The sequence below is a fragment of the Miniopterus natalensis genome, chromosome 14, assembly GCF_054644295.1.
Source record: "Miniopterus natalensis isolate mMinNat1 chromosome 14, mMinNat1.hap1, whole genome shotgun sequence".
In the NCBI taxonomy this organism is placed as follows: Eukaryota; Metazoa; Chordata; class Mammalia; order Chiroptera; family Miniopteridae; genus Miniopterus; species Miniopterus natalensis.
In genome coordinates, this window is record NC_142094.1 from 1,472,164 (window position 1) to 1,616,342 (window position 144,179).

The following is a 144,179-nucleotide window of genomic DNA, read 5'->3' on the forward strand; positions in this document are numbered from 1 at the left end:
TAGGTGCAATCCGAACCCTAACCGGATATCTAACCCTAGCCCTCAACATAACCCTAACCCTAGGTCCAATCGGAACCCTAACCGGATCTCTAACCCTGGCCCTCAACATAACCCTAACCCTAGGTCGAATCGGAACCCTAAACGGATCTCTAACCCTAGCCCTCAACATAACCCTAACCCTAGGTCGAATCGGAACCCTAACCGGATCTCTAACCCTAGTCGTCAACATAACCCTAACCCTAGGTCCAATCGGAACCCTAACCGGATCTGTATACCTAGCCCTCAACATAACCCTAACCCTAGGTCCAATCGGAATCCTAACCGGATCTCTAACCCTAGCCCTTAACATAACCCTAACCCTAGGTCCAATCGGAACCCTAAGCGGATCTGTATACCTAGCCCTCAACATAACCCTAACCCTAGGTCCAATCGGAACCCTAACCGGATCTGTATACCTAGCCCTCAACATAACCCTAACCCTAGGTCCAATCGGAACCCTAACCGGATCTCCACCCTAGCCCTCAACATAAACCTAACCCTAGGTCCAATCGGATCCCTAACCGGATCTCTAACCCTAGCCCTCAACATAACCCTAACCCTAGGTCCACTCGGAACCCTAACCGGATCTCTAACCCTCGCCCTCAACATAACCCTAACCCTAGGTCCAATCGGAACCCTAACCGGATCTCTAACCCTAGCCCTCAACATAACCCTAACCCTAGGTCCAATCGGAACCCTAACCGGAACTCTAACCCTAGCCCTCAAAATAACCCTAACCCTAGGTCCAATCGGAACCCTAACCGGAACTCTAACCCTAGCCCTCAACATAACCCTAACCCTAGGTCCAATCCGAACCCTAACCGGATATCTATCCCTAGCCCTCAACATAACCCTAACCCTAAGTCCAATCGGAACCCTTACAGGATCTCTAACCCTAGCCCTCAACATAACCCTAACCCTAGGTCCAATCGGAACCCTAAATGGATATCTAACCCTAGCCCTCAACGTAACCATTAACCCTAGGTGCAATCGGAACCCTAACCGGATATCTAACCCTAGCCCTCAACATAACCCTAACCCTAGGTCCAATCGGAACCCTAACCGGATCTCTAACCCTGGCCCTCAACATAACCCTAACCCTAGGTCGAATCGGAACCCTAAACGGATATCTAACCCTAGCCCTCAACATAACCCTAACCCTAGGTCGAATCGGAACCCTAACCGGATCTCTAACCCTAGTCGTCAACATAACCCTAACCCTAGGTCCAATCGGAACCCTAACCGGATCTGTATACCTAGCCCTCAACATAACCCTAACCCTAGGTCCAATCGGAATCCTAACCGGATCTCTAACCCTAGCCCTTAACATAACCCTAACCCTAGGTCCAATCGGAACCCTAAGCGGATCTGTATACCTAGCCCTCAACATAACCCTAACCCTAGGTCCAATCGGAACCCTAACCGGATCTCTATCCCAAGCCCTCAACATAACCCTAACCCTAGGTCCAATCGGAACCCTAACCGGATCTCTAACCCTAGCCCTCAACATAACCCTAACCCTAGGTCCACTCGGAACCCTAACCGGATCTCTAACCCTCGCCCTCAACATAACCCTAACCCTAGGTCCAATCGGAACCCTAACCGGATCTCTAACCCTAGCCCTCAACATAACCCTAACCCTAGGTCCAATCGGAACCCTAACCGGAACTCTAACCCTAGCCATCAAAATAACCCTAACCCTAGGTCCAATCGGAACCCTAACCGGAACTCTAACCCTAGCCCTCAACATAACCCTAACCCAGGATCCAATCCGAACCCTAACCGGATATCTATCCCTAGCCCTCCACATAACCCTAACCCTAAGTCCAATCGGAACCCTAACCGGATCTCTAACCCTAGCCCTCAACATAACCCTAACCCTAGGTCCAATCGGAACCCTAAATGGATATCTAAAACTAGCCCTCAACGTAACCATTAACCCTAGGTGCAATCGGAACCCTAACCGGATATCTAACCCTAGCCCTCAACATAACCCTAACCCTAGGTCCAATCGGAACCCTAACGGGATCTCTACCCATCGCCCTCAACATAACCCTAACCCTAGGTCCAATCGGAACCCTAACCGGATCTATAACCCTAGCCCTCAACATAACCCTAACCCTAGGTCCAATCGGAACCCTAACCGGATCTCTAACCCTAGCCCTCAACATAACCCTAACCCTAGGTCCAATCCGAACCCTAACCGGATATCTATCCCTAGCCCTCAACATAACCCTAACCCTAAGTCCAATCGGAACCCTAACCGGATCTCTAACCCTAGCCCTCAACATAACCCTAACCCTAGGTCGAATCGGAACCCTAACCGGATCTCTAACCCTAGCCCTCAACATAACCCTAACCCTAGGTCCAATCGGAACCCTAACCGGATCTCTAACCCTAGCCCTCAACATAACCCTAACTCTAGGTCCAATCGGAACCCTAACCGGATCTCTAACCCTAGCCCTCAACATAACCCTAACACTAGGTCCAATCGGAACCCTAACCGGATATCTATCCCTAGCCCTCAACATAACCCAAACCCTAGGTCCAATCGGAACCCTAACCGGATCTCTAACCCTAGCCCTCAACATAACCCTAACCCTAGGTCCAATCGTAACCCTAACCGGATCCCTAACCCTAGCCCTCAACATAACCCTAACCCTAGGTCCAATCCGAAACATAACCGGATCTCTAAACCTAGCCCTCAACATAACCCTAACCCTAGGTCCAATCGGAACCCTAACCGGACCTCTAAACCTAGCCCTCAACATAACCCTAACCCTAGGTCCAATCGGAACCCTAACCGGATCTGTATACCTAGCCCTCAACATAACCCTAACCCTAGGTCCAATCGGAACCCTAACCGGATCTGTATACCTAGCCCTCAACATAACCCTAACACTAGGTCCAATCGGAACCCTAACCGGATCTCTAAACCTAGCCCTCAACATAACCCTAACCCTAGGTCCAATCGGAACCCTAACCGGACCTCTAAACCTAGCCCTCAACATAACCCTAACCCTAGGTCCAATCCGAACCCTAACCGGATACCTATCCCTAGCCCTCAACATAACCCTAACCCTAAGTCCAAACGGAACCCTAACAGGATCTCTAACCCTAGCCCTCAACATAACCCTAACCCTAGGTCCAATCGGAACCCTAAATGGATATCTAACCCTAGCCCTCAACGTAACCATTAACCCTAGGTGCAATCGGAACCCTAACCGGATATCTAACCCTAGCCCTCAACATAACCCTAACCCTAGGTCCAATCGGAACCCTAACGGGATCTCTACCCCTCGCCCTCAACATAACCCTAACCCTAGGTCCAATCGGAACCCTAAACGGATCTCTAACCCTAGCCCTCAACCTAACCCTAACCCTAGGTCGAATCGGAACCCTAAACGGATCTCTAACCCTAGCCCTCAACATAACCCTAACCCTAGTTCGAATCGGAACCCTAACCGGATCTCTAACCCTAGTCCTCAACATAACCCTAACCCTAGGTCCAATCCGAACCCTAACCGGATCTGTATACCTAGCCCTCAACATAACCCTAACCCTAGGTCCAATCGGAAACCTAACCGGATCTCTAACCCTAGGCCTTAACATAACCCTAACCCTAGGTCCAATCGGAACCCTAAGCGGATCTGTATACCTAGCCCTCAACATAACCCTAACCCTAGGTCCAATAGGAAACCTAACCGGATCTCTAACACTAGCCCTCAACATAACCCTAACCCTAGGTCCAATCGGAACCCTAACCGGATCTCTAACCCTAACCCTCAACATAACCCTAACCCTAGGTCCAATCGGAACCCTAACCTGATCTCTAAACCTAGCCCTCAACATAACCCTAACCCTAGGTCCAATCGGAATCGTAAACGGAACTCTAACCCTAGCCCTCAACATAACCCTAACCCTAGGTCCAATCGGAACCCTAACCGGATCTCTAACCCTAACCCTCAACATAACCCTAACCCTAGGTCCAATCGGTACCCTAACCTGATCTCTAACCCTAGCCCTCAACATAACCCTAACCCTAGGTCCAATCGGAACCGTAAACGGAACTCTAACCCTAGCCCTCAACATAACCCTAACCCTAGGTCCAATCAGAACCCTAACCGGATCTCTAACCCTAGCCCACAACACAACCCTAACCCTGGGTCCAACCGTAACCCTTACCGGATCTCTAACCCTACCCCTCAACATAACCCTCACCCTAGGTCCAATCGGAACCCTAACCGGAACTCTAACCGTAGCCCTCAACATAACCCTAACACTAGGTCCAATCGGAACCCTAACCGGATATCTATCCCTAGCCCTCAACATAACCCAAACTCTAGGTCCAATCGGAACCCTAACCGGATCTCTAACCCTAGCCCTCAACATAACCCTAACCCTAGGTCCAATCGTAACCCTAACCGGATCCCTAACCCTAGCCCTCAACATAACCCTAACCCTAGGTCCAATCCGAAACATAACCGGATCTCTAAACCTAGCCCTCAACATAACCCTAACCCTAGGTCCAATCGGAACCCTAACCGGACCTCTAAACCTAGCCCTCAACATAACCCTAACCCTAGGTCCAAACGGAACCCTAACCGGATCTGTATACCTAGCCCTCAACATAACCCTAACCCTAGGTCCAATCGGAACCCTAACCGGATCTGTATACCTAGCCCTCAACATAACCCTAACCCTAGGTCCAATCGGAACCCTAACCGGATCTCTAAACCTAGCCCTCAACATAACCCTAACCCTAGGTCCAATCGGAACCCTAACCGGATCTCTAACCCTAGCCCTCAACATTACCCTAACCCTAGGTCCACTCGGAACCGTAACCGGATCTCTAAACCTCGCCCTCAACATAACCCTAACCCTAGGTCCAAACGGAACCCTAACCGGATCTCTAACCCTAGCCCTCAACATAACCATAACCCTAGGTCCAATCGGAACCCTAACCGGAACTCTAACCCTAGCCCTCAAAATAACCCTAACCCTAGGTCCAATCGGAACCCTAACCGGAACTCTAACCCTAGCCCTCAACATAACCCTAACCCTAGGTCCAATCCGAACCCTAACCGGATATCTATCCCTAGCCCTCAACATAACCCTAACCCTAAGTCCAATCGGAACCCTAACAGGATCTCTAACCCTAGCCCTCAACATTACCCTAACCCTAGGTCCAATCGGAACCCTAAATGGATATCTAACCCTAGCCCTCCACGTAACCATTAACCCTAGGTGCAATCGGAACCCTAACCGGATATCTAACCCTAGCCCTCAACATAACCCAAACCCTAGGTCCAATCGGAACCCTAACGGATCTCTACCCCTCGCCGTCAACATAACCCTAACCCTAGGTCCAATCGGAACGCTAACCGGATCTCTAACCCTAGCCCTCAACATAACCCTAACCCTAGGTCCAATCCGAAAAATAACCGGATCTCTAAACCTAGCCCTAAACATAACCCTAGCCCTAGGTCCAATCGTATTCCTAACCAGAACTCTAACCCTAGACCTCAACATAACCCTAACCCTAGGTCCAATCTGAACCCTAACCGGATCTGTATTCCTAGCCCTCAACATAACCCTAACCCTAGGTCCAATCGGAACCCTAACCGGATCTGTATATCTAGCCCTCAACATAACCCTAACCCTAGGTCCAATCGGAACCCTAACCGGATCTCTAACCCTAGCCCTCAACATAACCCTAACCCTAGGTCCAATCGGAACCCTAACCGGATCTGTATACCTAGCCCTCAACATAACCCTAACCCTAGGTCCAATCTGAACCCTAACCGGATCTGTATACCTAGCCCTCAACATAACCCTAACCCTAGGTCCAATCGGAAACCTAACCGGATCTCTAACCCTAGGCCTTAACATAACCCTAACCCTAGGTCCAATCGGAACCCTAAGCGGATCTGTATACCTAGCCCTCAACATAACCCTAACCCTAGGTCCAATAGGAAACCTAACCGGATCTCTAACACTAGCCCTCAACATAACGCTAACCCTAGGTCCAATCGGAACCCTAACCGGATCTCTAACCCTAACCCTCAACATAACCCTAACCCTAGGTCCAATCGGAACCCTAACCTGATCTCTAACCCTAGCCCTCAACATAACCCTAACCCTAGGTCCAATCGGAACCGTAAACGGAACTCTAACCCTAGCCCTCAACATAACCCTAACCCTAGGTCCAATCAGAACCCTAACCGGATCTCTAACCCTAGCCCACAACACAACCCTAACCCTGGGTCCAACCGTAACCCTTACAGGATCTCTAACCCTAGCCCTCAACATAACCCTAACCCTAGGTCCAATCGGAACCCTAACCGGAACTCTAACCGTAGCCCTCAACATAACCCTAACACTAGGTCCAATCGGAACCCTAACCGGATATCTATCCCTAGCCCTCAACATAACCCAAACCCTAGGTCCAATCGGAACCCTAACCGGATCTCTAACCCTAGCCCTCAACATAACCCTAACCCTAGGTCCAATCGTAACCCTAACCGGATCCCTAACCCTAGCCCTCAACATAACCCTAACCCTAGGTCCAATCCGAAACATAACCGGATCTCTAAACCTAGCCCTCAACATAACCCTAACCCTAGGTCCAATCGGAACCCTAACCGGACCTCTAAACCTAGCCCTCAACATAACCCTAACCCTAGGTCCAATCGGAACCCTAACCGGATCTGTATACCTAGCCCTCAACATAACCCTAACCCTAGGTCCAATCGGAACCCTAACCGGATCTGTATACCTAGCCCTCAACATAACCCTAACACTAGGTCCAATCGGAACCCTAACCGGATCTCTAAACCTACCCCTCAACATAACCCTAACCCTAGGTCCAATCGGAACCCTAACCGGACCTCTAAACCTAGCCCTCAACATAACCCTAACCCTAGGTCCAATCCGAACCCTAACCGGATACCTATCCCTAGCCCTCAACATAACCCTAACCCTAAGTCCAAACGGAACCCTAACAGGATCTCTAACCCTAGCCCTCAACATAACCCTAACCCTAGGTCCAATCGGAACCCTAAATGGATATCTAACCCTAGCCCTCAACGTAACCATTAACCCTAGGTGCAATCGGAACCCTAACCGGATATCTAACCCTAGCCCTCAACATAACCCTAACCCTAGGTCCAATCGGAACCCTAACGGGATCTCTACCCCTCGCCCTCAACATAACCCTAACCCTAGGTCCAATCGGAACCCTAAACGAATCTCTAACCCTAGCCCTCAACCTAACCCTAACCCTAGGTCGAATCGGAACCCTAAACGGATCTCTAACCCTAGCCCTCAACATAACCCTAACCCTAGTTCGAATCGGAACCCTAACCGGATCTCTAACCCTAGTCCTCAACATAACCCTAACCCTAGGTCCAATCCGAACCCTAACCGGATCTGTATACCTAGCCCTCAACATAACCCTAACCCTAGGTCCAATCGGAAACCTAACCGGATCTCTAACCCTAGGCCTTAACATAACCCTAACCCTAGGTCCAATCGGAACCCTAAGCGGATCTGTATACCTAGCCCTCAACATAACCCTAACCCTAGGTCGAATCGGAACCCTAAACGGATCTCTAACCCTAGCCCTCAACATAACCCTAACCCTAGTTCGAATCGGAACCCTAACCGGATCTCTAACCCTAGTCCTCAACATAACCCTAACCCTAGGTCCAATCCGAACCCTAACCGGATCTGTATACCTAGCCCTCAACATAACCCTAACCCTAGGTCCAATCGGAAACCTAACCGGATCTCTAACCCTAGGCCTTAACATAACCCTAACCCTAGGTCCAATCGGAACCCTAACCGGATCTCTAACCCTAGCCCTCAACATATAACTAACCCTCGGTCCAATGGAAAACTAAACGCATATCTAAACCTAGCCCTCCACATAACCCTAACCCTAGGTCCAATCGGAACACTAACCGGATCTGTATACCTAGCGCTCATCATAACCCTAACCCTAGACCCATCGGAACCCTAACCGGATCTCTAACCCTAGCCCTCAACATAACCCTAGACTAGGTCCAATCGGAACCCTAACCGGATCTGTATACCTAGCCCTCAACATAACCCTAACCCTAGATCCAATCGGAACCCTCACCGGAACTCTGACCCTAGCCCTCAACATAACCCTAACCCTAGGTCCAATCGGAACCCTAACCGGATCTCTAACCCTAGCGCTTAACATAACCCTAACCCAAGGTCCAATCGGAACCCTAATGGATCTCTAACCCTAGCCCTCAACATAACCCTAACCCTAGGTCCAATCGGAACCCTAACCGGATCTCTAACCCTAGCGCTCAACATAACCCTAACCCGAGGTCCAATCGGAACCCTAATGTATCTCTAACCCTAGCCCTCAACATAACCCTAACCCTAGGTCCAATCAAAACCCTAACCGGATCTCTAACCCTAGCCCTCAACATAACGCTAACCCTAGGTCCCATCGGAACCCTAACCGGATCTCTAACCCTAGCCCTGAACATATCACTAAACCCTAGGTCCAATCGGAACCCTAAACGCATATCTAACCCTAGCCCTCAACATAACCCTAACCCTAGGTCCAATCGGAACCCTACCGGATCTGTATACCTAGCCCTCATCATAACCATAACCCTAGGTCCTATCGGAACCCTAAATGCATATCTAACCCTAGCCCTCAACATAACCCTAACCCTAGGTCCAATCGGAACCCTACCAGATCTGTATACCTAGCCCTCAACATAACCCTAACCCGAGGTCCAATCGGAACCCTAACCGGATTTCTAACCCTAACCCTCAACATAAACCTAACCCTAGGTCCAATCGAAACCCTAACCGGATATCTAACCCTAGCCCTCAACATAACCCTAACCCTAGGTCCCATCGGAACCCTAACCGTATCACTAACCCTAGCCCTCAACATATCACTAACCCTAGGTCCAATCGGAACCCTGAACGGATATCTAACCCTAGACCTCAACATAACCCTAACCCTAGGTCCAATCGGAACCCTAACCGGATATCTAACCCTAGCCATCAACATAACCCTAACCCTAGGTCCTATTGGAACCCTAACTGGAACTCTACCCCAGCCCTCAACATAACCCTAAACCCAGGTCCAATCGGAACCCTAACCGGATATCTAAACCTAGCCCTCAACATTACCCTAACCCTAGGTCCAATCGGAACCCTAACCGGATCTCTAACCCTAGCCCTCAACATATAACTAACCCGCGGACCAATGGAACCCTAAACGCATATCTAAACCTAGCCCTTCACATAACCCTAACCCTAGGTCCAATCGGAACACTAACCGGATCTCTAACCCTAGCCATCAACATATCACTAACCCTAGGTCCAATCGGAACCCTAAACGGATATCTAAACATAGCCCTCAACATAACCCTAACCCTAGGTCCAATCGGAACCCTAACTGGATATCTACCCCTCGCCCTCAACATAACCATAAACCTAGGTCCAATCGGAACCCTAAACTGATATCTAACCCTAGCCCTCAACATAACCCTAACCCTAGGTCCAATCTGAACCCTAACCGGATATCTAACCCTAGACCTCAACATAAACCTAACGCTAGGTCCAATCGGAACCCTAAACCGATATCTAACTCTAGCCCTCAACATAACCCTAACCCTAGGTCCAATCGGAACCCTAACTGGATCTCTACCCCTCGCCCTCAAGATAACCCTAACCCTAGGTCCAATCGGAACCCTAACCGGATCTCTACCCCTCGCCCTCAACATAACCCTAACCCTAGGTCCAATCAAAACACTAACCGGATCTCTAACCCTAGCCCACAATATAACCCTAACCCTAGGTCCCATCGGAACCATAACCGGATCTCTAACCCTAGCCCTGAACATATCACTAACCCTAGGTCCAATCGGAACCCTAAACGCATATCTAACCCTAGTCCTCAACATAACCCTAACCCTAGGTCCAATCGGAACCCTAACCGTATCTGTATACCTAGCCCTCAACATAACCCTAACCCTAGGTCCTATCGGAATCCTAAACGGATCTCTAACCCTAGTTCTCAACATAACCCTAACCCTAGGTCCAATCGGAACCCTAACCGGATCTCTATACCAAGCCCTCAACATAACCCTAACCCTAGGTCCAATCGGAACCCTAACCGGATCTCTAACCCTAGCCCTCAACATAACCCTAACTCTGGGTCTAATCGGAACCCTAACCGGATATCTAACCCTAGCCCTCAACATAACCCTAACCCTAGGTCCCATCGGAACCCTAACCGGATCTCTAACCCTAGCCCTCAACATAATCCTAACCCTAGGTCCAATCGGAACCCTAAACGGATCTCTATCCCTAGCTCTCAACATAACTCTAACCCTAGGTCCAATCGGAGCCCTAACCGGATCTCTATACCAAGCCCTCAACATAACCCTAACCTAGGTCCAATCGGAACCCTAACCGGATCTCTAACCCTAGCCCTCAACATAACCCTAACCCGAGGTCCAATCGGAACCCTAACCGGATCTCTAACCCTAGCCCTCAACATAAACCTAACCCTAGGTCCAATCGGAACCCTAACCGGATATCTAACCCTAGCCCTCAACATAACCCTAACCCTAGGTCCCATCGGAACCCTAACCGTATCTCTAACCCTAGCCCTCAACATATCACAAACCCTAGGTCCAATCGGAACCCTAAACGCATATCTAAACCTAGCCCTCAACATAACCCTAACCCTAGGTCCAATCGGAACCCTAACCGCATCTGTATACCTAGCACTCATCATAACCCTAACCCTAGGTCCAAACGGAACCCTAACCTGATTTGTATACCTAGCCCTCAACATAACCCTAACCCTAGGTCCAATCGGAAACCTAACAGGATCTCTACACCTCGCCCTCAACATAACCCTCACCCTAGGTCCAATCGGAACCGTAACCGGATGTCTAACCCTAGAGCTCAACATAACCCTAACCCTAAGTCCAATCGGAACCCTAACCGGATCTGTATACCTAGCCCTCAACATAACCCTAACCCTAGGTCCAATCGTAACCCTAACAGGATCTCTAAACCTAGCCCTCAACATAACCCTAACCCTAGGTCCAATCGTAACCCTAACAGGATCTCTAAACCTAGCCCTCAACATAACCCTAACCCTAGGTCCAATCGGAACCCTAAACGGATATCTAACCCTAGCCCTCAACATAACCCTAACCCTAGGTCCAATCGGAACCCTAAACGGATATCTAATCCTAGCTCTCAACATAACCCTATACCCAGGTCCAATCGGAACCCTAACCGGATATCTAAACCTAGCCCTCAACATAACCCTAACCCTAGGTCCAATCAGAACCCTAACCGGATCTCTAACCCTAGCCCTCAACATATCACTAACCCTAGGTCCAATCGGAACCCTGAACGGATATCTAACCCTAGACCTCAACATAACCCTAACCCTAGGTCCAATCGGAACCCTAACCGGATATCTAACCCTAACCATCAACATAACCCTAACCCTAGGTCCTATTGGAACCCCAACTGGAACTCTACCCCAGCCCTCAACATAACCCTAAACCCAGGTCCAATCGGAACCCTAACCGGATATCTAAACCTAGCCCTCAACATTACCCTAACCCTAGGTCCAATCGGAACCCTAACCGGATCTCTAACCCTAGCGCTCAACATAACCCTAACCCAAGGTCCAATCGGAACCCTAACTGGATCTCTAACCCTAGCCCTCAACATAAACCTAACCCTAGGTCCAATCGGAACCCTAACCGGATATCTAACCCTAGCCCTCAACATAACCCTAACCCTAGGTCCCATCGGAACCCTAACCGTATCTCTAACCCTAGCCCTCAACATATCACAACCCCTAGGTCCAATCGGAACCCTAAACGCATATCTAACCCTAGCCCTCAACATAACCCTAACCCTAGGTCCAATCGGAACCCTAACCGCATCTGTATACCTAGCACTCATCATAACCCTAACCCTAGGTCCAAACGGAACCCTAACCTGATTTGTATACCTAGCCCTCAACATAACTCTAACCCTAGGTCCAATCGGAAACATAACAGGATCTCTACACCTCGCCCTCAACATAACCCTCACCCTAGGTCCAATCGGAACCCTAACCGGATGTCTAACCCTAGAGCTCAACATAACCCTAACCCTAAGTCCAATCGGAACCCTAACCGGATCTGTAAACCTAGCCCTCAACATAACCCTAACCCTAGGTCCAATCGTAACCCTAACCGGATCTCTAAATCTAGCCCTCAACATAACCCTAACCCTAGGTCCAATCGGAACCCTAACCGGATCTCTAACCCTAGCCATCAACATATCACTAACCCTAGGTCCAATCGGAACCCTAAACGGATATGTAAACCTAGCCCTCAACATAACCCTAACCCTAGGTCCAATCGGAACCCTAAACGGATATCTAACCCTAGCCCTCAACATAACCCTAACCCTAGGTCCAATCGGAACCCTAAACGGATATCTAATCCTAGCTCTCAACATAACCCTAAACCCAGGTCCAATCGGAACCCTAACCGGATATCTAAACCTAGCCCTCAACATAACCCTAACCCTAGGTCCAATCAGAACCCTAACCGGATCTCTAACCCTAGCCCTCAACATATCACTAACCCTAGGTCCAATCGGAACCCTGAACGGATATCTAACCCTAGACCTCAACATAACCCTAACCCTAGGTCCAATCGGAACCCTAACCGGATATCTAACCCTAGCCATCAACAGAACCCTAACCCTAGGTCCTATTGGAACCCTAACTGGAACTCTACCCCAGCCCTCAGCATAACCCTAAACCCAGGTCCAATCGGAACCCTAACCGGATATCTAAACCTAGCCCTCAACATTACCCTAACCCTAGGTCCAATCGGAACCCTAACCGGATCTCTAACCCTAGCCCTCAACATATAACTAACCCTCGGTCCAATGGAACACTAAACGCATATCTAAACCTAGCCCTCCACATAACCCTAACCCTAGGTCCAATCGGAACACTAACCGGATCTGTATACCTAGCGCTCATCATAACCCTAACCCTAGGTCCAATCGGAACCCTAACCGGATCTCTAACCCTAGCCCTCAACATAACCCTAGACTAGGTCCAATCGGAACCCTAACCGGATCTGTATACCTAGCCCTCAACATAACCCTAACCCTAGGTCCAATCGGAACCCTCACCGGAACTCTGACCCTAGCCCTCAACATAACCCTAACCCTAGGTCCAATCGGAACCCTAACCGGATCTCTAACCCTAGCGCTCAACATAACCCTAACCCAAGGTCCAATCGGAACCCTAATGGATCTCTAACCCTAGCCCTCAACATAACCCTAACCCTAGGTCCAATCGGAACCCTAACCGGATCTCTAACCCTAGCGCTCAACATAACCCTAACCCGAGGTCCAATCGGAACCCTAATGTATCTCTAACCCTAGCCCTCAACATAACCCTAACCCTAGGTCCAATCAAAACCCTAACCGGATCTCTAACCCTAGCCCTCAACATAACGCTAACCCTAGGTCCCATCGGAACCCTAACCGGATCTCTAACCCTAGCCCTGAACATATCACTAACCCTAGGTCCAATCGGAACCCTAAACGCATATCTAACCCTAGCCCTCAACATAACCCTAACCCTAGGTCCAATCGGAACCCTACCGGATCTGTATACCTAGCCCTCATCATAACCATAACCCTAAGTCCTATCGGAACCCTAAACGCATATCTAACCCTAGCCCTCAACATAACCCTAACCCTAGGTCCAATCGGAACCCTACCAGATCTGTATACCTAGCCCTCAACATAACCCTAACCCGAGGTCCAATCGGAACCCTAACCGGATCTCTAACCCTAACCCTCAACATAAACCTAACCCTAGGTCCAATCGAAACCCTAACCGGATATCTAACCCTAGCCCTCAACATAACCCTAACCCTAGGTCCCATCGGAACCCTAACCGGATCTCTAACCCTAGCCCTCAACATATAACTAACCCTAGGTCCAATGGAACCCTAAACGCATATCTAACTCTAGCCCTCCACATAACCCTAACCCTAGGTCCAATCGGAACCCTAACCGGATCTGTATACCTAGCGCTCATCATAACCCTAACCCTAGGTCCAATCGGAACCCTAACCTGATCTCAAACCCTAGCCCTCAACATAACCCTAGACTAGGTCCAATCGGAACCCTAACCGGATCTGTATACCTAGCCCTCAACATAACCCTAACCTTAGGTCCAATCGGAACCCTCACCAGAACTCTAACCCTAGCCCTCAACATAACCCTAACCCTAGGTCCAATTGGAACCCTAACCGGATCACTAACCCTAGCCCTCAACATAACCCTAACCCTAGGTCCAATTGGAACCCTAACCGGATCTGTATACCTAGCCCTCAACATAACCCTAACCCTAGGTCCAATCGGAAACCTAACGGATCTCTAACCCTAGCCCTCAACATAACCCTAACCCTAGGTCCAATCGGAACCCTAACCGGATATCTAAACCTAACCCTCAACATAACCCTAACCCTAGGTCCAATCGGAACCCTAACTGGAACTCTACCCCAGCCTTCAACATAACCCTAACGCTAGGTCCAATCGGAACCCTTACCGGATATCTTCCACTCGCCCTCAACATAACCCTAACCCTAGGTCCAATCGGAACCCTAACCGGATCTCTAACCCTAGCTCTCAATATAACCCTAACCCTATGTCCAATCGGAACACTAAACGGATCTCTAACCCTAGCCCTCAACATAACCCTAACCCTAGGTCCAATCGGAACCCTAACCGAATCTCTAACCCTAGCGCTCAACATAACCCTAACCCGAGGTCCAATCGGAACCCTAATGGATCTCTAACCCTAGCCCTCAACATAACCCTAACCCTAGGTCCAATCGGAACCCTAACCGGATCTCTAACCCTAGCGCTCAACATAACCCTAACCCGAGGTCCATTCGGAACCCTAATGTATCTCTAACCCTAGCCCTCAACATAACCCTAACCCTAGGTCCAATCAAAACCCTAACCGGATCTCTAACCCTCGCCCTCAACATAACCCTAACCCTAGGTCCAATCGGAACCCTAACCGGATCTCTAACCCTAGCCCTGAACATATCACTAAGCCTAGGTCCAATCGGAACCCTAAACGCATATCTAACCCTAGCCCTCAACATAACCCTAACCCTAGGTCCATCGGAACCCTACCGGATCTGTATACCTAGCCCTCATCATAACCATAACCCTAGGTCCAATCGGAACCCTAACCTGATCTGTATACCTAGCCCTCAACATAACCCTAACCCTAGGTCCAATCGGAACCCTAACAGGATCTCTACCCCTCGCCCTCAACATAACCCTCACCCTGGGTCCAATCGGAACCCTAACAGGATCTCTAACCCTAGTCCTCAACATAACCCTAACCCTAGGTCCAATCGGAACCCTAACCGGATCTGTATACCTAGCCCTCAACATAACCCTAACCCTAGGTCCAATCGGAACCCTAACCGGATCTCTAAACCTAGCCCACAACATAACCCTAACCCTAGGTCCAATCGGAACCCTAACCGGATCTCTAACCCTAGCCATCAACATATCACTAACCCTAGGTCCAATCGGAACCCTAAACGGATATCTAAACATAGCCCTCAACATAACCCTAACCCTAGGTCCAATCGGAACCCTAACTGGATATCTACCCCTCGCCCTCAACATAACCATAAACCTAGGTCCAATCGGAACCCTAAACTGATATCTAACCCTAGCCCTCAACATAACCCTAAACCTAGGTCCAATCTGAACCCTAACCGGATATCTAACCCTAGACCTCAACATAAACCTAACGCTAGGTCCAATCGGAACCCTAAACCGATATCTAACTCTAGCCCTCAACATAACCCTAACCCTAGGTCCAATCGGAACCCTAACTGGATCTCTACCACTCGCCCTCAAGATAACCCTAACCCTAGGTCCAATCGGAACCCTAACTGGATCTCTACCCCTCGCCCTCAACATAACCCTAACCCTAGGTCCAATCAAAACACTAACCGGATCTCTAACCCTAGCCCACAATATAACCCTAACCCTAGGTCCCATCGGAACCATAACCGGATCTCTAACCTTAGCCCTGAACATATCACTAACCCTAGGTCCAATCGGAACCCTAAACGCATATCTAACCCTAGTCCTCAACATAACCCTAACCCTAGGTCCAATCGGAACCCTAACCGTATCTGTATACCTAGCCCTCAACATAACCCTAACCCTAGGTCCTATCGGAATCCTAAACGGATCTCTAACCCTAGTTCTCAACATAACCCTAACCCTAGGTCCAATCGGAATCCCAACCGGATCTCTATACCAAGCCCTCAACATAACCCTAACCCTAGGTCCAATCGGAACCCTAACCGGATCTCTAACCCTAGCCCTCAACATAACCCTAACTCTGGGTCTAATCGGAACCCTAACCGGATATCTAACCCTAGCCCTCAACATAACCCTAACCCTAGGTCCCATCGGAACCCTAACCGGATCTCTAACCCTAGCCCTCAACATAATCCTAACCCTAGGTCCAATCGGAACCCTAAACGGATCTCTATCCCTAGCTCTCAACATAACTCTAACCCTAGGTCCAATCGGAGCCCTAACCGGATCTCTATACCAAGCCCTCAACATAACCCTAACCTTAGGTCCAATCGGAACCCTAACCGGATCTCTAACCCTAGCCCTCAACATAACCCTAACCCGAGGTCCAATCGGAACCCTAACCGGATCTCTAACCCTAGCCCTCAACATAAACCTAACCCTAGGTCCAATCGGAACCCTAACCGGATATCTAACCCTAGCCCTCAACATAACCCTAACCCTAGGTCCCATCGGAACCCTAACCGTATCTCTAACCCTAGCCCTCAACATATCACAAACCCTAGGTCCAATCAGAACCCTAAACGCATATCTAACCCTAGCCCTCAACATAACCCTAACCCTAGGTCCAATCGGAACCCTAACCGCATCTGTATACCTAGCACTCATCATAACCCTAACCCTAGGTCCAAACGGAACCCTAACCTGATTTGTATACCTAGCCCTCAACATAACCCTAACCCTAGGTCCAATCGGAAACCTAACAGGATCTCTACACCTCGCCCTCAACATAACCCTCACCCTACGTCCAATCGGAACCCTAACCGGATGTCTAACCCTAGAGCTCAACATAACCCTAACCCTAAGTCCAATCGGAACCCTAACCGGATCTGTAAACCTAGCCCTCAACATAACCCTAACCCTAGGTCCAATCGTAACCCTAAGCGGATCTCTAAACCTAGCCCTCAACATAACCCTAACCCTAGGTCCAATCGGAACCCTAACCGGATCTCTAACCCTAGCCATCAACATATCACTAACCCTAGGTCCAATCGGAACCCTAAACGGATATCTAAACCTAGCCCTCAACTTAACCCTAACCCTAGGTCCAATCGGAACCCTAAACGGATATCTAACATTAGCCCTCAACATAACCCTAACCCTAGGTCCAATCGGAACCCTAAACGGATATCTAATCCTAGCTCTCAACATAACCCTAAACCCAGGTCCAATCGGAACCCTAACCGGATATCTAAACCTAGCCCTCAACATAACCCTAACCCTAGGTGCAATCAGAACCCTAACCGGATCTCTAACCCTAGCCCTCAACATATCACTAACCCTAGGTCCAATCGGAACCCTGAACGGATATCTAACCCTAGACCTCAACATAACCCTAACCCTAGGTCCAATCGGAACCCTAACCGGATATCTAACCCTAGCCATCAACAGAACCCTAACCCTAGGTCCTATTGGAACCCTAACTGGAACTCTACCCCAGCCCTCAACATAACCCTAAACCCAGGTCCAATCGGAACCCTAACCGGATATCTAAACCTAGTCCTCAACATTACCCTAACCCTAGGTCCAATCGGAACCCTAACCGGATCTCTAACCCTAGCCCTCAACATATAACTAACCCTCGGTCCAATGGAACACTAAACGCATATCTAAACCTAGCCCTCCACATAACCCTAACCCTAGGTCCAATCGGAACACTAACCGGATCTGTATACCTAGCGCTCATCATAACCCTAACCCTAGGTCCAATCGGAACCCTAACCGGATCTCTAACCCTAGCCCTCAACATAACCCTAGACTAGGTCCAATCGGAACCCTAACCGGATCTGTATACCTAGCCCTCAACATAACCCTAACCCTAGGTCCAATCGGAACCCTCACCGGAACTCTGACCCTAGCCCTCAACATAACCCTAACCCTAGGTCCAATCGGAACCCTAACCGGATCTCTAACCCTAGCGCTCAACATAACCCTAACCCAAGGTCCAATCGGAACCCTAATGGATCTCTAACCCTAGCCCTCAACATAACCCTAACCCTAGGTCCAATCGGAACCCTAACCGGATCTCTAACCCTAGCGCTCAACATAACCCTAACCCGAGGTCCAATCGGAACCCTAATGTATCTCTAACCCTAGCCCTCAACATAACCCTAACCCTAGGTCCAATCAAAACCCTAACCGGATCTCTAACCCTAGCCCTCAACATAACGCTAACCCTAGGTCCCATCGGAACCCTAACCGGATCTCTAACCCTAGCCCTGAACATATCACTAACCCTAGGTCCAATCGGAACCCTAAACGCATATCTAACCCTAGCCCTCAACATAACCCTAACCCTAGGTCCAATCGGAACCCTACCGGATCTGTATACCTAGCCCTCATCATAACCATAACCCTAGGTCCTATCGGAACCCTAAACGCATATCTAACCCTAGCCCTCAACATAACCCTAACCCTAGGTCCAATCGGAACCCTACCAGATCTGTATACCTAGCCCTCAACATAACCCTAACCCGAGGTCCAATCGGAACCCTAACCGGATCTCTAACCCTAACCCTCAACATAAACCTAACCCTAGGTCCAATCGAAACCCTAACCGGATATCTAACCCTAGCCCTCAACATAACCCTAACCCTAGGTCCCATCGGAACCCTAACCGGATCTCTAACCCTAGCCCTCAACATATAACTAACCCTAGGTCCAATGGAACCCTAAACGCATATCTAACTCTAGCCCTCCACATAACCCTAACCCTAGGTCCAATCGGAACCCTAACCGGATCTGTATACCTAGCGCTCATCATAACCCTAACCCTAGGTCCAATCGGAACCCTAACCTGATCTCAAACCCTAGCCCTCAACATAACCCTAGACTAGGTCCAATCGGAACCCTCACCAGAACTCTAACCCTAGCCCTCAACATAACCCTAACCCTAGGTCCAATCGGAACCCTCACCAGAACTCTAACCCTAGCCCTCAACATAACCCTAACCCTAGGTCCAATTGGAACCCTAACCGGATCACTAACCCTAGCCCTCAACATAACCCTAACCCTAGGTCCAATCGGAACCCTCACCAGAACTCTAACCCTAGCCCTCAACATAACCCTAACCCTAGGTCCAATTGGAACCCTAAACGGATCACTAACCCTAGCCCTCAACATAACCCTAACCCTAGGTCCAATCAGAACCCTAACCGGATCTGTATACCTAGCCCTCAACATAACCCTAACCCTAGGTCCAATCGGAACCCTAACGGATCTCTAACCCTAGCCCTCAACATAACCCTAACCCTAGGTCCAATCGGAACCCTAACCGGATATCTAAACCTAGCCCTCAACATAACCCTAACCCTAGGTCCAATCGGAACCCTAACTGGAACTCTACCCCAGCCTTCAACATAACCCTAACGCTAGGTCCAATCGGAACCCTTACCGGATATCTTCCACTCGCCCTCAACATAACCCTAACCCTAGGTCCAATCGGAACCCTAACCGGATCTGTATACCTAGCGCTCATCATAACCCTAACCCTATGTCCAATCGGAACCCTAACCGGATCTCTAACCCTAGCCCTCAACATAACCCTAACCCTAGGTCCAATCGGAACCCTAACCGAATCTCTAACCCTAGCGCTCAACATAACCCTAACCCGAGGTCCAATCGGAACCCTAATGGATCTCTAACCCTAGCCCTCAACATAACCCTAACCCTAGGTCCAATCGGAACCCTAACCGGATATCTAACCCTAGCGCTCAACATAACCCTAACCCGAGGTCCATTCGGAACCCTAATGTATCTCTAACCCTAGCCCTCAACATAACCCTAACCCTAGGTCCAATCAAAACCCTAACCGGATCTCTAACCCTCGCCCTCAACATAACCCTAACCCTAGGTCCAATCGGAACCCTAACCGGATCTCTAACCCTAGCCCTGAACATATCACTAAGCCTAGGTCCAATCGGAACCCTAAACGCATATCTAACCCTAGCCCTCAACATAACCCTAACCCTAGGTCCATCGGAACCCTACCGGATCTGTATACCTAGCCCTCATCATAACCATAACCCTAGGTCCAATCGGAACCCTAACCTGATCTGTATACCTAGCCCTCAACATAACCCTAACCCTAGGTCCAATCGGAACCCTAACAGGATCTCTACCCCTCGCCCTCAACATAACCCTCACCCTGGGTCCAATCGGAACCCTAACAGGATCTCTAACCCTAGTCCTCAACATAACCCTAACCCTAGGTCCAATCGGAACCCTAACCGGATCTGTATACCTAGCCCTCAACATAACCCTAACCCTAGGTCCAATCGGAACCCTAACCGGATCTCTAAACCTAGCCCACAACATAACCCTAACCCTAGGTCCAATCGTAACCCTAACCGGATCTCTAACCCTAGCCATCAACATATCACTAACCCTAGGTCCAATCGGAACCCTAAACGGATATCTAAACATAGCCCTCAACATAACCATAAACCTAGGTCCAATCGGAACCCTAAACTGATATCTAACCCTAGCCCTCAACATAACCCTAACCCTAGGTCCAATCTGAACCCTAACCGGATATCTAACCCTAGACCTCAACCTAAACCTAACGCTAGGTCCAATCGGAACCCTAAACCGATATCTAACTCTAGCCCTCAACATAACCCTAACCCTAGGTCCAATCGGAACCCTAACTGGATCTCTACCCCTCGCCCTCAAGATAACCCTAACCCTAGGTCCAATCGGAACCCTAACTGGATCTCTACCCCTCGCCCTCAACATAACCCTAACCCTAGGTCCAATCAAAACACTAACCGGATCTCTAACCCTAGCCCACAATATAACCCTAACCCTAGGTCCCATCGGAACCATAACCGGATCTCTAACCTTAGCCCTGAACATATCACTAACCCTAGGTCCAATCGGAACCCTAAACGCATATCTAACCCTAGTCCTCAACATAACCCTAACCCTAGGTCCAATCGGAACCCTAACCGTATCTGTATACCTAGCCCTCAACATAACCCTAACCCTAGGTCCTATCGGAATCCTAAACGGATCTCTAACCCTAGTTCTCAACATAACCCTAACCCTAGGTCCAATCGGAACCCTAACTGGATCTCTATACCAAGCCCTCAACATAACCCTAACCCTAGGTCCAATCGGAACCCTAACCGGATCTCTAACCCTAGCCCTCAACATAACCCTAACTCTGGGTCTAATCGGAACCCTAACCGGATATCTAACCCTAGCCCTCAACATAACCCTAACCCTAGGTCCCATCTGAACCCTAACCGGATCTCTAACCCTAGCCCTCAACATAATCCTAACCCTAGGTCCAATCGGAACCCTAAACGGATCTCTATCCCTAGCTCTCAACATAACTCTAACCCTAGGTCCAATCGGAGCCCTAACCGGATCTCTATACCAAGCCCTCAACATAACCCTAACCTTAGGTCCAATCGGAACCCTAACCGGATCTCTAACCCTAGCCCTCAACATAACCCTAACCCGAGGTCCAATCGGAACCCTAACCGGATCTCTAACCCTAGCCCTCAACATAAACCTAACCCTAGGTCCAATCGGAACCCTAACCGGATATCTAACCCTAGCCCTCAACATAACCCTAACCCTAGGTCCCATCGGAACCCTAACCGTATCTCTAACCCTAGCCCTCAACATATCACAAACCCTAGGTCCAATCAGAACCCTAAACGCATATCTAACCCTAGCCCTCAACATAACCCTAACCCTAGGTCCAATCGGAACCCTAACCGCATCTGTATACCTAGCACTCATCATAACCCTAACCCTAGGTCCAAACGGAACCCTAACCTGATTTGTATACCTAGCCCTCAACATAACCCTAACCCTAGGTCCAATCGGAAACCTAACAGGATCTCTACACCTCGCCCTCAACATAACCCTCACCCTAGGTCCAATCGGAACCCTAACCGGATGTCTAACCCTAGAGCTCAACATAACCCTAACCCTAAGTCCAATCGGAACCCTAACCGGATCTGTAAACCTAGCCCTCAACATAACCCTAACCCTAGGTCCAATCGTAACCCTAACCGGATCTCTAAACCTAGCCCTCAACATAACCCTAACCCTAGGTCCAATCGGAACCCTAACCGGATCTCTAACCCTAGCCATCAACATATCACTAACCCTAGGTCCAATCGGAACCCTAAACGGATATCTAAACCTAGCCCTCAACATAACCCTAACCCTAGGTCCAATCGGAACCCTAAACGGATATCTAACATTAGCCCTCAACATAACCCTAACCCTAGGTCCAATCGGAACCCTAAACGGATATCTAATCCTAGCTCTCAACATAACCCTAAACCCAGGTCCAATCGGAACCCTAACCGGATATCTAAACCTAGCCCTCAACATAACCCTAACCCTAGGTCCAATCAGAACCCTATCCGGACCTCTAACCCTAGCCCTCAACATATCACTAACCCTAGGTCCAATCGGAACCCTGAACGGATATCTAACCCTAGACCTCAACATAACCCTAACCCTAGGTCCAATCGGAACCCTAACCGGATATCTAACCCTAGCCATCAACAGAACCCTAACCCTAGGTCCTATTGGAACCCTAACTGGAACTCTACCCCAGCCCTCAACATAACCCTAAACCCAGGTCCAATCGGAACCCTAACCGGATATCTAAACCTAGTCCTCAACATTACCCTAACCCTAGGTCCAATCGGAACCCTAACCGGATCTCTAACCCTAGCCCTCAACATATAACTAACCCTCGGTCCAATGGAACACTAAACGCATATCTAAACCTAGCCCTCCACATAACCCTAACCCTAGGTCCAATCGGAACACTAACCGAATCTGTATACCTAGCGCTCATCATAACCCTAACCCTAGGTCCAATCGGAACCCTAACCGGATCTCTAACCCTAGCCCTCAACATAACCCTAGACTAGGTCCAATCGGAACCCTAACCGGATCTGTATACCTAGCCCTCAACATAACCCTAACCCTAGGTCCAATCGGAACCCTCACCGGAACTCTGACCCTAGCCCTCAACATAACCCTAACCCTAGGTCCAATCGGAACCCTAACCGGATCTCTAACCCTAGCGCTCAACATAACCCTAACCCAAGGTCCAATCGGAACCCTAATGGATCTCTAACCCTAGCCCTCAACATAACCCTAACCCTAGGTCCAATCGGAACCCTAACCGGATCTCTAACCCTAGCGCTCAACATAACCCTAACCCGAGGTCCAATCGGAACCCTAATGTATCTCTAACCCTAGCCCTCAACATAACCCTAACCCTAGGTCCAATCAAAACCCTAACCGGATCTCTAACCCTAGCCCTCAACATAATGCTAACCCTAGGTCCCATCGGAACCCTAACCGGATCTCTAACCCTAGCCCTGAACATATCACTAACCCTAGGTCCAATCGGAACCCTAAACGCATATCTAACCCTAGCCCTCAACATAACCCTAACCCTAGGTCCAATCGGAACCCTACCGGATCTGTATACCTAGCCCTCATCATAACCATAACCCTAGGTCCTATCGGAACCCTAAACGCATATCTAACCCTAGCCCTCAACATAACCCTAACCCTAGGTCCAATCGGAACCCTACCAGATCTGTATACCTAGCCATCAACATAACCCTAACCCGAGGTCCAATCGGAACCCTAACCGGATCTCTAACCCTAACCCTCAACATAAACCTAACCCTAGGTCCAATCGAAACCCTAACCGGATATCTAACCCTAGCCCTCAACATAACCCTAACCCTAGGTCCCATCGGAACCCTAACCGGATCTCTAACCCTAGCCCTCAACATATAACTAACCCTAGGTCCAATGGAACCCTAAACGCATATCTAACTCTAGCCCTCCACATAACCCTAACCCTAGGTCCAATCGGAACCCTAACCGGATCTGTATACCTAGCGCTCATCATAACCCTAACCCTAGGTCCAATCGGAACCCTAACCTGATCTCAAACCCTAGCCCTCAACATAACCCTAGACTAGGTCCAATCGGAACCCTCACCAGAACTCTAACCCTAGCCCTCAACATAACCCTAACCCTAGGTCCAATCGGAACCCTCACCAGAACTCTAACCCTAGCCCTCAACATAACCCTAACCCTAGGTCCAATTGGAACCCTAACCGGATCACTAACCCTAGCCCTCAACATAACCCTAACCCTAGGTCCAATCGGAACCCTCACCAGAACTCTAACCCTAGCCCTCAACATAACCCTAACCCTAGGTCCAATTGGAACCCTAAACGGATCACTAACCCTAGCCCTCAACATAACCCTAACCCTAGGTCCAATCAGAACCCTAACCGGATCTGTATACCTAGCCCTCAACATAACCCTAACCCTAGGTCCAATCGGAACCCTAACGGATCTCTAACCCTAGCCCTCAACATAACCCTAACCCTAGGTCCAATCGGAACCCTAACTGGATATCTAAACCTAGCCCTCAACATAACCCTAACCCTAGGTCCAATCGGAACCCTAACTGGAAATCTACCCCAGCCTTCAACATAACCCTAACGCTAGGTCCAATCGGAACCCTTACCGGATATCTTCCACTCGCCCTCAACATAACCCTAACCCTAGGTCCAATCGGAACCCTAACCGGATCTGTATACCTAGCGCTCATCATAACCCTAACCCTATGTCCAATCGGAACCCTAACCGGATCTCTAACCCTAGCCCTCAACATAACCCTAACCCTAGGTCCAATCGGAACCCTAACCGAATCTCTAACCCTAGCGCTCAACATAACCCTAACCCGAGGTCCAATCGGAACCCTAATGGATCTCTAACCCTAGCCCTCAACATAACCCTAACCCTAGGTCCAATCGGAACCCTAACCGGATATCTAACCCTAGCGCTCAACATAACCCTAACCCGAGGTCCATTCGGAACCCTAATGTATCTCTAACCCTAGCCCTCAACATAACCCTAACCCTAGGTCCAATCAAAACCCTAACCGGATCTCTAACCCTCGCCCTCAACATAACCCTAACCCTAGGTCCAATCGGAACCCTAACCGGATCTCTAACCCTAGCCCTGAACATATCACTAAGCCTAGGTCCAATCGGAATCCTAAACGCATATCTAACCCTAGCCCTCAACATAACCCTAACCCTAGGTCCATCGGAACCCTACCGGATCTGTATACCTAGCCCTCATCATAACCCTAACCCTAGGTCCAATCGGAATCCTAAACGGATACCTAATATTAGCCCTCAACATAACCCTAACCCTAGGTCCAATCGGAACCCTAAACGGATATCTAATCCTAGCTCTCAACATAACCCTAAACCCAGGTCCAATCGGAACCCTAACCGGATATCTAAACCTAGCCCTCAACATAACCCTAACCCTAGGTCCAATCAGAACCCTAACCGGATCTCTAACCCTAGCCCTCAACATATCACTAACCCTAGGTCCAATCGGAACCCTAAACGGATATCTAACCCTAGACCTCAACATAACCCTAACCCTAGGTCCAATCGGAACCCTAACCGGATATCTAACCCTAGCCATCAACAGAACCCTAACCCTAGGTCCTATTGGAACCCTAACTGGAACTCTACCCCAGCCCTCAACATAACCCTAAACCCAGGTCCAATCGGAACCCTAACCGGATATCTAAACCTAGCCCTCAACATTATCCTAACCCTAGGTCCAATCGGAACCCTAACCGGATCTCTAACCCTAGCCCTCAACATATAACTAACCCTCGGTCCAATGGAACACTAAACGCATATCTAAACCTAGCCCTCCACATAACCCTAACCCTAGGTCCAATCGGAACACTAACCGGATCTGTATACCTAGCGCTCATCATAACCCTAACCCTAGGTCCAATCGGAACCCTAATCAGATCTCTAACCATAGCCCTCAACATAACCCTAGACTAGGTCCAATCGGAACCCTAACCGGATCTGTATACCTAGCCCTCAACATAACCCTAACCCTAGGTCCAATCGGAACCCTCACCGGAACTCTGACCCTAGCCCTCAACATAACCCTAACCCTAGGTCCAATCGGAACCCTAACCGGATCTCTAACCCTAGCGCTCAACATAACCCTAACCCAAGGTCCAATCGGAACCCTAATGGATCTCTAACCCTAGCCCTCAACATAACCCTAACCCTAGGTCCAATCGGAACCCTAACCGGATCTCTAACCCTAGCGCTCAACATAACCCTAACCCGAGGTCCAATCGGAACCCTAATGTATCTCTAACCCTAGCCCTCAACATAACCTTAACCCTAGGTCCAATCAAAACCCTAACCGGATCTCTAACCCTAGCCCTCAACATAACGCTAACCCTAGGTCCCATCGGAACCCTAACCGGATCTCTAACCCTAGCCCTGAACATATCACTAACCCTAGGTCCAATCGGAACCCTAAACGCATATCTAACCCTAGCCCTCAACATAACCCTAACCCTAGGTCCAATCGGAACCCTACCGGATCTGTATACCTAGCCCTCATCATAACCATAACCCTAGGTCCTATCGGAACCCTAAACGCATATCTAACCCTAGCCCTCAACATAACCCTAACCCTAGGTCCAATCGGAACCCTACCAGATCTGTATACCTAGCCCTCAACATAACCCTAACCCGAGGTCCAATCGGAACCCTAACCGGATCTCTAACCCTAGCCCTCAACATAACCCTAACCCTAGGTCCCATCGGAACCCTAACCGGATATCTAACCCTAGCCCTCAACATAACCCTAACCCTAGGTCCCATCGGAACCCTAACCGGATCTCTAACCCTAGCCCTCAACATATAACTAACCCTAGGTCCAATGGAACCCTAAACGCATATCTAACTCTAGCCCTCCACATAACCCTAACCCTAGGTCCAATCGGAACCCTAACCGGATCTGTATACCTAGCGCTCATCATAACCCTAACCCTAGGTCCAATCGGAACCCTAACCTGATCTCAAACCCTAGCGCTCAACATAACCCTAGACTAGGTCCAATCGGAACCCTAACCGGATCTGTATACCTAGCCCTCAACATAACCCTAACCCTAGGTCCAATCGGAACCCTCACCTGAACTCTAACCCTAGCCCTCAACATAACCCTAACCCTAGGTCCAATCGGAACCCTAACCGGATCTCTAACCCTAGCGCTCAACATAACCCTAACCCGAGGTCCATTCGGAAACCTAATGTATCTCTAACCCTAGCCCTCAACATAACCCTAACCCTAGGTCCAATCAAAACCCTAACCGGATCTCTAACCCTCGCCCTCAACATAACCCTAACCCTAGGTCCAATCGGAACCCTAACCGGATCTCTAACCCTAGCCCTGAACATATCACTAAGCCTAGGTCCAATCGGAACCCTAAACGCATATCTAACCCTAGCCCTCAACATAACCCTAACCCTAGGTCCATCGGAACCCTACCGGATCTGTATACCTAGCCCTCATCATAACCATAACCCTAGGTCCAATCGGAACCCTAACCTGATCTGTATACCTAGCCCTCAACATAACCCTAACCCTAGGTCCAATCGGAACCCTAACAGGATCTCTACCCCTCGCCCTCAACATAACCCTAACCCTAGGTCCAATCGGAACCCTAACCGGATCTGTATACCTAGCCCTCAACATAACCCTAACCCTAGGTCCAATCGGAACCCTAACCGGATCTCTAAACCTAGCCCACAACATAACCCTAACCCTAGGTCCAATCGGAACCCTAACCGGATCTCTAACCCTAGCCATCAACATATCATTAACCCTAGGTCCAATCGGAACCCTAAACGGATATCTAAACATAGCCCTCAACATAACCCTAACCCTAGGTCCAATCGGAACCCTAACTGGATATCTACCCCTCGCCCTCAACATAACCATAAACCTAGGTCCAATCGGAACCCTAAACTGATATCTAACCCTAGCCCTCAACATAACCCTAACCCTAGGTCCAATCTGAACCCTAACCGGATATCTAACCCTAGACCTCAACATAAACCTAACGCTAGGTCCAATCGGAACCCTAAACCGATATCTAACTCTAGCCCTCAACATAACCCTAACCCTAGGTCCAATCGGAACCCTAACTGGATCTCTACCCCTCGCCCTCAAGATAACCCTAACCCTAGGTCCAATCGGAACCCTAACTGGATCTCTACCCCTCGCCCTCAACATAACCCTAACCCTAGGTCCAATCAAAACACTAACCGGATCTCTAACCCTAGCCCACAATATAACCCTAACCCTAGGTCCCATCGGAACCATAACCGGATCTCTAACCTTAGCCCTGAACATATCACTAACCCTAGGTCCAATCGGAACCCTAAACGCATATCTAACCCTAGTCCTCAACATAACCCTAACCCTAGGTCCAATCGGAACCCTAACCGTATCTGTATACCTAGCCCTCAACATAACCCTAACCCTAGGTCCTATCGGAATCCTAAACGGATCTCTAACCCTAGTTCTCAACATAACCCTAACCCTAGGTCCAATCGGAACCCTAACCGGATCTCTATACCAAGCCCTCAACATAACCCTAACCCTAGGTCCAATCGGAACCCTAATCGGATCTCTAACCCTAGCCCTCAACATAACCCTAACTCTGGGTCTAATCGGAACCCTAACCGGATATCTAACCCTAGCCCTCAACATAATCCTAACCCTAGGTCCAATCGGAACCCTAAACGGATCTCTATCCCTAGCTCTCAACATAACTCTAACCCTAGGTCCAATCGGAGCCCTAACCGGATCTCTATACCAAGCCCTCAACATAACCCTAACCTTAGGTCCAATCGGAACCCTAACCGGATCTCTAACCCTAGCCCTCAACATAACCCTAACCCGAGGTCCAATCGGAACCCTAACCGGATCTCTAACCCTAGCCCTCAACATAAACCTAACCCTTGGTCCAATCGGAACCCTAACCGGATATCTAACCCTAGCCCTCAACATAACCCTAACCCTAGGTCCCATCGGAACCCTAACCGTATCTCTAACCCTAGCCCTCAACATATCACAAACCCTAGGTCCAATCAGAACCCTAAACGCATATCTAACCCTAGCCCTCAACATAACCCTAACCCTAGGTCCAATCGGAACCCTAACCGCATCTGTATACCTAGCACTCATCATAACCCTAACCCTAGGTCCAAACGGAACCCTAACATGATTTGTATACCTAGCCCTCAACATAACCCTCACCCTAGGTCCAATCGGAACCCTAACCGGATGTCTAACCCTAGAGCTCAACATAACCCTAACCCTAAGTCCAATCGGAACCCTAACCGGATCTGTATACCTAGCCCTCAACATAACCCTAACCCTAGGTCCAATCGTAACCCTAACAGGATCTCTAAACCTAGCCCTCAACATAACCCTAACCCTAGGTCCAATCGGAACCCTAAACGGATATCTATCCCTAGCCCTCAACATAACCCTAACCCTAGGTCCAATCGGAACCCTAAACGGATATCTAATCCTAGCTCTCAACATAACCCTAAACCCAGGTCCAATCGGAACCCTAACCGGATATCTAAACCTAGCCCTCAACATAACCCTAATCCTAGGTCCAAACAGAACCCTAACCGGATCTCTAACCCTAGCCCTCAACATATCACAAACCCTAGGTCCAATCGGAACCCTAAACGCGTATCTAACCCTAGCCCTCAACATAACCCTAACCCTAGGTCCAATCGGAACCCTAACCGCATCTGTATACCTAGCACTCATCATAACCCTAACCCTAGGTCCAAACGGAACCCTAACCTGATTTGTATACCTAGCCCTCAACATAACCCTAACCCTAGGTCCAATCGGAAACCTAACAGGATCTCTACACCTCGCCCTCAACATAACCCTCACCCTAGGTCCAATCGGAACCCTAACCGGATGTCTAACCCTAGAGCTCAACATAACCCTAACCCTAAGTCCAATCGGAACCCTAACCGGATCTGTAAACCTAGCCCTCAACATAACCCTAACCCTAGGTCCAATCGTAACCCTAACCGGATCTCTAAACCTAGCCCTCAACATAACCCTAACCCTAGGTCCAATCGGAACCCTAACCGGATCTCTAACCCTAGCCATCAACATATCACTAACCCTAGGTCCAATCGGAACCCTAAACGGATATCTAAACCTAGCCCTCAACATAACCCTAACCCTAGGTCCAATCGGAACCCTAAACGGATATCTAATATTAGCCCTCAACATAACCCTAACCCTAGGTCCAATCGGAACCCTAAACGGATATCTAATCCTAGCTCTCAACATAACCCTAAACCCAGGTCCAATCGGAACCCTAACCGGATATCTAAACCTAGCCCTCAACATAACCCTAACCCTAGGTCCAATCAGAACCCTAACCGGATCTCTAACCCTAGCCCTCAACATATCACTAACCCTAGGTCCAATCGGAACCCTGAACGGATATCTAACCCTAGACCTCAACATAACCCTAACCCTAGGTCCAATCGGAACCCTAACCGGATATCTAACCCTAGCCATCAACAGAACCCTAACCCTAGGTCCTATTGGAACCCTAACTGGAACTCTACCCCAGCCCTCAACATAACCCTAAACACAGGTCCAATCGGAACCCTAACCGGATATCTAAACCTAGCCCTCAACATTACCCTAACCCTAGGTCCAATCGGAACCCTAACCGGATCTCTAACCCTAGCCCTCAACATATAACTAACCCTCGGTCCAATGGAACACTAAACGCATATCTAAACCTAGCCCTCCACATAACCCTAACCCTAGGTCCAATCGGAACACTAACCGGATCTGTATACCTAGCGCTCATCATAACCCTAACCCTAGGTCCAATCGGAACCCTAACCGGATCTCTAACCCTAGCCCTCAACATAACCCTAGACTAGGTCCAATCGGAACCCTAACCGGATCTGTATACCTAGCCCTCAACATAACCCTAACCCTAGGTCCAATCGGAACCCTCACCGGAACTCTGACCCTAGCCCTCAACATAACCCTAACCCTAGGTCCAATCGGAACCCTAACCGGATCTCTAACCCTAGCGCTCAACATAACCCTAACCCAAGGTCCAATCGGAACCCTAATGGATCTCTAACCCTAGCCCTCAACATAACCCTAACCCTAGGTCCAATCGGAACCCTAACCGGATCTCTAACCCTAGCGCTCAACATAACCCTAACCCGAGGTCCAATCGGAACCCTAATGTATCTCTAACCCTAGCCCTCAACATAACCCTAACCCTAGGTCCAATCAAAACCCTAACCGGATCTCTAACCCTAGCCCTCAACATAACGCTAACCCTAGGTCCCATCGGAACCCTAACCGCATCTCTAACCCTAGCCCTGAACATATCACTAACCCTAGGTCCAATCGGAACCCTAAACGCATATCTAACCCTAGCCCTCAACATAACCCTAACCCTAGGTCCAATCGGAACCCTACCGGATCTGTATACCTAGCCTTCATCATAACCATAACCCTAGGTCCTATCGGAACCCTAAACGCATATCTAACCCTAGCCCTCAACATAACACTAACCCTAGGTACAATCGGAACCCTACCAGATCTGTATACCTAGCCCTCAACATAACCCTAACCCGAGGTCCAATCGGAACCCTAACCGGATCTCTAACCCTAGCCCTCAACATAACCCTAACCCTAGGTCCCATCGGAACCCTAACCGGATATCTAACCCTAGCCCTCAACATAACCCTAACCCTAGGTCCCATCGGAACCCTAACCGGATCTCTAACCCTAGCCCTCAACATATAACTAACCCTAGGTCCAATGGAACCCTAAACGCATATCTAACTCTAGCCCTCCACATAACCCTAACCCTAGGTCCAATCGGAACCCTAACCGGATCTGTATACCTAGCGCTCATCATAACCCTAACCCTAGGTCCAATCGGAACCCTAACCTGATCTCAAACCCTAGCCCTCAACATAACCCTAGACTAGGTCCAATCAGAACCCTAACCGGATCTGTATACCTAGCCCTCAACATAACCCTAACCCTAGGTCCAATCGGAACCCTCACCAGAACTCTAACCCTAGCCCTCAACATAACCCTAACCCTAGGTCCAATCAAAACCCTAACCGGATCTCTAACCCTCGCCCTCAACATAACCCTAACCCTAGGTCCAATCGGAACCCTAACCGGATCTCTAACCCTAGCCCTGAACATATCACTAAGCCTAGGTCCAATCGGAACCCTAAACGCATATCTAACCCTAGCCCTCAACATAACCCTAACCCTAGGTCCAATCAAAACCCTAACCGGATCTCTAACCCTCGCCCTCAACATAACCCTAACCCTAGGTCCAATCGGAACCCTAACCGGATCTCTAACCCTAGCCCTGAACATATCACTAAGCCTAGGTCCAATCGGAACCCTAAACGCATATCTAACCCTAGCCCTCAACATAACCCTAACCCTAGGTCCATCGGAACCCTACCGGATCTGTATACCTAGCCCTCATCATAACCATAACCATAGGTCCAATCGGAACCCTAACAGGATCTCTACCCCTCGCCCTCAACATAACCCTAACCCTAGGTCCAATCGGAACCCTAACAGGATCTCTACCCCTCGCCCTCATCATAACCCTAACCCTAGGTCCAATCGGAACCCTAACCGGATCTCTAAACCTAGCCCACAACATAACCCTAACCCTAGGTCCAATCGGAACCCTAACCGGATCTCTAACCCTAGCCATCAACATATCACTAACCCTAGGTCCAATCGGTACCCTAAACGGATATCTAAACATAGCCCTCAACATAACCCTAACCCTAGGTCCAATCGGAACCCTAACTGGATATCTACCCCTCGCCCTCAACATAACCATAAACCTAGGTCCAATCGGAACCCTAAACTGATATCTAACCCTAGCCCTCAACATAACCCTAACCCTAGGTCCAATCTGAACCCTAACCGGATATCTAACCCTAGACCTCAACATAAACCTAACGCTAGGTCCAATCGGATCCCTAAACCGATATCTAACTCTAGCCCTCAACATAACCCTAACCCTAGGTCCAATCGGAACCCTAACTGGATCTCTACCCCTCGCCCTCAAGATAACCCTAACCCTAGGTCCAATCGGAACCCTAACTGGATCTCTACCCCTCGCCCTCAACATAACCCTAACCCTAGGTCCAATCAAAACACTAACCGGATCTCTAACCCTAGCCCACAATATAACCCTAACCCTAGGTCCCATCGGAACCATAACCGGATCTCTAACCTTAGCCCTGAACATATCACTAACCCTAGGTCCAATCGGAACCCTAAACGCATATCTAACCCTAGTCCTCAACATAACCCTAACCCTAGGTCCAATCGGAACCCTAACCGTATCTGTATACCTAGCCCTCAACATAACCCTAACCCTAGGTCCTATCGGAATCCTAAACGGATCTCTAACCCTAGTTCTCAACATAACCCTAACCCTAGGTCCAATCGGAACCCTAACCGGATCTCTATACCAAGCCCTCAACATAACCCTAACCCTAGGTCCAATCGGAACCCTAATCGGATCTCTAACCCTAGCCCTCAACATAACCCTAACTCTGGGTCTAATCGGAACCCTAACCGGATATCTAACCCTAGCCCTCAACATAACCCTAACCCTAGGTCCCATCGGAACCCTAACCGGATCTCTAACCCTAGCCCTCAACATAATCCTAACCCTAGGTCCAATCGGAACCCTAAACGGATCTCTATCCCTAGCTCTCAACATACCTCTAACCCTAGGTCCAATCGGAGCCCTAACCGGATCTCTATACCAAGCCCTCAACATAACCCTAACCTTAGGTCCAATCGGAACCCTAACCGGATCTCTAACCCTAGCCCTCAACATAACCCTAACCCGAGGTCCAATCGGAACCCTAACCGGATCTCTAACCCTAGCCCTCAACATAAACCTAACCCTAGGTCCCATCGGAACCCTAACCGGATATCTAACCCTAGCCCTCAACATTACCCTAACCCTAGGTCCCATCGGAACCCTAACCGTATCTCTAACCCTAGCCCTCAACATATCACAAACCCTAGGTCCAATCAGAACCCTAAACGCATATCTAATCCTAGCCCTCAACATAACCCTAACCCTAGGTCCAATCGGAACCCTAACCGCATCTGTATACCTAGCACTCATCATAACCCTAACCCTAGGTCCAAACGGAACCCTAACCTGATTTGTATACCTAGCCCTCAACATAACCCTCACCCTAGGTCCAATCGGAACCCTAACGGGATCTCTAACCCTAGAGCTCAACATAACCCTAACCCTAAGTCCAATCAGAACCCTAACCGGATCTGTATACCTAGCCCTCAACATAACCCTAACCCTAGGTCCAATCGTAACCCTAACAGGATCTCTAAACCTAGCCCTCAACATAACCCTAACCCTAGGTCCAATCGGAACCCTAACCGGATCTCTAACCCTAGCCATCAACATATCACTAACCCTAGGTCCAATCGGAACCCTAAACGGATATCTAAACCTAGCCCTCAACATAACCCTAACCCTAGGTCCAATCGGAACCCTAAACGGATATCTAACCCTAGCCCTCAACATAACCGTAACCCTAGGTCCAATCGGAACCCTAAACGGATATCTAATCCTAGCTCTCAACATAACCCTAAACCCAGGTCCAATCGGAACCCTAACCGGATATCTAAACCTAGCCCTCAACATAACCCTAACCCTAGGTCCAATCAGAACCCTAACCGGATCTCTAACCCTAGCCCTCAACATATCACAAACCCTAGGTCCAATCGGAACCCTAAACGCATATCGAAACCTAGCCCTCAACATAACCCTAACCCTAGGTCCAATCGGAACCCTAACCGCATCTGTATACCTAGCACTCATCATAACCCTAACCCTAGGTCCAAACGGAACCCTAACCTGATTTGTATACCTAGCCCTCAACATAACTCTAACCCTACGTCCAATCGGAAACCTAACAGGATCTCTACACCTCGCCCTCAACATAACCCTCACCCTAGGTCCAATCGGAACCCTAACCGGATGTCTAACCCTAGAGCTCAACATAACCCTAACCCTAAGTCCAATCGGAACCCTAACCGGATCTGTAAACCTAGCCCTCAACATAACCCTAACCGTAGGTCCAATCGTAACCCTAACCGGATCTCTAAACCTAGCCCTCAACATAACCCTAACCCTAGGTCCAATCGGAACCCTAACCGGATCTCTAACCCTAGCCATCAACATATCACTAACCCTAGGTCCAATCGGAACCCTAAACGGATATCTAAACCTAGCCCTCAACATAACCCTAACCCTAGGTCCAATCGGAACCCTAAACGGATATCTAACCCTAGCCCTCAACATAACCCTAACCCTAGGTCCAATCGGAACCCTAAACGGATATCTAATCCTAGCTCTCAACATAACCCTAAACCCAGGTCCAATCGGAACCCTAACCGGATATCTAAACCTAGCCCTCAACATAACCCTAACCCTAGGTCCAATCAGAACCCTAACCGGATCTCTAACCCTAGCCTTCAACATATCACTAACCCTAGGTCCAATCGGAACCCTGAACGGATATCTAACCCTAGACCTCAACATAACCCTAACCCTAGGTCCAATCGGAACCCTAACCGGATATCTAACCCTAGCCATCAACAGAACCCTAACCCTAGGTCCTATTGGAACCCTAACTGGAACTCTACCCCAGCCCTCAACATAACCCTAAACCCAGGTCCAATCGGAACCCTAACCGGATATCTAAACCTAGCCCTCAACATTACCCTAACCCTAGGTCCAATCGGAACCCTAACCGGATCTCTAACCCTAGCCCTCAACATAACCCTAGACTAGGTCCAATCGGAACCCTAACCGGATCTGTATACCTAGCCCTCAACATAACCCTAACCCTAGGTCCAATCGGAACCCTCACCGGAACTCTGACCCTAGCCCTCAACATAACCCTAACCCTAGGTCCAATCGGAACCCTAACCGGATCTCTAACCCTAGCGCTCAACATAACCCTAACCCAAGGTCCAATCGGAACCCTAATGGATCTCTAACCCTAGCCCTCAACATAACCCTAACCCTAGGTCCAATCGGAACCCTAACCGGATCTCTAACCCTAGCGCTCAACATAACCCTAACCCGAGGTCCAATCGGAACCCTAATGTATCTCTAACCCTAGCCCTCAACATAACCCTAACCCTAGGTCCAATCAAAACCCTAACCGGATCTCTAAGCCTAGCCCTCAACATAACGCTAACCCTAGGTCCCATCGGAACCCTAACCGGATCTCTAACCCTAGCCCTGAACATATCACTAACCCTAGGTCCAATCGGAACCCTAAACGCATATCTAACCCTAGCCCTCAACATAACCCTAACCCTAGGTCCAATCGGAACCCTACCGGATCTGTATACCTAGCCCTCATCATAACCATAACCCTAGGTCCTATCGGAACCCTAAACGCATATCTAACCCTAGCCCTCAACATAACCCTAACCCTAGGTCCAATCGGAACCCTACCAGATCTGTATACCTAGCCCTCAACATAACCCTAACCCGAGGTCCAATCGGAACCCTAACCGGATCTCTAACCCTAACCCTCAACATAAACCTAACCCTAGGTCCAATCGAAACCCTAACCGGATATCTAACCCTAGCCCTCAACATAACCCTAACCCTAGGTCCCATCGGAACCCTAACCGTATCACTAACCCTAGCCCTCAACATATCACTAACCCTAGGTCCAATCGGAACCCTGAACGGATATCTAACCCTAGACCTCAACATAACCCTAACCCTAGGTCCTATTGGAACCCTAACTGGAACTCTACCCCAGCCCTCAACATAACCCTAAACCCAGGTCCAATCGGAACCCTAACCGGATATCTAAACCTAGCCCTCAACATTACCCTAACCCTAGGTCCAATCGGAACCCTAACCGGATCTCTAACCTTAGCCCTCAACATATAACTAACCCGCGGTCCAATGGAACCCTAAAGGCATATCTAAACCTAGCCCTTCACATAACCCTAACCCTAGGTCCAATCGGAACACTAACCGGATCTGTATACCTAGCGCTCATCATAACCCTAACCCTAGGTCCAATCGGAACCCTAACCGGATCTCTAACCCTAGCCCTCAACATAACCCTAGACTAGGTCCAATCGGAACCCTAACCGGATCTGTATACCTATCCCTCAACATAACCCTAACCCTAGGTCCAATCGGAACCCTCACCGGAACTCTGACCCTAGCCCTCAACATAACCCTAACCCTAGGTCCAATCAGAACCCTAACTGGATCTCTAACCCTAGCCCTCAACATAAACCTAACCCTAGGTCCAATCGGAACCCTAACCGGATATCTAACCCTAGCCCTCAACATAACCCTAACCCTAGGTCCCATCGGAACCCTAACCGTATCTCTAACCCTAGCCCTCAACATATCACAAACCCTAGGTCCAATCAGAACCCTAAACGCATATCTAACCCTAGCCCTCAACATAACCCTAACCCTAGGTCCAATCGGAACCCTAACCGCATCTGTATACCTAGCACTCATCATAACCCTAACCCTAGGTCCAAACGGAACCCTAACCTGATTTGTATACCTAGCCCTCAACATAACTCTAACCCTAGGTCCAATCGGAAACCTAACAGGATCTCTACACCTCGCCCTCAACATAACCCTCACCCTAGGTCCAATCGGAACCCTAACCGGATGTCTAACCCTAGAGCTAAACATAACCCTAACCCTAAGTCCAATCGGAACCCTAACCGGATCTGTAAACCTAGCCCTCAACATAACCCTAACCCTAGGTCCAATCGTAACCCTAACCGGATCTCTAAACCTAGCCCTCAACATAACCCTAACCCTAGGTCCAATCGGAACCCTAACCGGATCTCTAACCCTAGCCATCAACATATCACTAACCCTAGGTCCAATCGGAACCCTAAACGGATATCTAAACCTAGCCCTCAACATAACCCTAACCCTAGGTCCAATCGGAACCCTAAACGGATATCTAACCCTAGCCCTCAACATAACCCTAACCCTAGGTCCAATCGGAACCCTAAACGGATATCTAATCCTAGCTCTCAACATAACCCTAAACCCAGGTCCAATCGGAACCCTAACCGGATATCTAAACCTAGCCCTCAACATAACCCTAACCCTAGGTCCAATCAGAACCCTAACCGGATCTCTAACCCTAGCCCTCAACATATCACTAACCCTAGGTCCAATCGGAACCCTGAACGGATATCTAACCCTAGACCTCAACATAACCCTAACCCTAGGTCCAATCGGAACCCTAACCGGATATCTAACCCTAGCCATCAACAGAACCCTAACCCTAGGTCCTATTGGAACCCTAACTGGAACTCTACCCCAGCCCTCAACATAACCCTAAACCCAGGTCCAATCGGAACCCTAACCGGATATCTAAACCTAGCCCTCAACATTACCCTAACCCTAGGTCCAATCGGAACCCTAACCGGATCTCTAACCCTAGCCCTCAACATATAACTAACCCTCGGTCCAATGGAACACTAAACGCATATCTAAACCTAGCCCTCCACATAACCCTAACCCTAGGTCCAATCGGAACACTAACCGGATCTGTATACCTAGCGCTCATCATAACCCTAACCCTAGGTCCAATCGGAACCCTAACCGGATCTCTAACCCTAGCCCTCAACATAACCCTAGACTAGGTCCAATCGGAACCCTAACCGGATCTGTATACCTAGCCCTCAACATAACCCTAACCCTAGGTCCAATCGGAACCCTCACCGGAACTCTGACCCTAGCCCTCAACATAACCCTAACCCTAGGTCCAATCGGAACCCTAACCGGATCTCTAACCCTAGCGCTCAACATAACCCTAACCCAAGGTCCAATCGGAACCCTAATGGATCTCTAACCCTAGCCCTCAACATAACCCTAACCCTAGGTCCAATCGGAACCCTTACCGGATCTCTAACCCTAGCGCTCAACATAACCCTAACCCGAGGTCCAATCGGAACCCTAATGTATCTCTAACCCTAGCCCTCAACATAACCCTAACCCTAGGTCCAATCAAAACCCTAACCGGATCTCTAACCCTAGCCCTCAACATAACGCTAACCCTAGGTCCCATCGGAACCCTAACCGGATCTCTAACCCTAGCCCTGAACATATCACTAACCCTAGGTCCAATCGGAACCCTAAACGCATATCTAACCCTAGCCCTCAACATAACCCTAACCCTAGGTACAATCGGAACCCTACCGGATCTGTATACCTAGTCCTCATCATAACCATAACCCTAGGTCCTATCGGAACCCTAAACGCATATCTAACCCTAGCCCTCAACATAACCCTAACCCTAGGTCCAATCGGAACCCTACCAGATCTGTATACCTAGCCCTCAACATAACCCTAACCCGAGGTCCAATCGGAACCCTAACCGGATCTCTAACCCTAACCCTCAACATAAACCTAACCCTAGGTCCAATCGAAACCCTAACCGGATATCCAACCCTAGCCCTCAACATAACCCTAACCCTAGGTCCCATCGGAACCCTAACCGTATCACTAACCCTAGCCCTCAACATATCACTAACCCTAGGTCCAATCGGAACCCTAAACGCATATCTAACCCTAACCCTCAACATAACCCTAACCCTAGGTCCAATCGGAACCCTAACCGGATCTGTATACCTAGCCCTCAACATAACCCTAACCCTAGGTCCAATCGTAACCCTAACCGGATCTCTAAACCTAGCCCTCAACATAACCCTAACCCTAGGTCCAATCGGAACCCTAACCGGATCTCTAACCCTAGCCATCAACATATCACTAACCCTAGGTCCAATCGGAACCCTAAACGGATATCTAACCCTAGCCCTCAACATAACCCTAACCCTAGGTCTAATCGGAACCTTAAACGGATATCTAACCCTAGCCCTCAACATAACCCTAAACCCAGGTCCAATCGGAACCCTAACCGGATATCTAAACCTAGCCCTCAACATAACCATAACCCTAGGTCCAATCGGAACCCTAACCGGATCTCTAACCCTAGCCCTCAACATATCACTAACCCTAGGTCCAATCGGAACCCTGAACAGATATCTAACCCTAGCCCTCAACATAACCCTAACCCTAGGTCCAATCGGAACCCTAACCGGATATCTAACCCTAGCCATCAACATAACCCTAACCCTAGGTCCTATTGGAACCCTAACTGGAACTCTACCCCAGCCCTCAACATAACCCTAAACCCAGGTCCAATCGGAACCCTAACCGGATATCTAAACCTAGCCCTCAACATTACCCTAACCCTAGGTCCAATCGGAACCCTAACCGGATCTCTAACCCTAGCCCTCAACATATAACTAACCCTAGGTCCAATGGAATCCTAAACGCATATCTAACTCTAGCCCTCCACATAACCCTAACCCTAGGTCCAATCGGAACCCTAACCGGATCTGTATATCCAGCGCTCATCATAACCCTAACCCTAGGTCCAATCGGAACCCTAACCTGATCTCAAACCCTAGCCCTCAACATAACCCTAGACTAGGTCCAATCGGAACCCTAACCGGATCTGTATACCTAGCCCTCAACGTAACCCTAACCCTAGGTCCAATCGGAACCCTCACCAGAACTCTAACCCTAGCCCTCAACATAACCCTAACCCTAGGTCCAATTGGAACCCTAACCGGATCACTAACCGTAGCCCTCAACATAACCCTAACCCTAGGTCCAATCGGAACCCTAACCGGATCTGTATACCTAGCCCTCAACATAACCCTAACCCTAGGTCCAATCGGAACCCTAAACGGATCTCTAACCCTAGCCCTCAACATAATCCTAACCCTAGGTCTAATCGGAACCCTAAACGGATATTTAACCCTAGCCTTCAACATAACCCTAAACCCAGGTCCAATCGGAACCCTAACCGGATCTCTAACCCTAGCACTCAACATAACCCTAACCCAAGGTCCAAACGGAACCCTAACTGGATCTCTAACCCTAGCCCTCAACATAAACCTAACCCTAGGTCCAATCGGAACCCTAACCGGATATCTAACCCTAGCCCTCAACATAACCCTAACCCTAGGTCCCATCGGAACCCTATCGGATCTCTAACCCTAGCCCTCAACATATCACAAACCCTAGGTCCAATCGGAACCCTAAACGCATATCTAACCCTAGCCCTCAACATAACCCTAACCCTAGGTCCAATCGGAACCCTAACCGCATCTGTATACCTAGCACTCATCATAACCCTAACCCTAGGTCCAAACGGAACCCTAACCTGATTTGTATACCTAGCCCTCAACATAACCCTAACCCTAGGTCCAATCGGAAACCTAACAGGATCTCTACACCTCGCCCTCAACATAACCCTCACCCTAGGTCCAATCGGAACCCTAACCGGATGTCTAACCCTAGAGCTCAACATAACCCTAACCCTAAGTCCAATCGGAACCCTAACCGGATCTCTATACCTAGCCCTCAACATAACCCTAACCCTAGGTCCAATCGTAACCCTAACCGGATCTCTAAACCTAGCCCTCAACATAACCCTAACCCTAGGTCCAATCGGAACCCTAACCGGATCTCTAACCCTAGCCATCAACATATCACTAACCCTAGGTCCAATCGGAACCCTAAACGGATATCTAAACCTAGCCCTCAACATAACCCTAACCCTAGGTCCAATCGGAACCCTAAACGGATATCTAACCCTAGCCCTCAACATAACCCTAACCCTAGGTCCAATCGGAACCCTAAACGGATATCTAATCCTAGCTCTCAACATAACCCTAAACCCAGGTCCAATCGGAAGCCTAACCGGATATCTAAACCTAGCCCTCAACATAACCCTAACCCTAGGTCCAATCGGAACCCTGAACGGATATCTAACCCTAGACCTCAACATAACCCTAACCCTAGGTCCAATCGGAACCCTAACCGGATATCTAACCCTAGCCATCAACATAACCCTAACCCTAGGTCCTATTGGAACCCTAACTGGAACTCTACCCCAGCCCTCAACATAACCCTAAACCCAGGTCCAATCGGAACCCTAACCGGATATCTAAACCTAGCCCTCAACATTACCCTAACCCTAGGTCCAATCGGAACCCTAACCGGATCTCTAACCCTAGCCCTCAACATATAACTAACCCTCGGTCCAATGGAACACTAAACGCATATCTAAACCTAGCCCTCCACATAACCCTAACCCTAGGTCCAATCGGAACACTAACCGGATCTGTATACCTAGCGCTCATCATAACCCTAACCCTAGGTCCAATCGGAACCCTAACCGGATCTCTAACCCTAGCCCTCAACATAACCCTAGACTAGGTCCAATCGGAACCCTAACCGGATCTGTATACCTAGCCCTCAACATAACCCTAACCCTAGGTCCAATCGGAACCCTCACCGGAACTCTGACCCTGGCCCTCAACATAACCCTAACCCTAGGTCCAATCGGAACCCTAACCGGATCTCTAACCCTAGCGCTCAACATAACCCTAACCCAAGGTCCAATCGGAACCCTAATGGATCTCTAACCCTAGCCCTCAACATAACCCTAACCCTAGGTCCAATCGGAACCCTAACCGGATCTCTAACCCTAGCGCTCAACATAACCCTAACCCGAGGTCCAATCGGAACCCTAATGTATCTCTAACCCTAGCCCTCAACATAACCCTAACCCTAGGTCCAATCAAAACCCTAACCGGATCTCTAACCCTAGCCCTCAACATAACGCTAACCCTAGGTCCCATCGGAACCCTAACCGGATCTCTAACCCTAGCCCTGAACATATCACTAACCCTAGGTCCAATCGGAACCCTAAACGCATATCTAACCCTAGCCCTCAACATAACCCTAACCCTAGGTCCAATCGGAACCCTACCGGATCTGTATACCTAGCCCTCATCATAACCATAACCCTAGGTCCTATCGGAACCCTAAACGCATATCTAACCCTAGCCCTCAACATAACCCTAACCCTAGGTCCAATCGGAACCCTACCAGATCTGTATACCTAGCCCTCAACATAACCCTAACCCGAGGTCCAATCGGAACCCTAACCGGATCTCTAACCCTAACCCTCAACATAAACCTAACCCTAGGTCCAATCGAAACCCTAACCGGATATCTAACCCTAGCCCTCAACATAACCCTAACCCTAGGTCCCATCGGAACCCTAACCGTATCACTAACCCTAGCCCTCAACATATCACTAACCCTAGGTCCAATCGGAACCCTAAACGCATATCTAACCCTAGCACTCAACATAACCCTAACCCTAGGTCCAATCGTAACCCTAACCGGATCTCTAAACCTAGCCCTCAACATAACCCTAACCCTAGGTCCAATCGGAACCCTAACCGGATCTCTAACCCTAGCCATCAACATATCACTAACCCTAGGTCCAATCGGAACCCTAAACGGATATCTAACCCTAGCCCTCAACATAACCCTAACCCTAGGTCTAATTGGAAACTTAAACGGATATCTAACCCTAGCCCTCAACATAACCCTAAACCCAGGTCCAATCGGAACCCTAACCGGATATCTAAACCTAGCCCTCAACATAACCATAACCCTAGGTCCAATCGGAACCCTAACCGGATCTCTAACCCTAGCCCTCAACATATCACTAACCCTAGGTCCAATCGGAACCCTGACAGATATTTAACCCTAGCCCTCAACATAACCGTAACCCTAGGTCCAATCGGAACCCTAACCGGATATCTAACCCTAGCCATCAACATAACCCTAACCCTAGGTCCTATTGGAACCCTAACTGGAACTCTACCCCAGCCCTCAACATAACCCTAAACCCAGGTCCAATCGGAACCCTAACCGGATATCTAAACCTAGCCCTCAACATTACCCTAACCCTAGGTCCAATCGGAACCCTAACCGGATCTCTAACCCTAGCCCTCAACATATAACTAACCCTAGGTCCAATGGAACCCTAAACGCATATCTAACTCTAGCCCTCCACATAACCATAACCCTAGGTCCAATTGGAACCCTAACCGGATCACTAACCCTAGCCCTCAACATAACCCTAACCCTAGGTCCAATCGGAACCCTAACCGGATCTGTATACCTAGCCCTCAACATAACCCTAACCCTAGGTCCAATCGGAACCCTAACGGATCTCTAACCCTAGCCCTCAACATAACCCTAACCCTAGGTCCAATCGGAACCCTAACGGATCTCTAACCCTAGCGCTCAACATAACCCTAACCCGAGGTCCAATTGGAACCCTAACGTATCTCTAACCCTAGCCATCAACATAACCCTAACCCTAGGTCCAATCAAAACCCTAATCGGATCTCTAACCCTAGCCCTCAACATCACCCTAACCCTAGGTCCCATCTGAACCCTAACCGGATCTCTAACCCTAGCCCTCAACATCACCCTAACCCTAGGTCCCATCTGAACCCTAACGGATCTCTAACCCTAGTCCTCAACATAACCCTAACCCTAGGGCCAATCGGAACCCTAACCGGATCTCTAAACCTAGCCCACAACATAACCCTAACCCTAGGTCCAATCGGAACCCTAACCGCATCTCTAAACCTAGTCCTCAACATAACCCTAAGCCTAGGTCCAATCGGAACCCTACCAGATCTGTATACCTAGCCCTCAACATAACCCTAACCCGAGGTCCAATCGGAACCCTAACCGGATCTCTAACCCTAGCCCTCAACATAAACCTAACCCTAGGTCCAATCGAAACCCTAACCGGATATCTAACCCTAGCCCTCAACATAACCCTAATTCTAGGTCCCATCGGAACCCTAACCGTATCACTAACCCTACCCCTGAACATATCACTAACCCTAGGTCCAATCGGAACCCTAAACGCATATCTAACCCTAGCCCTCAACATAACCCTAACCCTAGGTCCAAACGGAACCCTAACCTGATTTGTATACTTAGCCCTCAACATAACCCTCACCCTAGGTCCAATCGGAATCCTAACCGGATGTCTAACCCTAGCCCTCAACATAACCCTAACCCTAGGTCCAATCGGAACCCTAACCGGATCTCTATACCTAGCCCTCAACATAACCCTAACCCTAGGTCCAATCGTAACCCTAACCGGATCTCTAAACCTAGCCCTCAACATAACCCTAACCCTAGGTCCAATCGGAACCCTAACCGGATCTCTAAACCTAGCCCACAACATAACCCTAAGCCTAGGTCCAATCGGAACCCTAACCGCATCTCTAACCCTAGTCCTCAACATAACCCTAAGCCTAGGTCCAATCGGAACCCTACCAGATCTGTATACCTAGCCCTCAACATAACCCTAACCCGAGGTCCAATCGGAACCCTAACCGGATCTCTAACCCTAGCCCTCAACATAAACCTAACCCTAGGTCCAATCGAAACCCTAACCGGATATCTAACCCTAGCCCTCAACATAACCCTAACTCTAGGTCCCATCGGAACCCTAACCGTATCACTAACCCTAGCCCTCAACATATCACTAACCCTAGGTCCAATCGGAACCCTAAACGCATATCTAACCCTAGCCCTCAACATAACCCTAACCCTAGGTCCAAACGGAACCCTAACCTGATTTGTATACCTAGCCCTCAACATAACCCTCACCCTAGGTCCAATCGGAACCCTAACCGGATGTCTAACCCTAGCCCTCAACATAACCCTAACCCTAGGTCCAATCGGAACCCTAACCGGATCTGTATACCTAGCCCTCAACATAACACTAACCCTAGGTCCAATCGTAACCCTAACCGGATCTCTAAACCTAGCCCTCAACATAACACTAACCCTAGGTCCAATCGGAACCCTAACCGGATCTCTAAACCTAGCCATCAACATATCACTAACCCTAGGTCCAATCGGAACCCTAAACGGATATCTAACCCTAGCCCTCAACATAATCCTAACCCTAGGTCTAATCGGAACCCTAAACGGATATCTAACCCTAGCCTTCAACATAACCCTAAACCCAGGTCCAATCGGAACCCTAACCGGATATCTAAACCTAGCCCTCAACATAACCATAACCCTAGGTCCAATCGGAACCCTAACCGGATCTCTAACCCTAGCCCTCAACATATCACTAACCCTAGGTCCAATCGGAACCCTGAACAGATATCTAACCCTAGACCTCAACATAACCCTAACCCTAGGTCAAATCGGAACCCTAACCGGATATCTAACCCTAGCCATCAACATAAGCCTAACCCTAGGTCTTATTGGAACCCTAACTGGAACTCTACCCGAGCCCTCAACATAACCCTAAACCCAGGTCCAATCGGAACCCTAACCGGATATCTAAACCTAGCCCTCAACATTACCCTAACCCTAGGTCCAATCGGAACCCTAACCGGATCTCTAACCCTAGCCCTCAACATATAACTAACCCTAGGTCCAATGGAACCCTAAACGCATATCTAACCCTAGCCCTCCACATAACCCTAACCCTAGGTCCAATCGGAACCCTAACCGGATCTGTATACCTAGCGCTCATCATAACCCTAACCCTAGGTCCAATCGGAACCCTAACCGGATCTCAAACCCTAGCCCTCAACATAACCCTAGACTAGGTCCAATCGGAACCCTAACCGGATCTGTATACCTAGCCCTCAACATTACCCTAACCCTAGGTCCAATCGGAACCCTCACCGGAACTCTAACCCTAGCCCTCAACATAACCCTAACCCTAGGTCCAATTGGAACCCTAACCGGATCACTAACCCTAGCCCTCAACATAACCCTAACCCTAGGTCCAATCGGAACCCTAACGTATCTCTAACCCTAGCCCTCAACATCACCCTAACCCTAGGTCCCATCTGAACCCTAACCGGATCTCTAACCCTAGCCCTGAACATATCACTAACCCTAGGTCCAATCGGAACCCTAAACGCATATCTAAGCCTAGCCCTCAACATAACCCTAACCCTAGGTCCAATCGGAACCCTACCGGAAATGTATACCTAGCCCTCATCATAACCATAACCCTAGGTCCAATCGGAACCCTAACCTGACCTGTATACCTAGCCCTCAACATAACCCTAACCCTAGGTCCAATCGGAACCCTAACCGGATCTCTAACCCTAGTCCTCAACATAACCCTAACCCTAGGTCCAATCGGAACCCTAACCGGATCTCTAAACCTAGCCCACAACATAACCCTAACCCTAGGTCCAATCGGAACCCTAACCGCATCTCTAACCCTAGTCGTCAACATAACCCTAAGCCTAGGTCCAATCGGAACCCTACCAGATCTGTATACCTAGCCCTCAACATAACCCTAACCTGAGGTCCAATCGGAACCCTAACCGGATGTCTAACCCTAGCCCTCAACATAAAGCTAACCCTAGGTCCAATCGAAACCCTAACCGGATATCTAACCCTAGCCCTCAACATAACCCTAACTCTAGGTCCCATCGGAACCCTAACCGTACCACTAACCCTAGCCCTCAACATATCACTAACCCTAGGTCCAATCGGAACCCTAAACGCATATCTAACCCTAGCCCTCAACATAACCCTAACCCTAGGTCCAAACGGAACCCTAACCTGATTTGTATACCTAGCCCTCAACATAACCCTCACCCTAGGTCCAATCGGAACCCTAACCGGATGTCTAACCCTAGCCCTCAACATAACCCTAACCCTAGGTCCAATCGGAACCCTAACCGGATCTGTATACCTAGCCCTCAACATAACCCTAACCCTAGGTCCAATCGTAACCCTAACCGGATCTCTAAACCTAGCCCTCAACATAACCCTAACCCTAGGTCCAATCGGAACCCTAACCGGATCTCTAACCCTAGCCATCAACATATCACTAACCCTAGGTCCAATCGGAACCCTAAACGGATATCTAACCCTAGCCCTCAACATAACCCTAACCCTAGGTCCAAACGAAACCCTAAACGGATATCTAACCCTAGCCCTCAACATAACCCTAAACCCAGGTCCAATCGGAACCCTAACCGGATATCTAAACCTAGCCCTCAACATAACCATAACCCTAGGTCCAATCGGAACCCTAACCGGATCTCTAACCCTAGCCCTCAACATATCACTAACCCTAGGTCCAATCGGAACCCTGAACAGATATCTAACCCTAGACCTCAACATAACCCTAACCCTAGGTCCAATCGGAACCCTAACCGGATATCTAACCCTAGCCATCAACATAACCCTAACCCTAGGTCCTATTGGAACCCTAACTGGAACTCTACCCCAGCCCTCAACATAACCCTAAACCCAGGTCCAATCGGAACCCTAACCGGATATCTAAACCTAGCCCTCAACATTACCCTAACCCTAGGTCCAATAGGAACCCTAACCGGATCTCTAACCCTAGCCCTCAACATATAACTAACCCTAGGTGCAATGGAACCCTAAACGCATATCTAACCCTAGCCCTCCACATAACCCTAACTCTAGGTCCAATCGGAACCCTAACCGGATCTGTATACCTAGCGCTCATCATAACCCTAACCCTAGGTCCAATCGGAACCCTAACCGGATCTCAAACCCTAGCCCTCAACATAACCCTAGACTAGGTCAAATCGGAACCCTAACCGGATCTCTATACCTAGCCCTCAACATAACCCTAACCCTAGGTCCAATCGGAACCCTCACCGAAACTCTAACCCTAGCCCTCAACATAACCCTAACCCTAGGTCCAATTGGAACCCTAACCGGATCACTAACCCTAGCCCTCAACATAACCCTAACCCTAGGTCCAATCGGAACCCTAACCGGATCTGTATACCTAGCCCTCAACATAACCCTAACCCTAGGTCCAATCGGAACCCTAACGGATCTCTAACCCTAGCGCTCAACATAACCCTAACCCGAGGTCCAATCGGAACCCTAACGTATCTCTAACCCTAGCCATCAACATAACCCTAACCCTAGGTCCAATCAAAACCCTAACCGGATCTCTAACCCTAGCCCTCAACATCACCCTAACCCTAGGTCCCATCTGAACCCTAACCGGATCTCTAACCCTAGCCCTCAACATCACCCTAACCCTAGGTCCCATCTGAACCCTAACCGGATCTCTAACCCTAGCCCTGAACATATCACTAACCCTAGGTCCAATCGGAACCCTAAACGCATATCTAAGCCTAGCCCTCAACATAACCCTAACCCTAGGTCCAATCGGAACCCTAACGTATCTCTAACCCTAGCCATCAACATAACCCTAACCCTAGGTCCAATCAAAACCCTAACCGGATCTCTAACCCTAGCCCTCAACATAACCCTAACCCTAGGTCCAATCGGAACCCTAACCGGATCTCTAACCCTAGCCATCAACATATCAGTAACCCTAGGTCCAATCGGAACCCTAAACGCATATCTAACCCTAGCCCTCAAGATAAACCTAACCCTAGGTCTCATCGGAACCCTAACCGTATCACTAACCCTAGCCCTCAACATATCACTAACCCTAGGTCCAATCGGAACCGTAAACGCATATCTAACCCTAGCCCTCAACATAACCCTAACCCTAGGTCCAAACGGAACCCTAACCTGATTTGTATACCTAGCCCTCAACATAACCCTAACCCTAGGTCCAATCGGAACCCTAACAGGATCTCTATACCTCGCCCTCAACATAACCCTCACCCTAGGTCCAATCGGAACCCTAACCGGATGTCTAACCCTAGCCCTCAACATAACCCTAACCCTAGGTCCAATCGGAACCCTAACCGGATCTGTATACCTAGCCCTCAACATAACCCTAACCCTAGGTCCAATCGTAACCCTAACCGGATCTCTAAACCTAGCCCTCAACATAACCCTAACCCTAGGTCCAATCGGAACCCTAACCGGATCTCTAACCCTAGCCATCAACATATCACTAACCCTAGGTCCAATCGGAACCCTAAACGGATATCTAACCCTAGCCCTCAACATAACCCTCACCCTAGGTCCAATCGGAGCCCTAAACGGATATCTAACCCTAGCCCTCAACATAACCCTAAACCCAGGTCCAATCGGAACCCTAACCGGATATCTAAACCTAGCCCTCAACATAACCATAACCCTAGGTCCAATCGGAACCCTAACCGGATCTCTAACCCTAGCCCTCAACATATCACTAACCCTAGGTCCAATCGGAACCCTGAACAGATATCTAACCCTAGACCTCAACATAACCCTAACCGTAGGTCCAATCGGAACCCTAACCGGATATCTAAACCTACCCATCAACATAACCCTAACCCTAGGTCCTATTGGAACCCTAACTGGAACTCTACCCCAGCCCTCAACATAACCCTAAACCCAGGTCCAATCGGAACCCTAACCGGATATCTAAACCTAGCCCTCAACATTACCCTAACCCTAGGTCCAATCGGAACCCTAACCGGATCTCTAACCCTAGCCCTCAACATATAACTAACCCTAGGTCCAATGGAACCCTAAAAGCATATCTAACCCTAGCCCTCCACATAACCCTAACCCTAGGTCCAATCGGAACCCTAACCGGATCTGTATACCTAGCGCTCATCATAACCCTAACCCTAGGTCCAATCGGAACCCTAACCGGATCTCAAACCCTAGCCCTCAACATAACCCTAGACTAGGTCCAATCGGAACCCTAACCGGATCTGTATACCTAGCCCTCAACATAACCCTAACCCTAGGTCCAATCGGAACCCTAACGTATCTCTAAACCTAGCCCTCAACATAACCCTAACCCTAGGTCCCATCGGAACCCTAACCGGATCTCTAACCCTAGCCCTGAACATATCACTAACCCTAGGTCCAATCGGAACCCTAAACGCATATCTAACCCTAGCCCTCAACATAACCCTAACCCTAGGTCCAATCGGAACCCTACCGGATCTGTATACCTAGCCCTCATCATAACCATAACCCTAGGTCCAATCGGAACCCTAACCTGAACAGTATACCTAGCCCTCAACATAACCCTAACCCTAGATCCAATCGGAACCCTAACAGGATCTCTACCCCTCGCCCTCAACATAACCCTCACCCTAGGTCGAATCGGAACCCTAACCGGATCTCTAACCCTAGTCCTCAACATAACCCTAACCCTAGGTCCAATCGGAACCCTAACTGGATATCTACCCCTCGCCCTCAACATAACCCTAAACCTAGGTCCAATCGGAACCCTAACCGGATCTCTAACCCTAGCCCTCAACATAACCCTAACCCTAGGTCCAATCGGAACCCTAACCATATCTCTAACCCTAGCCCTCAACATAACCCTAACCATAGGTCCAATCAGAACCCTAACCGGATATCTAACCCTAGCCCTCAACATAACCCTAACCCTAGGTCCCATCGGAACCCTAACCGGATCTCTAACCCTAGCCATCAACATAATCCTAACCCTAGGTCCAATCGGAACCCTAAACGGATCTCTAACCCTAGCTCTCAACATAACCCTAACCCTAGGTCCAATCGGAGCCCTAACCGGATCTCTATACCAAGCCCTCAACATAACCCTAACTCTAGGTCCAATCGGAACCCTAACCGGATCTCTAAACCTAGCCCTCAACATATCACTAACCCTAGGTCCAATCGGAACCCTAAACGCATATCTAACCCTAGCCCTCAACATAACCCTAACCCTAGATCCAAACGGAACCCTAAACTGATCTGTATACCTAGCCCTCAACATAACCCTAACCTTAGGTCCAATCGGAACCCTAACAGGATCTCTACACCTCGCCCTCAACATAACCCTCACCCTAGGTCCAATCGGAACCCTAACCGGATCTGTATACCTAGCCCTCAACATAACCCTAACCCTAGGTAAAATCGTAACCCTAACCGGATCTCTAAACCTAGCGCTCAACATAACCCTAACCCTAGGTCCAATCGGAACCCTAAGCGGATCTCTAACCCTAGCCATCAACATATCACTAACCCTAGGTCCAATCGGAACCCTAAACGGATATCTAACCCTAGCCCTCAACATAACCCTAACCCTAGGTCCAATCGGAACCCTAAACGGATATCTAACCCTAGCCCTCAACATAACCCTAACCCTAGGTCCAATCGGAACCCTAAACGGATATCTAACCCTAGCCCTCAACATAACCCTAAACCCAGGTCCAATCGGAACCCTAACCGGATATCTAAACCTAGCCCTCAACATAACCCTAACCCTAGGTCCAATCGGAACCCTAACCGGATCTCTAACCCTAGCCCTCAACATATCTCTAACCCTAGGTCCAATCCGAACCCTGAACAGATATCTAACCCTAGACCTCAACATAACCCTAACCCTAGGTCCAATCGGAACCCTAACCGGATATCTAACCCTAGCCATCAACATAACCCTAACCCTAGGTCCTATTGGAACCCTAACTGGAACTCTACCCCAGCCCTCAACATAACCCTAAACCCAGGTCCAATCGGAACCCTAACCGGATATCTAAACCTAGCCCTCAACATAACCCTAACCCTAGGTCCAATCGGAACCCTAACCGGATCTCTAACCCTAGCCCTCAACATATAACTAACCCTAGGTCCAATCGGAACCCTAACCGGATCTGTATACCTAGCGCTCATCATAACCCTAACCCTAGGTCCAATCGGAACCCTAACCGGATCTCTAACCATAGCCTTCAACATAACCCTAACCCAAGGTCCAATCGGAACCGTAACAGGATCTCTATTCGTAGCCCTCATCATAACCCTAACCCTAGTTCCAAACGGAACCCTAACCGGATCTCTAACCATAGTCCTCGACATAACCCTAACCCTAGGTCCAATCGGAAACCTAACCGGATCTCTAACCCTAGCCCTGAATAAAACCCTAACCCTAGGTACAATCAGAACCCTAACCGGATCTCTAACCGTAGCCCTGAATATAACCCTAACCCTAGGTCCAATCGGAACCCTAACCGGACCTCTAAACCTAGCCCTCAACATAACCCTAACCCTAGGTCCAATCGGAACCCTACCTGGATCTCTAACCATAGCCCTCAACATAACCCTAACCCCAGGTTCAATCGGAACCCTAACCGGATCTCTAACCCTAGCCCTCAACATAACCCTAACCCTAGGTCCAATCGGAACCCTAACCGGATCTCTAACCCTAGCCCTCAACATAACCCTAACCCTAGGTCCAATCGGAACCCTAACCGGATCCCTAACCTTATTCCTAAACATAACCCTAACCCTAGGTCCAATCTTAACCCTAACCGGATCTCTAACCCTATCTCTCAACATTACCCTAAACCTAGGTCCAATCGGAACCCTAACCGGATCTCTATTCGTAGACCTCCTGATAACCCTAACCCTAGGTCCAATCGGAACCCTAACCGGATCTGTCACCCTAGCCCTCAACATAACCCTAACCCTAGGTCCAATCGGAACCCTAACCGGATCTCTAACCCTAGCCCTCAACATTACCCTAACCCTAGGTCCAATCTTAACCCTAACCGGATCTCTAACCCTATCCCTCAACATTACCCTAACCCTAGGTCCAATCGGAACCCTAACGGGATCTCTATTCGTAGACCTTCTGATAACCCTAACCCTAGGTCCAATCGGAACCCTAACCGGATCTGTAACCCTAGCCCTCAACATAACCCTAACCCTAGGTCCAATCGGAACCCTAACCGGATCTCTAACCCTAGCCCTCAACATTACCATAACCCTAGGTCCAATCGGAACCTTAACCGGATCTCTCACCCTAGCCCTCAACACAACCCTAACCCTAGGTTCAATCGAACCCCAACCGGATCTCTAACCATAGTCCTCAACATAACCCTAACCCTACGTCCAATTGGAACCCTAACCGGATCTCTAACCCTAGCCATGAATATTACCCTAACCCTACGTCCAATCGGAACCCTAACCGGATCTCTAACCCTAGCCCTGAATATAACCCTAACCCTAGGTCCAATCGGAAACCTAACCGGAACTCTAACCCTAGCCCTCAACATTACCCTAACCCTAGGTCCAATCGGAACCCTAACCGGATCTCTATTCGTAGCCCTCCTGATAACCCTAACCCTAGGTCCAATCGGAACCCTAACCGGATCTCTAACCCTAGCCCTCAACATAACCCTAACCCTAGGTCCAATCGGAACCCTAACCGGATCTCTAACCCTAGCCCTCAACATTACCATAACCCTAGGTCCAATCGGAACCCTAACCGGATCTCTAACCCTAGCCCTCAACATAACCCTAACCCTAGGTCCAATCGGAACCCTAACCGGAACTCTAACCCTAGCCCTCAACATAACCCTAACCCTAGGTCCCATCGGAACCCTAACCGGATCTCTAACCCTAGCCCTCAACATATCACTAACCCTAGGTCCAATCGGAACCCTAAACGCATATCTAACCCTAGCCCTCAACATAACCCTAACCCTAGGTCCAAACGGAACCCTAACCTGATCTGTATACCTAGCCCTCAACATAACCCTAACCCTAGGTCCAATCGGAACCCTAACAGGATCTCTACACCTCGCCCTCAACATAACCCTCACCCTAGGTCCAATCGAAACCCTAACCGGATCTCTAACCCTAGCCCTCAACATAACCCTAAACCTAGGTCCAATCGGAACCCTAACCGGATCTGTATACCTAGCCCTCAACATAACCCTAACCCTAGGTCCAATCATAACCCTAACCGGATCTCTAACCCTAGCCATCAACATATCACTAACCCTAGGTCCAATCGGAACCCTAACCGGAACTCTAACCCTAGCCCTCAACATAACCCTAACCCTAGGTCCAATCGGAACCCTAAACGGATATCTAACCCTAGCCCTCAACATAACCCTAACCCTAGGTCCAATCGGAACCCTAAACGGATATCTAACCCTAGCCCTCAACATAACCCTAAACCCAGGTCCAATCGGAACCCTAACCGGATATCTAAACCTAGCCCTCAACATAACCCTAACCCTAGGTCCAATCGGAACCCTAACCGGATCTCTAACCCTAGCCCTCAACATATCACTAACCCTAGGTCCAATCGGAACCCTGAACAGATATCTAACCCTAGACCTCAACATAACCCTAACCCTAGGTCCAATCGGAACCCTAACCGGATATCTAACCCTAGCCATCAACATAACCCTAACCCTAGGTCCTATTGGAACCCTAACTGGAACTCTACCCCAGCCCTCAACATAACCCTAAAACCAGGTCCAATCGGAACCCTAACCGGATATCTAAACCTAGCCCTCAACATAACCCTAACCTTAGGTCCAATCGGAACCCTAACCGGATCTCTATCCCTAGTCCTCAACATATAACTAACCCTAGGTACAATCGGAACCCTAACCGGATCTGTATACCTAGCGCTCATCATAACCCTAACCCTAGGTCCAATCGGAACCCTAACCGGATCTCTAACCCTAGCCCTCAACATAACCCTAACCCTAGGTCCAATCGGAACCCTAACCGGATCTCTAACCCTAGCCCACAACATAACCCTTACCCTAGGTCCAATCGGAACCCTAACCGGATCTGTATAGCTAGCCCTCAACATAACCCTAACACTAGGTCCAATCGGAAACCTAACCGGATCTCTAATCCTAGCCCTCAACATAACCCTAAACCTAGGTCCATTCGGAACAATAACCGGATCTCTAACCCTAGCCCTCAACATAACCCTAACCCTAGGTCCAATCGGAACCCTAACCGGGTCTGTATACCTAGCCCTCAACATAACCCTAACCCTACGTCCAATCGGAACCCTAACCGGATCCCTAACCCTAGACCTCAACATAACCCTAACCCTAGGTCCAATCGGAACCCTAACAGGACTTCTACATCTCGCCCTCAACATAACCCTAACCCTAGGTCCAAATGGAACCCTAACCGGATCTCAAACCTTAGCCCTCAACATAACCCTAACCCTAGGTCCAATCGGAATCCAAACCGGATCTCGAACCGTAGCCCTCAACATAACCCTAACCCTAGGTCCAATCGGAACCCTAACAGGATCCCTAACCTTATTCCTCAACATAACCCTAACTCTAGGTCTAATCGGAACCCTAACCTGATCTCTAACCCTAGCCCTCAACATAACCCTAACCCTAGGTCCAATCGGAACCCTAACCGGATCCCTAACCTTATTCCTAAACATAACCCTAACCCTAGGTCCAATCTTAACCCTAACCGGATCTCTAACCCTATCCCTCAACATTACCCTAACCCTAGGTCCAATCGGAACCCTAACCGGATCTCTATTCGTAGACCTCCTGATAACCCTAACCCTAGGTCCAATCGGAACCCTAACCGGATCTCTAACCCTAGCCCTCAACATAACCCTAACCCTAGGTCCAATCGGAACCCTAACCGGATCTCTAACCCTAGCCCTCAACATTACCATAACCCTAGGTCCAATCGGAACCCTAACCGGAACTCTAACCCTAGCCCTCAACATAACCCTAACCCTAGGTCCAATCGGAACCCTAACCGGAACTCTAACCCTAGCCCTCAACATAACCCTAACCCTAGGTCCAATCGGAACCCTAACCGGATCTCTAACCCGAGCCCTCAACATAACCCTAACCCTAGGTCCAATCGGAACCCTAACCGGATCTCTATTCGTAGCCCTCCTGATAACCCTAACCCTAGGTCCAATCGGAACCCTAACCGGATCTCTAATCCTAGCCCTCAAAATAACCGTAACCCTAGGTCCAATCGGAACCCTAACCGGATCTCTAACCCTAGCCCTCAACATAACCCTAACACTAGGTCCAATCGGAAACCTAACTGAATCTCTAACCCTATTCCTCAACATTACCCTAACCCTAGGTCCAATCGGAACCCTAACCGGATCTCTAACCCTAGCCCTCAACATCACACTAACCCTAGGTCCAATCGGAACCCTAACCGGAACTCTAACCATAGCCCTCAACATAACCCTAACCCTAGGTACAATCAGAACCCTAACCGGATCTCTAACCCTAGCCCTCAACATAACCCTAACCCTAGGTCCAATCGGAACCCTAACCGGATCTCTAACCCTAACCCTCAACATAACCCTAACCCTAGGTCCACTCGGAAGCCTAACCGGATCTCTAACCCTATTCCTCAACATTACCCTAACCCTAGGTCCAATCGGAACCCTAACCGGATCTCTAACCCTATTCCTCAACATAACCCTAAACTTAGGTCCAATCGGAACCCTAACCGGATCTCTAACCCTAGCCCTCAACATAACCCTAACCCTAGGTCCAATCGGAACCCTAACCGGAACTCTAACCCTAGCCCTCAACATAACCCTAACCCTAGGTCCAATCGGAACCCTAACCGGATCTCTAACCCTAGCCCTCAACATAACCCTTACCCTAGGTCCAATCGGAACACTAACCGGATCTCTATTCGTAGCCCTCCTCATAACCCTAACCCTAGGTCCAATCGGAACCCTAACCGGATCTCTAACCCTAGCCCTTAACATAACCCTAACCCTAGGTCCAATCGGAACCCTAACCGGAACTCTAACCCTAGCCCTCAACATAACTCTAACACTAGGTCCAATCGGAAACCTAACTGAATCTCTAACCCTATTCCTCAACATTACCCTAACCCTAGGTCCAATCGGAACCCTAAACGGATCTCTAACCCTAGCCCTCAACATAACACTAACCCTAGGTCCAATCGGAACCCTAACCGGAACTCTAAACATAGCCCTCAACATAACCCTAACCCTAGGTCCAATCGGAACCCTAACCGGATTTCTAACCCTAGCCCTCAACATAAACCTAACCCTAGGTCCAATTGGAACCCTAACTGAATCTCTAACCCTATTCCTCAACATTACCCTAACCCTAGGTCCAATCGGAACCCTAACCGGATCTCTAACCCTAGCCCTCAACATAACCCTAACCCTATGTCCAATCGGAACCCTAACCGGATCTCTATTCGTAGCCCTCATCATAACCCTAACCCTAGGTCCAATCGGAACCCTAACCGGATCTCTAACCCTAGCCTTCAACATAACCCTAACCCTAGGTAAAATCGGAACACAAACCGGATCTGTAACCGTAGCCCTCATCATAGCCCTAACCCTAGGTCCAATCGGAACCCTAACCGGATCTCTAACCATAGTCCTCAACATAACCCTAACCCTAGGTCCAATCGGAACCCTAACTGGATCTCTAACCCTACCACTGAATAAAACCCTAACCCTAGGTCCAATCGGAACCCTAACCGGATCTCTAACCCTAGCCCTCAACATAACCCTAACCCTAGGTCCAATCGGAACCCTAACCGGATCTCTAACCCTATTCCTCAACATAACCCTAAACCTAAGTCCAATCGGAACCCTAAACGGATCTCTAACCCTAGCCCTCAACATAACCCAAACCCTAGGTCCAATCGGAACCCTAACCGGATCTCTAACCCTAGCCCTGAATATAACCCTAACCCTACGTCCAATCGGAACCCTAACCGGATCTCTAACCCTAGCCCTCCACATAACCCTAACCCTAGGTCCAATCGGAACCCGAACCGGATCTCTAACCGTAGCCCTCAACATAAACCTAACCCTAGGTCCAATCGGAACCCTAACCGGATCTCTCACCCTATCCCTCAACATTACCCTAACCCTAGGTCCAATCGGAACCCTAACCGTATCTCTAACCCTAGCCCTCAACATAACCCTAACCCTAGGTCGAATCGGAACGCTAACCGGATCTCTAACCCTATTCCTCAACATAACCCTAAACCTAGGTCCAATCGGAACCCTAACCGGATCTCTAACCCTAGCAATCAACATAACACTAACCCTAGGTCCAATCGGAACCCTAACCGGAACTCTAACCCTAGCCCTCAACATAACCCTAACCCTAGGTCCAATCGGAACCCTAACCGGATCTCTCACCCTAGCCCTCAACACAACCCTAACCCTAGGTCCAATCGAACCCCAACCGGATATCTAACCATAGTCCTCAAAATAACCCTAACCCTACGTCCAATCGGAACCCTAACCGGATCTCTAACCCTAGCCCTGAATATAACCCTAACCCTACGTCCAATCGGAACCCTAACCGGATCTCTAACCCTAGCCCTGAATATAACCCTAACCCTAGGTCCAATCGGAACCCTAACCGGACCTCTAAACCTAGCCCTCAACATAACCCTAACCCTAGGTCCAATCGGAACCCTAACCGGATCTCTAACCATAGCCCTCAACATAACCCTAACCCCAGGTTCAATCGGAACCCTAACCGGATCTCTAACCCTAGCCCTCAACATAACCCTAACCCTAGGTCCAATCGGAACCCTAACCGGATCTCTAACCCTAGCCCTCAACATAACCCTAACCCTAGGTCCAATCGGAACCCTAACCGGATCCCTAACCTTATTCCTAAACATAACCCTAACCCTAGGTCCAATCTTAACCCTAACCGGATCTCTAACCCTATCCCTCAACATTACCCTAACCCTAGGTCCAATCGGAACCCTAACCGGATCTCTATTCGTAGACCTCCTGATAACCCTAACCCTAGGTCCAATCGGAACCCTAACCGGATCTCTAACCCTAGCCCTCAACATAACCCTAACCCTAGGTCCAATCGGAACCCTAACCGGATCTCTAACCCTAGCCCTCAACATTACCATAACCCTAGGTCCAATCGGAACCCTAACCGGAACTCTAACCCTAGCCCTCAACATAACCCTAACCCTAGGTCCAATCGGAACCCTAACCGGGACTCTAACCCTAGCCCTCAACATAACCCTAACCCTAGGTCCAATCGGAACCCTAACCGGATCTCTAACCCGAGCCCTCAACATAACCCTAACCCTAGGTCCAATCGGAACCCTAACCGGATCTCTATTCGTAGCCCTCCTGATAACCCTAACCCTAGGTCCAATCGGAACCCTAACCGGATCTCTAATCCTAGCCCTCAACATAACCGTAACCCTAGGTCCAATCGGAACCCTAACCGGATCTCTAACCCTAGCCCTCAACATAACCCTAACACTAGGTCCAATCGGAAACCTAACTGAATCTCTAACCCTATTCCTCAACATTACCCTAACCCTAGGTCCAATCGGAACCCTAACCGGATCTCTAACCCTAGCCCTCAACATCACACTAACCCTAGGTCCAATCGGAACCCTAACCGGAACTCTAACCATAGCCCTCAACATAACCCTAACCCTAGGTACAATCAGAACCCTAACCGGATCTCTAACCCTAGCCCTCAACATAACCCTAACCCTAGGTCCAATCGGAACCCTAACCGGATCTCTAACCCTAACCCTCAACATAACCCTAACCCTAGGTCCACTCGGAAGCCTAACCGGATCTCTAACCCTATTCCTCCACATTACCCTAACCCTAGGTCCAATCGGAACCCTAACCGGATCTCTAACCCTAGCCCTCAACATAACCCTAACCCTAGGTCCAATCGGAACCCTAACCGGAACCCTAACCCTAGCCCTCAACATAACCCTAACCCTAGGTCCAATCGGAACCCTAACCGGATCTCTAACCCTAGCCCTCAACATAACCCTAACCCTAGGTCCAATCGGAACACTAACCGGATCTCTATTCGTAGCCCTCCTCATAACCCTAACCCTAGGTCCAATCGGAACCCTAACCGGATCTCTAACCCTAGCCCTTAACATAACCCTAACCCTAGGTCCAATCGGAACCCTAACCGGAACTCTAACCCTAGCCCTCAACATAACCCTAACACTAGGTCCAATCGGAAACCTAACTGAATCTCTAACCCTATTCCTCAACATTACCCTAACCCTAGGTCCAATCGGAACCCTAAACGGATCTCTAACCCTAGCCCTCAACATAACACTAACCCTAGGTCCAATCGGAACCCTAACCGGAACTCTAAACATAGCCCTCAACATAACCCTAACCCTAGGTCCAATCGGAAGCCTAACCGGATCTCTAACCCTAGCCCTCAACATAACCCTAACCCTAGGTCCAATTGGAACCCTAACTGAATCTCTAACCCTATTCCTCAACATTACCCTAACCCTAGGTCCAATCGGAACCCTAACCGGATCTCTAACCCTAGCCCTCAACATAACCCTAACCCTAGGTCCAATCGGAACCATAACCGGATCTCTATTCGTAGCCCTCATCATAACCCTAACCCTAGGTCCAATCGGAACCCTAACCGGATCTCTAACCCTAGCCTTCAACATAACCCTAACCCTAGGTAAAATCGGAACACTAAACGGATCTGTAACCGTAGCCCTCATCATAGCCCTAACCCTAGGTCCAATCGGAACCCTAACCGGATCTCTAACCATAGTCCTCAACATAACCCTAACCCTAGGTCCAATCGGAACCCTAACCGGATCTCTAACCCTAGCCCTCAACATAACCCTAACCCTAGGTCCAATCGGAACACTAACCGGATCTCTATTCGTAGCCCTCCTCATAACCCTAACCCTAGGTCCAATCGGAACCCTAACCGGATCTCTAACCCTAGCCCTTAACATAACCCTAACCCTAGGTCCAATCGGAACCCTAACCGGAACTCTAACCCTAGCCCTCAACATAACCCTAACACTAGGTCCAATCGGAAACCTAACTGAATCTCTAACCCTATTCCTCAACATTACCCTAACCCTAGGTCCAATCGGAACCCTAAACGGATCTCTAACCCTAGCCCTCAACATAACACTAACCCTAGGTCCAATCGGAACCCTAACCGGAACTCTAAACATAGCCCTCAACATAACCCTAACCCTAGGTCCAATCGGAACCCTAACCGGATCTCTAACCCTAGCCCTCAACATAACCCTAACCCTAGGTCCAATTGGAACCCTAACTGAATCTCTAACCCTATTCCTCAACATTACCCTAACCCTAGGTCCAATCGGAACCCTAACCGGATCTCTAACCCTAGCCCTCAACATAACCCTAACCCTAGGTCCAATCGGAACCCTAACCGGATCTCTATTCGTAGCCCTCATCATAACCCTAACCCTAGGTCCAATCGGAACCCTAACCGGATCTCTAACCCTAGCCTTCAACATAACCCTAACCCTAGGTAAAATCGGAACACAAACCGGATCTGTAACCGTAGCCCTCATCATAGCCCTAACCCTAGGTCCAATCGGAACCCTAACCGGATCTCTAACCATAGTCCTCAACATAACCCTAACCCTAGGTCCAATTGGAACCCTAACTGAATCTCTAACCCTATTCCTCAACATTACCCTAACCCTAGGTCCAATCGGAACCCTAACCGGATCTCTAACCCTAGCCCTGAATATAACCCTAACCCTACGTCCAATCGGAACCCTAACCGGATCTCTAACCCTAGCCCTCCACATAACCCTAACCCTAGGTCCAATCGGAACCCGAACCGGATCTCTAACCGTAGCCCTCAACATAAACCTAACCCTAGGTCCAATCGGAACCCTAACCGGATCTCTCACCCTATCCCTCAACATAGCCCTAACCCTAGGTCCAATCGGAACCCTAACCGTATCTCTAACCCTAGCCCTCAACATAACCCTAACCCTAGGTCGAATCGGAACGCTAACCGGATCTCTAACCCTATTCCTCAACATAACCCTAAACCTAGGTCCAATCGGAACCCTAACCGGATCTCTAACCCTAGCCCTCAACATAACACTAACCCTAGGTCCAATCGGAACCCTAACCGGAACTCTAACCCTAGCCCTCAACATAACCCTAACCCTAGGTCCAATCGGAACCCTAACCGGATCTCTCACCCTAGCCCTCAACACAACCCTAACCCTAGGTCCAATCGAACCCCAACCGGATATCTAACCATAGTCCTCAAAATAACCCTAACCCTACGTCCAATCGGAACCCTAACCGGATCTCTAACCCTAGCCCTGAATATAACCCTAACCCTACGTCCAATCGGAACCCTAACCGGATCTCTAACCCTAGCCCTGAATATAACCCTAACCCTAGGTCCAATCGGAACCCTAACCGGACCTCTAAACCTAGCCCTCAACATAACCCTAACCCTAGGTCCAATCGGAACCCTAACCGGATCTCTAACCATAGCCCTCAACATAACCCTAACCCCAGGTTCATTCGGAACCCTAACCGATCTCTAACCCTAGCCCTCAACATAACCCTAACCCTAGGTCCAATCGGAACCCTAATCGGATCTCTAACACTAGCCCTCATCGTAACCCTAACCCTAGGTCCAATCGGAAACCTAACCGGATCTCTAACCGTAGCGCTCAACATAACCCTAACCCTAGGTCCAATCGGAACCCTAACCGGATCTCTAACCCTGCCCTACACATAACCCTAACCCTAGGTCCAATCGGAACCCTAACCGGATCCCTAACCTTATTCCTAAACATAACCCTAACCCTAGGTCCAATCTTAACCCTAACCGGATCTCTAACCCTATCCCTCAACATTACCCTAACCCTAGGTCCAATCGGAACCCTAACCGGATCTCTATTCGTAGACCTCCTGATAACCCTAACCCTAGGTCCAATCGGAACCCTAACCGGATCTCTAACCCTAGCCCTCAACATAACCCTAACCCTAGGTCCAATCGGAACCCTAACCGGATCTCTAACCCTAGCCCTCAACATTACCATAACCCTAGGTCAAATCGGAACCCTAACCGGAACTCTAACCCTAGCCCTCAACATAACCCTAACCCTAGGTCCAATCGGAACCCTAACCGGAACTCTAACCCTAGCCCTCAACATAACCCTAACCCTAGGTCCAATCGGAACCCTAACCGGATCTCTAACCCGAGCCCTCAACATAACCCTAACCCTAGGTCCAATCGGAACCCTAACCGGATCTCTAACCCTAGCCCTCAACATAACCCTAACACTAGGTCCAATCGGAAACCTAACTGAATCTCTAACCCTATTCCTCAACATTACTCTAACCCTAGGTCCAATCGGAACCCTAACCGGATCTCTAACCCTAGCCCTCAACATCACACTAACCCTAGGTCCAATCGGAACCCTAACCGGAACTCTAACCATAGCCCTCAACATAACCCTAACCCTAGGTACAATCAGAACCCTAACCGGATCTCTAACCCTAACCCTCAACATAACCCTAACCCTAGGTCCACTCGGAAGCCTAACCGGATCTCTAACCCTATTCCTCAACATTACCCTAACCCTAGGTCCAATCGGAACCCTAACCGGATCTCTAACCCTATTCCTCAACATAACCCTAAACTTAGGTCCAATCGGAACCCTAACCGGATCTCTAACCCTAACCCTCAACATAACCCTAACCCTAGGTCCACTCGGAAGCCTAACCGGATCTCTAACCCTATTCCTCAACATTACCCTAACCCTAGGTCCAATCGGAACCCTAACCGGATCTCTAACCCTATTCCTCAACATAACCCTAAACTTAGGTCCAATCGAAACCCTAACCGGGACTCTAACTGTAGCCCTCAACTTAACCCTAACCCTAGGTCCACTCGGAACCCTAACCGGATCTCTAACCCTAGCCCTCAACATAACCCTAACCCTTGGTCCAATCGTAACCCTAACCGGATCTCTAACCCTAACCCTCAACATAACCCTAACCCTAGGTCCACTCGGAAGCCTAACCGGATCTCTAACCCTATTCCTCAACATAACCCTAACCCTAGGTCCAATCGGAACCCTAACCGGATCTCTAACCCTATTCCTCAACATAACCCTAACCCTACGTCCAATCAGAACCCTAACCGGATCTCTAACCCTAGCCCTCAACATAACCCTAACCCTAGGTTCAATCGGAACCCTAAACGGATCTCTAAACCTAGCCCTCAACATTACCATAACCCTAGGTCCAATCGGAACCCTAACCGGATCTCTAAACCTAGCCCTGAATATAACCCTAACCCTAGGTCCAATCGGAAACCTAACCGGAACTCTAACCCTAGCCCTGAATATAACCCTAACCCTACGTCCAATCGGAACCCTAACCGGATCTCTAACCCTAGCCCTGAATATAACCCTAACCCTAGGTCCAATCGGAACCCTAACCGGACCTCTAAACCTAGCCCTCAACATAACCCTAACCCTAGGTCCAATCGGAACCCTAACCGGATCTCTAACCATAGCCCTCAACATAACCCTAACCCCAGGTTCAATCGGAACCCTAACCGGATCTCTAACCCTAGCCCTCAACATAACCCTAACCCTAGGTCCAATCGGAACCCTAATCGGATCTCTAACACTAGCCCTCATCGTAACCCTAACCCTAGGTCCAATCGGAACCCTAACCGGATCTCTAACCGTAGCGCTCAACATAACCCTAACCCTAGGTCCAATCGGAACCCTAACCGGATCTCAAACCCTGCCCTACACATAACCCTAACCCTAGGTCCAATCGGAACCCTAACCGGATCCCTAACCTTATTCCTAAACATAACCCTAACCCTAGGTCCAATCTTAACCCTAACCGGATCTCTAACCCTATCCCTCAACATTACCCTAACCCTAGGTCCAATCGGAACCCTAACCGGATCTCTATTCGTAGACCTCCTGATAACCCTAACCCTAGGTCCAATCGGAACCCTAACCGGATCTCTAACCCTAGCCCTCAACATAACCCTAACCCTAGGTCCAATCGGAACCCTAACCGGATCTCTAACCCTAGCCCTCAACATTACCATAACCCTAGGTCCAATCGGAACCCTAACCGGAACTCTAACCCTAGCCCTCAACATAACCCTAACCCTAGGTCCAATCGGAACCCTAACCGGAACTCTAACCCTAGCCCTCAACATAACCCTAACCCTAGGTCCAATCGGAACCCTAACCGGATCTCTAACCCGAGCCCTCAACATAACCCTAACCCTAGGTCCAATCGGAACTCTAACCGGATCTCTATTCGTAGCCCTCCCGATAACCCTAACCCGAGGTCCAATCGGAACCCTAACCGGATCTCTAATCCTAGCCCTCAACATAACCGTAACCCTAGGTCCAATCGGAACCCTAACCGGATCTCTAACCCTAGCCCTCAACATAACCCTAACACTAGGTCCAATCGGAAACCTAACTGAATCTCTAACCCTATTCCTCAACATTACTCTAACCCTAGGTCCAATCGGAACCCTAACCGGATCTCTAACCCTAGCCCTCAACATCACACTAACCCTAGGTCCAATCGGAACCCTAACCGGAACTCTAACCATAGCCCTCAACATAACCCTAACCCTAGGTACAATCAGAACCCTAACCGGATCTCTAACCCTAGCCCTCAACATAACCCTAACCCTAGGTCCAATCGGAACCCTAACCGGATCTCTAACCCTAACCCTCAACATAACCCTAACCCTAGGTCCACTCGGAAGCCTAACCGGATCTCTAACCCTATTCCTCAACATTACCCTAACCCTAGGTCCAATCGGAACCCTAACCGGATCTCTAACCCTATTCCTCAACATAACCCTAAACTTAGGTCCAATCGGAACCCTAACCGGATCTCTAACCCTAGCCCTCAACATAACACTAACCCTAGGTCCAATCGAAACCCTAACCGGTACTCTAACTGTAGCCCTCAACTTAACCCTAACCCTAGGTCCACTCGGAACCCTAACCGGATCTCTAACCCTAGCCCTCAACATAACCCTAACCCTTGGTCCAATCGTAACCCTAACCGGATCTCTAACCCTAACCCTCAACATAACCCTAACCCTAGGTCCACTCGGAAGCCTAACCGGATCTCTAACCCTATTCCTCAACATTACCCTAACCCTAGGTCCAATCGGAACCCTAACCGGATCTCTAACCCTATTCCTCAACATAACCCTAACCCTACATCCAATCAGAACCCTAACCGGATCTCTAACCCTAGCCCTCAACATAACCCTAACCCTAGGTTCAATCGGAACCCTAAACGGATCTCTAAACCTAGCCCTCAACATTACCATAACCCTAGGTCCAATCGGAACCCTAACCGGATCTCTAAACCTAGCCCTGAATATAACCCTAAACCTAGGTCCAATCGGAACCCTAACCGGATATCTAATCCTAGCCCTCAACATAACCCTAACCCTAGGTCCAATCGGAACCCTAACCGGATCTCTAACCCTAGCCCTGAATATAACCCTAACCCTACGTCCAATTGGAACCCTAACCGGATCTCTAACCCTAGCCCTCCTCATAACCCTAACCCTAGGTCCAATCGGAACGCTAACCGGATCTCTAACCCTAGCCCTCAACATAACCCTAACCCTAGGTCAAATCGGAACCCTAACCGGATCCCTAACCTTATTCCTCAACATAACCCTAACTCTAGGTCTAATCGGAACCCTAACCTGATCTCTAACCGTAGCCCTCAACATAACCCTAACCCTAGGTCCAATCGTAACCCTAACCGGATCTCTCACCCTATCCCTCAACATTACCCTAACCCTAGGTCCAATCGGAACCCTAACCGTATGTCTAACCCTAGCCTTCAACATAACCCTAACCCAAGGTCCAATCGGAACCGTAACAGGATCTCTATTCGTAGCCCTCATCATAACCCTAACCCTAGTTCCAATCGGAACGCTAACCGGATCTCTAACCCTATTCCTCAACATAACCCTAAACCTAGGTCCAATCGGAACCCTAACCGGATCTCTAACCCTAGCCCTGAATATGACCCTAACCCTACGTCCAATCGGAACCCTAACCGGATCCCTAACCCTAGCCCTCCACATAACCCTAACCCTAGGTCCAATCGGAACCCGAACCGGATCTCTAACCGTAGCCCTCAACATAAACCTAACCCTAGGTCCAATCGGAACCCTAACCGGATCTCTCACCCTATCCCTCAACATTTCCCTAACCCTAGGTCCAATCGGAACCCTAACCGTATCTCTAACCCTACCCCTCAACATAACCCTAACCCTAGGTCCAATCGGAACGCTAACCGGATCTCTAACCCTATTCCTCAACATAACCCTAAACCTAGGTCCAATCGGAACCCTAACCGGATCTCTAATCCTAGCCCTCAACATAACACTAACCCTAGGTCCAATCGGAACCCTAACCGGAACTCTAACCCTAGCCCTCAACATAACCCTAACCCTAGGTCCAATCGGAACCCTAACCGGATCTCTCACCCTAGCCCTCAACACAACCCTAACCCTAGGTCCAATCGAACCCCAACCGGATATCTAACCATAGTCCTCAAAATCACCCTAACCCTACGTCCAATCAGAACCCTAACCGGATCTCTAACCCTATCCCTGAATATAACCCTAACCCTACGTCCAATCGGAACCCTAACCGGATCTCTAACCCTAGCCCTGAATATAACCCTAACCCTAGGTCCAATCGGAACCCTAACCGGACCTCTAAACCTAGCCCTCAACATAACCCTAACCCTAGGTCCAATCGGAACCCTAACCGGATCTCTAACCATAGCCCTCAACATAACCCTAACCCCAGGTTCAATCGGAACCCTAACCGGATCTCTAACCCTAGCCCTCAACATAACCCTAACCCTAGGTCCAATCGGAACCCTAACCGGATCTCTAACCCTAGCCCTCAACATAACCCTAACCCTAGGTCCAATCGGAACCCTAACAGGATCACTAACGTTATTCCTCAACATAACGCTAACCCTAGGTTCAATTGGAACCCTAACCGGATCCCTAACCTTATTCCTAAACATAACCCTAACCCTAGGTCCAATCTTAACCCTAACCGGATCTCTAACCCTATCCCTCAACATTACCCTAACCCTAGGTCCAATCGGAACCCTAACCGGATCTCTAACCCTAGCCCTCAACATAACCCTAACCCTAGGTCCAATCGGAACCCTAAACGGATCTCTAAACCTAGCCCTCAACATTACCATAACCCTAGGACCAATCGGAACCCTAACCGGATCTCTAACCCTAGCCCTCAACATAACCCTAACCCTAGGTCCAATCGGAACCCTAACAGGAACTCTAACCCTAGCCCTCAACATAACCCTAACCCTAGGTCCAATCAGAACCCTAACCGGATCTCTAACCCTAGCCCTCAACATAACCCTAACACTAGGTCCAATCGGAACCCTAACGGGATCTCTATTCGTAGCCCTCCTCATAACCCTAATCCTAGGTCCAATCGGAACCCTAACCGGATCTCTAACCCTAGCCCTTAACATAACCCTAACCCTAGGTCCAATCGGAAACCTAACCGGATCTCTAACCCTAGCCCTCAACATAGCCCTAACACTAGGTCCAATCGGAAACCTAACTGAATCTCTAACCCTATTCCTCAACATTACCCTAACCCTAGTTCCAAACGGAACCCTAACCGGATCTCTAACCCTAGCCCTCAACATAACCCTAACCCTAGGTCCAATCGGAACCCTAACCGGATCTCTATTCGTAGCCCTCATCATAACCCTAACCGTAGGTCCAATCGGAACCCTAACCGGATCTCTAACCCTAGCCCTGAATATAACCCTAACCCTACGTCCAATCGGAACCCTAACCGGATCTCTAACCCTAGCCCTGAATATAACCCTAACCCTAGGTCCAATCGGAAACCTAACCGGAACTCTAACCCTAGCCCTCAACATATCCCTAACCCTAGGTCCAATCCGAACCCTAACCGGATCTCTAACCATAGCCCTCAACATAACCCTAACCCCAAGTTCAATCGGAACCCTAACCGAATCTCTAACCCTAGCCCTCAACATAACCCTAACCCTAGGTCCAATCGGAACCCTAACCGGATCCCAAACCTTATTCCTAAACATAACCCTAACCCTAGGTCCAATCTTAACCCTAACCGGATCTCTAAACCTATCCCTCAACATTACCCTAACCCTAGGTCCAATCGGAACCCTAACCGGATCTCTAACCCTAGCCCTCAACATAACCCTAACCCTAGGTCCAACCGGAACCCTAAACGGATCTCTAAACCTAGCCCTCAACATTACCATAACCCTAGGTCCAATCGGAACCCTAACCGGATCTCTAACCCTAGCCCTCAACATAACCCTAAACCTAGGTCCAATCGGAACCCTAACCGGAACTCTAACCCTAGCCCTCAACATAACCCTAACCCTAGGTCAAATCAGAACCCTAACCGGATCTCTAACCCTAGCCCTCAACATAACCCTAACCCTAGGTCCAATCGGAACCCTAACCGGATCTCTATTCGTAGCCCTCCTCATAACCGTAATCCTAGGTCCAATCGGAACCCTAACCGGATCTCTAACCCTAGCCCTTAACATAACCCTAACCCTAGGTCCAATCGGAAACCTAACCGGATCTCTATTCGTAGCCCTCATCATAACCCTAACCCTAGGTCCAATCGGAACCCTAACCGGATCTCTAACCCTAGACCTCAACATAACACTAACCCTAGGTCCAATCGGAACCTTAACCGGATCTCTAACCCTAGCCTTCAACATAACCCTAACCCTAGGTCCAATCGGAACACTAACAGGATCTCTAACCCTATTCCTGAACATAACCCTAAACCTAGGTCCAATCGGAACCCTAACCGGATATCTAATCCTAGCCCTCAACATAACCCTAACCCTAGGTCCAATCGGAACCCTAACCGGATCTCTAACCCTATTCCTGAACATAACCCTAACCCTAGGTCCAATCGGAACCCTAACCGGATCTCAAAACCTAGCCCTGAATATAACCCTAACCCTACGTCCAATTGGAACCCTAACCGGAACTCTAACCCTAGCCCTCCTCATAACCCTAACCCTAGGTCCAATCGGAACGCTAACCGGATCTCTAACCCTAGCCCTCAACATAACCCTAACCCTAGGTCCAATCGGAACCCTAACCGGATCCCTAACCTTATTCCTCAACATAACCCTAACTCTAGGTCTAATCGGAACCCTAACCTGATCTCTAACCGTAGCCCTCAACATAACCCTAACCCTAGGTCCAATCGGAACCCTAACCGTATCTCTAACCCTAGCCTTCAACATAACCCTAACCCAAGGTCCAATCGGAACCGTAACAGGATCTCTATTCGTAGCCCTCATCATAACCCTAACCCTAGTTCCAATCGGAACGCTAACCGGATCTCTAACCCTATTCCTCAACATAACCCTAAACCTAGGTCCAATCGGAACCCTAACCGGATCTCTAACCCTAGCCCTGAATATAACCCTAACCCTACGTCCAATCGGAACCCTAACCGGATCTCTAACCCTAGCCCTCCACATAACCCTAACCCTAGGTCCAATCGGAACTCGAACCGGATCTCTAACCGTAGCCCTCAACATAAACCTAACCCTAGGTCCAATCGGAACCCTAACCGGATCTCTCACCCTATCCCTCAACATTTCCCTAACCCTAGGTCCAATCGGAACCCTAACCGTATCTCTAACCCTAGCCCTCAACATAACCCTAACCCTAGGTCCAATCGGAACGCTAACCGGATCTCTAACCCTATTCCTCAACATAACCCTAAACCTAGGTCCAATCGGAACCCTAACCGGATCTCTAACCCTAGCCCTCAACATAACACTAACCCTAGGTCCAATCGGAACCCTAACCGGAACTCTAACCCTAGCCCTCAACATAACCCTAACCCTAGGTCCAATCGGAACCCTAACCGAATCTCTCACCCTAGCCCTCAACACAACCCTAACCCTAGGTCCAATCGAACCCCAACCGGATATCTAACCATAGTCCTCAAAATAACCCTAACCCTACGTCCAATCGGAACCCTAACCGGATCTCTAACCCTAGCCCTGAATATAACCCTAACCCTAGGTCCAATCGGAACCCTAACCATACCTCTAAACCTAGCCCTCAACATAACCCTAACCCTAGGTCCAATCGGAACGCTAACCGGATCTCTAACCATAGCCCTCAACATAACCCTAACCCCAGGTTCAATCGGAACCCTAACCGGATCTCTAACCCTAGCCCTCAACATAACCCTAACCCTAGGTCCAATCGGAACCCTAACCGGATCTCTAACCCTAGCCCTCAACATAACCCTAACCCTAGGTCCAATCGGAACCCTAACCGGATCCCTAACCTTATTCCTAAACATAACCCTAACCCTAGGTCCAATCTTAACCCTAACCGGATCTCTAACCCTATCCCTCAACATTACCCTAACCCTAGGTCCAATCGGAACCCTAACCGGATATCTAACCCTAGCCCTCAACATAACCCTAACCCTAGGTCCAATTGGAACCCTAACCGGATCTCTAACCCTAGCCCTCAACATTACCATAACCCTAGGTCCAATCGGAACCCTAACCGGAACTCTAACCCTAGCCCTCAACATAACCCTAACCCTCGATCCAATCGGAACCCTAACCGGATCTCTAACCCTAGCCCTCAACATAACCCTAACCCTAGGTCCAATCGGAACCCTAACCGGATCTCTATTCGTAGCCCTCCTGATAACCCTAACCCTAGGTCCAATCGGAACCCTAACCGGATCTCTAACCCTAGCCCTCAACATAACCCTAACCCTAGGTCCAATCGGAACCCTAACCGGATCTCTATTCGTAGCCCTCCAGATAACCCTAACCCTACGTCCAATCGGAACCCTAACCGGATCTCTAACCCTAGCCCTGAATATAACCCTAACCCTAGGTCCAATCGGAACCCTAACCGGACCTCTAAACCTAGCCCTCAACATAACCCTAACCCTAGGTCCAATCGGAACCCTAACCGGATCTCTAACCATAGCCCTCAACATAACCCTAACCCCAGGTTCAATCGGAACCCTAACCGGATCTCTAACCCTAGCCCTCAACATAACCCTAACCCTAGGTCCAATCGGAACCCTAACCGGATCTCTAACCCTAGCCCTCAACATAACCCTAACCCTAGGTCCAATCGGAACCCTAACCGGATCCCTAACCTTATTCCTAAACATAACCCTAACCCTAGGTCCAATCTTAACCCTAACCGGATCTCTAACCCTATCCCTCAACATTACCCTAACCCTAGGTCCAATCGGAACCCTAACCGGATCTCTAACCCTAGCCCTCAACATAACCCTAACCCTAGGTCCAATTGGAACCCTAACCGGATCTCTAACCCTAGCCCTCAACATTACCATAACCTAGGTCCAATCGGAACCCTAACCGGAACTCTAACCCTAGCCCTCAACATAACCCTAACCCTAGGTCCAATCGGAACCCTAACCGGAACTCTAACCCTAGCCCTCAACATAACCCTAACCCTAGGTCCAATCGGAACCCTAACCGGATCTCTAACCCTAGCCCTCAACATAACCCTAACCCTAGGTCCAATCGGAACCCTAACCGGATCTCTATTCGTAGCCCTCCTGATAACCCTAACCCTAGGTCCAATCGGAACCCTAACCGGATCTCTAATCCTAGCCCTCAACATAACCGTAACCCTAGGTCCAATCGGAACCCTAACCGGATCTCTAACCCTAGCCCTCAACATAACCCTAACACTAGGTCCAATCGGAAACCTAACTGCATCTCTAACCCTATTCCTCAACATTACCCTAACCCTAGGTCCAATCGGAACCCTAACCGGATCTCTAACCCTAGCCCTCAACATCACACTAACCCTAGGTCCAATCGGAACCCTAACCGGAACTCTAACCATAGCGCTGAACATAACCGTAACCCTAGGTACAATCAGACCCCTAACCGGATCTCTAACCCTAGCACTCAACATAACCCTAACCCTAGGTCCAATCGGAACCCTAACCGGATCTCTAACCCTAACCCTCAACATAACCCTAACCCTAGGTCCACTCGGAAGCCTAACCGGATCTCTAACCCTATTCCTCAACATTACCCTAACCCTAGGTCCAATCGGAACCCTAACCGGATCTCTAACCCTATTCCTCAACATAACCCTAAACTTAGGTCCAATCGGAACCCGAACCGGATCTCTAACCCTAGCCCTCAACATAACACTAACCCTAGGTCCAATCGAAACCCTAACCGGAACTCTAACCGTAGCCCTCAACTTAACCCTAACCCTAGGTCCACTCGGAACCCTAACCGGATCTCTAACCCTAGCCCTCAACATAACCCTAACCCTTGGTCCAATCGGAACCCTAACCGGATCTCTAACCCTAAACCTCAACATAACCCTAACCCTAGGTCCACTCGGAAGCCTAACCGGATCTCTAACCCTATTCCTCAACATTACCCTAACCCTAGGTCCAATCGGAACCCTAACCGGATCTCTAACCCTATTCCTCAACATAACCCTAAACTTAGGTCCAATCGGAACCCTAACCGGATCTCTAACCCTAGCCCTCAACATAACCCTAACCCTAGGTCCAATCGGAACCCTAACCGGATCTCTAACCATAGTCCTCAACATAACCCTAACCCTACGTCCAATCGGAACACTAACCGGATCTCTAACCCTAGCCCTGAATTTAACCCTAACCCTACGTCCAATCGGAACCCTAACCGGATCTCTAACCCTAGCCCTGAATATAACCCTAACCCTAGGTCCAATCGGAAACCTAACCGGAACTCTAACCCTAGCCCTCAACATAACCCTAACCCTAGGTCCAATCCGAACCCTAACCGGATCTCTAACCATAGCCCTCAACATAACCCTAACCCCAAGTTCAATCGGAACCCTAACCGAATCTCTAACCCTAGCCCTAAACATAACCCTAACCCTAGGTCCAATCGGAACCCTAACCGGATCACTAACGTTATTCCTCAACATAACGCTAACCCTAGGTTCAATTGGAACCCTAACCGGATCCCTAACCTTATTCCTAAACATAACCCTAACCCTAGGTCCAATCTTAACCCTAACCGGATCTCTAACCCTATCCCTCAACATTACCCTAACCCTAGGTCCAATCGGAACCCTAACCGGATCTCTAACCATAGCCCTCAACATAACCCTAACCCCAGGTTCAATCGGAACCCTAACCGGATCTCTAACCCTAGCCCTCAACATAACCCTAACCCTAGGTCCAATCGGAACCCTAACCGGATCTCTAACCCTAGCCCTAAACATAACCCTAACCCTAGGTCCAATCGGAACCCTAAGCGGATCTCTAACCCTATACCTCAACATAACCCTAAACTTAGGTCCAATCGGAACCCTAACCGGATCTCTAACCCTAACCCTCAAAATAACCCTAACCCTAGGTCCACTCGGAAGCCTAACCGGATCTCTAACCCTATTCCTCAACATTACCCTAACCCTAGGTCAAATCGGAACCCTAACCGGATCTCTAACCCTATTCCTCAACATAAACCTAAACTTAGGTCCAATCGGAACCCTAACCGGATCTCTATTCGTAGCCCTCATCATAACCCTAACCCTAGGTCCAATCGGAACCCTAACCGGATCTCTAACCCTAGCCCTCAACATAACACTAACCCTAGGTCCAATCGGAACCTTAACCGGATCTCTAACCCTAGCCTTCACCATAACCCTAACCCTAGGTAAAATCGGAACACTAACCGGATCTGTAACCGTAGCCCTCATCATAGCCCTAACCCTAGGTCCAATCGGAACCCTAACCGGATCTCTAACCCTAGCCCTGAATATAACCCTAACCCTACGTCCAATCGGAACCCTAACCGGATCTCTAACCCTAGCCCTCCACATAACCCTAACCCTAGGTCCAATCGGAACCCTAACCGGATCTCTCACCCTATCCCTCAACATTACCCTAACCCTAGGTCCAATCGGAACCCTAACCGTATCTCTAACCCTAGCCTTCAACATAACCCTAACCCAAGGTCCAATCGGAACCGTAACAGGATCTCTATTCGTAGCCCTCATCATAACCCTAACCCTAGTTCCAAACGGAACCCTAACCGGATCTCTAACCATAGTCCTCGACATAACCCTAACCCTAGGTCCAATCGGAAACCTAACCGGATCTCTAACCCTAGCCCTGAATAAAACCCTAACCGTAGGTACAATCGGAACCCTAACCGGATATCTAACCCTAGCCCTCAACATAACCCTAACCCTAGGTCCAATCGGAACGCTAACCGAATCTCTAACCCTATTCCTCAACATAACCCTAAACCTAGGTCCAATCGGAACCCTAACCGGAACTCTAACCCTAGCCCTCAACATAACACTAACCCTAGGTCCAATCGGAACCCTAACCGGAACTCTAACCCTAGCCCTCAACATAACCCTAACCCTAGGTCCAATCGGAACCCTAACCGGATCTCTCACCCTAGCCCTCAACACAACCCTAACCCTAGGTCCAATCGAACCCCAACCGGATATCTAACCATAGTCCTCAACATAACCCTAACCCTACGTCCAATCGGAACCCTAACCGGATCTCTAACCCTAGCCGTGAATATAACCCTAACCCTACATCCAGTCGGACCCCTAACCGGATCTCTAACCCTAGCCCTGAATATAACCCTAACCCTAGGTCCAATCGGAACCCTAACCGGATCTCTAACCCTAGCCCTAAACATAACCCTAACCCTAGGTCCAATCGGAACCCTAAGCGGATCTCTAACCCTATACCTCAACATAACCCTAAACTTAGGTCCCATCGGAACCCTAACCGGATCTCTAACCCTAACCCTCAAAATAACCCTAACCCTAGGTCCACTCGGAAGCCTAACCGGATCTCTAACCCTATTCCTCAACATTACCCTAACCCTAGGTCAAATCGGAACCCTAACCGGATCTCTAACCCTATTCCTCAACATAAACCTAAACTTAGGTCCAATCGGAACCCTAACCGGATCTCTAACCCTAGCCCTCAACATAACACTAACCCTAGGTCCAATCGGAACCCTAACCGGAACTCTAACCGTAGCCCTCAACTTAACCCTAACCCTAGGTCCAATCGGAACCCTAACCGGATCTCTAACCCTAGCCCTCAACATAACACTAACCCTAGGTCCAATCGGAACCTTAACCGGAACTCTAACCATAGCCCACAACATAACCCTAACCCTAGGTCCAATCGGAACCCTAACCGGATCTCTAACCCTAGCCCTCAACATAACCCTAACCCTAGGTCCAATCGGAACCCTAACCGGATCTCTAACCCTAACCCTCAACATAACCCTAACACTAGGTCCACTCGGAAGCCTAACCGGATCTCTAACCCTATTCCTCAACATTACCCTAACCCTAGGTCCAATCGTAACCCTAACCGGATCTCTAACCCTATTCCTCAACATAACCCTAAACTTAGGTCCAATCGGAACCCTAACCGGATCTCTAACCCTAGCCCTCAACATAACCCTAACCCTAGGTCCAATCGGAACCCTAACCGGATCTCCAACCATAGTCCTCAACATAACCCTAACCCTACGTCCAATCGGAACACTAACCGGATCTCTAACCCTAGCCCTGAATATAACCCTAACCCTACGTCCAATCGGAACCCTAACCGGATCTCTAACCCTAGCCCTGAATATAACCCTAACCCTAGGTCCAATCGGAAACCTAACCGGAACTCTAACCCTAGCCCTCAACATAACCCTAACCCTAGGTCCAATCCGAACCCTAACCGGATCTCTAACCATAGCCCTCAACATAACCCTAACCCCAAGTTCAATCGGAACCCTAACCGAATCTCTAACCCTAGCCCTCAACATAACCCTAACACTAGGTCCAATCGGAAACCTAACTGAATCTCTAACCCTATTCCTCAACATTACCCTAACCCTAGTTCCAAACGGAACCCCAACCGGATCTCTAACCCTAGCCCTCAACATAACCCTAACCCTAGGTCCAATCGGAACCCTAACCGGATCTCTATTCGTAGCCCTCATCATAACCCTAACCGTAGGTCCAATCGGAACCCTAACCGGATCTCTAACCCTAGCCCTGAATATAACCCTAACCCTACGTCCAATCGGAACCCTAACCGGATCTCTAACCCTAGCCCTGAATATAACCCTAACCCTAGGTCCAATCGGAAACCTAACCGGAACTCTAACCCTAGCCCTCAACATAACCCTAACCCTAGGTCCAATCCGAACCCTAACCGGATCTCTAACCATAGCCCTCAACATAACCCTAACCCCAAGTTCAATCGGAACCCTAACCGAATCTCTAACCCTAGCCCTCAACATAACCCTAACCCTAGGTCCAATCGGAACCCTAACCGGATCCCTAACGTTATTCCTCAACATAACGCTAACCCTAGGTCCAATTGGAACCCTAACCGGATCCCTAACCTTATTCCTAAACATAACCCTAACCCTAGGTCCAATCTTAACCCTAACCGGATTTCTAACCCTATCCCTCAACATTACCCTAACCCTAGGTCCAATCGGAACCCTAACCGGATCTCTAACCCTAGCCCTCAACATAACCCTAACCCTAGGTCCAATCGGAACCCTAAACGGATCTCTAAACCTAGCCCTTAACATTACCATAACCCTAGGTCCAATCGGAACCCTAACCGATCTCTAACCCTAGCCCTCAACATAACCCTAAACCTAGGTCCAATCGGAACCCTAACCGGAACTCTAACCCTAGCCCTCAACATAACCCTAACCCTAGGTCCAATCAGAACCCTAACCGGATCTCTAACCCTAGCCCTCAACATAACCCTAACCCTAGGTCCAATCGGAACCCTAACCGGATCTCTATTCCTAGCCCTCCTCATAACCCTAATCCTAGGTCCAATCGGAACCCTAACCGGATCTCTAACCCTAGCCCTTAACATAACCCTAACCCTAGGTCCAATCGGAAACCTAACCGGATCTCTATTCGTAGCCCTCATCATAACCCTAACCCTAGGTCCAATCGGAACCCTAACCGGATCTCTAACCCTAGCCCTCAACATAACACTAACCCTAGGTCCAATCGGAACCTTAACCGGATCTCTAACCCTAGCCTTCAACATAACCCTAACCCTAGGTCCAATCGGAACACTAACCGGATCTGTAACCGTAGCCCTCAACATAACCCTAACCCTAGGTCCAATCGGAACCCTAACCGGATCTCTAACCCTATTCCTGAACATAACCCTAAACCTAGGTCCAATCGGAACCCTAACCGGATATCTAATCCTAGCCCTCAACATAACCCTAACCCTAGGTCCAATCGGAACCCTAACCGGATCTCTAACCCTATTCCTGAACATAACCCTAACCCTAGGTCCAATCGGAACCCTAACCGGATCTCTATTCGTAGCCCTCCTCATAACCCTAACCCTAGGTCCAATCGGAACCCTAACCGGATCTCTAACCCTAGCCCTCAACATAACCCTAACCCTAGGTCCAATCGGAACCCTAACCGGATCTCTAACCCTAGCCCTCAACATAACCCTAACCCTAGGTCCAATCGGAACACTAACCGGATCTCTATTCGTAGCCCTCCTCATAACCCTAACCCTAGGTCCAATCGGAACCCTAACCGGATCTCTAACCCTAGCCCTCAACATAACCCTAACCCTAGGACCAATCGGAACCCTAACCGGAACTCTAACCCTAGCCCTCAACATAACCCTAACACTAGGTCCAATCGGAAACCTAACTGAATCTCTAACCCTATTCCTCAACATTACCCTAACCCTAGGTCCAATCGGAACCCTAAACGGATCTCTAACCCTAGCCCTCAACATAACACTAATCCTAGGTCCAATCGGAACCCTAACCGGAACTCTAAACATAGCCCTCAACATAACCCTAACCCTAGGTCCAATCGGAACCCTAACCGGATCTCTAACCCTAGCCCTCAACATAACCCTAACCCTAGGTCCAATTGGAACCCTAACTGAATCTCTAACCCTATTCCTCAACATTACCCTAACCCTAGGTCCAATCGGAACCCTAACCGGATCTCTAACCCTAGCCCTCAACATAACACTAACCCTAGGTCCAATCGGAACCTTAACCGGATCTCTAACCCTAGCCTTCAACATAACCCTAACCCTAGGTAAAATCGGAACACTAACCGGATCTGTAACCGTAGCCCTCATCATAGCCCTAACCCTAGGTCCAATCGGAACCCTAACCGGATCTCGAACCATAGTCCTCAACATAACCCTAACCCTAGGTCCAATCGGAACCCTAACTGGATCTCTAACCCTAGCACTGAATAAAACCCTAACCCTAGGTCCAATCGGAACCCTAACCGGATATCTAATCCTAGCCCTCAACATAACCCTAACCCTAGGTCCAATCGGAACCCTAACCGGATCTCTAACCCTATTCCTCAACATAACCCTAAACCTAGGTCCAATCGGAACCCTAACCGGATCTCTAACCCTAGCCCTCAACATAACCCTAACCCTAGGTCCAATCGGAACCCTAACCGGATCTCTTACCCTAGCCCTCAACACAACCCTAACCCTAGGTCCAATCGAACCCCAACCGGATATCTAAACATAGTCCTCAACATAACCCTAACCCTACGTCCAATCGGAACCCTAACCGGATCTCTAACCCTAGCCGTGAATATAATCCTAACCCTACGTCCAATCGGAACCCTAACCGGATCTCTAACCCTAGCCCTGAATATAACCCTAACCCTAGGTCCAATCGGAACCCTAACCGGACCTCTAAACCTAGCCCTCAACATAACCCTAACCCTAGGTCCAATCGGAACCCTAACCGGATCTCTAACCATAGCCCTCAACATAACCCTAACCCCAGGTTCAATCGGAACCCTAACCGGATCTCTAACCCTAGCCCTCAACATAACCCTAACCCTAGGTCCAATCGGAACCCTAACCGGATCTCTAACCCTAGCCCTAAACATAACCCTAACCCTAGGTCCAATCGGAACCCTAAGCGGATCTCTAACCCTATACCTCAACATAACCCTAAACTTAGGTCCAATCGGAACCCTAACCGGATCTCTAACCCTAACCCTCAAAATAACCCTAACCCTAGGTCCACTCGGAAGCCTAACCGGATCTCTAACCCTATTCCTCAACATTACCCTAACCCTAGGTCAAATCGGAACCCTAACCGGATCTCTAACCCTATTCCTCAACATAAACCTAAACTTAGGTCCAATCGGAACCCTAACCGGATCTCTAACCCTAGCCCTCAACATAACACTAACCCTAGGTCCAATCGGAACCCTAACCGGAACTCTAACCGTAGCCCTCAACTTAACCCTAACCCTAGGTCCAATCGGAACCCTAACCGGATCTCTAACCCTAGCCCTCAACATAACACTAACCCTAGGTCCAATCGGAACCTTAACCGGAACTCTAACCATAGCCCACAACATAACCCTAACCCTAGGTCCAATCGGAACCCTAACCGGATCTCTAACCCTAGCCCTCAGCATAACCCTAACCCTTGGTCCAATCGGAACCCTAACCGGATCTCTAACCCTAACCCTCAACATAACCCTAACCCTAGGTCCACTCGGAAGCCTAACCGGATCTCTAACCCTATTCCTCAACATTACCCTAACCCTAGGTCCAATCGGAACCCTAACCGGATCTCTAACCCTATTCCTCAACATAACCCTAAACTTAGGTCCAATCGGAACCCTAACCGGATCTCTAACCCTAGCCCTCAACATAACCCTAACCCTAGGTCCAATCGGAACCCTAACCGGATCTCTAACCATAGTCCTCAACATAACCCTAACCCTACGTCCAATCGGAACACTAACCGGATCTCTAACCCTAGCCCTGAATATAACCCTAACCCTACGTCCAATCGGAACCCTAACCGGATCTCTAACCCTAGCCCTGAATATAACTCTAACCCTAGGTCCAATCGGAAACCTAACCGGAACTCTAACCCTAGCCCTCAACATAACCCTAACCCTAGGTCCAATCCGAACCCTAACCGGATCTCTAACCATAGCCCTCAACATAACCCTAACCCCAAGTTCAATCGGAACCCTAACCGAATCTCTAACCCTAGCCCTAAACATAACCCTAACCCTAGGTCCAATCGGAACCCTAACCGGATCACTAACGTTATTCCTCAACATAACGCTAACCCTAGGTTCAATTGGAACCCTAACCGGATCCCTAACCTTATTCCTAAACATAACCCTAACCCTAGGTCCAATCTTAACCCTAACCGGATCTCTAACCCTAGCCCTCAACATAACCCTAACCCTAGGTCCAATCGGAACCCTAACCGGATCTCTTACCCTAGCCCTCAACACAACCCTAACCCTAGGTCCAATCGAACCCCAACCGGATATCTAAACATAGTCCTCAACATAACCCTAACCCTACGTCCAATCGGAACCCTAACCGGATCTCTAACCCTAGCCGTGAATATAATCCTAACCCTACGTCCAATCGGAACCCTAACCGGATCTCTAACCCTAGCCCTGAATATAACCCTAACCCTAGGTCCAATCGGAACCCTAACCGGACCTCTAAACCTAGCCCTCAACATAACCCTAACCCTAGGTCCAATCGGAACCCTAACCGGATCTCTAACCATAGCCCTCAACATAACCCTAACCCCAGGTTCAATCGGAACCCTAACCGGATCTCTAACCCTAGCCCTCAACATAACCCTAACCCTAGGTCCAATCGGAACCCTAACCGGATCTCTAACCCTAGCCCTAAACATAACCCTAACCCTAGGTCCAATCGGAACCCTAAGCGGATCTCTAACCCTATACCTCAACATAACCCTAAACTTAGGTCCAATCGGAACCCTAACCGGATCTCTAACCCTAACCCTCAAAATAACCCTAACCCTAGGTCCACTCGGAAGCCTAACCGGATCTCTAACCCTATTCCTCAACATTACCCTAACCCTAGGTCAAATCGGAACCCTAACCGGATCTCTAACCCTATTCCTCAACATAAACCTAAACTTAGGTCCAATCGGAACCCTAACCGGATCTCTAACCCTAGCCCTCAACATAACACTAACCCTAGGTCCAATCGGAACCCTAACCGGAACTCTAACCGTAGCCCTCAACTTAACCCTAACCCTAGGTCCAATCGGAACCCTAACCGGATCTCTAACCCTAGCCCTCAACATAACACTAACCCTAGGTCCAATCGGAACCTTAACCGGAACTCTAACCATAGCCCACAACATAACCCTAACCCTAGGTCCAATCGGAACCCTAACCGGATCTCTAACCCTAGCCCTGAAATAACCCTAACCCTACGTCCAATCGGAACCCTAACCGGATCTCTAACCCTAGCCCTGAATATAACCCTAACCCTAGGTCCAATCGGAAACCTAACCGGAACTCTAACCCTAGCCCTCAACATAACCCTAACCCTAGGTCCAATCCGAACCCTAACCGGATCTCTAACCATAGCCCTCAACATAACCCTAACCCCAAGTTCAATCGGAACCCTAACCGAATCTCTAACCCTAGCCCTCAACATAACCCTAACCCTAGGTCCAATCGGAACCCTAACCGGATCCCTAACGTTATTCCTCAACATAACGCTAACCCTAGGTCCAATTGGAACCCTAACCGGATCCCTAACCTTATTCCTAAACATAACCCTAACCCTAGGTCCAATCTTAACCCTAACCGGATTTCTAACCCTATCCCTCAACATTACCCTAACCCTAGGTCCAATCGGAACCCTAACCGGATCTCTAACTCTAGCCCTCAACATAACCCTAACCCTAGGTCCAATCGGAACCCTAAACGGATCTCTAAACCTAGCCCTTAACATTACCATAACCCTAGGTCCAATCGGAACCCTAACCGATCTCTAACCCTAGCCCTCAACATAACCCTAAACCTAGGTCCAATCGGAACCCTAACCGGAACTCTAACCCTAGCCCTCAACATAACCCTAACCCTAGGTCCAATCAGAACCCTAACCGGATCTCTAACCCTAGCCCTCAACATAACCCTAACCCTAGGTCCAATCGGAACCCTAACCGGATCTCTATTCCTAGCCCTCCTCATAACCCTAATCCTAGGTCCAATCGGAACCCTAACCGGATCTCTAACCCTAGCCCTTAACATAACCCTAACCCTAGGTCCAATCGGAAACCTAACCGGATCTCTATTCGTAGCCCTCATCATAACCCTAACCCTAGGTCCAATCGGAACCCTAACCGGATCTCTAACCCTAGCCCTCAACATAACACTAACCCTAGGTCCAATCGGAACCTTAACCGGATCTCTAACCCTAGCCTTCAACATAACCCTAACCCTAGGTCCAATCGGAACACTAACCGGATCTGTAACCGTAGCCCTCAACATAACCCTAACCCTAGGTCCAATCGGAACCCTAACCGGATCTCTAACCCTATTCCTGAACATAACCCTAAACCTAGGTCCAATCGGAACCCTAACCGGATATCTAATCCTAGCCCTCAACATAACCCTAACCCTAGGTCCAATCGGAACCCTAACCGGATCTCTAACCCTATTCCTGAACATAACCCTAACCCTAGGTCCAATCGGAACCCTAACCGGATCTCTAACCCTAGCCCTGAATATAACCCTAACCCTACGTCCAATTGGAACCCTAACCGGATCTCTAACCCTAGCCCTCCTCATAACCCTAACCCTAGGTCCAATCGGAACGCTAACCGGATCTCTAACCCTAGCCCTCAACATAACCCTAACCCTAGGTCCAATCGGAACCCTAACCGGATCCCTAACCTTATTCCTCAACATAACCCTAACTCTAGGTCTAATCGGAACCCTAACCTGATCTCTAACCGTAGCCCTCAACATAACCCTAACCCTAGGTCCAATCGGAACCCTAACCGGATCTCTCACCCTATCCCTCAACATTACCCTAACCCTAGGTCCAATCGGAACCCTAACCGTATCTCTAACCCTAGCCTTCAACATAACCCTAACCCAAGGTCCAATCGGAACCGTACCAGGATCTCTATTCGTAGCCCTCATCATAACCCTAACCCTAGTTCCAATCGGAACGCTAACCGGATCTCTAACCCTATTCCTCAACATAACCCTAAACCTAGGTCCAATCGGAATCCTAACTGGATCTCTAACCCTAGCCCTCAACATAACACTAACCCTAGGTCCAATCGGAAGCCTTACCGGAACTCTAACCCTAGCCCTCAACAGAACCCTAACCCTAGGTCCAATCGGAACCCTAACCGGATCTCTCACCATAGCCCTCAACACAACCCTAACCCTAGGTCCAATCGAACCCCAACCGGATCTCTAACCATAGTCCTCAACATAACCCTAACCCTACGTCCAATTGGAACCCTAACCGGATCTCTAACCCTAGCCCTGAATATTACCCTAACCCTACGTCCAATCGGAACCCTAACCGGATCTCTAACCCTAGCCCTGAATATAACCCTAACCCTCGGTCCAATCGGAAACCTAACCGGAACTCTAACCCTAGCCCTCAACATTACCCTAACCCTAGGTCCAATCGGAACCCTAACCGGATCTCTATTCGTAGCCCTCCTGATAACCCTAACCCTAGGTCCAATCGGAACCCTAACCGGATCTCTAACCCTAGCCCTCAACATAACCCTAACCCTAGGTCCAATCGGAACACTAACCGGATCTCTATTCGTAGCCCTCCTCATAACCCTAACCCTAGGTCCAATCGGAACCCTAACCGGATCTCTAACCCTAGCCCTCAACATAACCCTAACCCTAGGTCCAATCGGAACCCTAACCGGATCTCTAACCCTAGCCCTCAACATAACCCTAACCCTAGGTCCAATCGGAACCCTAACCGGAACTCTAAACATAGCCCTCAACATAACCCTAACCCTAGGTCCAATCGGAACCCTAACCGGATCTCTAACCCTAGCCCTCAACATAACCCTAACCCTAGGTCCAATTGGAACCCTAACTGAATCTCTAACCCTATTCCTCAACATTACCCTAACCCTAGGTCCAATCGGAACCCTAACCGGATCTCTAACCCTAGCCCTCAACATTACACTAACCCTAGGTCCAATCGGAACCTTAACCGGATCTCTAACCCTAGCCTTCAACATAACCCTAACCCTAGGTAAAATCGGAACACTAACCGGATCTGTAACCGTAGCCCTCATCATAGCCCTAACCCTAGGTCCAATCGGAACCCTAACCGGATCTCGAACCATAGTCCTCAACATAACCCTAACCCTAGGTCCAATCGGAACCCTAACTGGATCTCTAACCCTAGCACTGAATAAAACCCTAACCCTAGGTCCAATCGGAACCCTAACCGGATCTCTAACCCTATTCCTCAACATAACCCTAAACCTAGGTCCAATCGGAACCCTAACCGGATCTCTAACCCTAGCCCTCAACATAACCCTAACCCTAGGTCCAATCGGAACCCTAACCGGATCTCTTACCCTAGCCCTCAACACAACCCTAACCCTAGGTCCAAACGAACCCCAACCGGATATCTAAACATAGTCCTCAACATAACCCTAACCCTACGTCCAATCGGAACCCTAACCGGATCTCTAACCCTAGCCGTGAATATAATCCTAACCCTACGTCCAATCGGAACCCTAACCGGATCTCTAACCCTAGCCCTGAATATAACCCTAACCCTAGGTCCAATCGGAACCCTAACCGGACCTCTAAACCTAACCCTCAACATAACCCTAACCCTAGGTCCAATCGGAACCCTAACCGGATCTCTAACCATAGCCCTCAACATAACCCTAACCCCAGGTTCAATCGGAACCCTAACCGGATCTCTAACCCTAGCCCTCAACATAACCCTAACCCTAGGTCCAATCGGAACCCTAACCGGATCTCTAACCCTAGCCCTAAACATAACCCTAACCCTAGGTCCAATCGGAACCCTAAGCGGATCTCTAACCCTATACCTCAACATAACCCTAAACTTAGGTCCAATCGGAACCCTAACCGGATCTCTAACCCTAACCCTCAAAATAACCCTAACCCTAGGTCCACTCGGAAGCCTAACCGGATCTCTAACCCTATTCCTCAACATTACCCTAACCCTAGGTCAAATCGGAACCCTAACCGGATCTCTAACCCTATTCCTCAACATAAACCTAAACTTAGGTCCAATCGGAACCCTAACCGGATCTCTAACCCTAGCCCTCAACATAACACTAACCCTAGGTCCAATCGGAACCCTAACCGGAACTCTAACCGTAGCCCTCAACTTAACCCTAACCCTAGGTCCAATCGGAACCCTAACCGGATCTCTAACCCTAGCCCTCAACATAACACTAACCCTAGGTCCAATCGGAACCTTAACCGGAACTCTAACCATAGCCCACAACATAACCCTAACCCTAGGTCCAATCGGAACCCTAACCGGATCTCTAACCCTAGCCCTCAACATAACCCTAACCCTTGGTCCAATCGGAACCCTAACCGGATCTCTAACCCTAACCCTCAACATAACCCTAAACCTAGGTCCACTCGGAAGCCTAACCGGATCTCTAACCCTATTCCTCAACATTACCCTAACCCTAGGTCCAATCGGAACCCTAACCGGATCTCTAACCCTATTCCTCAACATAACCCTAAACTTAGGTCCAATCGGAACCCTAACCGGATCTCTAACCCTAGCCCTCAACATAACCCTAACCCTAGGTCCAATCGGAACCCTAACCGGATCTCTAACCATAGTCCTCAACATAACCCTAACCCTACGTCCAATCGGAACACTAACCGGATCTCTAACCCTAGCCCTGAATATAACCCTAACCCTACGTCCAATCGGAACCCTAACCGGATCTCTAACCCTAGCCCTGAATATAACTCTAACCCTAGGTCCAATCGGAAACCTAACCGGAACTCTAACCCTAGCCCTCAACATAACCCTAACCCTAGGTCCAATCCGAACCCTAACCGGATCTCTAACCATAGCCCTCAACATAACCCTAACCCCAAGTTCAATCGGAACCCTAACCGAATCTCTAACCCTAGCCCTAAACATAACCCTAACCCTAGGTCCAATCGGAACCCTAACCGGATCACTAACGTTATTCCTCAACATAACGCTAACCCTAGGTTCAATTGGAACCCTAACCGGATCCCTAACCTTATTCCTAAACATAACCCTAACCCTAGGTCCAATCTTAACCCTAACCGGATCTCTAACCCTATCCCTCAACATTACCCTAACCCTAGGTCCAATCGGAACCCTAACCGGATCTCTAACCCTAGCCCTCAACATAACCCTAGCCCTAGGTCCAATCGGAACCCTAAACGGATCTCTAAACCTAGCCCTCAACATTACCATAACCCTAGGTCCAATCGGAACCCTAACCGGATCTCTAACCCTAGCCCTCAACATAACCCTAACCCTAGGTCCAATCGGAACCCTAACAGGAACTCTAACCCTAGCCCTCAACATAACCCTAACCCTAGGTCCAATCAGAACCCTAACCGGATCTCTAACCCTAGCCCTCAACATAACCCTAACACTAGGTCCAATCGGAACCCTAACGGGATCTCTATTCGTAGCCCTCCTCATAACCCTAATCCTAGGTCCAATCGGAACCCTAACTGGATCTCTAACCCTAGCCCTCAACATAACCCTAACACTAGGTCCAATCGGAACCCTAACGGGATCTCTATTCGTAGCCCTCCTCATAACCCTAATCCTAGGTCCAATCGGAAACCTAACTGAATCTCTAACCCTATTCCTCAACATTACCCTAACCCTAGTTCCAAACGGAACCCTAACCGGATCTCTAACCCTAGCCCTCAACATAACCCTAACCCTAGGTCCAATCGGAACCCTAACCGGATCTCTATTCGTAGCCCTCATCATAACCCTACCCGTAGGTTCAATCGGAACCCTAACCGGATCTCTAACCCTAGCCCTGAATATAACCCTAACCCTACGTCCAATCGGAACCCTAACCGGATCTCTAAACCTAGCCCTGAATATAACCCTAACCCTAGGTCCAATCGGAAACCTAACCGGAACTCTAACCCTAGCCCTCAACATAACCCTAACCCTAGGTCCAATCCGAACCCTAACCGGATCTCTAACCATAGCCCTCAACATAACCCTAACCCCAAGTTCAATCGGAACTCTAACCGAATCTCTAACCGTAGCCCTCAACATAACCCTAACCCTAGGTCCAATCGGAACCCTAACCGGATCCCTAACGTTATTCCTCAACATAACGCTAACCCTAGGTCCAATTGGAACCCTAACCGGATCCCTAACCTTATTCCTAAACATAACCCTAACCCTAGGTCCAATCTTAACCCTAACCGGATCTCTAACCCTATCCCTCAACATTACCCTAACCCTAGGTCCAATCGGAACCCTAACCGGATCTCTAACCCTAGCCCTCAACATAACCCTAACCCTAGGTCCAATCGGAACCCTAAACGGATCTCTAAACCTAGCCCTCAACATTACCATAACCCTAGGTCCAATCGGAACCCTAACCGATCTCTAACCCTAGCCCTCAACATAACCCTAAACCTAGGTCCAATCGGAACCCTAACCGGAACTCTAACCATAGCCCTCAACATAACCCTAACCCTAGGTCCAATCAGACCCCTAACCGGATCTCTAACCCTAGCCCTCAACATAACCCTAACCCTAGGTCCAATCGGAACCCTAACCGGATCTCTATTCGTAGCCCTCCTCATAACCCTAATCCTAGGTCCAATCGGAACCCTAACCGGATCTCTAACCCTAGCCCTTAACATAACCCTAACCCTAGGTCCAATCGGAAACCTAACCGGATCTCTATTCGTAGCCCTCATCATAACCCTAACCCTAGGTCCAATCGGAACCCTAACCGGATCTCTAACCCTAGCCCTCAACATAACACTAACCCTAGGTCCAATCGGAACCTTAACCGGATCTCTAACCCTAGCCTTCAACATAACCCTAACCCTAGGTCCAATCGGAACACTAACCGGATCTGTAACCGTAGCCCTCAACATAACCCTAACCCTAGGTCCAAACGGAACCCTAACCGGATCTCTAACCCTATTCCTGAACATAACCCTAAACCTAGGTCCAATCGGAACCCTAACCGGATATCTAATCCTAGCCCTCAACATAACTCTAACCCTAGGTCCAATCGGAACCCTAACCGGATCTCTAACCCTATTCCTGAACATAACCCTAACCCTAGGTCCAATCGGAACCCTAACCGGATCTCTAACCCTAGCCCTGAATATAACCCTAACCCTACGTCCAATTGGAACCCTAACCGGATCTCTAACCCTAGCCCTCCTCATAACCCTAACCCTAGGTCCAATCGGAACGCTAACCGGATCTCTAACCCAAGCCCTCAACATAACCCTAACCCTAGGTCCAATCGGAACCCTAACCGGATCCCTAACCTTATTCCTCAACATAACCCTAACTCTAGGTCTAATCGGAACCCTAACCTGATCTCTAACCGTAGCCCTCAACATAACCCTAACCCTAGGTCCAATCGGAACCCTAACCGGATCTCTCACCCTATCCCTCAACATTTCCCTAACCCTAGGTCCAATCGGAACCCTAACCGTATCTCTAACCCTAGCCTTCAACATAACCCTAACCCAAGGTCCAATCGGAACCGTAACAGGAACTCTATTCGTAGCCCTCATCATAACCCTAACCCTAGTTCCAATCGGAACGCTAACCGGATCTCTAACCCTATTCCTCAACATAACCCTAAACCTAGGTCCAATCGGAATCCTAACTGGATCTCTAACCCTAGCCCTCAACATAACACTAACCCTAGGTCCAATCGGAACCCTAACCGGATCTCTCACCCTAGCCCTCAACACAACCCTAACCCTAGGTCCAATCGAACCCCAACCGGATCTCTAACCATAGTCCTCAACATAACCCTAACCCTACGTCCAATTGGAACCCTAACCGGATCTCTAACCCTAGCCCTGAATATTACCCTAACCCTACGTCCAATCGGAACCCTAACCGGATCTCTAACCTTAGCCCTGAATATAACCCTAACCCTCGGTCCAATCGGAAACCTAACCGGAATTCTAACCCTAGCCCTCAACATTACCCTAACCCTAGGTCCAATCGGAACCCTAACCGGATCTCTATTCGTAGCCCTCCTGATAACCCTAACCCTAGGTCCAATCGGAACCCTAACCGGATCTCTAACCCTAGCCCTCAACATAACCCTAACCCTAGGTCCAATCGGAACCCTAACCGGATCTCTAACCCTAGCCCTCAACATAACCCTAACCCTAGGTCCAATCGGAACCCTAACCGGATCTCTAACCCTAGCCCTCAACATAACCCTAACCCTAGGTCCAATCGGAACACTAACCGGATCTCTATTCGTAGCCCTCCTCATAACCCTAACCCTAGGTCCAATCGGAACCCTAACCGGATCTCTAACCCTAGCCCTCAACATAACCCTAACCCTAGGACCAATCGGAACCCTAACCGGAACTCTAACCCTAGCCCTCAACATAACCCTAACACTAGGTCCAATCGGAAACCTAACTGAATCTCTAGCCCTATTCCTCAACATTACCCTAACCCTAGGTCCAATCGGAACCCTAAACGGATCTCTAACCCTAGCCCTCAACATAACACTAATCCTAGGTCCAATCGGAACCCTAACCGGAACTCTAAACATAGCCCTCAACATAACCCTAACCCTAGGTCCAATCGGAACCCTAACCGGATCTCTAACCCTAGCCCTCAACATAACCCTAACCCTAGGTCCAATTGGAACCCTAACTGAATCTCTAACCCTATTCCTCAACATTACCCTAACCCTAGGTCCAATCGGAACCCTAACCGGATCTCTAACCCTAGCCCTCAACATAACCCTAACCCTAGGTCCAATCGGAACCCTAACCGGATCTCTATTCGTAGCCCTCATCATAACCCTAACCCTAGGTCCAATCGGAACCCTAACCGGATCTCTAACCCTAGCCCTCAACATAACACTAACCCTAGGTCCAATCGGAACCTTAACCGGATCTCTAACCCTAGCCTTCAACATAACCCTAACCCTAGGTAAAATCGGAACACTAACCGGATCTGTAACCGTAGCACTCATCATAGCCCTAACCCTAGGTCCAATCGGAACCCTAACCGGATCTCGAACCATAGTCCTCAACATAACCCTAACCCTAGGTCCAATCGGAACCCTAACTGGATCTCTAATCCTAGCACTGAATAAAACCCTAACCCTAGGTCCAATTGGAACCCTAACCGGATATCTAATCCTAGCCCTCAACATAACCCTAACCCTAGGTCCAATCGGAACCCTAACCGGATCTCTAACCCTATTCCTCAACATAACCCTAAACCTAGGTCCAATCGGAACCCTAACCGGATCTCTAACCCTAGCCCTCAACATAACCCTAACCCTAGGTCCAATCGGAACCCTAACCGGATCTGTAACCCTAGCCCTGAATATAACCCTAACCCTACGTCCAATCGGAACCCTAACCGGATCTCTAACCCTAGCCCTCCACATAACCCTAACCCTAGGTCCAATCGGAACCCGAACCGGATCTCTAACCGTAGCCCTCAACATAAACCTAACCCTAGGTCCAATCGGAACCCTAACCGGATCTCTCACCCTATCCCTCAACATTACCCTAACCCTAGGTCCAATCGGAACCCTAACCGTATCTCTAACCCTAGCCTTCAACATAACCCTAACCCAAGGTCCAATCGGAACCGTAACAGGATCTCTATTCGTAGCCCTCATCATAACCCTAACCCTAGTTCCAAACGGAACCCTAACCGGATCTCTAACCATAGTCCTCGACATAACCCTAACCCTAGGTCCAATTGGAAACCTAACCGGATCTCTAACCCTAGCCCTGAATAAAACCCTAACCCTAGGTCCAATCGGAACCCTAACCGGAACTCTAACCCTAGCCCTCAACATAACCCTAACCCTAGGTCCAATCGGAACCCTAACCGGATCTCTCACCCTAGCCCTCAACACAACCCTAACCCTAGGTCCAATCGAACCCCAACCGGATATCTAACCATAGTCCTCAACATAACCCTAACCCTACGTCCAATCGGAACCCTAACCGGTCTCTGACCCTAGCCGTGAATATAACCCTAACCCTACGTCCAATCGGAACCCTAACCGGATCTCTAACCCTAGCCCTGAATATAACCCTAACCCTAGGTCCAATCGGAACCCTAACCGGACCTCTAAACCTAGCCCTCAACATAACCCTAACCCTAGGTCCAATCGGAACCCTAACCGGATCTCTAACCATAGCCCTCAACATAACCCTAACCCCAGGTTCAATCGGAACCCTAACCGGATCTCTAACCCTAGCCCTCAACATAACCCTAACCCTAGGTCCAATCGGAACCCTAACCGGATCTCTAACCCTAGCCCTAAACATAACCCTAACCCTAGGTCCAATCGGAACCCTAACCGGATCTCTAACCCTATACCTCAACATAACCCTAAACTTAGGTCCAATCCGAACCCTAACCGGATCTCTAACCCTAACCCTCAAAATAACCCTAACCCTAGGTCCACTCGGAAGCCTAACCGGATCTCTAACCTTATTCCTCAACATTACCCTAACCCTAGGTCAAATCGGAACCCTAACCGGATCTCTAACCCTATTCCTCAACATAAACCTAAACTTAGGTCCAATCGGAACCCTAACCGGATCTCTAACCCTAGCCCTCAACTTAACACTAACCCTAGGTCCAATCGGAACCCTAACCGGAACTCTAACCGTAGCCCTCAACTTAACCCTAACCCTAGGTCCAATCGGAACCCTAACCGGATCTCTAACCCTAGCCCTCAACATAACACTAACCCTAGGTCCAATCGGAACCTTAACCGGAACTCTAACCATAGCCCACAACATAACCCTAACCCTAGGTCCAATCGGAACCCTAACCGGATCTCTAACCCTAGCCCTCAACATAACCCTAACCCTTGGTCCAATCGGAACCCTAACCGGATCTCTAACCCTAACCCTCAACATAACCCTAACCCTAGGTCCACTCGGAAGCCTAACCGGATCTCTAAACCTATTCCTCAACATTACCCTAACCCTAGGTCCAATCGGAACCCTAACCGGATCTCTAACCCTAGCCCTCAACATAACCCTAACCCTAGGTCCAATCGGAACCCTAACCGGATCTCTAACCATAGTCCTCAACATAACGCTAACCCTACGTCCAATCGGAACACTAACCGGATCTCTAACCCTAGCCCTGAATATAACCCTAACCCTAAGTCCAATCGGAACCCTAACCGTATCTCTAAACCTAACCCTGAATATAACCCTAACCCTAGGTCCAATCGGAAACCTAACCGGAACTCTAACCCTAGCCCTCAACATAACCCTAACCCTAGGTCCAATCCGAACCCTAACCGGATCTCTAACCATAGCCCTCAACATAACCCTAACCCCAAGTTCAATCGGAACCCTAACCGAATCTCTAACCCTAGCCCTAAACATAACCCTAACCCTAGGTCCAATCGGAACCCTAACCGGATCACTAACGTTATTCCTCAACATAACGCTAACCCTAGGTTCAATTGGAACCCTAACCGGATCCCTAACCTTATTCCTAAACATAACCCTAACCCTAGGTGCAATCTTAACCCTAACCGGATCTCTAACCCTATCCCTCAACATTACCCTAACCCTAGGTCCAATCGGAACCCTAACCGGATCTCTAACCCTAGCCCTCAACATAACCCTAACCCTAGGTCCAATCGGAACCCTAAACGGATCTCTAAACCTAGCCCTCAACATTACCATAACCCTAGGTCCAATCGGAACCCTAACCGGATCTCTAACCCTAGCCCTCAACATAACCCTAACCCTAGGTCCAATCGGAACCCTAACAGGAACTCTAACCCTAGCCCTCAACATAACCCTAACCCTAGGTCCAATCAGAACCCTAACCGGATCTCTAACCCTAGCCCTCAACATAACCCTAACACTAGGTCCAATCGGAACCCTAACGGGATCTGTATTCGTAGCCCTCCTCATAACCCTAATCCTAGGTCCAATCGGAACCCTAACCGGATCTCTAACCCTAGCCCTTAACATAACCCTAACCCTAGGTCCAATCGGAAACCTAACCGGATCTCTAACCCTAGCCCTCAACATAACCCTAACACTAGGTCCAATCGGAAACCTAAGTGAATCTCTAACCCTATTCCTCAACATTACCCTAACCCTAGTTCCAAACGGAACCCTAACCGGATCTCTAACCCTAGCCCTCAACATAACCCTAACCCTAGGTCCAATCGGAACCCTAACAGGATCTCTATTTGTAGCCCTCATCATAACCGTAACCGTAGGTCCAATCGGAACCCTAACCGGATCTCTAACCCTAGCCCTGAATATAACCCTAACCCTACGTCCAATCGGAACCCTAACCGGATCTCTAACCCTAGCCCTGAATATAACCCTAACCCTAGGTCCAATCGGAAACCTAACCGGAACTCTAACCTTAGCCCTCAACATAACCCTAACCCTAGGTCCAATCCGAACCCTAACCGGATCTCTAACCATAGCCCTCAACATAACCCTAACCCCAAGTTCAATAGGAACCCTAACCGAATCTCTAACCCTAGCCCTCAACATAACCCTAACCCTAGGTCCAATCGGAACCCTAACCGGATCCCTAACGTTATTCCTCAACATAACGCTAACCCTAGGTCCAATTGGAACCCTAACCGGATCCCTAACCTTATTCCTAAACATAACCCTAACCCTAGGTCCAATCTTAACCCTAACCGGATCTCTAACCCTATCCCTCAACATTACCCTAACCCTAGGTCCAATCGGAACCCTCACCGGATCTCTAACCCTAGCCCTCAACATAACCCTAACACTAGGTCCAATCGGAACCCTAAACGGATCTCTAAACCTAGCCCTCAACATTACCATAACCCTAGGTCCAATCGGAACCCTAACCGGATCTCTAACCCTAGCCCTCAACATAACCCTAAACCTAGGTCCAATCGGAACCCTAACCGGAACTCTAACCCTAGCCCTCAACATAACCCTAACCCTAGGTTCAATCAGAACCCTAACCGGATCTCTAACCCTAGCCCTCAACATAACCCTAACCCTAGGTCCAATCGGAACCTTAACCGGATCTCTAACCCTAGCCTTCAACATAACCCTAACCCTAGGTCCAATCGGAACCCTAACCGGATCTCTAACCCTATTCCTGAACATAACCCTAAACCTAGGTCCAATCGGAACCCTAACCGGATCTCTAACCCTAGCCCTGAATATAACCCTAACCCTACGTCCAATTGGAACCCTAACCGGATCTCTAACCCTAGCCCTTCTCATAACCCTAACCCTAGGTCCAATCGGAACGCTAACCGGATCTCTAACCCTAGCCCTCAACATAACCCTAACCCTAGGTCCAATCGGAACCCTAACCGGATCCCTAACCTTATTCCTCAACATAACCCTAACTCTAGGTCTAATCGGAACCCTAACCTGATCTCTAACCGTAGCCCTCAACATAACCCTAACCCTAGGTCCAATCGGAACCCTAACCGGATCTCTCACCCTATCCCTCAACATTACCCTAACCCTAGGTCCAATCGGAACCCTAACCGTATCTCTAACCCTAGCCTTCAACATAACCCTAAGCCAAGGTCCAATCGGAACCGTAACAGGATCTCTATTCGTAGCCCTCATCATAACCCTAACCCTAGTTCCAATCGGAACGCTAACCGGATCTCTAACCCTATTCCTCAACATAACCCTAAACCTAGATCCAATCGGAATCCTAACCGGATCTCTAACCCTAGCCCTCAACATATCACTAACCCTAGGTCCAATCGGAAACCTAACCGGATCTCTAACCCTAGCCCTGAATAAAACCCTAACCCTAGGTCCAATCGGAACCCTACCCGGGACTCTAACCCTAGCCCTCAACATAACCCTAACCCTAGGTCCAATCGGAACCCTAACCGGATCTCTCACCCTAGCCCTCAACACAACCCTAACCCTAGGTCCAATCGAACCCCAACCGGATATCTAACCATAGTCCTCAACATAACCCTAACCCTACGTCCAATCGGAACCCTAACCGGATCTCTAACCCTAGCCGTGAATATAACCCTAACCCTACGTCCAATCGGAACCCTAACCGGATCCCTAACGTTATTCCTCAACATAACGCTAACCCTAGGTCCAATTGGAACCCTAACCGGATCCCTAACCTTATTCCTAAACATAACCCTAACCCTAGGTCCAATCTTAACCCTAACCGGATCTCTAACCCTATCCCTCAACATTACCCTAACCCTAGGTCCAATCGGAACCCTAACCGGATCTCTAACCCTATTCCTCAACATAACCCTAAACCTAGGTCCAATCGGAACCCTAACCGGATCTCTAACCCTAGCCCTCAACATTACCCTAACCCTAGGTCCAATCGGAACCCTAACCGGATCTCTAACCCTAGCCCTCAACATAACCCTAACCCTAGGTCCAATCGGAACCCTAAACGGATCTCTAAACCTAGCCCTCAACATTACCATAACCCTAGGTCCAATCGGAACCCTAACCGATCTCTAACCCTAGCCCTCAACATAACCCTAAACCTAGGTCCAATCGGAACCCTAACCGAAACTCTAACCATAGCCCTCAACATAACCCTAACCCTAGGTCCAATCAGACCCCTAACCGGATCTCTAACCCTAGCCCTCAACATAACCCTAACCCTAGGTCCAATCGGAACCCTAACCGGATCTCTATTCGTAGCCCTCCTCATAACCCTAATCCTAGGTCCAATCGGAACCCTAACCGGATCTCTAACCCTAGCCCTTAACATAACCCTAACCCTAGGTCCAATCGGAAACCTAACCGGATCTCTATTCGTAGCCCTCATCATAACCCTAACCCTAGGTCCAATCGGAACCCTAACCGGATCTCTAACCCTAGCCCTCAACATAACACTAACCCTAGGTCCAATCGGAACCTTAACCGGATCTCTAACCCTAGCCTTCAACATAACCCTAACCCTAGGTCCAATCGGAACACTAACCGGATCTGTAACCGTAGCCCTCAACATAACCCTAACCCTAGGTCCAATCGGAACCCTAACCGGATCTCTAACCCTATTCCTGAACATAACCCTAAACCTAGGTCCAATCGGAACCCTAACCGGATATCTAATCCTAGCCCTCAACATAACCCTAACCCTAGGTCCAATCGGAACCCTAACCGGATCTCTAACCCTATTCCTGAACATAACCCTAACCCTAGGTCCAATCGGAACCCTAACCGGATCTCTAACCCTAGCCCTGAATATAACCCTAACCCTACGTCCAATTGGAACCCTAACCGGATCTCTAACCCTAGCCCTCCTCATAACCCTAACCCTAGGTCCAATCGGAACGCTAACCGGATCTCTAACCCAAGCCCTCAACATAACCCTAACCCTAGGTCCAATCGGAACCCTAACCGGATCCCTAACCTTATTCCTCAACATAACCCTAACTCTAGGTCTAATCGGAACCCTAACCTGATCTCTAACCGTAGCCCTCAACATAACCCTAACCCTAGGTCCAATCGGAACCCTAACCGGATCTCTCACCCTATCCCTCAACATTTCCCTAACCCTAGGTCCAATCGGAACCCTAACCGTATCTCTAACCCTAGCCTTCAACATAACCCTAACCCAAGGTCCAATCGGAACCGTAACAGGAACTCTATTCGTAGCCCTCATCATAACCCTAACCCTAGTTCCAATCGGAACGCTAACCGGATCTCTAACCCTATTCCTCAACATAACCCTAAACCTAGGTCCAATCGGAATCCTAACTGGATCTCTAACCCTAGCCCTCAACATAACACTAACCCTAGGTCCAATCGGAACCCTAACCGGATCTCTCACCCTAGCCCTCAACACAACCCTAACCCTAGGTCCAATCGAACCCCAACCGGATCTCTAACCATAGTCCTCAACATAACCCTAACCCTACGTCCAATTGGAACCCTAACCGGATCTCTAACCCTAGCCCTGAATATTACCCTAACCCTACGTCCAATCGGAACCCTAACCGGATCTCTAACCTTAGCCCTGAATATAACCCTAACCCTCGGTCCAATCGGAAACCTAACCGGAACTCTAACCCTAGCCCTCAACATTACCCTAACCCTAGGTCCAATCGGAACCCTAACCGGATCTCTATTCATAGCCCTCCTGATAACCCTAACCCTAGGTCCAATCGGAACCCTAACCGGATCTCTAACCCTAGCCCTCAACATAACCCTAACACTAGGTCCAATCGGAACCCTAACCGGATCTCTAACCCTAGCCCTCAACATAACCCTAACCCTAGGTCCAATCGGAACCCTAACCGGATCTCTAACCCTAGCCCTCAACATAACCCTAACCCTAGGTCCAATCGGAACACTAACCGGATCTCTATTCGTAGCCCTCCTCATAACCCTAACCCTAGGTCCAATCGGAACCCTAACCGGATCTCTAACCCTAGCCCTCAACATAACCCTAACCCTAGGACCAATCGGAACCCTAACCGGAACTCTAACCCTAGCCCTCAACATAACCCTAACACTAGGTCCAATCGGAAACCTAACTGAATCTCTAGCCCTATTCCTCAACATTACCCTAACCCTAGGTCCAATCGGAACCCTAAACGGATCTCTAACCCTAGCCCTCAACATAACACTAATCCTAGGTCCAATCGGAACCCTAACCGGAACTCTAAACATAGCCCTCAACAAAACCCTAACCCTAGGTCCAATCGGAACCCTAACCGGATCTCTAACCCTAGCCCTCAACATAACCCTAACCCTAGGTCCAATTGGAACCCTAACTGAATCTCTAACCCTATTCCTCAACATTACCCTAACCCTAGGTCCAATCGGAACCCTAACCGGATCTCTAACCCTAGCCCTCAACATAACCCTAACCCTAGGTCCAATCGGAACCCTAACCGGATCTCTATTCGTAGCCCTCATCATAACCCTAACCCTAGGTCCAATCGGAACCCTAACCGGATCTCTAACCCTAGCCCTCAACATAACACTAACCCTAGGTCCAATCGGAACCTTAACCGGATCTCTAACCCTAGCCTTCAACATAACCCTAACCCTAGGTAAAATCGGAACACTAACCGGATCTGTAACCGTAGCCCTCATCATAGCCCTAACCCTAGGTCCAATCGGAACCCTAACCGGATCTCGAACCATAGTCCTCAACATAACCCTAACCCTAGGTCCAATCGGAACCCTAACTGGATCTCTAATCCTAGCACTGAATAAAACCCTAACCCTAGGTCCAATCGGAACCCTAACCGGATATCTAATCCTAGCCCTCAACATAACCCTAACCCTAGGTCCAATCGGAACCCTAACCGGATCTCTAACCCTATTCCTCAACATAACCCTAAACCTAGGTCCAATCGGAACCCTAACCGGATCTCTAACCCTAGCCCTCAACATAACCCTAACCCTAGGTCCAATCGGAACCCTAACCGGATCTCTAACCCTAGCCCTGAATATAACCCTAACCCTACGTCCAATCGGAACCCTAACCGGATCTCTAACCCTAGCCCTCCACATAACCCTAACCCTAGGTCCAATCGGAACCCGAACCGGATCTCTAACCGTAGCCCTCAACATAAACCTAACCCTAGGTCCAATCGGAACCCTAACCGGATCTCTCACCCTATCCCTCAACATTACCCTAACCCTAGGTCCAATCGGAACCCTAACCGTATCTCTAACCCTAGCCTTCAACATAACCCTAACCCAAGGTCCAATCGGAACCGTAACAGGATCTCAATTCGTAGCCCTCATCATAACCCTAACCCTAGTTCCAAACGGAACCCTAACCGGATCTCTAACCATAGTCCTCGACATAACCCTAACCCTAGGTCCAATTGGAAACCTAACCGGATCTCTAACCCTAGCCCTGAATAAAACCCTAACCCTAGGTCCAATCGGAACCCTAACCGGAACTCTAACCCTAGCCCTCAACATAACCCTAACCCTAGGTCCAATCGGAACCCTAACCGGATCTCTCACCCTAGCCCTCAACACAACCCTAACCCTAGGTCCAATCGAACCCCAACCGGATATCTAACCATAGTCCTCAACATAACCCTAACCCTACGTCCAATCGGAACCCTAACCGGATCTCTAACCCTAGCCGTGAATATAACCCTAACCCTACGTCCAATCGGAACCCTAACCGGATCTCTAACCCTAGCCCTGAATATAACCCTAACCCTAGGTCCAATCGGAACCCTAACCGGACCTCTAAACCTAGCCCTCAACATAACCCTAACCCTAGGTCCAATCGGAACCCTAACCGGATCTCTAACCATAGCCCTCAACATAACCCTAACCCCAGGTTCAATCGGAACCCTAACCGGATCTCTAACCCTAGCCCTCAACATAACCCTAACCCTAGGTCCAATCGGAACCCTAACCGGATCTCTAACCCTAGCCCTAAACATAACCCTAACCCTAGGTCCAATCGGAACCCTAACCGGATCTCTAACCCTATACCGCAACATAACCCTAAACTTAGGTCCAATCCGAACCCTAACCGGATCTCTAACCCTAACCCTCAAAATAACCCTAACCCTAGGTCCACTCGGAAGCCTAACCGGATCTCTAACCTTATTCCTCAACATTACCCTAACCCTAGGTCAAATCGGAACCCTAACCGGATCTCTAACCCTATTCCTCAACATAAACCTAAACTTAGGTCCAATCGGAACCCTAACCGGATCTCTAACCCTAGCCCTCAACTTAACACTAACCCTAGGTCCAATCGGAACCCTAACCGGAACTCTAACCGTAGCCCTCAACTTAACCCTAACCCTAGGTCCAATCGGAACCCTAACCGGATCTCTAACCCTAGCCCTCAACATAACACTAACCCTAGGTCCAATCGGAACCTTAACCGGAACTCTAACCATAGCCCACAACATAACCCTAACCCTAGGTCCAATCGGAACCCTAACCGGATCTCTAACCCTAGCCCTCAACATAACCCTAACCCTTGGTCCAATCGGAACCCTAACCGGATCTCTAACCCTAACCCTCAACATAACCCTAACCCTAGGTCCACTCGGAAGCCTAACCGGATCTCTAAACCTATTCCTCAACATTACCCTAACCCTAGGTCCAATCGGAACCCTAACCGGATCTCTAACCCTAGCCCTCAACATAACCCTAACCCTAGGTCCAATCGGAACCCTAACCGGATCTCTAACCATAGTCCTCAACATAACGCTAACCCTACGTCCAATCGGAACACTAACCGGATCTCTAACCCTAGCCCTGAATATAACCCTAACCCTAAGTCCAATCGGAACCCTAACCGTATCTCTAAACCTAACCCTGAATATAACCCTAACCCTAGGTCCAATCGGAAACCTAACCGGAACTCTAACCCTAGCCCTCAACATAACCCTAACCCTAGGTCCAATCCGAACCCTAACCGGATCTCTAACCATAGCCCTCAACATAACCCTAACCCCAAGTTCAATCGGAACCCTAACCGAATCTCTAACCCTAGCCCTAAACATAACCCTAACCCTAGGTCCAATCGGAACCCTAACCGGATCACTAACGTTATTCCTCAACATAACGCTAACCCTAGGTTCAATTGGAACCCTAACCGGATCCCTAACCTTATTCCTAAACATAACCCTAACCCTAGGTGCAATCTTAACCCTAACCGGATCTCTAACCCTATCCCTCAACATTACCCTAACCCTAGGTCCAATCGGAACCCTAACCGGATCTCTAACCCTAGCCCTCAACATAACCCTAACCCTAGGTCCAATCGGAACCCTAAACGGATCTCTAAACCTAGCCCTCAACATTACCATAACCCTAGGTCCAATCGGAACCCTAACCGGATCTCTAACCCTAGCCCTCAACATAACCCTAACCCTAGGTCCAATCGGAACCCTAACAGGAACTCTAACCCTAGCCCTCAACATAACCCTAACCCTAGGTCCAATCAGAACCCTAACCGGATCTCTAACCCTAGCCCTCAACATAACCCTAACACTAGGTCCAATCGGAACCCTAACGGGATCTGTATTCGTAGCCCTCCTCATAACCCTAATCCTAGGTCCAATCGGAACCCTAACCGGATCTCTAACCCTAGCCCTTAACATAACCCTAACCCTAGGTCCAATCGGAAACCTAACCGGATCTCTAACCCTAGCCCTCAACATAACCCTAACACTAGGTCCAATCGGAAACCTAAGTGAATCTCTAACCCTATTCCTCAACATTACCCTAACCCTAGTTCCAAACGGAACCCTAACCGGATCTCTAACCCTAGCCCTCAACATAACCCTAACCCTAGGTCCAATCGGAACCCTAACAGGATCTCTATTTGTAGCCCTCATCATAACCGTAACCGTAGGTCCAATCGTAACCCTAACCGGATCTCTAACCCTAGCCCTGAATATAACCCTAACCCTACGTCCAATCGGAACCCTAACCGGATCTCTAACCCTAGCCCTGAATATAACCCTAACCCTAGGTCCAATCGGAAACCTAACCGGAACTCTAACCTTAGCCCTCAACATAACCCTAACCCTAGGTCCAATCCGAACCCTAACCGGATCTCTAACCATAGCCCTCAACATAACCCTAACCCCAAGTTCAATAGGAACCCTAACCGAATCTCTAACCCTAGCCCTCAACATAACCCTAACCCTAGGTCCAATCGGAACCCTAACCGGATCCCTAACGTTATTCCTCAACATAACGCTAACCCTAGGTCCAATTGGAACCCTAACCGGATCCCTAACCTTATTCCTAAACATAACCCTAACCCTAGGTACAATCTTAACCCTAACCGGATCTCTAACCCTATCCCTCAACATTACCCTAACCCTAGGTCCAATCGGAACCCTCACCGGATCTCTAACCCTAGCCCTCAACATAACCCTAACACTAGGTCCAATCGGAACCCTAAACGGATCTCTAAACCTAGCCCTCAACATTACCATAACCCTAGGACCAATCGGAACCCTAACCGGATCTCTAACCCTAGCCCTCAACATAACCCTAAACCTAGGTCCAATCGGAACCCTAACCGGAACTCTAACCCTAGCCCTCAACATAACCCTAACCCTAGGTCCAATCAGAACCCTAACCGGATCTCTAACCCTAGCCCTCAACATAACCCTAACCCTAGGTCCAATCGGAACCTTAACCGGATCTCTAACCCTAGCCTTCAACATAACCCTAACCCTAGGTCCAATCGGAACCCTAACCGGATCTCTAACCCTATTCCTGAACATAACCCTAAACCTAGGTCCAATCGGAACCCTAACCGGATTTCTAACCCTAGCCCTGAATATAACCCTAACCCTACGTCCAATTGGAACCCTAACCGGATCTCTAACCCTAGCCCTCCTCATAACCCTAACCCTAGGTCCAATCGGAACGCTAACCGGATCTCTAACCCTAGCCCTCAACATAACCCTAACCCTAGGTCCAATCGGAACCCTAACCGGATCCCTAACCTTATTCCTCAACATAACCCTAACTCTAGGTCTAATCGGAACCCTAACCTGATCTCTAACCGTAGCCCTCAACATAACCCTAACTCTAGGTCCAATCGGAACCCTAACCGGATCTCTCACCCTATCCCTCAACATTACCCTAACCCTAGGTCCAATCGGAACCCTAACCGTATCTCTAACCCTAGCCTTCAACATAACCCTAAGCCAAAGTCCAATCGGAACGGTAACAGGATCTCTATTCGTAGCCCTCATCATAACCCTAACCCTAGTTCCAATCGGAACGCTAACCGGATCTCTAACCCTATTCCTCAACATAACCCTAAACCTAGGTCCAATCGGAATCCTAACCGGATCTCTAACCCTAGCCCTCAACATATCACTAACCCTAGGTCCAATCGGAAACCTAACCGGATCTCTAACCCTAGCCCTGAATAAAACCCTAACCCTAGGTCCAATCGGAACCCTAACCGGAACTCTAACCCTAGCCCTCAACATAACCCTAACCCTAGGTCCAATCGGAACCCTAACCGGATCTCTCACCCTAGCCCTCAACACAACCCTAACCCTAGGTCCAATCGAACCCCAACCGGATATCTAACCATAGTCCTCAACATAACCCTAACCCTACGTCCAATCGGAACCCTAACCGGATCTCTAACCCTAGCCGTGAATATAACCCTAACCCTACGTCCAATCGGAACCCTAACCGGATCCCTAACGTTATTCCTCAACATAACGCTAACCCTAGGTCCAATTGGAACCCTAACCGGATCCCTAACCTTATTCCTAAACATAACCCTAACCCTAGGTCCAATCTTAACCCTAACCGGATCTCTAACCCTATCCCTCAACATTACCCTAACCCTAGGTCCAATCGGAACCCTAACCGGATCTCTAACCCTAGCCCTCAACATAACCCTAACCCTAGGTCCAATCGGAACCCTAAACGGATCTCTAAACCTAGCCCTCAACATTACCATAACCCTAGGTCCAATCGGAACCCTAACCGGATCTCTAACCCTAGCCCTCAACATAACCCTAAACCTAGGTCCAATCGGAACCCTAACCGGAACTCTAACCCTAGCCCTCAACATAACCCTAACCCTAGGTCCAATCAGAACCCTAACCGGATCTCTAACCCTAGCCCTCAACATAACTCTAACCCTAGGTCCAATCGGAACCCTAACCGGATCTCTATTCGTAGCCCTCCTCATAACCCTAATCCTAGGTCCAATCGGAACCCTTACCGGATCTCTAACCCTAGCCCTTAACATAACCCTAACCCTAGGTCCAATCGGAAACCAAACCGGATCTCTATTCGTAGCCCTCATCATAACCCTAACCCTAGGTCCAAACGGAACCCTAACCGGATCTCTAACCCTAGCCCTCAACAAAACACTAACCCTAGGTCCAATCGGAACCTTAACCGGATCTCTAACCCTAGCCTTCAACATAACCCTAACCCTAGGTCCAATCGGAACACTAACCGGATCTGTAACCGTAGCCCTCAACATAACCCTAACCCTAGGTCCAATCGGAACCCTAACCGGATCTCTAACCCTATTCCTGAACATAACCCTAAACCTAGGTCCAATCGGAACCCTAACCGGATATCTAATCCTAGCCCTCAACATAACCCTAACCCTAGGTCCAATCGGAACCCTAACCGGATCTCTAACCCTATTCCTGAACATAACCCTAACCCTAGGTCCAATCGGAACCCTAACCGGATCTCTAACCCTAGCCCTGAATATAACCCTAAACCTACATCCAATTGGAACCCTAAACGGATCTCTAACCCTAGCCCTCCTCATAACCCTAACCCTAGGTCCAATCGGAACGCTAACCGGATCTCTAACCCTAGCCCTCAACATAGCCCTAACCCTAGGTCCAATCGGAACCCTAACCGGATCCCTAACCTTATTCCTCAACATAACCCTAACTCTAGGTCTAATCGGAACCCTAACCTGATCTCTAACCGTAGCCCTCAACATAACCCTAACCCTAGGTCCAATCGGAACCCTAACCGGATCTCTCACCCTATCCCTCAACATTACCCTAACCCTAGGTCCAATCGGAACCCTAACCGTATCTCTAACCCTAGCCTTCAACATAACCCTAACCCAAGGTCCACTCGGAACCGTAACAGGATCTCTATTCGTAGCCCTCATCATAACCCTAACCCTAGTTCCAATCGGAACGCTAACCGGATCTCTAACCCTATTCCTCAACATAACCCTAAACCTAGGTCCAATCGGAACCCTAACCGGATCTCTAACCCTAGCCCTCAACATAACACTAACCCTAGGTCCAATCGGAACCCTTACCGGAACTCTAACCCTAGCCCTCAACAGAACCCTAACCCTAGGTCCAATCGGAACCCTAACCGGATCTCTCACCCTAGCCCTCAACACAACCCTAACCCTAGGTCCAATCGGAACCCTAACCGGATCTCTAACCCTAGCCCTCAACATAACACTAACCCTAGGTCCAATTGGAACCCTAACCGGATCTCTAACCCTAGCCCTGAATATTACCCTAACCCTACGTCCATCGGAACCCTAACCGGATCTCTAACCCTAGCCCTGAATATAACCCTAACCCTCGGTCCAATCGGAAACCTAACCGGAACTCTAACCCTAGCCCTCAACATTACCCTAACCCTAGGTCCAATCGGAACCCTAACCGGATCTCTATTCGTAGCCCTCCTGATAACCCTAACCCTAGGTCCAATCGGAACCCTAACCGGATCTCTAACCCTAGCCCTCAACATAACCCTAACCCTAGGTCCAATCGGAACCCTAACCGGATCTCTAACCCTAGCCCTCAACATAACCCTAACCCTAGGTCCAATCGGAACCCTAACCGGATCTCTAAACCTAGCCCTCAACATAACCCTAACCCTAGGACCAATCGGAACCCTAACCGGAACTCTAACCCTAGCCCTCAACAGAACCCTAACACTAGGTCCAATCGGAAACCTAACTGAATCTCTAACCCTATTCCTCAACATTACCCTAACCCTAGGTCCAATCGGAACCCTAAACGGATCTCTAACCCTAGCCCTCAACATAACACTAATCCTAGGTCCAATCGGAACCCTAACCGGAACTCGAAACATAGCCCTCAACATAACCCTAACCCTAGGTCCAATCGGAACCCTAACCGGATCTCTAACCCTAGCCCTCTACATAACCCTAACCCTAGGTCCAATTGGAACCCTAACTGAATCTCTAACCCTATTCCTCAACATTACCCTAACCCTAGGTCCAATCGGAACCCTAACCGGATCTCTATTCGAAGCCCTCATCATAACCCTAACCCTAGGTCCAATCGGAACCCTAACCGGATCTCTAACCCTAGCCCTCAACATAACACTAACCCTAGGTCCAATCGGAACCTTAACCGGATCTCTAACCCTAGCCTTAACATAACCCTAACCCTAGGTAAAATCGGAACACTAACCGGATCTGTAACCGTAGCCCTCATCATAGCCCTAACCCTAGGTCCAATCGGAACCCTAACCGGATCTCTAACCATAGTCCTCAACATAATCCTAACCCTAGGTCCAATCGGAACCCTAACTGGATCTCTAACCCTAGCACTGAATAAAACCCTAACCCTAGGTCCAATCGGAACCCTAACCGGATATCTAATCCTAGCCCTCAACATAACCCTAACCCTAGGTCCAATCGGAACCCTAACCGGATCTCTAACCCTATTCCTCAACATAACCCTAAACCTAGGTCCAATCGGAACCCTAACCGGATCTCTAACCCTAGCCCTCAACATAACCCTAACCCTAGGTCCAATCGGAACCCTAACCGGATCTCTAACCCTAGCCCTGAATATAACCCTAACCCTACGTCCAATCGGAACCCTAACCGGATCTCTAACCCTAGCCCTCCACATAACCCTAACCCTAGGTCCAATCGGAACCCGAACCGGATCTCTAACCGTAGCCCTCAACATAAACCTAACCCTAGGTCCAATCGGAACCCTAACCGGATCTCTCACCCTATCCCTCAACATTACCCTAACCCTAGGTCCAATCGGAACCCTAAACGTATCTCTAACCCTAGCCTTCAACATAACCCTAACCCAAGGTCCAATCGGAACCGTAACAGGATCTCTATTCGTAGCCCTCATCATAACCCTAACCCTAGTTCCAAACGGAACCCTAACCGGATCTCTAACCATAGTCCTCGACATAACCCTAACCCTAGGTGCAATCGAAAACCTAACCGGATCTCTAACCCTAGCCCTGAATAAAACCCTAACCCTAGGTACAATCGGAACCCTAACCGGATATCTAACCCTAGCCCTCAACATAACCCTAACCCTAGGTCCAATCGGAACGCTAACCGGATCTCTAACCCTATTCCTCAACATAACCCTACACCTAGGTCCAATCGGAACCCTAACCGGAACTCTAACCCTAGCCCTCAACATAACACTAACCCTAGGTCCAATCGGAACCCTAACCGGAACTCTAACCCTAGCCCTCAACATAACCCTAACCCTAGGTCCAATCGGAACCCTAACCGGATCTCTCACCCTAGCCCACAACACAACCCTAACCCTAGGTCCAATCGAACCCCAACCGGATATCTAACCATAGTCCTCAACATAACCCTAACCCTACGTCCAATCGGAACCCTAACCGGATCTCTAACCCTAGCCGTGAATATAACCCTAACCCTACGTCCAATCGGAACCCTAACCGGATCTCTAACCCTAGCCCTGAATATAACCCTAACCCTAGGTCCAATCGGAACCCTAACCGGACCTCTAAACCTAGCCCTCAACATAACCCTAACCCTAGGTCCAATCGGAACCCTAACCGGATATCTAACCCTAGCCCTCAACATAACCCTAACCCTAGGTCCAAACGGAACCCTAACCGGATCTCTAACCCTAGCCCTAAACATAACCCTAACCCTAGGTCCAATCGGAACCCTAACCAGATCTATAACCCTATACCTCAACATAACCCTAAACTTAGGTCCAATCGGAACCCTAACCGGATCTCTAACCCTAACCCTCAAAATAACCCTAACCCTAGGTCCACTCGGAAGCCTAACCGGATCTCTAACCCTATTCCTCAACATTACCCTAACCCTAGGTCAAATCGGAACCCTAACCGGATCTCTAACCCTATTCCTCAACATAAACCTAAACTTAGGTCCAATCGGAACCCTAACCGGATCTCTAACCCTAGCCCTCAACATAACACTAACCCTAGGTCCAATCGGAACCCTAACCAGAACTCTAACCGTAGCCCTCAACTAAACCCTAACCCTAGGCCCAATCGGAACCCTAACCGGATCTCTAACCCTAGCCCTCAACATAACACTAACCCTAGGTCCAATCGGAACCTTAACCGGAACTCTAACCATAGCCCACAACATAACCCTAACCCTAGGTCCAATCGGAACCCTAACCGGATCTCTAACCCTAGCCCTCAACATAACCCTAACCCTTGGTCCAATCGGAACCCTAACCGGATCTCTAACCCTAACCCTCAACATAACCCTAACCCTAGGTCCACTCGGAAGCCTAACCGGATCTCTAACCCTATTCCTCAACATTACCCTAACCCTAGGTCCAATCGGAACCCTAACCGGATCTCTAACCCTATTCCTCAACATAACCCTAAACTTAGGTCCAATCGGAACCCTAACCGGATCTCTAACCCTAGCCCTCAACATAACCCTAACCCTAGGTCCAATCGGAACCCTAACCGGATCTCTAACCATAGTCCTCAACATAACCCTAACCCTACGTCCAATCGGAACACTAACCGGATCTCTAACCCTAGCCCTGAATATAACCCTAACCCTACGTCCAATCGGAACCCTAACCGGATCTCTAACCCTAGCCCTGAATATAACCCTAACCCTAGTTCCAATCGGAAACCTAACCGGAACTCTAACCCTAGCCCTCAACATAACCCTAACCCTAGGTCCAATCCGAACCCTAACCGGATCTCTAACCATAGCCCTCAACATAACCCTAACCCCAAGTTCAATCGGAACCCTAACCGAATCTCTAACCCTAGCCCTAAACATAACCCTAACCCTAGGTCCAATCGGAACCCTAACCGGATCACTAACGTTATTCCTCAACATAACGCTAACCCTAGGTTCAATTGGAACCCTAACCGGATCCCTAACCTTATTCCTAAACATAACCCTAACCCTAGGTCCAATCTTAACCCTAACCGGATCTCTAACCCTATCCCTCAACATTACCCTAACCCTAGGTCCAATCGGAACCCTAACCGGATCTCTAACCCTAGCCCTCAACATAACCCTAACACTAGGTCCAATCGGAACCCTAAACGGATCTCTAAACCTAGCCCTCAACATTACCATAACCCTAGGTCCAATCGGAACCCTAACCGGATATCTAACCCTAGCCCTCAACATAACCCTAACCCTAGGTCCAATCGGAACGCTAACCGGATCTCTAACCCTATTCCTCAACATAACCCTACACCTAGGTCCAATCGGAACCCTAACCGGAACTCTAACCCTAGCCCTCAACATAACACTAACCCTAGGTCCAATCGGAACCCTAACCGGAACTCTAACCCTAGCCCTCAACATAACCCTAACCCTAGGTCCAATCGGAACCCTAACCGGATCTCTCACCCTAGCCCACAACACAACCCTAACCCTAGGTCCAATCGAACCCCAACCGGATATCTAACCATAGTCCTCAACATAACCCTAACCCTACGTCCAATCGGAACCCTAACCGGATCTCTAACCCTAGCCGTGAATATAACCCTAACCCTACGTCCAATCGGAACCCTAACCGGATCTCTAACCCTAGCCCTGAATATAACCCTAACCCTAGGTCCAATCGGAACCCTAACCGGACCTCTAAACCTAGCCCTCAACATAACCCTAACCCTAGGTCCAATCGGAACCCTAACCGGATATCTAACCCTAGCCCTCAACATAACCCTAACCCTAGGTCCAAACGGAACCCTAACCGGATCTCTAACCCTAGCCCTAAACATAACCCTAACCCTAGGTCCAATCGGAACCCTAACCAGATCTCTAACCCTATACCTCAACATAACCCTAAACTTAGGTCCAATCGGAACCCTAACCGGATCTCTAACCCTAACCCTCAAAATAACCCTAACCCTAGGTCCACTCGGAAGCCTAACCGGATCTCTAACCCTATTCCTCAACATTACCCTAACCCTAGGTCAAATCGGAACCCTAACCGGATCTCTAACCCTATTCCTCAACATAAACCTAAACTTAGGTCCAATCGGAACCCTAACCGGATCTCTAACCCTAGCCCTCAACATAACACTAACCCTAGGTCCAATCGGAACCCTAACCAGAACTCTAACCGTAGCCCTCAACTAAACCCTAACCCTAGGCCCAATCGGAACCCTAACCGGATCTCTAACCCTAGCCCTCAACATAACACTAACCCTAGGTCCAATCGGAACCTTAACCGGAACTCTAACCATAGCCCACAACATAACCCTAACCCTAGGTCCAATCGGAACCCTAACCGGATCTCTAACCCTAGCCCTCAACATAACCCTAACCCTTGGTCCAATCGGAACCCTAACCGGATCTCTAACCCTAACCCTCAACATAACCCTAACCCTAGGTCCACTCGGAAGCCTAACCGGATCTCTAACCCTATTCCTCAACATTACCCTAACCCTAGGTCCAATCGGAACCCTAACCGGATCTCTAACCCTATTCCTCAACATAACCCTAAACTTAGGTCCAATCGGAACCCTAACCGGATCTCTAACCCTAGCCCTCAACATAACCCTAACCCTAGGTCCAATCGGAACCCTAACCGGATCTCTAACCATAGTCCTCAACATAACCCTAACCCTACGTCCAATCGGAACACTAACCGGATCTCTAACCCTAGCCCTGAATATAACCCTAACCCTACGTCCAATCGGAACCCTAACCGGATCTCTAACCCTAGCCCTGAATATAACCCTAACCCTAGTTCCAATCGGAAACCTAACCGGAACTCTAACCCTAGCCCTCAACATAACCCTAACCCTAGGTCCAATCCGAACCCTAACCGGATCTCTAACCCTAGCCCTCAACATAACCCTAACCCCAAGTTCAATCGGAACCCTAACCGAATCTCTAACCCTAGCCCTAAACATAACCCTAACCCTAGGTCCAATCGGAACCCTAACCGGATCACTAACGTTATTCCTCAACATAACGCTAACCCTAGGTTCAATTGGAACCCTAACCGGATCCCTAACCTTATTCCTAAACATAACCCTAACCCTAGGTCCAATCTTAACCCTAACCGGATCTCTAACCCTATCCCTCAACATTACCCTAACCCTAGGTCCAATCGGAACCCTAACCGGATCTCTAACCCTAGCCCTCAACATAACCCTAACACTAGGTCCAATCGGAACCCTAAACGGATCTCTAAACCTAGCCCTCAACATTACCATAACCCTAGGTCCAATCGGAACCCTAACCGGATCTCTAACCCTAGCCCTCAACATAACCCTAACCCTAGGTCCAATCGGAACGCTAACCGGATCTCTAACCCTATTCCTCAACATAACCCTACACCTAGGTCCAATCGGAACCCTAACCGGAACTCTAACCCTAGCCCTCAACATAACACTAACCCTAGGTCCAATCGGAACCCTAACCGGAACTCTAACCCTAGCCCTCAACATAACCCTAACCCTAGGTCCAATCGGAACCCTAACCGGATCTCTCACCCTAGCCCACAACACAACCCTAACCCTAGGTCCAATCGAACCCCAACCGGATATCTAACCATAGTCCTCAACATAACCCTAACCCTACGTCCAATCGGAACCCTAACCGGATCTCTAACCCTAGCCGTGAATATAACCCTAACCCTACGTCCAATCGGAACCCTAACCGGATCTCTAACCCTAGCCCTGAATATAACCCTAACCCTAGGTCCAATCGGAACCCTAACCGGACCTCTAAACCTAGCCCTCAACATAACCCTAACCCTAGGTCCAATCGGAACCCTAACCGGATATCTAACCCTAGCCCTCAACATAACCCTAACCCTAGGTCCAAACGGAACCCTAACCGGATCTCTAACCCTAGCCCTAAACATAACCCTAACCCTAGGTCCAATCGGAACCCTAACCAGATCTCTAACCCTATACCTCAACATAACCCTAAACTTAGGTCCAATCGGAACCCTAACCGGATCTCTAACCCTAACCCTCAAAATAACCCTAACCCTAGGTCCACTCGGAAGCCTAACCGGATCTCTAACCCTATTCCTCAACATTACCCTAACCCTAGGTCAAATCGGAACCCTAACCGGATCTCTAACCCTATTCCTCAACATAAACCTAAACTTAGGTCCAATCGGAACCCTAACCGGATCTCTAACCCTAGCCCTCAACATAACACTAACCCTAGGTCCAATCGGAACCCTAACCAGAACTCTAACCGTAGCCCTCAACTAAACCCTAACCCTAGGCCCAATCGGAACCCTAACCGGATCTCTAACCCTAGCCCTCAACATAACACTAACCCTAGGTCCAATCGGAACCTTAACCGGAACTCTAACCATAGCCCACAACATAAACCTAACCCTAGGTCCAATCGGAACCCTAACCGGATCTCTAACCCTAGCCCTCAACATAACCCTAACCCTTGGTCCAATCGGAACCCTAACCGGATCTCTAACCCTAACCCTCAACATAACCCTAACCCTAGGTCCACTCGGAAGCCTAACCGGATCTCTAAACCTATTCCTCAACATTACCCTAACCCTAGGTCCAATCGGAACCCTAACCGGATCTCTAACCCTATTCCTCAACATAACCCTAAACTTAGGTCCAATCGGAACCCTAACCGGATCTCTAACCCTAGCCCTCAACATAACCCTAACCCTAGGTCCAATCGGAACCCTAACCGGATCTCTAACCATAGTCCTCAACATAACCCTAACCCTACGTCCAATCGGAACACTAACCGGATCTCTAACCCTAGCCCTGAATATAACCCTAACCCTACGTCCAATCGGAACCCTAACCGGATCTCTAACCCTAGCCCTGAATATAACCCTAACCCTAGTTCCAATCGGAAACCTAACCGGAACTCTAACCCTAGCCCTCAACATAACCCTAACCCTAGGTCCAATCCGAACCCTAACCGGATCTCTAACCATAGCCCTCAACATAACCCTAACCCCAAGTTCAATCGGAACCCTAACCGAATCTCTAACCCTAGCCCTAAACATAACCCTAACCCTAGGTCCAATCGGAACCCTAACCGGATCACTAACGTTATTCCTCAACATAACGCTAACCCTAGGTTCAATTGGAACCCTAACCGGATCCCTAACCTTATTCCTAAACATAACCCTAACCCTAGGTCCAATCTTAACCCTAACCGGATCTCTAACCCTATCCCTCAACATTACCCTAACCCTAGGTCCAATCGGAACCCTAACCGGATCTCTAACCCTAGCCCTCAACATAACCCTAACACTAGGTCCAATCGGAACCCTAAACGGATCTCTAAACCTAGCCCTCAACATTACCATAACCCTAGGTCCAATCGGAACCCTAACCGGATCTCTAACCCTAGCACTCAACATAACCCTAACCCTAGGTCCAATCGGAACCCTAACAGGAACTCTAACCCTAGCCCTCAACATAACCCTAACCCTAGGTCCAATCAGAATCCTAACCGGATCTCTAACCCTAGCCCTCAACATAACCCTAACACTAGGTCCAATGGGAACCCTAACGGGATCTCTATTCGTAGCCCTCCTCATAACCCTAATCCTAGGTCCAATCGGAACCCTAACCGGATCTCTAAGCCTAGCCCTTAACATAACCCTAACCCTAGGTCCAATCGGAAACCTAACCGGATCTCTAACCCTAGCCCTCAACATAACCCTAACACTAGGTCCAATCGGAAACCTAACTGAATCTCTAACCCTATTCCTCAACATTACCCTAACCCTAGTTCCAAACGGAACCCTAACCGGATCTCTAACCCTAGCCCTCAACATAACCCTAACCCTAGGTCCAATCGGAACCCTAACCGGATCTCTATTCGTAGCCCTCATCATAACCCTAACCGTAGGTCCAATCGGAACCCTAACCGGATCTCTAACCCTAGCCCTGAATATAACCCTAACCCTACGTCCAATCGGAACCCTAACCGGATCTCTAACCCTAGCCCTGAATATAACCCTAACCCTAGGTCCCATCGGAAACCTAACCGGAACTCTAACCCTAGCCCTCAACATAACCCTAACCCTAGGTCCAATCCGAACCCTAACCGGATCTCTAACCATAGCCCTCAACATAACCCTAACCCCAAGTTCAATCGGAACCCTGACCGAATCTCTAACCCTAGCCCTCAACATAACCCTAACCCTAGGTCCAATCGGAACCCTAACCGGATCCCTAACGTTATTCCTCAACATAACGCTAACCCTAGGTCCAATTGGAACCCTAACCGGATCCCTAACCTTATTCCTAAACATAACCCTAACCCTAGGTCCAATATTAACCCTAACCGGATCTCTAACCCTATCCCTCAACATTACCCTAACCCTAGGTCCAATCGGAACCCTAACCGGATCTCTAACCCTAGCCCTCAACATAACCCTAACCCTAGGTCCAATCGGAACCCTAAACGGATCTCTAAACCTAGCCCTCAACATTACCATAAACCTAGGTCCAATCGGAACCCTAACCGGATCTCCAACCCTAGCCCTCAACATAACCCTAAACCTAGGTCCAATCGGAACCCTAACCGGAACTCTAACCCTAGCCCTCAACATAACCTTAACCCTAGGTCCAATCAGAACCCTAACCGGATCTCTAACCCTAGCCCTCAACATAACCCTTACCCTAGGTCCAATCGGAACCCTAACCGGATCTCTATTCGTAGCCCTCCTCATAACCCTAATCCTAGGTCCAATCGGAACCCTAACCGGATCTCTAACCCTAGCCCTTAACATAACACTAACCCTAGGTCCAATCGGAACCCTAACCGGATCTCTAACCCTAGCCCTCAACATAACCCTAACCCTTGGTCCAATCGGAACCCTAACCGGATCTCTAACCCTAACCCTCAACATAACCCTAACCCTAGGTCCACTCGGAAGCCTAACCGGATCTCTAACCCTATTCCTCAACATTACCCTAACCCTAGGTCCAATCGGAACCCTAACCGGATCTCTAACCCTATTCCTCAACATAACCCTAAACTTAGGTCCAATCGGAACCCTAACCGGATCTCTAACCCTAGCCCTCAACATAACCCTAACCCTAGGTCCAATCAGAACCCTAACCGGATCTCTAACCATAGTCCTCAACATAACCCTAACCCTACGTCCAATCGGAACACTAACCGGATCTCTAACCCTAGCCCTGAATATAACCCTAACCCTACGTCCAATCGGAACCCTAACCGGATCTCTAACCCTAGCCCTGAATATAACCCTAACCCTAGTTCCAATCGGAAACCTAACCGGAACTCTAACCCTAGCCCTCAACATAACCCTAACCCTAGGTCCAATCCGAACCCTAACCGGATCTCTAACCATAGCCCTCAACATAACCCTAACCCCAAGTTCAATCGGAACCCTAACCGAATCTCTAACCCTAGCCCTAAACATAACCCTAACCCTAGGTCCAATCGGAACCCTAACCGGATCACTAACGTTATTCCTCAACATAACGCTAACCCTAGGTTCAATTGGAACCCTAACCGGATCCCTAACCTTATTCCTAAACATAACCCTAACCCTAGGTCCAATCTTAACCCTAACCGGATCTCTAACCCTATCCCTCAACATTACCCTAACCCTAGGTCCAATCGGAACCCTAACCGGATCTCTAACCCTAGCCCTCAACATAACCCTAACACTAGGTCCAATCGGAACCCTAAACGGATCTCTAAACCTAGCCCTCAACATTACCATAACCCTAGGTCCAATCGGAACCCTAACCGGATCTCTAACCCTAGCACTCAACATAACCCTAACCCTAGGTCCAATCGGAACCCTAACAGGAACTCTAACCCTAGCCCTCAACATAACCCTAACCCTAGGTCCAATCAGAATCCTAACCGGATCTCTAACCCTAGCCCTCAACATAACCCTAACACTAGGTCCAATGGGAACCCTAACGGGATCTCTATTCGTAGCCCTCCTCATAACCCTAATCCTAGGTCCAATCGGAACCCTAACCGGATCTCTAAGCCTAGCCCTTAACATAACCCTAACCCTAGGTCCAATCGGAAACCTAACCGGATCTCTAACCCTAGCCCTCAACATAACCCTAACACTAGGTCCAATCGGAAACCTAACTGAATCTCTAACCCTATTCCTCAACATTACCCTAACCCTAGTTCCAAACGGAACCCTAACCGGATCTCTAACCCTAGCCCTCAACATAACCCTAACCCTAGGTCCAATCGGAACCCTAACCGGATCTCTATTCGTAGCCCTCATCATAACCCTAACCGTAGGTCCAATCGGAACCCTAACCGGATCTCTAACCCTAGCCCTGAATATAACCCTAACCCTACGTCCAATCGGAACCCTAACCGGATCTCTAACCCTAGCCCTGAATATAACCCTAACCCTAGGTCCCATCGGAAACCTAACCGGAACTCTAACCCTAGCCCTCAACATAACCCTAACCCTAGGTCCAATCCGAACCCTAACCGGATCTCTAACCATAGCCCTCAACATAACCCTAACCCCAAGTTCAATCGGAACCCTGACCGAATCTCTAACCCTAGCCCTCAACATAACCCTAACCCTAGGTCCAATCGGAACCCTAACCGGATCCCTAACGTTATTCCTCAACATAACGCTAACCCTAGGTCCAATTGGAACCCTAACCGGATCTCTAACCCTAGCCCTCAACATTACCCTAACCCTAGGTCCAATCGGAACCCTAACCGGATCTCTAACCCTAGCCCTCAACATAACCCTAACACTAGGTCCAATCGGAACCCTAAACGGATCTCTAAACCTAGCCCTCAACATTACCATAACCCTAGGTCCAATCGGAACCCTAACCGGATATCTAACCCTAGCCCTCAACATAACCCTAACCCTAGGTCCAATCGGAACGCTAACCGGATCTCTAACCCTATTCCTCAACATAACCCTACACCTAGGTCCAATCGGAACCCTAACCGGAACTCTAACCCTAGCCCTCAACATAACACTAACCCTAGGTCCAATCGGAACCCTAACCGGAACTCTAACCCTAGCCCTCAACATAACCCTAACCCTAGGTCCAATCGGAACCCTAACCGGATCTCTCACCCTAGCCCACAACACAACCCTAACCCTAGGTCCAATCGAACCCCAACCGGATATCTAACCATAGTCCTCAACATAACCCTAACCCTACGTCCAATCGGAACCCTAACCGGATCTCTAACCCTAGCCGTGAATATAACCCTAACCCTACGTCCAATCGGAACCCTAACCGGATCTCTAACCCTAGCCCTGAATATAACCCTAACCCTAGGTCCAATCGGAACCCTAACCGGACCTCTAAACCTAGCCCTCAACATAACCCTAACCCTAGGTCCAATCGGAACCCTAACCGGATATCTAACCCTAGCCCTCAACATAACCCTAACCCTAGGTCCAAACGGAACCCTAACCGGATCTCTAACCCTAGCCCTAAACATAACCCTAACCCTAGGTCCAATCGGAACCCTAACCAGATCTCTAACCCTATACCTCAACATAACCCTAAACTTAGGTCCAATCGGAACCCTAACCGGATCTCTAACCCTAACCCTCAAAATAACCCTAACCCTAGGTCCACTCGGAAGCCTAACCGGATCTCTAACCCTATTCCTCAACATTACCCTAACCCTAGGTCAAATCGGAACCCTAACCGGATCTCTAACCCTATTCCTCAACATAAACCTAAACTTAGGTCCAATCGGAACCCTAACCGGATCTCTAACCCTAGCCCTCAACATAACACTAACCCTAGGTCCAATCGGAACCCTAACCAGAACTCTAACCGTAGCCCTCAACTAAACCCTAACCCTAGGCCCAATCGGAACCCTAACCGGATCTCTAACCCTAGCCCTCAACATAACACTAACCCTAGGTCCAATCGGAACCTTAACCGGAACTCTAACCATAGCCCACAACATAACCCTAACCCTAGGTCCAATCGGAACCCTAACCGGATCTCTAACCCTAGCCCTCAACATAACCCTAACCCTTGGTCCAATCGGAACCCTAACCGGATCTCTAACCCTAACCCTCAACATAACCCTAACCCTAGGTCCACTCGGAAGCCTAACCGGATCTCTAACCCTATTCCTCAACATTACCCTAACCCTAGGTCCAATCGGAACCCTAACCGGATCTCTAACCCTATTCCTCAACATAACCCTAAACTTAGGTCCAATCGGAACCCTAACCGGATCTCTAACCCTAGCCCTCAACATAACCCTAACCCTAGGTCCAATCGGAACCCTAACCGGATCTCTAACCATAGTCCTCAACATAACCCTAACCCTACGTCCAATCGGAACACTAACCGGATCTCTAACCCTAGCCCTGAATATAACCCTAACCCTACGTCCAATCGGAACCCTAACCGGATCTCTAACCCTAGCCCTGAATATAACCCTAACCCTAGTTCCAATCGGAAACCTAACCGGAACTCTAACCCTAGCCCTCAACATAACCCTAACCCTAGGTCCAATCCGAACCCTAACCGGATCTCTAACCATAGCCCTCAACATAACCCTAACCCCAAGTTCAATCGGAACCCTAACCGAATCTCTAACCCTAGCCCTAAACATAACCCTAACCCTAGGTCCAATCGGAACCCTAACCGGATCACTAACGTTATTCCTCAACATAACGCTAACCCTAGGTTCAATTGGAACCCTAACCGGATCCCTAACCTTATTCCTAAACATAACCCTAACCCTAGGTCCAATCTTAACCCTAACCGGATCTCTAACCCTATCCCTCAACATTACCCTAACCCTAGGTCCAATCGGAACCCTAACCGGATCTCTAACCCTAGCCCTCAACATAACCCTAACACTAGGTCCAATCGGAACCCTAAACGGATCTCTAAACCTAGCCCTCAACATTACCATAACCCTAGGTCCAATCGGAACCCTAACCGGATCTCTAACCCTAGCCCTCAACATAACCCTAACCCTAGGTCCAATCGGAACGCTAACCGGATCTCTAACCCTATTCCTCAACATAACCCTACACCTAGGTCCAATCGGAACCCTAACCGGAACTCTAACCCTAGCCCTCAACATAACACTAACCCTAGGTCCAATCGGAACCCTAACCGGAACTCTAACCCTAGCCCTCAACATAACCCTAACCCTAGGTCCAATCGGAACCCTAACCGGATCTCTCACCCTAGCCCACAACACAACCCTAACCCTAGGTCCAATCGAACCCCAACCGGATATCTAACCATAGTCCTCAACATAACCCTAACCCTACGTCCAATCGGAACCCTAACCGGATCTCTAACCCTAGCCGTGAATATAACCCTAACCCTACGTCCAATCGGAACCCTAACCGGATCTCTAACCCTAGCCCTGAATATAACCCTAACCCTAGGTCCAATCGGAACCCTAACCGGACCTCTAAACCTAGCCCTCAACATAACCCTAACCCTAGGTCCAATCGGAACCCTAACCGGATATCTAACCCTAGCCCTCAACATAACCCTAACCCTAGGTCCAAACGGAACCCTAACCGGATCTCTAACCCTAGCCCTAAACATAACCCTAACCCTAGGTCCAATCGGAACCCTAACCAGATCTCTAACCCTATACCTCAACATAACCCTAAACTTAGGTCCAATCGGAACCCTAACCGGATCTCTAACCCTAACCCTCAAAATAACCCTAACCCTAGGTCCACTCGGAAGCCTAACCGGATCTCTAACCCTATTCCTCAACATTACCCTAACCCTAGGTCAAATCGGAACCCTAACCGGATCTCTAACCCTATTCCTCAACATAAACCTAAACTTAGGTCCAATCGGAACCCTAACCGGATCTCTAACCCTAGCCCTCAACATAACACTAACCCTAGGTCCAATCGGAACCCTAACCAGAACTCTAACCGTAGCCCTCAACTAAACCCTAACCCTAGGCCCAATCGGAACCCTAACCGGATCTCTAACCCTAGCCCTCAACATAACACTAACCCTAGGTCCAATCGGAACCTTAACCGGAACTCTAACCATAGCCCACAACATAACCCTAACCCTAGGTCCAATCGGAACCCTAACCGGATCTCTAACCCTAGCCCTCAACATAACCCTAACCCTTGGTCCAATCGGAACCCTAACCGGATCTCTAACCCTAACCCTCAACATAACCCTAACCCTAGGTCCACTCGGAAGCCTAACCGGATCTCTAAACCTATTCCTCAACATTACCCTAACCCTAGGTCCAATCGGAACCCTAACCGGATCTCTAACCCTATTCCTCAACATAACCCTAAACTTAGGTCCAATCGGAACCCTAACCGGATCTCTAACCCTAGCCCTCAACATAACCCTAACCCTAGGTCCAATCGGAACCCTAACCGGATCTCTAACCATAGTCCTCAACATAACCCTAACCCTACGTCCAATCGGAACACTAACCGGATCTCTAACCCTAGCCCTGAATATAACCCTAACCCTACGTCCAATCGGAACCCTAACCGGATCTCTAACCCTAGCCCTGAATATAACCCTAACCCTAGTTCCAATCGGAAACCTAACCGGAACTCTAACCCTAGCCCTCAACATAACCCTAACCCTAGGTCCAATCCGAACCCTAACCGGATCTCTAACCATAGCCCTCAACATAACCCTAACCCCAAGTTCAATCGGAACCCTAACCGAATCTCTAACCCTAGCCCTAAACATAACCCTAACCCTAGGTCCAATCGGAACCCTAACCGGATCACTAACGTTATTCCTCAACATAACGCTAACCCTAGGTTCAATTGGAACCCTAACCGGATCCCTAACCTTATTCCTAAACATAACCCTAACCCTAGGTCCAATCTTAACCCTAACCGGATCTCTAACCCTATCCCTCAACATTACCCTAACCCTAGGTCCAATCGGAACCCTAACCGGATCTCTAACCCTAGCCCTCAACATAACCCTAACACTAGGTCCAATCGGAACCCTAAACGGATCTCTAAACCTAGCCCTCAACATTACCATAACCCTAGGTCCAATCGGAACCCTAACCGGATCTCTAACCCTAGCACTCAACATAACCCTAACCCTAGGTCCAATCGGAACCCTAACAGGAACTCTAACCCTAGCCCTCAACATAACCCTAACCCTAGGTCCAATCAGAATCCTAACCGGATCTCTAACCCTAGCCCTCAACATAACCCTAACACTAGGTCCAATGGGAACCCTAACGGGATCTCTATTCGTAGCCCTCCTCATAACCCTAATCCTAGGTCCAATCGGAACCCTAACCGGATCTCTAAGCCTAGCCCTTAACATAACCCTAACCCTAGGTCCAATCGGAAACCTAACCGGATCTCTAACCCTAGCCCTCAACATAACCCTAACACTAGGTCCAATCGGAAACCTAACTGAATCTCTAACCCTATTCCTCAACATTACCCTAACCCTAGTTCCAAACGGAACCCTAACCGGATCTCTAACCCTAGCCCTCAACATAACCCTAACCCTAGGTCCAATCGGAACCCTAACCGGATCTCTATTCGTAGCCCTCATCATAACCCTAACCGTAGGTCCAATCGGAACCCTAACCGGATCTCTAACCCTAGCCCTGAATATAACCCTAACCCTACGTCCAATCGGAACCCTAACCGGATCTCTAACCCTAGCCCTGAATATAACCCTAACCCTAGGTCCCATCGGAAACCTAACCGGAACTCTAACCCTAGCCCTCAACATAACCCTAACCCTAGGTCCAATCCGAACCCTAACCGGATCTCTAACCATAGCCCTCAACATAACCCTAACCCCAAGTTCAATCGGAACCCTGACCGAATCTCTAACCCTAGCCCTCAACATAACCCTAACCCTAGGTCCAATCGGAACCCTAACCGGATCCCTAACGTTATTCCTCAACATAACGCTAACCCTAGGTCCAATTGGAACCCTAACCGGATCCCTAACCTTATTCCTAAACATAACCCTAACCCTAGGTCCAATATTAACCCTAACCGGATCTCTAACCCTATCCCTCAACATTACCCTAACCCTAGGTCCAATCGGAACCCTAACCGGATCTCTAACCCTAGCCCTCAACATAACCCTAACCCTAGGTCCAATCGGAACCCTAAACGGATCTCTAAACCTAGCCCTCAACATTACCATAAACCTAGGTCCAATCGGAACCCTAACCGGATCTCCAACCCTAGCCCTCAACATAACCCTAAACCTAGGTCCAATCGGAACCCTAACCGGAACTCTAACCCTAGCCCTCAACATAACCTTAACCCTAGGTCCAATCAGAACCCTAACCGGATCTCTAACCCTAGCCCTCAACATAACCCTTACCCTAGGTCCAATCGGAACCCTAACCGGATCTCTATTCGTAGCCCTCCTCATAACCCTAATCCTAGGTCCAATCGGAACCCTAACCGGATCTCTAACCCTAGCCCTTAACATAACACTAACCCTAGGTCCAATCGGAACCCTAACCGGATCTCTAACCCTAGCCCTCAACATAACCCTAACCCTTGGTCCAATCGGAACCCTAACCGGATCTCTAACCCTAACCCTCAACATAACCCTAACCCTAGGTCCACTCGGAAGCCTAACCGGATCTCTAACCCTATTCCTCAACATTACCCTAACCCTAGGTCCAATCGGAACCCTAACCGGATCTCTAACCCTATTCCTCAACATAACCCTAAACTTAGGTCCAATCGGAACCCTAACCGGATCTCTAACCCTAGCCCTCAACATAACCCTAACCCTAGGTCCAATCGGAACCCTAACCGGATCTCTAACCATAGTCCTCAACATAACCCTAACCCTACGTCCAATCGGAACACTAACCGGATCTCTAACCCTAGCCCTGAATATAACCCTAACCCTACGTCCAATCGGAACCCTAACCGGATCTCTAACCCTAGCCCTGAATATAACCCTAACCCTAGTTCCAATCGGAAACCTAACCGGAACTCTAACCCTAGCCCTCAACATAACCCTAACCCTAGGTCCAATCCGAACCCTAACCGGATCTCTAACCATAGCCCTCAACATAACCCTAACCCCAAGTTCAATCGGAACCCTAACCGAATCTCTAACCCTAGCCCTAAACATAACCCTAACCCTAGGTCCAATCGGAACCCTAACCGGATCACTAACGTTATTCCTCAACATAACGCTAACCCTAGGTTCAATTGGAACCCTAACCGGATCCCTAACCTTATTCCTAAACATAACCCTAACCCTAGGTCCAATCTTAACCCTAACCGGATCTCTAACCCTATCCCTCAACATTACCCTAACCCTAGGTCCAATCGGAACCCTAACCGGATCTCTAACCCTAGCCCTCAACATAACCCTAACACTAGGTCCAATCGGAACCCTAAACGGATCTCTAAACCTAGCCCTCAACATTACCATAACCCTAGGTCCAATCGGAACCCTAACCGGATCTCTAACCCTAGCACTCAACATAACCCTAACCCTAGGTCCAATCGGAACCCTAACAGGAACTCTAACCCTAGCCCTCAACATAACCCTAACCCTAGGTCCAATCAGAATCCTAACCGGATCTCTAACCCTAGCCCTCAACATAACCCTAACACTAGGTCCAATGGGAACCCTAACGGGATCTCTATTCGTAGCCCTCCTCATAACCCTAATCCTAGGTCCAATCGGAACCCTAACCGGATCTCTAAGCCTAGCCCTTAACATAACCCTAACCCTAGGTCCAATCGGAAACCTAACCGGATCTCTAACCCTAGCCCTCAACATAACCCTAACACTAGGTCCAATCGGAAACCTAACTGAATCTCTAACCCTATTCCTCAACATTACCCTAACCCTAGTTCCAAACGGAACCCTAACCGGATCTCTAACCCTAGCCCTCAACATAACCCTAACCCTAGGTCCAATCGGAACCCTAACCGGATCTCTATTCGTAGCCCTCATCATAACCCTAACCGTAGGTCCAATCGGAACCCTAACCGGATCTCTAACCCTAGCCCTGAATATAACCCTAACCCTACGTCCAATCGGAACCCTAACCGGATCTCTAACCCTAGCCCTGAATATAACCCTAACCCTAGGTCCCATCGGAAACCTAACCGGAACTCTAACCCTAGCCCTCAACATAACCCTAACCCTAGGTCCAATCCGAACCCTAACCGGATCTCTAACCATAGCCCTCAACATAACCCTAACCCCAAGTTCAATCGGAACCCTGACCGAATCTCTAACCCTAGCCCTCAACATAACCCTAACCCTAGGTCCAATCGGAACCCTAACCGGATCCCTAACGTTATTCCTCAACATAACGCTAACCCTAGGTCCAATTGGAACCCTAACCGGATCCCTAACCTTATTCCTAAACATAACCCTAACCCTAGGTCCAATATTAACCCTAACCGGATCTCTAACCCTATCCCTCAACATTACCCTAACCCTAGGTCCAATCGGAACCCTAACCGGATCTCTAACCCTAGCCCTCAACATAACCCTAACCCTAGGTCCAATCGGAACCCTAAACGGATCTCTAAACCTAGCCCTCAACATTACCATAAACCTAGGTCCAATCGGAACCCTAACCGGATCTCCAACCCTAGCCCTCAACATAACCCTAAACCTAGGTCCAATCGGAACCCTAACCGGAACTCTAACCCTAGCCCTCAACATAACCTTAACCCTAGGTCCAATCAGAACCCTAACCGGATCTCTAACCCTAGCCCTCAACATAACCCTTACCCTAGGTCCAATCGGAACCCTAACCGGATCTCTATTCGTAGCCCTCCTCATAACCCTAATCCTAGGTCCAATCGGAACCCTAACCGGATCTCTAACCCTAGCCCTTAACATAACACTAACCCTAGGTCCAATCGGAAACCTAACCGGATCTCTAACACTAGCCCTCAACATAACACTAACCCTAGGTCCAATCGGAACCTTAACCGGATCTCTAACCCTAGCCTTCAACATAACCCTAACCCTAGGTCCAATCGGAACACTAACCGGATCTGTAACCGTAGCCCTCAACATAACCCTAACCCTAGGTCCAATCGGAACCCTAACCGGATCTCTAACCCTATTCCTGAACATAACCCTAAACCTAGGTCCAATCGGAACCCTAACCGGATATCTAATCCTAGCCCTCAACATAACCCTAACCCTAGGTCCAATCGGAACCCTAACCGGATCTCTAACCCTATTCCTGAACATAACCCTAACCCTAGGTCCAATCGGAACCCTAACCGGATCTCTAACCCTAGCCCTGAATATAACCCTAACCCTACGTCCAATTGGAACCCTAAACGGATCTCTAACCCTAGCCCTCCTCATAACCCTAACCCTAGGTCCAATCGGAACGCTAACCGGATCTCTAACCCTAGCCCTCAACATAACCCTAACCCTAGGTCCAATCGGAACCCTAACCGTATCCCTAACCTTATTCCTCAACATAACCCTAACTCTAGGTCTAATCGGAACCCTAACCTGATCTCTAACCGTAGCCCTCAACATAACCCTAACCCTAGGTCCAATCGGAACCCTAACCGGATCTCTCACCCTATCCCTCAACATTACCCTAACCCTAGGTCCAATCGGAACCCTAACCGTATCTCTAACCCTAGCCTTCAACATAACCCTAACCCAAGGTCCAATCGGAACCGTAACAGGATCTCTATTCGTAGCCCTCATCATAACCCTAACCCTAGTTCCAATCGGAACGCTAACCGGATCTCTAACCCTATTCCTCAACATAACCCTAAATCTAGGTCCAATCGGAACCCTAACCCGATCTCTAACCCTAGCCCTCAACATAACACTAACCCTAGGTCCAATCGGAACCCTTACCGGAACTCTAACCCTAGCCCTCAACAGAACCCTAACCCTAGGTCCAATCGGAACCCTAACCGGATCTCTCACCCTAGCCCTCAACACAACCCTAACCCTAGGTCCAATCGAACCCCAACCGGATCTCTAACCATAGTCCTCAACATAACCCTAACCCTACGTCCAATTGGAACCCTAACCGGATCTCTAACCCTAGCCCTGAATATTACCCTAACCCTACGTCCAATCGGAACCCTAACCGGATCTCTAACGCTAGCCCTGACTATAACCCTAACCCTAGGTCCAATCGGAAACCTAACCGGAACTCTAACCCTAGCCCTCAACATTACCCTAACCCTAGGTCCAATCGGAACCCTAACCGGATCTCTATTCGTAGCCCTCCTGATAACCCTAACCCTAGGTCCACTCGGAAGCCTAACCGGATCTCTAACCCTATTCCTCAACATTACCCTAACCCTAGGTCAAATCGGAACCCTAAACGGATCTCTAACCCTATTCCTCAACATAAACCTAAACTTAGGTCCAATCGGAACCCTAACCGGATCTCTAACCCTAGCCCTCAACATAACACTAACCCTAGGTCCAATCGGAACCCTAACCAGAACTCTAACCGTAGCCCTAAACTAAACCCTAACCCTAGGCCCAATCGGAACCCTAACCGGATCTCTAACCCTAACCCTCAACATAACCCTAACCCTAGGTCCACTCGGAAGCCTAACCGGATCTCTAACCCTATTCCTCAACATTACCCTAACCCTAGGTCCAATCGGAACCCTAACCGGATCTCTAACCCTATTCCTCAACATAACCCTAAACTTAGGTCCAATCGGAACCCTAACCGGATCTCTAACCCTAGCCCTCAACATAACCCTAACCCTAGGTCCAATCGGAACCCTAACCGGATCTCTAACCATAGTCCTCAACATAACCCTAACCCTACGTCCAATCGGAACACTAACCGGATCTCTAACCCTAGCCCTGAATATAACCCTAACCCTACGTCCAATCGGAACCCTAACCGGATCTCTAACCCTAGCCCTGAATATAACCCTAACCCTAGGTCCAATCGGAAACCTAACCGGAACTCTAACCCTAGCCCTCAACATAACCCTAACCCTAGGTCCAATCCGAACTCTAACCGGATCTCTAACCATAGCCCTCAACATAACCCTAACCCCAAGTTCAATCGGAACCCTAACCGAATCTCTAACCCTAGCCCTAAACATAACCCTAACCCTAGGTCCAATCGGAACCGTAACCGGATCACTAACGTTATTCCTCAACATAACGCTAACCCTAGGTTCAATTGGAACCCTAACCGGATCCCTAACCTTATTCCTAAACATAACCCTAACCCTAGGTCCAATCTTAACCCTAACCGGATCTCTAACCCTATCCCTCAACATAACCCTAACACTAGGTCCAATCGGAACCCTAAACGGATCTCTAAACCTAGCCCTCAACATTACCATAACCCTAGGTCCAATCGGAACCCTAACCGGATCTCTAACCCTAGCACTCAACATAACCCTAACCCTAGGTCCAATCGGAACCCTAACAGGAACTCTAACCCTAGCCCTCAACATAACCCTAACCCTAGGTCCAATCAGAATCCTAACCGGATCTCTAACCCTAGCCCTCAACATAACCCTAACACTAGGTCCAATCGGAACCCTAACGGGATCTCTATTCGTAGCCCTCCTCATAACCCTAATCCTAGGTCCAATCGGAACCCTAACCGGATCTCTAACCCTAGCCCTTAACATAACCCTAACCCTAGGTCCAATCGGAAACCTAACCGGATCTCTAACCCGAGCCCTCAACATAATCCTAACACTAGGTCCAATCGGAAACCTAACTGAATCTCTAACCCTATTCCTCAACATTACCCTAACCCTAGTTCCAAACGGAACCCTAACCGGATCTCTAACCCTAGCCCTCAACATAACCCTAACCCTAGGTCCAATCGGAACCCTAACCGGATCTCTATTCGTAGCCCTCATCATAACCCTAACCGTAGGTCCAATCGGAACCCTAACCGGATCTCTAACCCTAGCCCTGAATATAACCCTAACCCTACGTCCAATCGGAACCCTAACCGGATCTCTAACCCTAGCCCTGAATATAACCCTAACCCTAGGTCCAATCGGAAACCTAACCGGAACTCTAACCCTAGCCCTCAACATAACCCTAACCCTAGGTCCAATCCGAACCCTAACCGGATCTCTAACCATAGCCCTCAACATAACCCTAACCCCAAGTTCAATCGGAACCCTAACCGAATCTCTAACCCTAGCCCTCAACATAACCCTAACCCTAGGTCCAATCGGAACCCTAACCGGATCCCTAACGTTATTCCTCAACATAACGCTAACCCTAGGTCCAATTGGAACCCTAACCGGATCCCTAACCTTATTCCTAAACATAACCCTAACCCTAGGTCCAATCTTAACCCTAACCGGATCTCTAACCCTATCCCTCAACATTACCCTAACCCTAGGTCCAATCGGAACCCTAACCGGATCTCTAACCCTAGCCCTCAACATAACCCTAACCCTAGGTCCAATCGGAACCCTAAACGGATCTCTAAACCTAGCCCTCAACATTACCATAACCCTAGGTCCAATCGGAACCCTAACCGGATCTCCAACCCTAGCCCTCAACATAACCCTAAACCTAGGTCCAATCGGAACCCTAACCGGAACTCTAACCCTAGCCCTCAACATAACCTTAACCCTAGGTCCAATCAGAACCCTAACCGGATCTCTAACCCTAGCCCTCAACATAACCCTAACCCTAGGTCCAATCGGAACCCTAAGCGGATCTCTATTCGTAGCCCTCCTCATAACCCTAATCCTAGGTCCAATCGGAACCCTAACCGGATCTCTAACCCTAGCCCTTAACATAACACTAACCCTAGGTCCAATCGGAAACCTAACCGGATCTCTAACCCTAGCCCTCAACATAACACTAACCCTAGGTCCAATCGGAACCTTAACCGGATCTCTAACCCTAGCCTTCAACATAACCCTAACCCTAGGTCCAATCGGAACACTAACCGGATCTGTAACCGTAGCCCTCAACATAACCCTAACCCTAGGTCCAATCGGAACCCTAACCGGATCTCTAACCCTATTCCTGAACATAACCCTAAACCTAGGTCCAATCGGAACCCTAACCGGATATCTAATCCTAGCCCTCAACATAACCCTAACCCTAGGTCCAATCGGAACCCTAACCGGATCTCTAACCCCATTCCTGAACATAACCCTAACCCTAGGTCCAATCGGAACCCTAACCGGATCTCTAACCCTAGCCCTGAATATAACCCTAACCCTACGTCCAATTGGAACCCTAAACGGATCTCTAACCCTAGCCCTCCTCATAACCCTAACCCTAGGTCCAATCGGAACGCTAACCGGATCTCTAACCCTAGCCCTCAACATAACCCTAACGCTAGGTCCAATCGGAACCCTAACCGGATCCCTAACCTTATTCCTCAACATAACCCTAACTCTAGGTCTAATCGGAACCCTAACCTGATCTCTAACCGTAGCCCTCAACATAACCCTAACCCTAGGTCCAATCGGAACCCTAACCGGATCTCTCACCCTATCCCTCAACATTACCCTAACCCTAGGTCCAATCGGAACCCTAACCGTATCTCTAACCCTAGCCTTCAACATAACCCTAACCCAAGGTCCAATCGGAACCGTAACAGGATCTCTATTCGTAGCCCTCATCATAACCCTAACCCTAGTTCCAATCGGAACGCTAACCGGATCTCTAACCCTATTCCTCAACATAACCCTAAACCTAGGTCCAATCGGAACCCTAACCCGATCTCTAAACCTAGCCCTCAACATAACACTAACCCTAGGTCCAATCGGAACCCTTACCGGAACTCTAACCCTAGCCCTCAACAGAACCCTAACCCTAGGTCCAATCGGAACCCTAACCGGATCTCTCACCCTAGCCCTCAACACAACCCTAACCCTAGGTCCAATCGAACCCCAACCGGATCTCTAACCATAGTCCTCAACATAACCCTAACCCTACGTCCAATTGGAACCCTAACCGGATCTCTAACCCTAGCCCTGAATATTACCCTAACCCTACGTCCAATCGGAACCCTAACCGGATCTCTAACCCTAGCCCTGAATATAACCCTAACCCTAGGTCCAATCGGAAACCTAACCGGAACTCTAACCCTAGCCCTCAACATTACCCTAACCCTAGGTCCAATCGGAACCCTAACCGGATCTCTATTCGTAGCCCTCCTGATAACCCTAACCCTAGGTCCACTCGGAAGCCTAACCGGATCTCTAACCCTATTCCTCAACATTACCCTAACCCTAGGTCAAATCGGAACCCTAACCGGATCTCTAACCCTATTCCTCAACATAAACCTAAACTTAGGTCCAATCGGAACCCTAACCGGATCTCTAACCCTAGCCCTCAACATAACACTAACCCTAGATCCAATCGGAACCCTAACCGGAACTCTAACCGTAGCCCTCAACTAAACCCTAACCCTAGGTCCAATCGGAACCCTAACCCGATCTCTAACCCTAGCCCTCAACATAACACTAACCCTAGGTCCAATCGGAACCTTAACCGGAACTCTAACCATAGCCCACAACATAACCCTAACCCTAGGTCCAATCGGAACCCTAACCGGATCTCTAACCCTAGCCCTCAACATAACCCTAACCCTTGGTACAATCGGAACCCTAACCGGATCTCTAACCCTAACCCTCAACATAACCCTAACCCTAGGTCCACTCGGAAGCCTAACCGGATCTCTAACCCTATTCCTCAACATTACCCTAACCCTAGGTCCAATCGGAACCCTAACCGGATCTCTAACCCTATTCCTCAACATAACCCTAAACTTAGGTCCAATCGGAACCCTAACCGGATCTCTAACCCTAGCCCTGAACATAACCCTAACCCTAGGTAAAATCGGAACCCTAACCGGATCTCTAACCATAGTCCTCAACATAACCCTAACCCTACGTCCAATCGGAACACTAACCGGATCTCTAACCCTAGCCCAGAATATAACCCTAACCCTACGTCCAATCGGAACCCTAACCGGATCTCTAACCCTAGCCCTGAATATAACCCTAACCCTAGGTCCAATCGGAAACCTAACCGGAACTCTAACCCTAGCCCTCAACATAACCCTAACCCTAGGTCCAATCCGAACCCTAACCGGATCTCTAACCATAGCCCTCAACATAACCCTAACCCCAAGTTCAATCGGAACCCTGACCGAATCTCTAACCCTAGCCCTAAACATAACCCTAACCCTAGGTCCAATCGGAACCCTAACCGGATCACTAACGTTATTCCTCAACATAACGCTAACCCTAGGTTCAATTGGAACCCTAACCGGATCCCTAACCTTATTCCTAAACATAACCCTAACCCTAGGTCCAATCTTAACCCTAACCGGATCTCTAACCCTATCCCTCAACATTACCCTAACCCTAGGTCCAATCGGAACCCTAACCGGATCTCTAACCCTAGCCCTCAACATAACCCTAACCCTAGGTCCAATCGGAACCCTAAACGGATCTCTAAACCTAGCCCTCAACATTACCATAACCCTAGGTCCAATCGGAACCCTAACCGGATCTCTAACCCTAGCCCTCAACATAACCCTAACCCTAGGTCCAATCGGAACCCTAACAGGAACTCTAACCCTAGCCCTCAACATAACCCTAACCCTAGGTCCAATCAAATCCTAACCGGATCTCTAACCCTAGCCCTCAACATAACCCTAACACTAGGTCCAATCGGAACCCTAACGGGATCTCTATTCGTAGCCCTCCTCATAACCCTAATCCTAGGTCCAATCGGAACCCTAACCGGATCTCTAACCCTAGCCCTTAACATAACCCTAACCCTAGGTCCAATCGGAAACCTAACCGGATCTCTAACCCTAGCCCTCAACATAACCCTAACACTAGGTCCAATCGGAAACCTAACTGAATCTCTAACCCTATTCCTCAACATTACCCTAACCCTAGTTCCAAACGGAACCCTAACCGGATCTCTAACCCTAGCCCTCAACATAACCCTAACCCTAGGTCCAATCGGAACCCTAACCGGATCTCTATTCGTAGCCCTCACCATAACCCTAACCGTAGGTCCAATCGGAACCCTAACCGGATCTCTAACCCTAGCCCTGAATATAACCCTAACCCTACGTCCAATCGGAACCCTAACCGGATCTCTAACCCTAGCCCTGAATATAACCCTAACCCTAGGTCCAATCGGAAACCTAACCGGAACTCTAACCCTAGCCCTCAACATAACCCTAACCCTAGGTCCAATCCGAACCCTAACCGGATCTCTAACCATAGCCCTCAACATAACCCTAACCCCAAGTTCAATCGGAACCCTAACCGAATCTCTAACCCTAGCCCTCAACATAACCCTAACCCTAGGTCCAATCGGAACCCTAACCGGATCCCTAACGTTATTCCTCAACATAACGCTAACCCTAGGTCCAATTGGAACCCTAACCGGATCCCTAAACTTATTCCTAAACATAACCCTAACCCTAGGTCCAATCTTAACCCTAACCGGATCTCTAACCCTATCCCTCAACATTACCCTAACCCTAGGTCCAATCGGAACCCTAACCGGATCTCTAACCCTAGCCCTCAACATAACCCTAACCCTAGGTCCAATCCGAACCCTAAACGGATCTCTAAACCTAGCCCTCAACATTACCATAACCCTAGGTCCAATCGGAACCCTAACCGGATCTCTAACCCTAGCCCTCAACATAACCCTAAACCTAGGTCCAATCGGAACCCTAACCGGAACTCTAACCCTAGCCCCCAACATAACCCTAACCCTAGGTCCAATCAGAACCCTAACCGGATCTCTAACCCTAGCCCTCAACATAACCCTAACCCTAGGTCCAATCGGAACCCTAACCGGATCTCTATCCGTAGCCCTCGTCATAACCCTAATCCTAGGTCCAATCGGAACCCTAACCGGATCTCTAACCCTAGCCCTTAACATAACACTAACCCTAGGTCCAATCGGAAACCTAACCGGATCTCTATTCGTAGCCCTCATCATAACCCTATCCCTAGGTCCAATCGGAACCCTAACTGGATCTCTAACCCTAGCCCTCAACATAACACTAACCCTAGGTCCAATCGGAACCTTAACCGGATCTCTAACCCTAGCCTTCAACATAACCCTAACCCTAGGTCCAATCGGAACACTAACCGGATCTGTAACCGTAGCCCTCAACATAACCCTAACCCTAGGTCCAATCGGAACCCTAACCGGATCTCTAACCCTATTCCTGAACATAACCCTAAACCTAGGTCCAATCGGAACCCTAACCGGATATCTAATCCTAGCCTTCAACATAACCCTAACCCTAGGTCCAATCGGAACCCTAACCGGATCTCTAACCCTATTCCTGAACATAACCCTAACCCTAGGTCCAATCGCAACCCTAACCGGATCTCTAACCCTAGCCCTGAATATAACCCTAACCCTACGTCCAATTGGAACCCTAAACGGATCTCTAACCCTAGCCCTCAACATAACCCTAACCCTAGGTCCAATCGGAACCCTAACCGGATCCCTAACCTTATTCCTCAACATAACCCTAACTCTAGGTCTAATCGGAACCCTAACCTGATCTCTAACCGTAGCCCTCAACATAACCCTAACCCTAGGTCCAATCGAAACCCTAACCGGATCTCTATTCGTAGCCCTCCTCATAACCCTAATCCTAGGTCCAATCGGAACCCTAACCAGATCTCTAACCCTAGCCCTTAACATAACCCTAACCCTAGGTCCAATCGGAAACCTAACCGGATCTCTATTCGTAGCCCTCATCATAACCCTAACCCTAGGTCCAATCGGAACCCTAACCGGATCTCTAACCCTAGCCCTCAACATAACACTAACCCTAGGTCCAATCGGAACCTTAACCGGATCTCTAACCCTAGCCTTCAACATAACCCTAACCCTAGGTCCAATCGGAACACTAACCGGATCTGTAACCGTAGCCCTCAACATAACCCTAACCCTAGGTCCAATCGGAACCCTAACCGGATCTCTAACCCTATTCCTGAACATAACCCTAAACCTAGGTCCAATCGGAACCCTAACCGGATATCTAATCCTAGCCCTCAACATAACCCTAACCCTAGGTCCAATCGGAACCCTAACCGGATCTCTAACCCTATTCCTGAACATAACCCTAACCCTAGGTCCAATCGGAACCCTAACCGGATCTCTAACCCTAGCCCTGAATATAACCCTAACCCTACGTCCAATTGGAACCCTAACCGGATCTCTAACCCTAGCCCTCCTCATAACCCTAACCCTAGGTCCAAACGGAACGCTAACCGGATCTCTAACCCTAGCCCTCAACATAACCCTAACCCTAGGTCCAATCGGAACCCTAACCGGATCCCTAACCTTATTCCTCAACATAACCCTAACTCTAGGTCTAATCGGAACCCTAACCTGATCTCTAACCGTAGCCCTCAACATAACCCTAACCCTAGGTCCAATCGGAACCCTAACCGGATCTCTAACCCTAGCCCTCAACATAACCCTAACCCTAGGTCCAATCGGAACCCTAACCGGATCTCTAACCCTAGCCCTCAACATAACCCTAACCCTAAGACCAATCGGAACCCTAACCGGAACTCTAACCCTAGCCCTCAAAATAACCCTAACACTAGGTCCAATCGGAAACCTAACTGAATCTCTAACCCTATTCCTCAACATTACCCTAACCCGAGGTCCAATCGGAACCCTAAACGGATCTCTAACCCTAGCCCTCAACATAACACTAATCCTAGGTCCAATCGGAACCCTAACCGGAACTCTAAACATAGCCCTCAACATAACCCTAACCCTAGGTCCAATCGGAACCCTAACCGGATCTCTAACCCTAGCCCTCAACATAACCCTAACCCTAGGTCCAATTGGAACCCTAACTGAATCTCTAACCCTATTCCTCAACATTACCCTAACCCTAGGTCCAATCGGAACCCTAACCGGATCTCTAACCCTAGCCCTCAACATAACCCTAACCCTAGGTCCAATCGGAACCCTAACCGGATCTCTATTCGTAGCCCTCATCATAACCCTAACCCTAGGTCCAATCGGAACCCTAACCGGATCTCTAACCCTAGCCTTCAACATAACCCTAACCCTAGGTAAAATCGGAACACTAACCGGATCTGTAACCGTAGCCCTCATCATAGCCCTAACCCTAGGTCCAATCGGAACCCTAACCGGATCTCTAACCATAGTCCTCAACATAACCCTAACCCTAGGTCCAATCGGAACCCTAACTGGATCTCTAACCCTAGCACTGAATAAAACCCTAACCCTAGGTCCAATCGGAACCCTAACCGGATATCTAATCCTAGCCCTCAACATAACCCTAACCCTAGGTCCAATCGGAACCCTAACCGGATCTCTAACCCTATTCCTCAACATAACCCTAAACCTAGGTCCAATCGGAACCCTAACCGGATCTCTAACCCTAGCCCTCAACATAACCCTAACCCTAGGTCCAATCGGAACCCTAACCGGATCTCTAACCCTAGCCCTGAATATAACCCTAACCCTACGTCCAATCGGAACCCTAACCGGATCTCTAACCCTAGCCCTGAATATAACCCTAACCCTACGTCCAATCAGAACCCTAACCGGATCTCTAACCGTAGCCCTCAACATAAACATAACCCTAGGTCCAATCGGCACCCTAACCGGATCTCTCACCCTATCCCTCAACATTACCCTAACCCTAGGTCCAATCGGAACCCTAACCGTATCTCTAACCCTAGCCTTCAACATAACCCTAACCCAAGGTCCAATCGGAACCGTAACAGGATCTCTATTCGTAGCCCTCATCATAACACTAACCCTAGTTCCAAACGGAACCCTAACCGGATCTCTAACCATAGTCCTCGACATAACCCTAACCCTAGGTCCAATCGGAAACCTAACCGGATCTCTAACCCTAGCCCTGAATAAAACCCTAACCCTAGGTACAATCGGAACCCTAACCGGATATCTAACCCTAGCCCTCAACATAACCCTAACCCTAGGTCCAATCGGAACGCTAACCGGATCTCTAACCCTATTCCTCAACATAACCCTAAACCTAGGTCCAATCGGAACCCTAACCGGAACTCTAACCCTAGCCCTCAACATAACACTAACCCTAGGTCCAATCGGAACCCTAACCGGAACACAAACCCTAGCCCTCAACATAACCCTAACCCTAGGTCCAATGGGAACCCTAACCGGATCTCTCACCCTAGCCCTCAACACAACCCTAACCCTAGGTCCAATCGAACCCCAACCGGATATCTAACCATAGTCCTCAACATAACCCTAACCCTACGTCCAATCGGAACCCTAACCGGATCTCTAACCCTAGCCGTGAATATAACCCTAACCCTACGTCCAATCGGAACCCTAACCGGATCTCTAACCCTAGCCCTGAATATAACCCTAAACCTAGGTCCAATCGGAACCCTAACCGGACCTCTAAACCTAGCCCTCAACATAACCCTAACCCTAGGTCCAATCGGAACCCTAACCGGATCTCTAACCATAGCCCTCAACATAACCCTAACCCCAGGTTCAATCGGAACCCTAACCGGATCTCTAACCCTAGCCCTCAACATAAGCCTAACCCTAGGTCCAATCGGAACCCTAACCGGATCTCTAACCCTAGCCCTAAACATAACCCTAACCCTAGGTCCAATCGGAACCCTAACCGGATCTCTAACCCTATACCTCAACATAACCCTAAACTTAGGTCCAATCGGAACCCTAACCGGATCTCTAACCCTAACCCTCAAAATAACCCTAACCCTAGGTCCACTCGGAAGCCTAACCGGATCTCTAACCCTATTCCTCAACATTACCCTAACCCTAGGTCAAATCGGAACCCTAACCGGATCTCTAACCCTATTCCTCAACATAAACCTAAACTTAGGTTCAACCGGAACCCTAACCGGATCTCTAACCCTAGCCCTCAACATAACACTAACCCTAGGTCCAATCGGAACCCTAACCGGAACTCTAACCGTAGCCCTCAACTTAACCCTAACCCTAGGTCCAATCGGAACCCTAACCGGATCTCTAACCCTAGCCCTCAACATAACACTAACCCTAGGTCCAATCGGAACCTTAACCGGAACTCTAACCATAGCCCACAACATAACCCTAACCCTAGGTCCAATCGGAACCCTAACCGGATCTCTAACCCTAGCCCTCAACATAACCCTAACCCTTGGTCCAATCGGAACCCTAACCGGATCTCTAACCCTAACCCTCAACATAACCCTAACCCTAGGTCCACTCGGAAGCCTAACCGGATCTCTAACCCTATTCCTCAACATTACCCTAACCCTAGGTCCTATCGGAACCCTAACCGGATGTCTAACCCTATTCCTCAACATAACCCTAAACTTAGGTCCAATCGGAACCCTAACCGGATCTCTAACCCTAGCCCTCAACATAACCCTAACCCTAGGTCCAATCTTAACCCTAACCGGATCTCTAACCATAGTCCTCAACATAACCCTAACCCTACGTCCAATCGGAACACTAACCGGATCTCTAACCCTAGCCCTGAATATAAACCTAACCCTACGTCCAATCGGAACCCTAACCGGATCTCTAACCCTAGCCCTGAATATAACCCTAACCCTAGGTCCAATCGGAAACCTAACCGGAACTCTAACCCTAGCCCTCAACATAACCCTAACCCTAGGTCCAATCCGAACCCTAACCGGATCTCTAACCATAGCCCTCAACATAACCCTAACCCCAAGTTCAATCGGAACCCTAACCGAATCTCTAACCCTAGCCCTAAACATAACCCTAACCCTAGGTCCAATCGGAACCCTAACCGGATCACTAACGTTATTCCTCAACATAACGCTAACCCTAGGTTCAATTGGAACCCTAACCGGATCCCTAACCTTATTCCTAAACATAACCCTAACCCTAGGTCCAATCTTAACCCTAACCGGATCTCTAACCCTATCCCTCAACATTACCCTAACCCTAGGTCCAATCGGAACCCTAACTGGATCTCTAACCCTAGCCCTCAACATAACCCTAACCCTAGGTCCAATCGGAACCCTAAACGGATCTCTAAACCTAGCCCTCAACATTACCATAACCCTAGGTCCAATCGGAACCCTAACCGGATCTCTAACCCTAGCCCTCAACATAACCCTAACCCTAGGTCCAATCGGAACCCTAACAGGAACTCTTACCCTAGCCCTCAACATAACCCTAACCCTAGGTCCAATCAGAACCCTAACCTGATCTCTAACCCTAGCCCTCAACATAACCCTAACACTAGGTCCAATCGGAACCCTAACGGGATCTCTATTCGTAGCCCTCCTCATAACCCTAATCCTAGGTCCAATCGGAACCCTAACCGGATCTCTAACCCTAGCCCTTAACAAAACCCTAACCCTAGGTCCAATCGGAAACCTAACCGGATCTCTAACCCTAGCCCTCAACCTAACCCTAACACTAGGTCCAATCGGAAACCTAACTGAATCTCTAACCCTATTCCTCAACATTACCCTAACCCTAGTTCCAAACGGAACCCTAACCGGATCTCTAACCCTAGCCATCAACATAACCCTAACCCTAGGTCCAATCGGAACCCTAACCGGATCTCTATTCGTACCCCTCATCATAACCCTAACCGTAGGTCCAATCGGAACCCTAACCGGATCTCTAACCCTAGCACTGAATATAACCCTAACCCTACGTCCAGTCGGAACCCTAACCGGATCTCTAACCCTAGCCCTGAATATAACCCTAACCCTAGGTCCAATTGGAAACCTAACCGGAACTCTAACCCTAGCCCTCAACATAACCCTAACCCTAGGTCCAATCCGAACCCTAACCGGATCTCTAACCATAGCCCTCAACATAACCCTAACCCCAAGTTCAATCGGAACCCTAACCGAATCTCTAACCCTAGCCCTCAACATAACCCTAACCCTAGGTCCAATCGGAACCCTAACCGGATCGCTAACCTTATTCCTAAACATAACCCTAACCCTAGGTCCAATCTTAACCCTAACCGGATCTCTAACCCTATCCCTCAACATTACCCTAACCCTAGGTCCAATCGGAACCCTAACCGGATCTTTAACCCTAGCCCTCAACATAACCCTAACCCTAGGTCCAATCGGAACCCTAAACGGATCTCTAAACCTAGCCCTCAACATTACCATAACCCTAGGTCCAATCGGAACCCTAACCGGATCTCTAACCCTAGCCCTCAACTTAACCCTAAACCTAGGTCCAATCGGAACCCTAACCGGAACTCTAACCCTAGCCCTCAACATAACCCTAACCCTAGGTCCAATCAGAACCCTAACCGGATCTCTAACCCTAGCCCTCAACATAACCCTAACCCTAGGTCCAATCGGAACCCTAACCGGATCTCTATTCGTAGCCCTCCTCATAACCCTAATCCTAGGTCCAATCGGAACCCTAACCGGATCTCTAACCCTAGCCCTTAACATAACCCTAACCCTAGGTCCAATCGGAAACCTAACCGGATCTCTATTCGTAGCCCTCATCATAACCCTAACCCTAGGTCCAATCGGAACCCTAACCGGATCTCTAACCCTAGCCCTCAACATAACACTAACCCTAGGTCCAATCGGAACCTTAACCGGATCTCTTACCCTAGCCTTCAACATAACCCTAACCCTAGGTCCAATCGGAACACTAACCGGATCTGTAACCGTAGCCCTCAACATAACCCTAACCCTAGGTCCAATCGGAACCCTAATCGGATCTCTAAACCTATTCCTGAACATAACCCTAAACCTAGGTCCAATCGGAACCCTAACCGGATATCTAATCCTAGCCCTCAACATAACCCTAACCCTAGGTCCAATCGGAACCCTAACCGGATCTCTAACCCTATTCCTGAACATAACCCTAACCCTAGGTCCAATCGGAACCCTAACCGGATCTCTAACCCTAGCCCTGAATATAACCCTAACCCTACGTCCAATTGGAACCCTAACCGGATCTCTAACCCTAGCCCTCCTCATAACCCTAACCCTAGGTCCAATCGGAACGCTAACCGGATCTCTAACCCTAGCCCTCAACATAACCCTAACCCTAGGTCCAATCGGAACCCTAACCGGATCCCTAACCTTATTCCTCAACATAACCCTAACTCTAGGTCTAATCGGAACCCTAACCTGATCTCTAACCGTAGCCCTCAACATAACCCTAACCCTAGGTCCAATCGGAACCCTAACCGGATCTCTCACCCTATCCCTCAACATTACCCTAACCCAAGGTCCAATCGGAACCGTAACAGGATCTCTATTCGTAGCCCTCATCATAACCTTAACCCTAGTTCCAATCGGAACGCTAACCGGATCTCTAACCCTATTCCTCAACATAACCCTAAACCTAGGTCCAATCGGAACCCTAAACGGATCTCTAACCCTAGCCCTCAACATAACACTAACCCTAGGTCCAATCGGAACCCTTACCGGAACTCTAACCCTAGCCCTCAACAGAACCCTAACCCTAGGTCCAATCGGAACCCTAACCGGATCTCTCACCCTAGCCCTCAACACAACCCTAACCCTAGGTCCAATCGAACCCCAACCGGATCTCTAACCATAGTCCTCAACATAACCCTAACCCTACGTCCAATTGGAACCCTAACTGAATCTCTAACCCTATTCCTCAACATTACCCTAACCCTAGGTCCAATCGGAACCCTAACCGGATCTCTAACCCTAGCCCTCAACATAACCCTAACCCTAGGTCCAATCGGAACCCTAACCGGATCTCTATTCGTAGCCTTCATCATAACCCTAACCCTAGGTCCAATCGGAACCCTAACCGGATCTCTAACCCTAGCCCTCAACATAACACTAACCCTAGGTCCAATCGGAACCTTAACCGGATCTCTAACCCTAGCCTTCAACATAACCCTAACCCTAGGTAAAATCGGAACACTAACCGGATCTGTAACCGTAGCCCTCATCATAGCCCTAACCCTAGGTCCAATCGGAACCCTAACCGGATCTCTAACCATAGTCCTCAACATAACCCTAACCCTAGGTCCAATCGGAACCCTAACTGGATCTCTAACCCTAGCACTGAATAAAACCCTAACCCTAGGTCCAATCGGAACCCTAACCGGATATCTAATCCTAGCCCTCAACATAACCCTAACCCTAGGTCCAATCGGAACCCTAACTGGATCTCTAACCCTATTCCTCAACATAACCCTAAACCTAGGTCCAATCGGAACCCTAACCGGATCTCTAACCCTAGCCCTCAACATAACCCTAACCCTAGGTCCAATCGGAACCCTAACCGGATCTCTACACCTAGCCCTGAATATAACCCTAACCCTACGTCCAATCGGAACCCTAACCGGATCTCTAACCCTAGCCCTCCACATAACCCTAACCCTAGGTCCAATCGGAACCCGAACCGGATCTCTAACCGTAGCCCTCAACATAAACCTAACCCTAGGTCCAATCGGAACCCTAACCGGATCTCTCACCCTATCCCTCAACATTACCCTAACCCTAGGTCCAATCGGAACCCTAACCGTATCTCTAACCCTAGCCTTCAACATAACCCTAACCCAAGGTCCAATCGGAACCGTAACAGGATCTCTATTCGTAGCCCTCATCATAACCCTAACCCTAGTTCCAAGCGGAACCCTAACCGGATCTCTAACCATAGTCCTCGACATAACCCTAACCCTAGGTCCAATCGGAAACCTAACCGGATCTATAACCCTAGCCCTGAATAAAACCCTAACCCTAGGTACAATCGGAACCCTAACCGGATATCTAACCCTAGCCCTCAACATAACCCTAACCCTAGGTCCAATCGGAACGCTAACCGGATCTCTAACCCTATTCCTCAACATAACCCTAAACCTAGGTCCAATCGGAACCCTAACCGGAACTCTAACCCTAGCCCTCAACATAACACTAACCCTAGGTCCAATTGGAACCCTAACCGGAACTCTAACCCTAGCCCTCAACATAACCCTAACCCTAGGTCCAATCGGAACCCTAACCGGATCTCTCACCCTAGCCCTCAACACAACCCTAACCCTAGGTCCAATCAAACCCCAACCGGATATCTAACCATAGTCCTCAACATAACCCTAACCCTACGTCCAATCGGAACCCTAACCGGATCTCTAACCCTAGCCGTGAATATAACCCTAACCCTACGTCCAATCGGAACCCTAACCGGATCTCTAACCCTAGCCCTGAATATAACCCTAACCCTAGGTCCAATCGGAACCCTAACCGGACCTCTAAACCTAGCCCTCAACA